The sequence below is a fragment of the Oryzias latipes genome, chromosome 22, assembly GCF_002234675.1.
Source record: "Oryzias latipes chromosome 22, ASM223467v1".
Lineage (NCBI taxonomy): Eukaryota > Metazoa > Chordata > Actinopteri > Beloniformes > Adrianichthyidae > Oryzias > Oryzias latipes.
This window is the reverse complement of record NC_019880.2, coordinates 15877674-16015732: the sequence shown is the minus strand read 5'-3', so window position 1 is coordinate 16015732 and position 138059 is coordinate 15877674. Positions and strand designations below refer to the sequence as shown.

Genomic DNA, 138059 nt, shown 5'->3' with positions numbered 1-138059 from the left:
TAAGAATAAAAACAAGAATAAGACATAAAGTATTATTAGGAATAAAAATGTGAATACAATGAAGACGGAACAAATAGAAATAAAAACAATTAAATCTACAAACAAATTGATATAAAAATATTGAAGCACAAAACAAAAAATCAAAGATGAAAAAAAAATATCAAAAATGCATGAAATGAACTTGAACTTTTCCTATCTAAAAGTGAATTAAATTCTGTCTCTATCCAGATGGTAAATTAACTCTGCAAACCCAACAACACAGTTTTTTTTACTATTGCTGTCTTCTATTCTCTTTATTATGCCTTAATTATTATTCAAAATATATACAATGTGGACACCTTAAAATTTGCAATGTTCTTGGTGAAGCACATTGGTGTTGACACCAAACAATGTTTTTTCTTCTTTAGCTGCGCTGTACCCATAATGATAGCTAAAAACATGATTTGAACAAAACACCCTGTAAAATGTACATTTAATAATTAGTTATAATATAATCAATGTCAGATTTGTGTTACTTACATTCACTTGATCCAGAAGTGCTGCTTTCCAACAGATAAGGTGGGCTGATGCTTAAGGCTCAAGACCAGCATTTGTCCCTAAAATTTGGGTAACTTCTGATCACCATAGTGTGTTTACAAGTTTACTCAAGCAATCTGGTTTCTAAGAGAACTCTGATTTCTGAGTGAAATCAAGTTGCAGGTTACATGCACAGGGGCAACACGCTTCTACTACCTCACGAGGTAGTAGATGCCTAAGCATTTGTAGTAGAAGCATTTGCCTAATGTCTTTGCAGGCTTTTGTCATTTCTTGCAATTTCTTCAATGCTGGGTTCCAGCATCAAGCTTGTGAGGATAAACTGAAATGGAGCAAGGCATTTGACTTTTGTTTGACACTTGTAACACTGCTGCTCATTTCCCTTTTCTTATGGCCGCCCGTATTGGATTCAAAGCCCTGTCATTCTGCTATAATTTGTCTTTGAGCACAGCATTGTTTGCACTTTGGTTTTTGTTGTGGACATACAGAAAGCCGGCTTGAACCCCTGACATCATCTGTTACCTAACAGACATCATAGCTTTGTAGGATCACGCTCAGGCACGTTCAGCAGTCAACTTAGATCCAAATGTGTCAGAGTCCACTGAGGTGTGTTCTGATTCACCTCTTCAAGTCAGCCTCATCACAGTAAATCCTCCACCAGAATAGATCCATTAAAGAACTAGCTTTACTTGCTACATGGATTGTCTGGTGTGAGTGTGACCTCCTGCGGGTTTTTTTGTTTCCTCTTTCAGAAAAAGGGCTTCCTCTTCGTATCAAACTGTCAGAGTAAAGGTAATCCTACTGCTATTTCTATTTACATGTGTTGTGAGGCATAAAATCATTTAATAAGTACGTAGTATTACAAACTGGGAAAGATGAATCTATCTCTTCTGTTAGCCTTACATTAGGCAAACAACACACTAATTATGACATGTTATATTTTTTACCCAGGCCAATTTGGACTTTTCTGAAGTTGTGTTCTAAAATAGTAACAATACTGTTTAAGTAACAGTATGAAAACAATTTTTTGTTGAAATTGTGCCACTACATGTTATGGAAATAACACTTTATTCATAAAAAGTGTGCAGTTGTGTCAAAAGTTACTTCCTCCAAGGTATAATAAATACTTGAATATAATTCATGCTATAAAAAAAATCCAAATTACCCAAAAATTACTTATTTTTTCGGGTTTAGGTTTTGGATTGCAAAAAAAAGTAGATAAGGCTGGATTTCCCAGCTATGAGGCACCAGTTCTACCCAAATTTAGAATGTGAAATTATGTCATTAACTGATGTATTTTGAGGACCTGAGTTCTTAGTGACTAAAAAGAGGACAAATGGATGTTCAGACCAATAATGTCAAAGATACAAAGTCAGATGTGAACTGGAATGTCCTAAACACCCTCAGACTAAGTAAAAACACGCTATGAATGTTTATTCTGGATTAGGAATGTTAGCACGAGACTATAATATTAACTCATGCATAGAGAATGTTTGACTGACTGTCACTGTTAAAAATAAAGGTCAGTGAATCAAGAGTCGAGCCAAAGTCATAAAATTCACTGGAAAGTTTGACAGTGTGAATAACACAATGGGAACTACCTCTGGTTAGTTATTTATTTGCTGACGGAGAACAACAAACAAATTAGTTCTGTCCAGTAAAACAAGAAAAACAGGTTTGTTTTTCCCTGATTGATCCAGGAACATGAGGTCCAAAAGCAGCGGCGTGGAGAACCCAGAGGATGGGGTGCTCGGGGTTCCACAGAACGACAACGACATTGGTCAAGAACAAGAAGTTGGTCTGTCTGTGAAGAATCTGAAAGCCAAAAGCCAGCAGAAGGAGGGGAAAGCTAAACTGCTCTTGGATTCCTGTGAGAGTGGAGAAAAAACAGGAAGCATCGTGGATCTGTCCAGAGAGGACCTGCTGAAACTGCTTGGGATCATGGAAGGAGAAGTTCAGGTAACCCGGCTGCTGCTACACCTTGTTTGCTTCTCCCAGCAGTCATGTGTGAAGCCTTGGCAATGATTGTGAGAGAAAATGATTTTTTTCAAGAAGCACTGCGCATAAAAGAGTCATTTTGAATTCTCACACTGCAATTTCAGCACAATAGCTCTATCTTGTGGTTGACACTGGGAGTTGAACACACTAGTGAAAGCGTGTGAATGCACTACAGAATGTAAACACCAAGCAGGTTGTACAGTTTTAAGAAAATTTTGTATAAAAAAATCTGAATTGCTGTATTATTTAGACCAAATCATCCCATATTTTCATGCCACAGATCTTCTTCATGACATATGTCATTTTTTGTGAATATCTGTGTGTTTGTAGGCCAGGGAAGATGTAATCTTCATGCTGAAGTCCCAACAGTCTTCACCAGAGGTACTGGAGTCCCAGTATGGCTGTATAGTCTCTGGCTCAGCCCTGAATGCACTTCAGAGGGATGGCTTTATCACAGGCAGCAAACCACACGAAAGCAGCGTCTACCAGAAACCAGCAGTAGAGGTCAGAGAGCAACTATGACTTACAGTCCCATTTGAACTGACAACTATATTTTTTTGTCTCAGGAGGTTCGGGAAGACATCCCATAAATGCATCACAATGTTCATTTTTGAGTATTTGTGTCCTTTCCCAGCTGGAACGTCTGCAGGAGAAGCATAAGGAGACGTACCGGCGAATGCTGGGTCAGCTGCTGCTCGCAGAGAAGTGCCATCGCCGCACAGTCCACGAGCTGGACACGGAGAAACGCAAACACGCGGACTACATGAACAAAAGTGACGACTTCACCAACCTCCTGGAGCAGGAGAGAGAGAGGTGAGAACGAAAGATGACAAGAGAGATCATTGACCCCGCTCTAAAGACTCTGAAAAACAAAGGATAGAAGAAGTTGATGGAAAGGAAAAGAGAAAAATACAATAGCAGAATGAGAATGACTATGGTTTTTTTTAATTATTGGTTTGTTGAGGGTTTCAAACAAGTTGAACTGCTAAAGTTGGCATGGACAGTGAAGACATCAGAGGAGGCCCTACTAATTCAAAATATTAGCTTTTCGAGCTGCTTTCAGTCACTGTTCAGGCTGTTTCAAGGCAGTCATAGAGGGAGGGCACCATCAGACCCCAAGAGGACCAAAAATACCCAACAAAGGGATGGACTCACAGACAAAAACCTGACAAAAACCTCTACCTAACTTCCAGGATTACTACTCTGCAAACAGATTACTTTATGTCGTAAAATGGCCTAAACTTAGTCTGTTAGATGAATCTCATATATAGACGACCTAGATATTTCTATTAACCTTTTTTCAGTTCCAAAAAAGTGCTTGAGAAGTTTAAACATCAACACATCTCTGACAGTCTGGTGGGATTTTCTAAAAAATTAAAATAAATAAATAAAATAAAATTAACTTCACAATATTTCCTTGCTTTCAGAAGTCAGAACTCTGTCTCCCCCTCTGGTCACCTGCGGGAGAGTTCTAGCCATACTACAACCCCCAGCAACCCCCAGCGCACAGTTCCTGAATGCCACACATCTGACTCGTAGTCATTCATCAACCACAGCATACTTTAGGTCTGCCCTGATAAAGCTCAGTGCAAAGTATTGTTTGTGCTCCTCTGCCTGTGTTAATGAGTGTTCTATTTGGACCTGATCTTCTGTGCAGGGGCGCAACTGCCAAATTTCACAGGGGTATGCGGACAGATTAAAGATTAAGGAAAAGGGGGCTCTAAGGGCAGGGATGCCACTCTTTCTGCTGTTTCCATCTCAACCATAGTGCTGGTCTGGGCGTACAATGTAGGGATAATTTTTTTCAGTATTTCTGAAAGGGAATGTCAAAGCATGGCTCTAGTGCATTCAATAAAAAACGAAATCCCTCGTTCTCCACCTAGCTGCAAGCACGGAGCCCTTGTACATTTAAACAGCAATCCCGTTTGTTGTTGACTCTGCTCTCACAGAAGACGGTGGTAGCTTTGCCTGGAAAAAAGTATCCGCGCCAGGCTGTGTCGGTTTCAGGCTAGCATCAGCCACGGCTTTCTCACACAATTCCGGGTGATGCAGCTTCAAAGCTGCCTGTGCGTCTTTTAACTTGGTGCTCTCGCTATTTTCCTTGTCTTTCCCCTCCGCCATTTTGGTTTTGAATGTGTATTATTTTCGTCCACCCGCAATCTCGCAACGAGTGCACCCTATCTACCCTCCAAAGAATCGTCTTACCAAAGGATTATTAATATAACGTTTTACAGGGTCTTCAAACGTAAATAAAAGGTCAATACTTGGTGAAGATACATCAATCACGGGACTAAATGTCGTGATATATCACCATATTGATATTTTGGCACACCCCTAATGCATACTCACTTTTTACGCCCCTGCTTCTGTGTCCTGACCCTGTTTCTGACCTTTGCCTGCTGCTTGCCCTGACTCTCCCCTGGATCTTGACCACCCCATATCTCGTCTGATGATCTCATGCCTGTTATCGACCCCTGCCTGCCTGGCCCTGATTTAGCTTTGTGGACTTTTAGCTGAGCCACTAAACCTGCTGAATTTGGATCCAGCTGTCTGCCTGTTCTTGTGACACATGCAAACTCACCCCCATTTGGAACAACCTTGAAAACTTACCAAACAAAAACACTTTACTTCATGGAAGAACAAACGGATCCAACAGTTTCAGCATAAAAATCAGAATACAACATTTATATCGGTCCCAATGCTATCCCATAAGTAATCAGTTTATGGGATGAGAAAAAACACATTTCTAGAATACTATCCACTCAAATCAATAAATACCAGTGGTTAATAAATGTAATATGTCTTCCAAAGAGTTCTGGTTCACTTTCAGTTTGATAAATAGTGGCTGGGTAGCTCGGTTGGTAAGGTGAAGGACTGACATGCAGGAAACCAGGGTTTCATTCCCGGGGGAGAATGAAAAAGCAAACAATTGAATTGGTGAGCAGTTAACACCACCAAGTGAGGGCCCTTGGGCAAGACCTTTGACGCTATTGGGCATGAACTGGCAGCCACGCCTTTACCATTACCAAGTATGAATGAAGAGTGAATGAATAATGGACACATTGCAAGGACTTTGAGCGTCTGGAAAAGCACATTATTATAAAATATGAAATCCACCTGTTTTAAACTCAACACTAAGTAATTGAAAAGAGATTGAAAAGAGATTACAATTAAAAAATGAATTTTGTTGATTTACAGATGTTTATTGCTTTATTTATCAAAGACCTACCACATCTTGAAACTGAATTGTTGTATGAATGCCTTGCAACAAATGTGCAACTTTTGTTTTCTCCAGCTGTAAAACGGCTGAATTCCTTTTATAAAAGACCTCATGCCTTTCATCACTTGCAAGCATCGACTGATACTTAACACAGATAAGAGGGGTATGAAACTTTACAGCAGGGATTTAGTAGGACTGATGAATCACTACCAGATGGACTTTCTGTTCTTCTTAGTCTGATCCATCTCTTTCTTTTCAACATCTTTACAGTAGATGGGACGAGAGTAAAAGTTTAGTTCATTAGGTAAGTGTCCTCTTTGCTCAGAGCTTAACCCTTGTGCTATCCTAGGCATTTTAACATTGGGAGTTGGGTCATCTAGACCCACTAGACAGTGCGCTGAACCTTTTTTCTTCAATGATTTTTGATCTTCACTGGTGTCCATGGATTACATGAAGTCTTTTCACCTTTATCCACCTTTGTCATGGTAGGAATACCACGTCAATGTAAGGGTGGGGTCATCTAAGATAGCACAAGGGTTATGGCTGCTTATCTTGGACTTGAAGATGAGAGCTATTGCTGAAATTCCTCTTTATTTTTTCAGGTGTGAATTTCAATTGACAGCCTCGGGCTTTTGCTGTCAACATGCTGTAGAAAAATACACTGAAATAGTAGGAGCAGGCACGGCATGGATGTGATTGACAACAGTGGAAGTTGCTTTTCCTATCTGTTTTGACAGTTTGCACATGTCATCGTCTCATACTCAGGATGGTGATAGCCATCTGTCTGAGAGAAGAGAGGAAACCAAAGCGTCTAAAATCAGGAGGAATGCAGAGGATGGGTACAGCTGGTTCTGACTGGTAGTGATCAGCTATTAACACCCAGAGAACAAAGGAAGTTAGGATTTTTGGGGGCAGACTGGAATGTGTGTGGATTGCTGGAGGAAGAAGCTTTTAATCCTAAAGGGAGTTTAAGTTACGCAAACAGAATGAAAATACAGACGTGCTGTCAACTGCGCAATGCAAAATTAGCCAACTATATTTCTTTGTGATGTATGAGACACTTCCAACTAGTGCCAACTTGGCTTCCTGCTTCCATCTTTTACCACCAAACCTGTCTGCACAGCGAACTCGCTTACCTAACAAATAATGCTTTTTTCCTGTTAACAACAGGTTGTTAAGTGTTCAGCAGCATGTCTTTGACAGCTCTGACATGGATGGAGTTTCAATGCATCTTGAAAAATTCCTCAGAAAAAACTGGATAAAATGTTGTCAACAGATAAAACACAAAAAAAACAAGAAACATTCCCTTCTGGATCTTCTTGGGAACTGTTTTCTTTGCACAGTTGCCAACAACATTTACATTCCTAAAAAAAAACTTTTTATTCTTAACTAAAATAAGGTTATATGAAAACTGCATGTTACTATTTCTTCCACAGCAACAGTTAATAGTGTCACCATCTGTACCTGATACCACTGACATCATCATTTTGACCTTTTCATGATGATCTTGATAGAGTGTCAGTTTCTTGGTGTAACTGTCATCTTACAAGTAAATATGGATTTCAGAAGTAGAACAGTGCAAACCTGGGTTGCCTTTTTTTTCTAAGTTGCCATGATTGGTAACTTTTTTGAAAAATAAAGTGAAAATAAAGTGATACAAATGAATGAAGGACTTTTTTGACATCATGAAACGCTTGCAGCTTTCATCTGCTTTCATTCGCAGTTGCTAGACTTGGATGATTAACTCTTTAGTCCCTTCTTGCAATCTAGAGACGCCACTTCTTTAAATTATGGGTTTATCCTCCTGGATCTTGTTTATCTCATGGGAGACATCCAGATCTGCTTTCCTCATCATAGACTGCAGGAATCCTCATTTAAAAATTTCCTTCAAGGGAATCACAGCGTTCAACCTCTCTTTTCTGCACCAGCATGTTTTACAGTTTCTGGGAGCAGCACCTTTGTTCAATCTTTATGAAAGTTGGAAACCTTTTAAACCCGACCTGTTGTTTGTTCGTCTTTTGAAGCAAGCATGCAAAATGATGGGAGGGTTGCCAGAACACTCCCCTCTGCACCAAAGATCCACCCCCCTGTCCTCTGTTTAAAAAACAACACACACACCATGCATGGTAACTCACCATGTGTGGATGAGATGACATTAGCCATTCGTTTATTTTCTCTTTTTTTGAGGTAGCCTGGTGAAATTAAAACATTTTCTGCATAACAGGATATAAAAAGCCATTCTCTGTGCAATAAGGATGCTCTGATTGTAAAGAAAATAACTTTTGTTGGTGAGTTTTAATAACTTTTCCTTGGTATTAGTTTGACTAGTAGTTGATATCTATTTATTTATTTAAGCTTGTGTAATTTGGTTCACTTTGCAATGCAAAACTTTATATTTTAAATATTTTATTAAAATGACATGGGGAGTGTAAGGAGACTGAAGCAGCTGTGTGGGATCTGATTTGCGTGCACTTTGTTGGAGCCTGAGATGAGAGTGGGCATGAGTAGCATAGAAAGAAGCTAAATGAAAAGACCACCGCTTGGAAAGGAGGACTGAATAAAACTTTCACCTGCAGTTTGTGTTTTGTTCTGCATCCCATCAGCAAACTGCTGCTGTAACAGGCCTGTAAAATACCTTTTCGAATTATTCTTTTTAACAATTTCTATTTTTGCACTCCTCCTAATATTCAATGGATGTACTGGTTGTTTTTCTAAATACTTTTACTTTAGTTCAAGGGTTAAACAATTGGTTTTAGAGGTATATAATCTCTGACTCTTGGGTGTTTTTAGGGGTGTAACAATTCGTTTTAACAATGGTTCGGTTTATACCATAATTTGTGGTTGCTGATGCAATTCATAATTAATATTGGTTCATTATAGATGATCCAATTCACAGACCAGACAATCGATCCGGGATATTTTTAGCCAAAAAAAAATCAACCAGTGTGACTGAAACATACCTGCACGGGTACAAAACAGTGCAGGTGAAGTTTTCCAGATTCCTTAGATTTTTTGCAAGACAATCAAGCGTAAATAAATATGTGTACAGACAAACAAGTAAACAATAATTAATGGCAAATCCATTCAAATTTTAGTTCTATAAAGTTCAGCCCACTTTTGTTTTTCCACATTAAATTAATCCAACTGAAGCATTATTAGAGCATTCTACCATACTGACATGTCTTTGCAAAATTCAAAGTGTTTCCACACATTGGACTTAATGATGGCTGGATCATTGTTTGCTGCCATCACATGTGTATTGTCTGCTGTGATGCACTTGGGAGTTTTTACGTAACAGTAAAACAAAGCTGCCGTGCCTTAATTCAAATTGTGTTTTCTATAACTCGATTATAATTGATTTATTTCATTTTCAAATGATTTTATAATGGTCTAAGTTGATTTGATTGACAACTTGCTGGATCGTAAGAATCGCTGCACCCCTGTAGTTGATGTTAGAAGTTATTGAAAATTTAAGATGACATGTTTTTTCACTTTACATCTTTAGGCTGAAGAAGCTGCTTGAAAATGAGAAAGCCTACCAGATAAGGAAGGAGAAAGAGCACTCCAAACGTCTGGCCAAAGTGCGGGAAGAACTGGTCAAGTTGAAGTCCTTCGCCTTGATGTTGGTCAATGAGCGCCAGCAACACCTGGAACAAATGGACCAACAGAACCAGCGCATCCAGGAGCTCAGCCAGCAGCTTCAACAGCGAGAGCAGACACTGAATGAAGCGAAGGAACGCGCTCTGGAGGACAGCCACAGGGTTCAGAGCTTGGAGGCAGAGTTTAAGGAGAAATCTTTAAAGCTCAACCAACAACACGAAGAGATGAGTGTCATAATCTCTACAAAGGAACTTGAGAACCGACAAATGAATTCTAAACTACTGGAGCTTACACACAAAGTAGATGAACTGCAGGAAAATTGCAGAGTTTTGAAGAAGTCTGAGGATGAGTTGCAGGAGCTGAGAGTAAAAATCATCAAAGGCGACTGTGGAAATTCCAGCTTGATAGTTGAGTTGGAGAACTTGCGGAAACGGGTGCTGGAGATGGAGGGGAATGATGAGGAGATAACAAAGACAGAAAGTCAATGTAAGGAGTTGAGGAAACGGCTGGAAGAAGAGGACTGTAAAGCAATAAACCTTAGACTGGAAGTAGAAAAACTCCAGAAAAGAATCATTGAGATGGAGAAACTTGAGGATGCATTCTGTGTTAGCAAATCTGAGTGTGCACAGTTGCGTGATGCTCTTGAAAAGGAGAAGGGATTGACCAAAGAGCTTTCAGAGGAAGTTGTAGCTCTCAAGATTCGTATGAAAGAGCTAGAGTCTAGTGAACTCAAGCTGGAAAAGTCTGAGTTGAGCCTCAAGGATGATCTGACTAAGCTTAAATCAGTGACAGTAGCTTTAATGGATGAAAGAAAAACCCTGATGGAAAGAGTGAAGTCTGATGAAAAGAAAAAGGACGATTTAAATAAGCTAGTTAAACTCGAGCAGGGTAAGGTTATGGAAGTAACTGAGAGGCTGATAGAGGAAAGCAAAAAGTTCCTTAAATTAAAATCCGAAATGGAAGCCACGGTAGACTCTTTAAATGCTGAGAAGGACAAGCTCAGCACAAAGCTCGCTGATGAAAATGATAAAACCAAGGATCTTAATTCTAAAGTCACTGAAATGAAAAAGAAGCTAGACGGGTTGGAGCAAGCAGAGAAGTTTTCCTTGAGGAATTCTGTTTTATGCGATCCGGCAAAACTGTGTGAATCCATTCGGAGAGATGACAACAGAATTAAAGAGATGACTTTCGAAATTGAGCACCTGAAAGAACGCCTTAAACAGCTGGAGGTGGTGGAGGGAGATTTGATTAAGACAGAGGATCAGTACGATATGTTGGAGAAAAGGTTCACAACTGAACAGGACAAGGCCAAAATTCTCTCCCAGCAGGTGGAGGAAATGAAGAATCAGATACTGCGAAAGAAAGCAATTGAAAAGGGAGAAGAGGAGAGCAAAGAGGAAGACCTCAGACTACGATGCAAAAGGGAGGAGACCAAAACAAGAGAACTACAAGCTGATGTGGTTGCTCTTAAAGAGAAAGTCCACGAATTAATGCATAAGGAAGACCAGCTTTCTCAGCTCCAAGTGGACTATTCCCTTCTGCAGCAGAGATTCCTGGAAGAAGAAGAGAAGGCCAAGAACATGAGAACAGAAGTCTTTCATCTCACCAAAGAACTTGAGATGGTAAAGCGTCAAAGCAGAGCTTTGCGACCGAGCTTAAACGGAAGGAGGATAGTGGATGCAGCGGTGACATCCACCTCAGTACAGACGGAGGGATCAGGGTTAGCAGATGAGGAGACCCCAGCTGTGTTCATTAGAAAGTCCGTTCAAGAAGAGAACCACTTTATGAATAACATTAGACAGAAATGCCTGAAGAAGCCCAGCGAAAAAGCTTGTGCCATTGAACGCCATCCTTCATCTAACAGCGACTTGGGAATCAAGAAATCTTGGATTCCATGGATGAGAAAAAAGGACCATGTTTCTCATGAGACCAATCTGGAAAAGCATCTGCACATGAATGGAGAACTTTTGCCGGCTGAACCAATGCTCCAGAAACCAGGGCAGCCTCTACATATCCGGGTGACACCGGACAACCAAAAAAACACAGCCACCCTTGAAATCGACCGTACGTCTACAGAGGAGGTTATCTCTAGCCCAGCTCCCCTTAGCCCCAACCATTCTCAACCTAAGTCCAGAATCACAATCATTCCCACTTATGCTGCTCCAACTCATCGACGGAAGTCTCCAGTTGGACATGTGACCCCAGAAAGGGCCAAATCGCCAGTCACTATCACAGCTATTTCAAGAGCCAAGTCTCCTGAAAGTGGGCGGTCCTCTTCCACCGCTTTAGGGAAACCCTTTTTGCCAGTTTCTCTGATGACAGTGAACGCTGCTGCAGTCACTAAAATGCCTGCCCCCTCTGAGCCCCAAGAAATGACAATGGGCCGGGCAATAATCAAGGTCACCCCTGAGAAGCAGATGGTTCCGGTGCCTGTGCGGAAGAGCCCAAACAATGTGGGCACCAACACCACAACAGACGATAATAAGATCCACATACATGTAGGCAGCAGCGTCACCTCAAAGATGGTGGTCAGATCAATGGCTATGGGATCGGACAGCAGAGAACTCATGCTGTCAACTGGGACTGTTTTGCGATCTCCTCGGCAAATCACCACGACTTCCACCAGGAGCACACAGAGTAAAGTAATGAGCAGTATTACAATATCTCCTGTCACGTCTCCCACCACTAAGCCTTCTCAAAATGTGGTAAGTTTGAAATCTCTAAACTCAAATTATGAAAATGAAAAGTTTTATTGACTTGAATCGAGATTGAAATAATTTATGTGGAAACCCTGGACCCTGGCCTTCAAAATTTACATTTAATGTTCATTCATTCATAATAAGATCATAAAGCTGCAAAAGTAACAACGTTTTGGGCATTTCAGCTGCTTACATAAAATGTTCTTTATAAGATGAATGGCGTGACAGACACAGACCCCTAAAAGGCCTCTGAATATCCAAGCTAATGATGTGGCATTGTGCCATCCTGTCAACGGTCATGCTGGAATCTATAGATGTTGCACTGTTTACATTCACAGACGGGAACAGACAGGGTTTGGCCAAAACAAAACAGCTTTGCAGCAGTAGCAGCGAGCACAGACTTTTGCTGGATTTGGGATTCAGATCATAACATTTCAATTTAAAACATTTAGTAATGCTGCAAGTTGAGTTTTGTTGCTGAGAGTTGTTTTTTTCTCCTGTAATATGGGCATGCTTGCTTTTTTTTGTATGTTGCTCCTTTGTTTCTATTGTCTTCCCTGAGAAGATCTACTCTTTCCCTCTTTGTCAAACAGATTGGGCATGATGCCCAGCCACCTCGAGCGGGGCTGACCCGCATCCCAATGTCCAAGAACCTAAAGACAGGAAAAACTACTCTGGGATCCTCGGGGGTTTCTGGTGGAGTGAAACCGGAGCCTCGGCCTGAAAGTCATTCTATGAGGATGGAAGTGAAGAAATCCGCTGTGAACGGCAGTGTTTTACAAACTGGAGGGAAAGTTTGATGTTACAACTAGTTCCCAACAGAATACCTACAAGGTGCTACACTGAGAACTGAAAAACAATCCTTTTTTTTTTTTTTTTTTGACTCAGCATGGACTTAATTGACCATGGCTCAAAGTTTGAAACATTTGGTTCCATTCCCAGCCTTGCCATGTGACAAAGGATCACACAGAGAGATTCTGAACTCCTAAATTTTTTATGCTTATCAGGATGTGATTTTAATGAACCATTGATGTATTTAGAGTGAAACCTACAACCTAGAGACATTATAAATGAGTGAGTGTGGACCATTTAAATGATGTAATTCTTATTCGAAATCAAAAAAGCCATCCCATTATGGCTTTAAACAGTCTTTTGTTTTACTTTTTGTGTCAAGTTTGTGTTTGCCTGTTTAATTGAAGCTTTATTTTATAGGGATTTAAAATAATGCCACTGTGTGCTGCTTCTAATTAATTCATGCTGTGGATTGAGTTGTATATAAATGTTTTCCAGTATATTTAATAGGAACACATTGTTTTGCTTAAAATACATTTTGTTAATGGTCTGTAAAACATTTGTAATGAAAATTATTTTAAATAAATGGTGGAATCTAAAACTCGCTGGACTACTTTGCTGTAATTTCTTTGCAATAGAATTCAAACATTAAGAAATATTAGTGTCTGCATTGATGGACTTAGTGGTGTAACAATTCATTGTAACAACAATTTGATTCATATCATTATATGTGGTTGCTGATATGATTCATACTAAATTTTGGTTCATTTTGAAAAGTGAGCTGAAAAGCACCAGCCAAAATACTATCATCATAGGAACATTTTTAAACTTAAGATTACAAGAATATAACTTTTTTTTTAAAGGTTTACGGTTACATATTTTAATTAAAAAAAAACATTTTTTTCTTTAGGAAAGTAATAAGATTGTAAATATTTTTTTTGAAAACTGGTCTAAAACTGAGAAACATGCTTAAACTACAGCAGAAAAAAAAACGCACAGTGTGTATGAACACACAACAGCTGTGCGTTGTTGGGGTCACTCAAAAACTCTGTTTTTGAGAGATCTTACCCTTGCAGAGAGATCTGTTCCAAGTCCCATAAAAATCTTCTGAACAGTTTCAAACGTGTACCTCAGAACTTTTGGGTACTGAAGGTTTAAAGCATAGATCAGCCCAAGCAGGTAGGCAAAAGCTGTTGGCAGGTCATGAAGGACGATGGGTTGGTAACGCTTTCTTTTACAGTACAGTACTTACAGTGTACTTAAGTGGTATATACTGTACATGGTACTTATAGTGTAACTACTGGGTACTTACAGGGTATTTGCATGGTACTTTTTATGGAATTTATTGGGTACTTGCAGGGTGTTTACATGGTACTTTTTAATGGGACTTACTGGGTACTTTTGTGTCTTCTCGGTACTTACATGTCTCGGTAATATACTTATCGGGTATTTACATGTTGTGCAAAGGTGTCTTTTGTGGTACTTACCACATGTAAGAACAAGGTAAGTACAAATAAAGTACCTTGACCTTTAGGTCTGCACTCAAATGTCTCACGGTATTTAACATGAATTTACCACAGAAACTACCCCTTAAGTACAATGAAACTGGACTGTAAAAGAAAGTCAGCCCTATTTCCACTATATTACTTGGTACTTTCAGTACCAAATGCTGTGTATTTTCACGTATTACCTTCCCGTACAGTGTAAGTACACACTTGGTCTTCTGACCTTACCAAATGAGATAATGCTAACTTGTTGGTAAAGGTGAAGTAACTGCATTGTAAAAACATATTCTGACCTGCTTACATCTTGTAACATGTGGCAAATTTAGAGAAACAAGAGAAACAAGACAGCAGTGATAACAACAATCTTTAATATGATACAGTTCTGCAGCATACAAAGTGTCATAAATTTGTTTTAAGTCCTCAACAAAACAGTAAAAAGGAGCATTCCAAAGAACACATTATTTTTCATATAGTTTTGTGTTGTTCCAGGAATGATTCACACTTCTTTGCACAGCTCATGAGTTGTCACCCACCGTGAAAACAGGAAATGGCCCCAGATCCTCACCTTTTCTGGCCAAAGTCATTTCTGCAATGATTGCAGTCAAATCTACAGTATTTTCGTCTATATTACACTGACGACATGTGGGGTCGTGCTTTTGGTCAGTTGAAATCCTACAGCAGAGTTTGGTAACGGTGCAGGACTTCTTCAGGGTTTGAAACTACAAGAAAAATCACAATATAAGCTAAAATGAACATATAAAGCATATTGACTGATGAAATACAAAGTATATTTTAGTTATTTAATCATTTCACAAAATTATCCTCAGTTTGATAGGTCATTGTATGAATGGATAACCGATGATTGTAATGTTTTTGTGTATTATTCTTGTTTGATTGCTTGAAATAAACCATTTCAAATCAAATTTCAAATTTCTGTAATGAGTTGATAAATCTCTATGAATTCTTTATTGTTTTGACTGCAATGCTTGAAATCAATATATATATATATATATGTTTGTATGTGTGTGTGTATGTGCGTGTAAAAGCAAATATATATATATATATATATATATATATATATATATATATACATACAGTGATCCCTCGCTATAACGCGGTTTACTTTTCACGGTTTCGCTACTTCACGGATTTGCATCGTGCATTGTGTTCTGCATTTTGATTGGCTGAAAAGTCACTCCGCTTCTTCCTGTGCGTCAATAACGTTGCAGTTTAATATGTACATTACGTACGTGCAAATCATCTTGCAACTTGGAGTTTCTCTAAAATCCCTAGAAAAAAGAGCGACAACAACTGTCAATCACTATGTTCTTGTACTGAACAAACACAGCTGCACCGCGGGCTTCAAAAGAAGAAAACACTGCAGAGCGGAGTCAGGATGCAGCGGCTCAGTCTGTAGAGCAGTAAATACAGCTGAGTCACTATTTGTCCAATTGTACTTTGTGTTTTTTTCATAATTGTTTTTTAAATTTTCTCCCGTTTAATCTAATCTAATCTAATCTGGAACGTAACCCCCGCGAAAAACAAGGGATTACTGTATATATATATATATATACACATATGTGTGTGTGTGTCACCAGAGTAAATAACTTGCTTTCTCCTATAAGTAAACAGTACACTTCAAAGTTTACATTTCTTTAAACATCTTGCAAATGTTTACAACACCCCTTGTGGGCCCCCCTTTTCTCCTGGGTGCCCTCGCCCTGGGTGGGCGAGGGCAAGGCTCCTGCCTTGCTCCTTCCTGGACCAACCGTGGGCCGGGCGGGTGGCTGCCTGGAGCGCGGAGCGGCTCTCCCTTGGGGGGTCCTGGCTCCTACCTGGGGTTGGTGTGGGGGGATGCCCAAAACTTCTGGGTGGTGATGAGGTGCTCGTCTGGGGCTGTGGGCACTCTTCTCGGGTGGGGCCCTGCGTTGGGCCCTCCCGGCGCCGCGGGGGGGCTGCACTCTTTGTCCCTTCATGCCTCCCTGCTATCTGGCTCTGGGGGCTCTCGTGGCGGTCCTGCTGGCCCAGGCCTGGGTGGCAAATGTGATCGCCCGGGGGGCGGTTGTTCTCTGCCTGCTGCCATGTGGCCTTGGGGGGTTCTGGCTGCCGCGGCTGCTGCGGTGGGGGTCATGGTTTGGGGATGGCTGGGCACTCTCCCGCCTTCTTTTCACATTCCATCATCCATTTTAGAAGAACATAAACACTCACTTAAGGCCTGTTCACACCGGGACGAATTTCGCCGGCGATTTTCGCCGACGTTTAACGCCTCGTGACTAAACAAAGGGCACCAATGTGAGTGTGCACACCGACGCGAAAAAACGGCACGCGCCAAAGCGTCGAAAAAAAAAAAAACGCCTCGGGTTCGTTTTTTTTTTTTCGACGCATCGCGTCGAAATCTATTCGACCAATGAGAATGGCGCTTTTGCACACGTGTCTGGAGCTTCTGAAGTTACAGTAAAACACAACTTGGGGGCGCTCAAATACAAAACTGCCTTGCTGAGCACACGTACCAGCGAAGAAGATAGACGCCAAGTAGCGTCTACACTGCCGCAAAGAAATAATGACGGACATTCTAAAATATCCCCGAACCAAGCACCAGTTGGAGCTACTGATGCTTGAAATATTCAGGTTTTCTTTGTATTATTCTGACAAGCGCGTAAATACTTGCTCTCTTCTTCTGAGTGAAAAGCGACTTTAAGAATCGTAAAGTTGCGCAGCGACACCTTGTGTACAGGAGTATTTCTGTTTACATTAAGCGCCATCTAATGTCAGGGAATGAAATTGCATGTTCGCTCGGCTCATCGTCAGCGAAAATCGCCTGGGTGTGAACACAAAAAACGTGGCGAAAAACTCTGGCGAATATTCGTCCCGGTGTGTACGGGCCTTTAAGCACAGGTGTTAGCTCACTTTTGCACAAATAGTTTATGTGATTGAATGAAATATCTCACATTAGTTGGTTTGAAGGCATAAGTATGCGTGTGTGAACACTATCTGTATGGTGTGCATGTTGACGTGGACATTTTTGCAGCCAAAAGGTATGTTTATAACATTCATTTGAGTGTGTGAGTGGACTTGCCCCGCCCCTTCTAGATTTGTATTACATCTGAACTTCACTGTAATGATAAACATCCAGAAACGTGTTTTCTTGTGCTGCTTCATGGTTAACCCCCCCTATAATCACCTTCCTACCCTCCCTCCCTCTCTAACATCCCTCTCTCTTCTTCCCTCCTTTCTTTTTCCGTCCGGTCCAACACAAAAGATTTTCAAATATGATTAAAATGTATAAAGTTACAAAAGGGGTTTATTCAGACATACCTCTGGTTTGTCAGATGATTCATAACCCCTGTTGTTAAAGTAAAATATGCCCAACACAAGAGGCCTTCAGCTCTCATCTGTCTGCCCAGCTGTTGGACAGGACAAGTTAAAAAAATTAATTAATTAATTAAAAAAAATCTTGCAAATGTGCCAAAAACAGGTCAGACTGAATTAAAGAAGGAATTTGTGTGGAACATTTTTTGTGCGTCTTTCCAAAAAACAAAACACCTGAAACAGTTCACAAATGTCAATTCCTTTAAATGTATTTACCGTAGAAAGCTCAAACAAAAATGACGTGGCACGTGCTGTTTCTGAAGAGTGTTTCTACATTGTGCACTGAAGCAGACCGTGCCACAGAACTGGATGTTGGCCAGTCCTGCAGTACCACTCAAAAAGGGGGACCTGCTAAAACACACACCCTAGTCCATACAAAGGCCCCAACACAAACACAAACTGGAAGAAACACACTCCTTGGCCAATGCACCAGTGATAACCCCAAAGAAAGCCCTACTCAAAACATGTTCTCCAGTCAAAATTCAAGCTCCCACACAAAAACAAGATCAACCAAAGAAACCAGTCATGATTAGGAGATTGGCCCCAGTCCAAAAAGCAGCTCCAGCCTAAACACAAGAACCACGAAAGAAATGGAGATTGGCTCCAGTCAAGAAACTAAATTCAGCCCCAAAAAAGGAGCAACAAAAGACATTGGTCACGGTTAGAAGATTGGGACCAGTCCATGAACAAGCTCCAGCCAAAACACAAGGACTATCATAGAAACCAGTCAAGATCAGATGATTGGGCCCAGTCTGAACACATACCTCTACTAAAAAAAAGAATATCAAGAAAAAGTAAAGTCGCCAGGATCTAGTTTCTTCTGAATTTCTACATATTCTCCCTGTAAACTTGTGGGTTTTCCTCCAAACCACAAGCACAAGGTTGCACTATTCAGTGCTGTCACGTGCCAGTCCCAAGTCCGGATAAATTCAGAGGGTGTTTACAGGGAGGCATTTGGTGTAAACGAAAGCCAAATCACAAACAGCAAGGATTCACTATGGTGACCCCTAAAGGATACCCCCTAAAGACAGACCTCTTCAGGGACAGCAGACACTCCAGGAACTTGTGGCGGGAGATTCAGTCTATTACAAGCCTCCTCTGCAGACCAGTGAAGGCTCCACTTCTCTGTTATATCAGCTGAACGACTTCTTTGTCCTCTTTGAGGTATACAACACACTAGAGCAAAACATTCGACCTCCTCCCAGTGATCAAGTTTTGGAGCTATGCCAGGAAAGTGTGAGGGGCTCCCTCATGCTATGTTCACACCGGCCACGATTGGCCGCTTCAAAGTGTTTTTATTTTGAAGTTCAGAATTTATGTTTTACTTTTATTTTAATTCTGCCTTATGAATTCTGTTTTGTTGACTGTGTTCTATTCTCTTCTTTTTAAATGGTGTTCACACTGGTCTGTTACTACCTGATATAAGCACATGTCTGTTACCTACACTGTAAAAAATTACAACTTAAAAAAAATAATAACTTGGCTGCCCTACATTTTTTATTACAGCTGGCAAATTACTTTAAGTAACTTCTACTCATCAGTACGTTTCCCAAACCTAAAAGATCAAGACCCCGGCTCCTGCTGCTTCATCAGCGCAGTGATCAAAAATCCCACACCTTCACAGCTCTAGTTTATATCTTGTGGAACACAAAAAATATGCGACCTCTCCAGTACCGATAGCAGAACCGTTGAGGTCAGATCTTAACGATACTGCGGTCTTGAAGAATGCTTCTCCGGGGCTCGTTCAATACCGGGGCTTGGTACCCATCCTTAATTATGACCTGTATTTAAGAGCACAATGGCCTTCTCTGGCCACCAGGAGGCAGGGACATTGGTACACTTTTATCCACAAGGCCTTGCTTGGATTACTGCCTCCCTACATTTGTCCCTTAATCACAGGGAAAAGTGTGGAATCTTACTCCTTAAGATCTAAAGACCAGTTGCTGCTTTCTGTTCCATTTGCCCGCACTGAGCTGATGAAAAAAGCCTTTGTCCACTCTGCTCCTTTTGCTTGGAATATGCTGCAGAGAGACTGGAAATTAACTGAATTGCAATCTTTAAATGTTTTTAAGAACAAGCTCAAAGCATCAGAGACTGAGAGATGATGTATGTGGTTTTAATGATGTTTGTTTATATGTATTTTTTGTATTGAAATGTGCTGCCACGTGGCCAGGACTCCCTTGGAAAAGAGGTTTTTGATCTCAATGGGACTTCCTGGTAAAATAAAGGTTTAATTAAAAAAAATGTATGACTCTACATATGACTCTCCATTAAACTCTTCAAATTCCTCTTCTACTAAAACATCTGGTGTGTAACATCACATGTCTCACTTGGTGTTGCTGGTAGATCATGAATTAACTCTGGTCTTAAATCCTTAAACACGCAACCACTATGATATCTACTTCTATGTGATTCACATGTGGAATTATATACATTTCACTTAAAAAGACACCGCTGGAAAGGGCATCTTAAAGTTTCCTTATTTTTAAAATGGACTTGCAGATGAACACAGTAATTTTGAAGTGTACATGGATTTATCAATCTAATTGTTTATCAAATATGTATCAAAAAATGAATTTGAACCTTTACCTTTAAACTTTCGTGAGCATTTTTGCCTTCCTCAAGAAAGAAACAATAAGATTATAACTGCTCTTTTTAAAAATGTCATTAACGTCCCATTTTGTTTCTTTCTTTTCAAGAAGTTCCATCAACAGCTGTCTCTGAACAGAAAACATCTGGCATTTCATCAACACAGGCTCAGTTGTTTTATCCTCATTACAAAAATCACATTTACCATTAATGTTTTCTGATTTAAAAAAAGATTTTAATTAATTTGTGTGTGATCAAATCTAAGTCTTGCTCTCTAATCCATTGTGACTCATGTACCCAATTTTCCCAACAACTCTTCGTATCCTGTAATACTTTATTGCCCTCTTCCCACTGTCTTTGCCATCAATTTAACATTCGTCCTTTCACAAAACTTCACCTTTTTGTTTGCTAACATTGATATGTATCAGTATATTATAGCTGCTAGTATTGTGTTTTCTTCTGCTAACTCATTCTCTGTGATTCCAATGTGTGCCAGTATCTATTTAACTAACCCACTACTTCACCAAATAAATCATCAATGATTATTAAAACTGACTAATTTTACTTTCTTGATGGGTTCTATTTTCTATAAACATTGTTGAAGAATAACCATTGCTTCCTCTAACTTGTATAATTCTATCTTGAAAAGTTTATTTTTTCCAAATAAACCTGCTTTTGTCCCTTTAGGGGCCATTCCTCTGGTTTGTCTGAAGATTAATAACCCCTTTTGTTAAAGTAAAATATGTCCAACACAAGAGGCCTTCAGTTCTCATCTGTCTGCCCAGCTGTTGGACAGGACAAGTTAGAAAAAAAAAATAAAGAAGTTTTGGTGTAATTACGATATTTATTTTGTTTTGTTTTACAGCATCATTTAACACAGAGTCGGTCTGGAATCTAGACCAGGGGTGCCAAACATACGGTCCGTGGGCCGTATCCAGCCTGCCAGATGGTTCAATCAGGCCCAGTCATGAAGAGTAAAAATTATAAGGATGTTTAAAAAAACAGGCACATTTCTAGTCCATTCCTTTGGCAGGTTATGATTTTTTAAAGAAATAACCGAAATGTGCAATTCCGCCACTAGGGGGAGCAAAGGAAAAGCAAAACAGGTGAAACAGCATATCTCTGCATGTGCCAAAAACGAAACCTAACAGCTCTGCATCTGGGTAAGATGCAGTTTGGTTCCCCACGAGCCTCGCCACTGTTACATTGCTATAAGAACATTTGACCAAAATGTTGTCAAAAAGAAAAAAATGTTGAAGTGAAGTGCTGAGCTTTCCAGGAAAAATGGACAGTTTTATTTATTCACTGAGCTGAATACAAAACCTGCATGCTTGGAATGTCAACAGCTCACAGTGCTCAAAGGTTATAACATTCAGCACCACCATGAGACTCACCATAAAGAAAAGTTTCACCATTTGGAGATAAGAAAAGAGAAGATTTACCAAGACACCTTATTACAAACAGGTTGGAGCAAACATCCAAACCATTTTTGGATGGTGAACTTATTGAAAAATGCTGAAGGCTGCAGAAGTCTTGTTCCCCAAAAAGCTGTCAACCTTTGCCAACATAAGTCTGTCAAGGATTACGAATGCAGAAACATCTCTGAGGAGACTTGGGCGCCAAATGAAGAAATCCTGTCATTTATTCTATTTTCAGTCGCTATTGATGAAAGCACCGACATCACAGATATATACAGCTGTGCATATTTATTAGAGGTGTTAAAGAGGCCGTCACAGCGGAGTTTCTTGAGTTGATGGACACAGGGGCGCAACTACCTTATTTCATGGGGGCATGCGGCCACGTACCCCCCCCCCCCCCCCGCCACACACACACACACACACACACACGCAGACATAAATGCACATAAAAAAACAGACGTCCCATCCACCCCTCCTAGAGCTATCTAAACACCCACCCAACACCTTTATTGTTTAATTGTATTCATCTCATTACTTCTTATCTGATTATGGATATGACCCAGCAGAACATTTTGTGAGCTATTTTCAATCATGTTTTGCCTCAATGATTCCCCAAATTTGTGTGGTGAAGACCATTCAGAAGAATCTTCTGAGTAATTCCTTGCCCCAGCCCTCTCCTCTGTACCTCTCTGTTCTTCTCCCTCTTCATCATCAACTGATTGTCTCTCTTTCTCTCTATCATCATCATCATCATCTAAAACCTCTCTCCTCATTCTTCTCTGTTGGGACTGACTTGTCATGTATGTCTGCACTTGCTTTCCCAACATAAGTGAACAGGTGGTCAGCAGAAGTTTAAACCAGAATGAGCATCTTATTGTGGATTTAATTGTTTGACCGTTTCTACCTGAAGTCATCTCTGCTCTCTTTTCTATCAGATGCATCACCAACCTCATGTCTGTGTCCTTCAACTTTTGCCCACTAAATCATATGACCAAACAAGGATTATTTCATGTCTTGAATAAATCAAACATCTTGCTAATGCACTTTTTTTTTAAACTTCAGAATACTATTAAAAAATGACTGCCTTGGTATTAACTTGCTTTGCCCGGAACGTCCACCATCAGACCAGCCTGTTTCTTTCCTCCTTCTGTCCTGATTCTTTCTCTCTTTTCTAGTCTTTCTCTCTATCCTCTCAGCTGTTTGATACAAACTTCGTGTTAGAAAGATTTTCAAAGAATACAGAGACTAAACTATATGTAAAAATAGAAACATCTTAAATTTTAAATTATATTTGTGTTGGATATCACTTAGTGGTGTAATAGAATAGAAAGAGATTTCTTTATTGTTGTTAAACATCTCCAAATGTTCAGCTAAAATCCAAAATGTTGTTTGGCCAAATTGATATTAAAAGGCTGTAAACTAAATAGTCACTCACTAAAAAATCAGTTATCCAAACTTTTAACATGAAAAAAAAACAAAAACACCATCTAAGCCACCATCACACAAACTTCTGCCCATAGGAGCAGCCTTTATCATCATTTAATGCTGTTTCAGTCAAAGGATAAAAACTTTTTCAGTGTGTACGGCTCGCCTGTGGTTTAGTTTGTTTTTTGCGTTTTTACTATTTTTAATTAGTTACCATAATGTATCTACTCTTCTGGTCTACAATCGCACAGCACTCTTAAACATTGGACAATATTATGAGTCTATTTCAAAATGGAATTACAAGGACAAGACGTCGGAATCACCACTATTGGACATACCGGTGTTCCTGCGTCGCACTTCGTTCAATCTTCCACGAAGGCAATGGTCAAGAAGACGAGGAAAAGGAAGTGGTTTTCTGGTGAAGATCAAGGCTCTCCGGAGGACGTCTAAAGGAAATATCCGACGGCGTGGACGTGACTGCAAGTTTTTGCGCTGGATCCTTCTCGTTTGGCCAGGGGCATCAGCTGACCAAGCGCAACTGGTCAAATTCCAGTCTGGTTTTAGAGCACGTCACAGTACGGAAACGTCTCTACTCAGGGTATGCAATGATTTGTTTTCAACTATCGACTCTGGAGCTCCTGCTGTTTTAATCCTTCTTGACCTTACCGCTGCGTTTGATACAGTGAATCATGACATTTTACTCTCACGATTAAAGCACTCCGTTGGTATGAAAGGCACAGCGCTTCAGTGGTTTAAGTCATACTTATCCAATAGGAGTTTTTCTGTCCAACTGGGACCATTCTCATCCCCAAAGGTCCCATTTAGAACATGGGGTACCTCAAGGCTCAATTTTAGGCCCTATTTTATTTTCTTTATACCTGCTTCCACTGGGCTCAATCTTTGAAAAACATCATGTCTTATCACTGTTATGCAGATGATATACAGATTTATCTGCCTCTAAAATCTGGGGGAGTCCAGTGTGTAGAGAACCTACAAAGGTGTTTAGAGGAGGTTAAAGCCTGGATGAACCTAAACTTCCTCTGCTTAAATGAAAGTAAATCGGAGGTCCTTCTGTTTGGGAAAACGGACCTCCTGACACGGTGCAGCAGTGCCATTGGGTCATTAGACTCTAACCGGTCTTTTATTAGGAATCTTGGGGTTACTTTAGATTGTAGTTTTACATTTGACAAACAACTTAGTGCAGTGGTCCAGTCCAGCTTTTATCATCTTAGACTAATCAGTAAAGTGAAGCCATATCTCCCCCATGACACCCTGTAAAGGGTTGTTCATGCATTCATCTTTTCCAGACTGGACTATTGTAACTCCCTTTACTGGGATCGACCAGTCTCTCCTCCGCCGTCTTCAGCTGGTCCAGAATTCAGCTGCCCGACTACTAACGGGGAACAGACGGCGTGATCATATCATATATCTTTCTGAGCTCCTGCAAAGTCATTGTCCTCGTAGAGCTCTGGGATCTGTAGACCAGGTGCTCTTAGTGGTTCCAAGGACTTGACTTGTGACCAAGGGGGACAGAGCGTTTTCAGTGGCTGCTCTTAAACTCTGGAATCGTCTTCCCCTGTCAGTGAGATCTGCCTGATCCTTAAATGAATTTAAATCTCTGCCAAAAACTCATCTTTTTACATTAGCTTTTAACACCAGGGAGAATGATAATTAGGCAGCTTTTTTTTTTAGTGTTTTCATTTATTGATGATTTTATTGCTATCGTTTTACTTTGCTTCTTTGAATTTTACCTTTGGTTTTAGTGTATTTATACTTGTGCAGCACTTTGGATGTCTGGCAGATGTTAAAGTGCTATATAAATAAAGATTGATTGATTGATTGATTGATTGATTGATTGAACATCATGCTGGTGGATCAAGTTTCAGACCCTTTCAGGGTCAAACTCATAGATTTTGGTTTGGCAGAGAAAATTAGACATATGCGTAGTGGAGCTACGATACAGAACATTTGCTACAGGGCAACTGAAGTCATCCTGGGTCTGCCCTTAGACCAACATGTAGATTTGTGGACAGTTGGCTACATTCTCTTTGTGCTGTACACGGGGACCTTTATTTATGGATGGGACACCGATTATAACATCATCCGAGCCATGGTGAAGATGCAAGGCATGCCCGAGGAAAAAGTTCTAAACCAAGGGTTTTACACCACAAGGTTTTTTACCAAGACCAAAGAAAACTCTCAGGATGTCTGGAAGCTGGACACACCCCAACAGCAAAGCAGGAAAAAAGGGAGACTGGTCGAAGACGACATTCAGTTCTTGTCCTGTGACCAACTCATCCACAGCTGTTTGGACAAAACAAAAATCAAAGAAGTGGAACAGTTAGTGGACCTGCTCAAGCGGATGCTAATGGTGGATCCAAGCAAACGCATCTCTCCAAGTGAAGCACTACAACATCCATTCTTCACGATGGGGAGGGTGCAGCCCACTGCTGACACTCACACCACCAACCCTGAAGAGCCACCAGCAGTGGAGGTCCACCTACAGCCTGAAGCAAAAGAGGTCACCAATCCTCCAAGACCAGCTGCTGTTTCCCAGGAATGTTTCAGAATGAAAAAGAAACCATGCAGGATTAATTTATTATTATTTATAATTGATTTATTATTATTATTATTATAATTATTGACTTATTATGAATATACTGTTATTATTTATTATTATTATTGACTTATTGTTGGGCTTTTCTAAAGAATTGAAAATTACATGTCAAAGAGGTCTAAAACTTCTAGTACATGCTTTAAAATTATTTTTAAAAATTCTTTGTAATTGTTTTTTGTAAGAAGTCCTGCTACTGTGCATTTTTCATTAAAGTTTGAGCTTTTAATGCTGCCTGTTTCTCTTATTTAACAACAACAAATTATTTTATGTATGTATATAAATGATATACATATATATTATATATTTATATAAATGTATAAATATATATAAACATAAATATATATATAAATTATATATAAGCTACTTAGATGCCACCAAAGGCTATAGAATGTGGGCGCCGTCGACCTCACCAAGATGGCGTCGCGCTCCACCACCGTCGGCCAGGCTTCCCAAGCGGGCGTGTCTCCTCTAGCGTTATAACTCATTGAGTTTGACACCCCTGCTCTAGAGTGCTCCTCTCGGCTACACCAAACATTCTCCGGTGACGTCACTGCCACGTAGCGCCGTTCTATTGGGCCAGCAGCTTCCGGTTTCTTCCCAGCCAGGATTAACGAAAGTTGTCAGATCGATACAAATATGAGTCGGCACTTTGACTAGACGGGGGGATAAGTTCAGTTACCGGAAGACTTCTTAGGTTCTTGTTCCACTTTTTTCTTCGCGTCCGAGATCCCCGCCTAGCTCCCAGCTGCCAAGTGTCGGGATTGTTTTGCTCGAAGCGGTTAGCGAACCATGATGGCGTCAAGCTACAACGCTAAGGAAGAGGACGGCCACCACTCTGGCTCTTCGAGTCACGGTGGACCAGGAGCAATCAAAAGCAAAAAACCGGACAATACAGCATTCAAACAGCAAAGGCTACCCGCTTGGCAGCCGATTCTGACGGCGGGCACCGTACTGCCGGCGTTCTTCGTCATCGGCCTCATCTTCATCCCCATCGGCATCGGGCTGTTTGTGACTTCAAACAACATCAAAGAGTTCGAGGTACCGTTTCCTAGTCGAGTTGGATCGTTAAAAGATCTACATGTCAATCATTCCAAATGCAACCAGTACTTCAGCTGTCAACACTTTCAAAGAAGAGCAGCTAATTGTGTCGCATTAATTAAATGTTGTCACATTTGTTTTTAAAGTAAAAAAAAAACCTCACATTCACATTATTTGAACAATTTGGGGTCATAAACATAAATTATTTTGGTGAGCTTCTGCTGTCTTGATATTTTGCAATGCATTGTGGGTAACTTTGTATCCAGTAATGTGGAAGTGTTCAAGTATGCAGTGGTATAAAAGGCTTATAGACTGTTGAAAAAAGGAGGTTAATTGACACGTAGGTGTCTATATATATATATATATATATATATATATATATATATATATTATAATGTGTGTAAAATGTAATATGTTTTGATTACATCAATCACATTGTGTCCCAATGGATTCTTGACAGTCATGACTGAAACATGCTATGTGCTTGATAAGAAGTCTATTAAAAGTTCCAGCACAATTTTGTTCTCTTGTCTTGTCATTAAAGATTGTTCTCTTGTTTTTGTTTAGATTGACTACACTGGTGTCGAGATTGATAGTCCATGTTACATATGTGCTAAGAACTTCAGCTGGAACAGCACAACATCATGCGTCTGTTCTGTGAACTTCACTTTGGACCAACCCTTTGAGGTTAGTTCTGGTTATTTTGTTACTAAATGAGCTTTATTCATCAAATGAATTATTCATGTCTTCAGCCGTATCACCGTGTGTCCCAGACACAAAGTACCCATTTGGATCTATTTAAGGTCCAAACTAGAAGGTTGTCGTTGAATGATGTTCTTATAAATTATGCATTCTGGGTTTTTAGCAAATCTCTATTGATCTTTCAAAAAAAGCTTTAAAGCTGTTTGATTTTTTTTTACACCTGCCAGGAAGATGCACTCAAATAAATACACTTTGGAAACCATTCTTTTTTTTTTTTTTTTTTTGCTGTGAAAATAAAAGCCCAAATCATTTGAAATTAGCTTAGCATTGACCGCTGTCTGCGGTGAATCAGGAAAAAAAGTGTGTGGAAGACCTTTTTCTATAACTTTTTGCTAAAATAATTTATTATAATAATAGTTAATAAAATGAAATATATATTTTTAATGATCAAAATGCTCCTTTTTTTTAACTTTTCAAGACATCTTCTTCCTGTTTTTAAACAGCAGCTCATTGACACAACTCCTGCAGAGTTGTCATGTATTTGCATGTCAGCATTTTTTGCATCTATTTGCTTTTGCAAAACAAGTGGAACAAAAAAAATCTGACAGCTAAGGAAGTGATTGACTTTTTTCTTCTTCTAGTTTTACAAAAGACATTTCTACTCAACAAGATCTATATTTATCTATATTTTATTTATATTTATCTATATTTTTATCTATATTTCAGTGCAGTAAACAGTTATTGGGAGTGGGGGGGGGGGCACAAAAGTGTACATATTCCAAGTCAAATCTGTGCGGTGTTGTAATTAAGATGAATTAAAATGAGTCAGCTGTTTCCTTTCTAAACATAAAGCTAAAAAAAATCCTGTGCTTTGATCATCTAATTGTCTTTATTTCTGTACCGTCTGCCAGTTATTGAAGTGGTTGGGATTCTTTGTGGCCTTTTAATGGCTGCCTGAGCAGAGCTGATGCCTCTTAGCGGAGCATGCTCTGCAGCGGACAGGAGAGCGGTGGAGTGCCAAAAGGCCATCGACAGATTCTCTCCTCTTTTCTGAGTGCTGTACTTTCAGGCAGTGCGGTCTCCAGCGGGCCCTGCTGTTGTACTTTATAGGATAGTTTACGTGGCTGTGGAAAGTCTGTAAAGATTCACTCTGAAAGTTGTTTTCATCTTTAACATGTATTTGGAGGACAGGTATTAAGAAAATTAAGTTCAAAATTGCATTTTGGAGTATTTCTTTATTCAAATCTTTGTGAACTTTATCGCTAAAAGAGCCCTTTGGACACGATACCATCGTGATGGCTGACTGACATCACGATGGAGAGACACCATGATGCCACGCCTCCGCCACGCTGCAAGTCGACGGCAAAAGCCGCGGTTACATGTGCAAAATATCTTGATCGGATCAATGGTCGGATTAGACTTCAACCGTGTACGTGGGCCCAGAATAACCTTTCTGATTATAACAAACATTAATGGTCACACTTTAGGTCAGAATAAATCCTTCGCACATGTGCAGTAGTGTTTGAAATGCTGGAAAAGGAAATGAGTTCCGCTGAGAGGCTACATACATAGATATCTGGCAGCTCCGTAATGTACTAGATGATCTTCTAAACATGCTTTCATTAATATTACGGTTATTATGAAGCCCCTGTTCGCTCATTTTAATTGAAATCCGTGTGGTCAGTGCTTTATCTGTTGAAGAACGGAGCTGGAAGAAGCCAGGGTTAGGAGAGGCTAACACATGCTAACAACATTAGCTTTGTTTAATGAACAGAAAATCCATGCGGGAAACGCTTTAATTTGCATCCTGGCTGAACGTAAATATGTGGGCATAACATCAGCCTTTATTTTGTCGGGACACGACTGGAAACCCAAATCCACGTGATTGTTTGAACGGTTTCTAAGGACTGAGCGACATTTCTGCTTTGAACCAAAAAAAAACTCTGATGGTTTACTGCAAACATCGTCAACTGCCAATTTAAGGGACATCGCCCAAGCCTGTTTGGACCAGTATTTTACAGACTAAAACCCATAGAGCCGCAAAGTTTCACTACTATTCAGAAAAATACCTTCATTTTTGTTTGTGTGTTTTCATGAAGCCATTCGTTTAACATGTATAATAACATGTAGCTTATTAATATTTACAACTGAGTTGAACTATTCAATTCAATGCAGTTTCATTTGTATTGCCCAATATTACAACACTGTTGTCTCAACGGGCTTTACTATTTACACAAAACATAAGATCAGTCATAAAATATTTTAGCTTATTACTAAACTAAACACTCCAAAGAAACAGATTCCGGAAAAAAACAAAGAACCCTCAGGGATGTCCACATGAAGGAGGGATACTCTCCCAGGACGGACAGGCGATGTACCAGAACTCTTAGAGAAGAATTAGCTTCTCTAACTCTACAACTACATGCTTGAACGGTGTAGCAGATGGGTTTCATCCAGAAGGAACTGTGGGCGCGAGACGAGCCGGAGATGAGGTCCCCGGACAGGAGCAGGAACAGAGACGAGCCAACTGGCTGTAGAACAGTCTTACTCTATTTCTTTCTGTTTACATCCATTTTAACTTTTACTTTTGACAGCAGCATGTACAAGTTCCTTTCAAAGTAAAAGCTGCAGCAGATTGCCTCGAAAAAAAATGCAAGAAAGCCCGGTCATTTCTATCAATGCGACTTCGGTGTGCCGTCGTACTTTTTCTCATTTTACTAATAATTAAAAACACGACAATATTAGTGTAAAATAAAAAAAATATTTTTTTAATCTTATTCAAGTTGCAAGATTGAGATTTTACCATCTTTGATATCAGTGACATGTTAAAAATGTCAAATGACCAAACTTGATTAAATAAAAACCAAAACTACAAACGTATTTATTCAAATCATTAGCATTTTTAATAAGAGCTGCATGTGGTTCCAGAGCCTCAGGTTGCAAAGCCCTAATTTAGATTGTTGATGGTGGGTGTCTTAACCCTTTTGTTATCTTACTTTGACATGTTCTTCCTATCATGACAAAGGTGGATAAAGGTGGAAAGATTTCATGTAATCCATGGACACCAGTAAAGATCACAAATCATTGAAGAAAAAAGGTTCAGCGCACTGTCTAGTGGGTCTAGATGACCCAACTCCCAATGTTAAAGTGCCTAGGATAGCACAAGGGATATGAAAGGCTCACATTTTGAGGGTTAAAAGCTCTAAAAGTTGATTATTTTTTCTTTTTCTTTTTTAAATTTCATAGAGCAATGTCTACATGTACTACGGTCTATCCAACTTCTACCAGAACCACCGGCGCTATGTGAAATCCAGAGATGACAGCCAACTCAACGGCGTCGAGTCCAACTTGAAGGTATTGTCTTTTCTTTATACGATGTCCAACCCAGCACACGCATGTTCATCAGCCAAACGTTTCTGCTTTTATGAAGCAACCCAGCAAGGAATGTGAGCCGTACCGCACCAGTGACGGCCTGCCCATCGCTCCATGCGGCGCCATAGCTAACAGCCTTTTCAATGGTGAGTCTGGCTGTTTGATCACCTGCACCGACGCAGGCTAACGTTTGCCGCTTTATCGCACGTGACGCTTCTTTTCCGTCCCAGACACCCTGGAGTTGTTCCACATCAATCAAAACGGAACCAAGCAAAGAGTGAATGTGACCAAAAAGGGCATCGCGTGGTGGACGGACAAGCACGTCAAGTTCAGGAACCCCGGCGGAAGCAGCAATCTAAGCGTGGCGTTCCAAGGCGTGTTTGACGAACTCCCATCATCCTTTCTGGTGACGACTTCCGATTTCACAGACGAGGTTCTTCTGATCCGAATGTTTTAGGTACGGCCAAGCCGGTGAACTGGAGGAAGGCGGTTTACGACTTGGACCCGGAAGATCCCGAAAACAACGGCTTCATAAACGAGGACTTCATCGTGTGGATGCGCACGGCGGCGCTGCCCACCTTTCGGAAGCTCTACCGCATAATCCAGAAGAAGCCGAACTCCACCCCGACTCTATCCAGCGGCAGATACGTCATGGAAATAACCTACAGTATCCTTTGCAAACAAATAAACTTTACAAAAATTACTAACACACACACATATATGCTTTTTCCATTTCTATAATACTTTTCAAAGTAAAATGATTAAAACTTGAAATATTTATACTACATTGGTTCCATAAATCTATGGATTGATTTTCCTTTTTTTTTAATTGTTAAAAAATTCCTAATTTTATAAACACAAATGTAATTCCAATAAAAGCTTTAGCGATTTGAAAAGGCTTTTCATACTCAAATTGGGATATTTAAAAAAAACAAAAGCCTTATTTTCAGGGTTAATTTAAAAATGAGACTTTCAGCGTATAAAAATGTTTCCCCCCTTAATTTCATGTAATCAGATTACCCCGTGCTCAGCTTCGATGGGCGCAAAAGAATGATCTTGAGCACCATTTCCTGGATGGGGGGCAAGAACCCTTTCCTGGGCATCGCCTACATCACCGTGGGCTCCATCTGCTTCTTCCTGGGCGTGGTCCTGCTCGTCATCCACCACAAATACGACACGCGCACCAACAGCGCGGAGATTCCAAACTGAGCGGCCGCCGCGTCGCCGCGCCTGCATGCCCGCCTGACCTTAAAGGGGACCGTTCTGGACTGCCGATTTGTTTTCTAGCTTGGATCTATTGTGAAGGTGAGGGGGTGCATTGTGTCATCGGTGTGTAGCATCAAGTTTTAGTGCGTCAAAACTTCTGTTTGCTTTAATGTTACATCCTGTCTACAGTTTTTATTCTATTTATCTGCTCATAATCCAAATGTCCTTTTTTTTTAGCAGTGAATGGCTTCTTTGAAGGATGTACATTGTCTATAATGGAAGTGATAACAGAAAGGCCCTGCTGTGGAATGTAAATATCCTGTTATGGTTGTTGAAATGATTCTGCTTACAGATGTGTTTCTCGTGTCCTCTTCACTGTTCAGCCCAAACTGCTTCCCTTTATGAAGAGCAGTTTTAAATTCTAATTCTTAGTCTTGTCACTGAGCATGTCTTTGTTTCGTGCTGCCTGTTTTCAGACAGGAATGAAACTTTATTTTTTTCCTTTTTTTTTGTTTTTGTTTTTTTACACCAAAATTTTCTTCTAAATTGTTTCAGCTTCAGCTCCTTGATGTTAAAGAAACGGCTGCAAACATCTCAATATTTGAAAATGTGGCTTGCTTGTTAAGTTATTGTAAAAGTGTCTATGTTGAACTAACATTTGCACTTTGAAAGTGTCACAGTTGCAAGTTTTTCCCCACTATTTTTTTTCTCTGTCACTACAGTCTGTTCCTGTAGTGAGAATTGAAAAAGAAGTTTCAATCTTTTGTTTCATGCAATTTTTTTTTGGGTCCAAATAAAGAACTCTTAACAGTGATCTGATGTCATTTTATTTTCTGTATTGAAAGTACATTCTATAATTTTAGTCTGAATTATTTATGAGTACAACTGTAAGGCAGTTGAGACTTTACTGGGTTTTATTGTTATAGCTGCACAGTGTTGTGATGCTTATAACTCTCAGTAGAAGGGCCTGGTTCAAATCCCAGCTAGGTCCTTCCTGTATGGCGTTTGCATGTTCTCCCTATGCGCGTGTGTGTGTGTGTGTGTGTGCGTGTACTTCCTCTTCCCCCCAAAACACGAAATTTAAATTATGATACATGTTTCATCCTTTGTCCAGCAGGTGTCACTGTTTACTCTGATGCACAGAAAAAAAGGAACTTTTCTGCAAACTTGATTCAGTTTGGTTAAAAATATTAATTGAACAATAAAATAAAAATACTGAAGAAGATGTTTGATGTAGCGGTACTGACCACTAAATCTGATGAGGCCATGGTTCTCGACCGGAGAAAGGTGCTTTGCCATCTCTCTGTAGGTGGAGTTTCCCTGCCTCAGGTGGAGGAGTTTAAATATCTTGGGGTCCTGTTCACGAGTGAGGGAAGTGTGAGATTCATTGACAGGCATGTCGGAGCAGCGTCCATGGTTGTGTGGTTGCTGTACCGGTCTGTTGTGGTAAAGAGAGAGCTGAGCAAAGCTCTAAATTTACCGGTTGATCTTCGTTACAATATTCACCTATGGTCATGAGCTCTGGGTCATGACCGGAAGAACGAGGTCCTGAATATGACTCTTAGAGAGGTGTTCCGGGCATGTCCCACTGGGCGGAGGCCCCGGGGAAGACCCAGGACCCAGAGGAGGTGGAGGAAGTGGCCAGGGCGAGGGAAGTCTGGGCATCTCGGGTTAGATTGCTGCTAACGCGACCTGGTGCTGGATAAGTGGAGGAAGATGAATGGATGTTTTATGTAGATTTTATCTCTGAAAACCACATCATTGTTGAGCCATTAATTTTTGAAAACAATAAAACTAGTCAATTTTTAAACCACTCCATTAGTTTTGTCTAAATCAAAATCACGAGTTTTGAATTTATTTGGTTAGTCTGGTTAAGAATATAATTACCAGAAGGACATGTTTTGTGGGAACATGGTATGGGTATGTATGGTTATTTAAAAATAAAAATAAACAATAATCATCTTTCATGTTTTTCTATGAAGGAGGATGATGGTATTTCTATTCATCTGAGAGGAGACATTGTGCTCTGCAGCCACAATGAGTCTCACTGTGTCTGGTACGTCTGCACTTGTCTGAGATTTGATGAGTCAGATGTCTCAGTCTGGTGTTTCAGGGTTAAAACACAACGACCCCATGATTTGACCTCAGAGTTACGACAGACAATTACTATAATTATCATAATGAACTATTAAAGGTTGTTTGATGTGCAGAACACACAGTAAAACTCATGCTTGATCTCTTCACAGGGTGTTTTTTATGAATTGTTTTACACTGCAATGCACAAAAAGTCACAGGAAAAAAAGCTTGCTGCTGTAAGGAACGTAGTAATTTACAGTTGTGCTGATGCCAACCCCACTTTAAGGGTAAAAAAAAAAATTAATAAAAAATTAAACTTTAAATTGTATCAGTTGATTGATGCTCATTTAAAGTTCCATTTAAATCAGCAAATGTATCTGCCGTAACCCTTGTGCTATCCTAGGCACTTTAAAATTGGAAGTTGGGTCATTTAGACCCCACTAGACAGTGCGCTGAACCTTTTTTCTTCAATGATTTGTGATCCTCACTGGTGTCCATGGATTACACGAAATCTTTCCACCTTTATCATGGTAGGGAGAACACGTCAATGTAAGGGTGGGGTCATCTAAGATAGCACAAGGGTTTTTAAAACTGTCATACTTGGAAGTTTTATTCTGGGCCACTAGAGGGAGCCAAACATCCATCGGATGCTCTGTAGAAGTGGGTGAAAGCATCAACTGCTTTTGTTGGACACAAAGTTTCAAATTCAAAAATATTGATACAGAAAATTAAAAATAAATATATAATAAGAGTTTTCTTTTATGATCATTGACTCTTTTTTATTTATGAGCATTTTCTTTGGAAATAAAGGGATAAGTTTTCAAGTAAAAAAGAAAAATGCTGTGAAGTCACAGAGGCTCTAAACCCCCAAACTGAAAGGAGTCATGGAAAGAAAAAAAAGTTTCCCCAAACTTGGGATTAGTCATACTGAGGGGCATTTATCAAGTTGTAAAGAAGAGCTTTCCTAAAGAGCCCATATGATGGATGGTAAACTGAGAGCTTAGGAACTGCCTCCCCACACCCCCCATTAAGTAGTCTGCAGTGGAAAGGCTCTTCCCACTTGGAAGGAAACCTTTTCTTCTTGGACATCTGCTGGTGGAGCCTCCAGCAGCTCGACAGAGGTGAGAGGGGTCCAGCTTCAATTCAACACACTTCTCCCACTTTCCAGAGGAGGGGGAGGCTTCAGGCAGACTGCTCACAAATAAAGTCCATTCAATCCTTTTGGGGGGACTTCAGTTGGTGAGTGCACTTTTTAAAATATATATATTTCATTTATAAAATCATTGTTTTGTGCTATTTATGTAAAAGAGAATTCCCCCAAAATATTAATTTTGAAGGGTATTTTTAGTGAATAATTTTCTAAATGTACCTAAATATATACAAAAAAAGGGATTGAAATACTCATATTTTTGTGAATACAGGGTGGAACAGGTAGAAAATCACATGCACTGTACTTTATCTTTAATTTGATAGAGATTTGACAGACTAGATGGGAGCTTTGTGTCCAGAGAATGAAGATCACTTAGTCTCTTTGGCTGCATTGCTGAAGCTTCTGCAGCGGGCGGCACAGCCTGTGATCAGACTTAGGCTGGCTGAATTCACATTAGAACCTGATGTAAAAGCAGTGAAATTGTTATTATGTGCTTGAAAAAAGTTTTGCTTGAAATTGTACATCGGTTCTTAACAGAATAACCTTCAATAAAAACATGCTTCCAGAAAAAATGTGAAGTTTCAAGTTTGGAACTTTTCCACAGGCAAAGTGTGTAATTCTGATCGGCAAAAAGCTCACAGAACAACATTTGTTGCTTTTAAATCAAAACAAATCAAATCAAATCAAATCAAATTGGACAATTTTTGCTCATTTTTAAAGGGCAGCTCATTTCTGCCGGCTGAAGAGTACAGCTTTGCTGTTTTGCAAAGTGAATTTGAACTAACTGCTACGCCAATCAAATCTCAAAAAGTGTTTTTATTCCTCATTACTAAATATCTACAGTTGGTATTAAGTGCTAATTACCCACCTCGGGGAATGGGTGTCAACTGCATTCAGCAAGGTGTGGCACATGTTGTGCAACAGTCAGGTTACAGCCCAGGATGGAAAGTTGGGGGGCTTTAATAAGCTGCAGCTCTAAAGTTTTGTTCATCCTTGAGAGAGAAAAAAAGAAGCAAACCCTAAATCTGTCCCTAAGATGTTTCGGCTGATGTCTGAACGTCTGCAGCTCCACCACATCTCCTCCTTTTGTCTCCTGCAGACTGATTGATGTGCTGCTGACCCCTCAGGCCTAATCATGAAGATAAGGCTGTCACTAGCCACGGCTGCCTTTCTGGTAGGCTTCTTAGCCTCCATAGATGCCCAAGGTAAATGAAACCACCTGGTCTGGCTCCTCTCACACAATCTGTCCTGTTTCTGCCTCTTTAGACCCCCTTTCTCCTTCCTAGCCCTGTTTCTCTACTGGTTCTTGATGTTTGCAGCAGTTAGCAGCTATGTTCAACTATTATTGTCTTGATAAACTCAATAAAGCTACTCTGACATTGCGTGTATTTTGTTTAACCATGTGTTTTTTGTGCAGCGTTTGTCCTTTCATTGAAAGTATTCTGTTTTTAATATTCATTTTGACTTTTAAGAAATGTACTTTAAAATTGTTTTCAGATTGAGATCAGAAATCAGTGACAAAATGCACCAGAGTGTAGATCGCTGGTATTCTTCTGTTTGAACAGGGTAGTTTTATAATAGTCTGGAAAACTCATATTGATGATGATAGAGCTGACTTGTACATGCTGGATCTATAAATGATGTCCATTTCTTTAGGTAGACACCATCAGTCAAAACTTTGGACATATTTGTGTCCAAACATTTAACTGATGGTGTCTATTTTGTAAAAAAGTTAAAAAAAACTTGAGAAAAATATCTTAAAATTATATTAAAATTTGAGAAAATGATCATGAGTTGATAAATCAAAGTCATAGATACTAAAGTACTTAATTAGTCCTTCAAACAAACATAAGCTCAAACAATCATGATACATTTTTGGGAGGAAAAAACTTTGACAAATAGGGGATTCACTGAAATTTTAGGTTGCAGACTCCTTAAAAATGTGATGAAATATGGTATAGGAACATTCTGATTGTCTTTTCCTTTTCTGTATTCCCCTGAGCGGTTAGTGGTGTCAACCCTTGCATATCTTCAGATGAAATAGGAGAGAAGAAAACGAATCCTCAGACAGCATCAAGACAAAGAGCCTTTCTTGGGCTTTCTTTGTGGGCAATCACAAAAAAACGCTGAGTTGCAGGACATATGGAAAGTTAATATGCAGTGGTGTTTAATGTCAGCACATGTTGCGGAGTTACTTTGGCATCCGTCCTGACTCTTTGGAGAAAGCCACTGTTCTTTCCTCCTCTTCTTGGGCTCTCCTTCTGGCGGGGGCTCTGGTCAGGATTGCTGCCTGGTTGGAGACTGATGTAACATAACTGCAGTCCGGCTCTGCTCCCTGGGAGCCTTTAGTGTTGTTTATTAAAAGAGATGGGACAGACATGCACATAACACGAGCAACCACAAGGTTTGAATTAACATTAGAGACAAAAACAGAAAAAAAACCCAAAAAAGTACATGTGGTCCAAGATGCTGCTAGATATCCAGATATCTTTAAATCCTACAGTTACGGCTAGATGAAGGCGTGGCTTGTATTTCATACTACTAAAGACTCAGTTTAAACGCACCGGAATCGTTCAGGCCACCTTAGCCCCTTCCCTTTTACCCATCGACGTCAACCCATACTCCTGAACCCCCCCGGTTTTCGAGTTGTCGTGAAGAAATGAAGGGGGAGCGCGGCCCATCGGGGCTCCTTGTGTTGAAATGCCAGGTTGGTGATCCTCCAATCCCAGTTTTTGAACATTGACTGGGCTCCTGTTTGTCATCTGCCTGTGCACCCAGTGTGTCCCAAACTATGGCTTCCTCCTCATAGTGTATTTTAAAATGATATTCCTGTCTTCCATAACACCCATAATAATACTTTGCATGAACCCATTTGGATAAGCTCTGTACATGTATGGATAGTGCATGCTTAAACTGTCGGGGGATCAGAGACTTGACTTAAAACGTGACTGAGGATGTTTGCTATCTGTTTATCCATTATCCATTTTGAGTTTTATTTTTCAGATTACATTGTTAAATTGGTTTCTTTAAACATATAATCCCTTTTAATGGGATTTAACTGGTGGTTTTAGAATGCCATTATAATATTTTCAAAATAAAACTTCAAAATACTTTTTTATAAATAAAATATGATTTTTTTCCCCTCATATTAGCATTGAGGCTTGATCTGTTAGCAGAGACTTAAGAATTAACTTTGACTCTCTAAATGGGACCTGATTTTGCATTATTCCTATCATGTTACTATTGCATAACTTGGCACTAACCATTTTGTAAGACCCTTCCTAAATTGTGTAATAGTAATACCATGAGAATAGATTTTCAGATTTCTTTTTGATTAAATTATCGAATAAGATTTTCAGACAGTTAATCTCTTATTGGGACTTCACTGGTGATTTTAAAATGCCAAATATGTTATATTCAACTTAAAATTCAAATTTTAAAATAAAAGAAAATCTGAAATAAAATTAGAATTAGAGTTTTTCTCACTTTAGACTGGTCTTTGACTCACTAAATGGAACTTGTTAGCATCTCTGACTTGATCTCACATTATTCTCATCGTGTTACTATTGCATAACTTAGGAATGGACTTACAAAATGGTTTGTGCCAATCATTTTACTAATTTCTTCTGCTACCTGTCAGTAATAACTCTTTTTAGGCTGCATGTATTAACAAGAATACAGTTTCAGAAAAGTTATATATTGCCTGCAGAAACAGACTCACAAGTTATCATCTGACACAGAATACTGAGGGTTCTTTGCTCAGGCTGTTCACCTCTTTCATTTACATCTCTAATGCATGGAAATTGCTGATAGGAACTGTTTATGCAGTCATTTCCTATGATTTACACCTACAAAATAAAAGACACAATATCATTTTAAAATAAGTTTGTCATCTGTGTGTGTGTAGTCCAAACTGTACATGGAAAACTACTTACTCTCCCGTCAACCAAAGTTGTTGAGTCAAACAACTTTGTCATGTACATGATGCATGACGCCGTGATCAAAGTGGCTCCATGTGAGGGCACGTGGCCACATGGTCCCCCTGTGTTTGGTTTCCTCATGTTTATTTTCATGTACACGCTCTCTCTGTTATCGATCATTTGATTTTCTGAAGAAGCTTTTTGCTCCAGTGCCTTCTCATGCACCACTCTGCCAGTGAAAAAGTACACAAGAGTCTCCAGCGACAAATTGTGTATTCTTTTTATGAGGTTTGCAATGGATGTGTGCCACTTGTGCCAAATGTTTTAAACCAAATAAACAACACACGTTCAGGCTTTGATATATGTTTATATACTTTGTATATAACATATAGTGTCCAGTTCTGTCAAGAGTTACTTAAATGATGACATGGCAACCTTGATTCCATTGTATAATCGGTATCTTGAAAAGAAAGGTGCTTTCGTTTGGTAATGCTGAACTCTGCTCCATAGTCAAAGCAGTTTGGTAAGTGGTTGGGGCATGCCATGTAACCACTGCACTCCGCATGTACTGGATGGTTTGCTCCGTGTGGAGTTGTGCACATGTATGCCGGTGCTTGAGTTGCCGGCCTCCTCGGCCGGGCAACTCAAACAAGTGCCATTTTCCTCCAAAATGGCCTCTCACATTTTCCAGTGTTGTCACGTGCTCCCTTCGTGTCACACTTACCAACGGGTTTCGGTTTTGTGTGTCTGTACCCAACAACGAATCTGGTTCACTTCAGTCATGAAGTGTTTGTCGTTGGGCTTTTATGTGAATGCTCACTTGAACTAAATGTAAAATTCCTCACTTGAACTCAAAAAGAATTAAATACACATCTGCAAGCGTTCGGATGTGAACTAACTGTGTTTTATTTCTGATTTACAGTGGAGCCACCCTCAGACTTGAAATTTAAAATTCTAAATGAAAACACAGTGGAAATGTCGTGGCTAAAGCCCTCATCAAGGATAGAGGGCTTCAGAATACAAGTTGCGTCCGATGCAGGTCAGTGTTTTAGACGGATGGATAATGCAAACAGTTTAAACCCAATGCTTTCTCCGATCATCTTAGAATTTGCTTTTCATAGATGAACCAAGCAGAGATTTCACCCTTGATGCATACTCAACCTCAACCTCCATCACTAATCTGACTCCTGATGTGGACTATTCTGTGTCAATAAGCTCCTATTATGGTTCAGAGGAGAGCATCTCCATTTTTGGTCAACTGACTAGTAAGTACAACAAGTTTATGTGGAAAGTGTTTAAAAATGTCTGGGATCAAAACTACTTGAAAACCAAAAGTTGCGGAAGGAACCAAATGGTCATTTTGTAATAAATATAGAACATACAGCCAACATTTATGTAAGTACAACTGCTTTATGAAAACTTTTGTTTGACCATGTTTGCTTGATGTCAGTGGTAAAGGCATCCAGATTCAAAGTTCAGACTTAAAGTGTCAACAGCATTGTAATTTTTTCATTTATCATTTCTTAAGGAATTTCCAAACAATACCATTATAAACCCATAGATCCCCTTAATTTATTTAAAACTATCACAAAAAAATAAAACAAAAATTTATGTTTTTGCTTTTAAGTAGATGCTAAATTAAAATAAGTTTGGAGCAGAAATAGTTTGATACATATTTGCATCGTTAGGCATCAGGGGGTTAAGAATCCACTATTTTCCAATAAAAAATCAGTACTTCTTTATTTACTTTGCACGTGATAATTATCTTACCTTTGTGTGATCACATTTCTCTATTGTCACGAAATCTTTGACAATGATAAATCCTATAATCAAGACTCATTTGCTGAAGTGTGGATGAGGTTGGACAATATGAGTTTAAGCTCAATGGATTTTGACCCTGCAGTCCTGCAATATTAATTTTATTTTATCCTTTTTTAAAGAAAACATTTGAATACTGCTGATGTAGTTGGTGAAGTGTTAAATTCACTCTTTCCTGTCTTGCAGTCCAGTCCAGTAACACCACCAGACCAAGACCAACATCAGATGCACTCAGTGAGTAGGTTTTCTATACTCTCAACCAACATTTCAACACGACAAGACCTTTCAGTGTAGTGGAGGAGAAGCAGGTTGGCTTTTGAAACAAATAAATCAACAAGAAAAGTGTTTTAAACCAAGAATATTTTTGAAGAAAAGCAAGAAAAAGAAAAAAAAAAGATTTAGCTACATTATTGGCAAACTCCGTGTGCCACGTCGATGGTAGTTTGGAGTTGCTGCAGGATTTTTCTTTCCTTTCTTGTTGATCCGTGGCTGACCCCATTTCCAAACTTAATTAAAGTCTTATTTATCTTTAATCAAGGAGTCTTTCATAAACGCTGCCAGTACTTTAAAAGTCATTTGAAAGATCGCAGATTTAAAGCAAAAAAGTGATCTTCGTTGGTGTAACCTCTTTAGCGTGTTTAGTCTGTAAAACCACATGCTGCCTGTCTGCTGGAAAAGTTATACCAGCCTACTGTTGGCCACCAGCTTTTATTTCCTTTGACGTGTGGATATGTCTCTCAGCCATCCAACTAACTGTCAAGAATTTGATTTCACTTAGTCTCTAAAAGTTCTGCTCCAGTGTTATTCCAAAACATATTTGAAGCCAACTATTGGCTCCTGTTTGGGTTGGAAATTGATTTGCTTTGAGATGCAAATGCGCATGATTTAGCACTTTCACCACACGTTAACCACCAACATGCCCTTTGTAAAAAAAAAAATTGAATTGTTTTTGATTGACTGACTGCTGTGTTTCTCCACCTTGACTTTACAGAATGTTCTGTCAGTGCAATAGCAGACTTGGTATTTCTGGTGGACGGCTCATGGAGTGTAGGCAGAGAGAACTTCAAACACATCCGGAGTTTCATTGGCTCGCTAGCAGGAGCCTTCGATATCGGCGAGGACAAGACTCGAGTGGCTGTGGTTCAGTACAGCACAGATACCCGCACAGAATTCCCCCTGAACCGTTACACAAGAAGAGGAGACCTCCTTCAAGCCATCAACTCACTACCATACAAAGGAGGAAACACCATGACTGGTAAACTTCTAATTAGATGTATACCTAAATTAATGGTATATATATTTCAAAGTATAAGCGTCAAAAATATGGCATTTGGAATTCAAGATTTTTCTTCTAACATTTGAAATTGTGCGTTTTTTAGGTGATGCCATAGATTACCTAATAAAAAACATCTTCACTGAGGCAGCTGGATCAAGGAAAGCCTTTCCAAAGGTGGCCATGATCATAACTGATGGAAAATCCCAAGACCCTGTAGAGGAGCATGCAAGAAGACTTAGGAACATCGGAGTGGAAATATTTGTCCTAGGTATGGTGTTTTGTTCTGTGCAGTCCAGTGTGAACCTCTGCCTGTTCTTTGAAAATATTTGGTTTTCCATTGGAGGTTTATAATAAAAAAAGACTGTTCCTAAGAAAAAAAAACCCTAAAAGTTAGTAAGCTTTTTTTTTTTTTAAAGAAAAAACACACCTATAAGAGTAGTACTTCTTCACATCTGTAAAACTGGCATTAACGATGCTTAAAGTTTTGACAGTGTTGTACATTCTTCCATTCAGGTATCAAAGGAGCAGATGAGGATGAGCTCAGGGAAATTGCTTCCACGCCTCATGCCAAACATGTGTACAATGTGCCCAACTTTGATCTGATCCAAGAAGTGCAGAAAAGGATCATCACAGAAGTCTGCTCTGGTGTTGATGACCAACTCACCTCTTTAGTCAGTGGAGAAGAAAGTAAGTCACATCACGGTTTTGAGGTTGTGTGGTTTGATTAAAGCCTATCGTGTTATTATTCCAACAAATTCTTTATGCTTTGTTTTCAGTGGTGGAAGCCCCCTCTAACCTCCAGGTCACAGAAATTGCATCAAAATCAATGAGACTGACGTGGGATGCATCCTTAGGGGACATCACAGGCTACAAGCTTACCCTCATTCCCCTGGTGCCTGGCATGAAACGGCAGGAACTCTACATGGGAGCCACACAGACATCTATTAATGTCCGTGACCTTTCCCCAGAGACCGAGTATGATATCAGCTTGTTTGCACTCAAAGGTCTAACTCCAAGCGAACCTCTCACAGATTTGGCAAAGACCCAACCTGTCAAGGTGTTAACAGGTATGCAGGTTTATTGGATTTTTGGCTCTTTATCAAGTGTGGATCAGTTATGGAGTGATCTGCCTTTTCTTTTCTTTTCTTTTCTTTCTCAAGAGTGTTCTATGGATGTGGATGTGCAGGCTGATGTGGTGCTGTTGGTTGATGGCTCATATAGCATTGGATTACAAAACTTTGCCAAAGTTCGTGAATTCCTGGAGGTCCTGGTCAAATCCTTTGACATTGGACCCGACAAAATCCAGATCAGCTTGGTCCAGTACAGTCGAGACCCACATACAGAGTTTTACCTGAACACCCACCATGACATCAATGCTGTCGTTAAAGCTGTGCGCAACTTCCCTTATCGGGGCGGTTCCACAAACACTGGCAAAGCCATGACCTATGTCAGGGAAAAAATCTTTGTACCAACTCGGGGAGCAAGGCAGAATGTGCCTCGTGTCATGGTCCTGATCACAGACGGAAAGTCCTCTGACTCCTTTAGGGTTGCTGCAACCAAGCTAAGAAATATTGATGTGGAGATCTTTGCAGTTGGTGTGAAAGATGCAGTGAGATCAGAGCTGGAGGCCATTGCTAATGAACCAGCAGACACTCATGTCTATGAGGTGGAGGACTTTGATGCTTTTCAGAGGATTTCAAAAGAGCTAACTCAGTCCATCTGTCTGAGGATTGAACAGGAACTGCTCAAGATCAAGAAGAAAAGTAAGTACCACTTATTGGCCATGATCATTTTGATATTCCCCCTTTTTTTTACACCATCTTCCATCCTCTGTGTGATGGTCTTTGATTTTATACCATTTCTCATCTTCAGATTTACTTCCACCCAGTAACTTGCAGTTCTCTGAGATTACATCGCGCAGCTTCCGTGCGACTTGGGTTGCACCTGCTGCTTCTGTCATGTCTTATCTGGTACGATACCGCAAAGCTGAAGACATCACTGGAGACTACATATCCCTGGCAGTACCTGGTCAAACCACCACAACAGTTCTTCTTTACCTCACTCCGATCACCACTTATGAAGTCAACGTCTATGCTGAGTACGACAAGGGAGATAGTTTTGCGCTGACTGGTCAAGAGACGACTCTGGAAGGTAAAAGATTCATTCAAATATTTCACAACAATTAAAAAAAATGAATTGCAATTAATTTGATCATTATCGTTCCAGAACAAGGAACAGTGGAAAATCTCCGAGTCACAGAGGAGACAACTAATAGTTTTAGGGTATCATGGCAAGCCGCCCCAGGTTCAGTCATTAGGTATCGATTGTCGTATGTTCCACTCAGTGGTATGGGAGAAATACTCGAAGCTCAAACCCTTGGACCAGAAACAACCATAGTTCTCCAAGAGCTATTCCCCATCACCACCTACAGGGTGTCCGTCTCTCCTGAATATGCCGCTGGCGTTGGAGATGAGTTACAAGTGGATGGTACCACTAAGGAAGGTTAGAGATAATTCCCACTATGAGATTTTTGGTTTTTGTGTAATAAACATAAAGTAGACGTGTAATCCATTTTTTGTTTGATTTCAGTTATTGGCTCACCACGAGATCTTCGTGTCTTTGACGAGACAATAAATACTATGAAAGTTGCTTGGCAGGCTGCTCCAGGAAATGTAGTTCAGTACCACGTTACATACAAACTCGCTGAAGGGGGTGATATAAACATGGAATTGGTCCAAGGAGATATCACCCAAGCTTTGCTAAAGAACCTCCAACCGGCCACTGAATATGAGCTATTTGTCACAGCACACTACTCCACTGGACAAGGCGACCCTCTGATGGGTGCAGGAACCACTTTAGAAGGTAAGGAGAAAAGCTACACCACATTGCATCAATGATCAAAGTTAGAGACCATTTTTCTTTTTAGGAAGTCTCACTCTTGGGGATGATTTGTGTTATTCAGTTTTTCCTGTAGGCTTGACTTTTTTCCACTGCTGTAGGAATGTAGCATCTGGTATGTCTCACTGGCAGCTACATTAGAGTTGAGGAAGTTGTGCTTAATTTTGTGAGCTTGGTTAAATATCTGGGTTGTGGTTAGAGAGGAAAAGAGAGAACGTGGCATGCCTGGAGGAGCTTTTCCTCTGATGAAGGTAGCATAATGGAGATGGATGCTGGAAAACATATGGCGAGGGATAGAAGGTACTTTGAGAGCCGCATGTCCACCTGGTAGTGCTGTTGCAACACAGCTTGTTTGGGAATTTTTGTTCTTAAGCTTATAGATTTTAGTTTAAATCATTTGAAGCAAGCTCGGTGGGCTATAAAGAGGGTAGTTTCTACTCTGAAACAGATTTGAACCCACGGTTAGGTCATATCAAAGACTATAAAGAAAGAAACTTACTGCCTCCCTGCTTGATGCTCTGTGCCAAGGGTTGGGTTGGGGGTTAAACTATCAAATGGTTCCCAAGAACAGCCGGGCCTGCAGCTCCTTAATCCCTTAGGGGGTTGTAAGGCAGAGAACACATTTTATACACTCAGCTGTGTGAAGACTATTGGGACTTATACCTTTTAAATAGCCCAACAAAGACATTTTTTCAAATAAAGCGGAGAGATTGTGGAAAGAATTGTTCTGCACGATTTTGCCCTCAAAGCAGGCGCAAAACAAATAACTTTTGGACAAAATCTCAAAACTGTGATGGTTAGGATTTCATGCTAGGGAGTTTATTACTGTGGGATAAGCAATTGACAGTTTTGTAAATGTTTGGATATTGGTTTTCATGATGTCTGTGGTCACACCCTCCAACACGTGTTGAAGTAGCCACTTCCAATGAAAAGTCTATGCAAATACGCGTTTCAGGGTTCCACAGTCAAAACTCTTGCGTTCATGTATAGCTACGCAGGTTTTCACGACTGTTTTCAGTCTCTATGTACAAAACTTGCGGCCATTGAATGCGTGTTGAAAGTTAAACCAGGCTGAACTTTGACCAATCAGGGACTCGGACTGGTAGTGATGTAAGGATGGCGTCTCTTTTCATTTACAGAAGGGCCAAATGTTTGAAAATTGATTGTGGAATAGAAATCAGTAATTGCGGTTTGTGCTTGGTCGCAATTATATGACACCAAGTCTTTCATATCTCAGAATAGAGCTGGGAAAGAAAACATTTGGAGTAAGATTTGCCATGCTTCAGCATTTTGATCCCAAGCCTGTTTTTTGTCTGTAGGTGGCGGACATGCGCTAGTAAACAGTAAAAAATAAATAAAAGAAGAAGACCCTACCTGCTTGTCCAGCGTGAACACTATACATGCATTCAAGAACTTGCATTTAGTGCATTCTTGAACACACGCCAAATGCCATATCTGAGCTTCAGATAAAACAGGTGACATGCTTTTAGTAACGTGAACTCAATTTTGGAAAAGAAAGGGGCAAAGGTAAAAGTTTGTACCTAAAGACCAAAGTTTTCTGAAGGTGAACCATTGGATTCTGTTTCATTCCTTTTAAGTACACAAAATAAAAACTCCTCTGTGGCTTTAAATCACATTAAAAGTTGGCTAAGTCTGTCTGACTTCGCTCTCCACTCTTTTACACATAAAAATATCAAAGTCTGTTTAACCGGATGCATAAAATGGGTCCATTGGTTTTTTATTGCTGCCCAATTCTTTCTGGCAGTAGTACCATTTACAAGCCTAAATATTTGAATTAAACTTAAACATCATACATTTGTATGTTTTATTTTGATAAATTAGAGGGTTTTACTATTGCAGTTCAACAGAAGTACAAAAATGAATGTCTTTTAGTTTCGTAGTTGACCAGCGGATCCTGACGTTGTAATGAAAGCAAAGGCATTTGCTGTGCAACACTTTAACGGTCCTTTTTTGCTTTTCCCACACCGAGCACAGGGCTTAGATCTCACGATCGCTCTCCATAGGTCAAATCTGTGCTGTCATCAGCCACACACCCCCACAGGAAAAAAGTTCAGTGACAAAGCACTTTGTTTAGCCACGTCTAGCTTGTCATGATGAGAGCATACCACAACAATGATCTCATTGTCTTAGGGCTGCCTTTCTCTTGTCAGAAACCCACGCTGGGAAGTTCATCTTAGCAGGAATTAGAAGAGGCACGCACAGAGGCCTGCCTTGTAAGCATAAAGAGAAGTCAGCCAACACGGGAGCTCTGAGGTAGACAGAACATCCAGGGAGAAGGTGTCTTTGGGAACGCTTTGTTGAGAATCCCAGCTGTGGGTGTTATATACAAACATGGGAAAATGATTTGCTATCGAAGAGGGGGCGCTCTTTGTTTGCACTGAGGGGCAGTTCATTTACTTTATAGATGAGCGAAGAGAAACGAGGAAGTACTTAAACACTTATAGACTATCCTGCTGCACACTGCTGTTAATATAGAGGTTATGTGTTTAAGTCCCTGAGCTAAAACTGTGTTTGCAAAAGAGCAGCACAAAACCAGGTGAAACTGTAACATATTAGTTTGATTTCCTTCTAAACATTGGAAACTCTTGGAGGGTGCCACCAGGCTGCCAGGGCTCCTGCTTGTCTACTTTTCCCTGAAGGTCCTTTGAGGTAAAAGACAAGGGACAAGCAACCTTGGCTATGGGACTCAAGTGTTTTATTTATCAACTGAGAAAATGAATGTAGGAAGGTTTAAACAGGAGTTAGACTGGATGACTCAATGCATTTCCTAGAAAAGTGTTAAGTTTTTTTGTTTTAAAGCTGGGTTGCTTTAATTTACCTGCTTTTTGTAGCAAAGCTCAATAGTAGTAACATCAATACGATGGTATGGTTAGGTCAGTAAAACTATTAAGATCTCTCCTTTTTTTTGCATGCTGTCAGGACCTTTTTTTTTGTCTTTCTATTTTTTCCACCCAGACGTCTTTGTCTGCAGATGTTAAGATGATGTCCACACATTTCTTCCAGAGGATTAGAAAATATGTCACTTTTAAATTCCTCAAGTTTACGATGTGCAATCTTCATTTGAGCCCTGCCTCATTTTGATGGATGGAACGGAAAATGTGGAGTTTTAGCGAGCATAATCACTGTGGTAATGCCTTCACTCCATAACAACAGCTGCCAATAAGGACGCATGATGGGAATTTCTTTCTTCAGCTAAATGCAATAAGCAAATATATAGAGAATGGAGGAGTATTTACTGCTCAACTATAAAACTTTTGAAGCGTCTGGGGAGCATGTGTTTTTGTGCATGAGCACGTTTGCTTCTTGGAGCACCCCCCTTGCTTTTCGGAGAGTGCTGATGAAAAGAGAGCTTCTGTCTGGAGAAGACATTACCTTTTATCCTTTGGCCCACATGAGCAAAGAAAGTCATTTCAGTTTATCGGCTTCTTTCTGCTTCTTCAAACCTAGATTTTGTGATGGAAAAATGTGTTTACTTGTAAGCCCACTAAAATCTGGAGCTCTTTGTTTGTGGTTATCTTTGTAGAAGGCTTTAACTCTTTTGAAGCAGTCTGCCCTTCTGCTGCTTTGACTTCTGTTTAGATGAGCTTCATCAAATGCATGAATTGAGGGCATTTTTCAGTGTTCAAAAAAGGATTTGTCAAATTCTGCACTTAAAGAGAGGTCTGAGAGAGGTCTGTAATATTCATCATAGTTACACTTCAACTATTAGAAAGAATGTTAAAGAAATCTATGAAAGCCCAATGTTGGATTTTAAGGAATTCATTTGCACAATGGTGCTGCAAATAAATATTTATTTCCCGCAAACATGCAAGAATTCTGTCCCTCGTAGACCGGTACTTCTTCTTTAAGATGCTGTTCTATCCTCCACTGTTTAACTGTGTTAAAAGCTCCTTTTTTGAACTGGTCAACAGTATAAAAGACAGCTGTCCACTCCCTTAAACAGTCAAACTGCAACCACTCTACCACAACAGAGCCCAAAGAGCTGTCTTAGGACACCAGGGATAAATTCATAGAAAGTTGAATAATACAAGGTCACTGACACTCTTACCCACGTGCAGGTCCATGAAAGATCTCACCTGATGGGGCACATATGATCATGCAAATGGTGAAGAAACAGTCCAGAACTACATGAGGGACCTGATAGACTTTATCTTTAAAAGAGCTTGGACCACAGTAGTAAAGGTTACTATAGCAACACGTTAGTTTTCCAGAGACTGGATGGATGATCCAGGATAGACTGGGAAAATGTCATGTCATGTCATGTGGTCAGATGAGACCAATATAGAGTACTTTGGTATAAATGTCACTCACTTTGTTTGGAGGGAGAATAATGGCGAGCTGCATCCATAGAACACCATACCCACTGTGAAAGCATGGAGGTGGAAACATCGTGCTTTGGGGATAATTTTCTGCAAAGGGGACATGACGGAAATGATGAATGGAGTCATGTATGGTGAGAGTCTGGACAAGAACTTTCTTCCATCAGTGAGAATGTTGAGGTTTGAACATTTGCAGATGCCAAACCAATTTCCCCGGCAACAAAGAAGGAGCTACTTAAAAATCCATTTAAGATTCTGTAGAGGCCTAGCCAGTCTTTGAACCTCAATCCAATAGGGTATCTGTGAAGGGAATTGAAAGTGCGGGCTGCTCAACAACAGCCACATAAAAATCCAAGCTCTAAAGAAGTTTTGCATGGCAGAAAGGACCAAAATAGCAGTTACGGTGTGTTTAAACTTTGTGTAAACCTACAGCGGAACTTTGACCTGTATCATTGACGAGCAGGGGAACAATACAAAGTGTTGCGGTGAACTTTTTTAACTGGGACGGCCATGGTGCAAGGGTAGAGTGGTCCACCTCTGATTGGAATATCGCAGGTTCAGATTCCTGCTCTGCACATCCATGTGTCGAAGTGTGCAAGACACTGAACCCCACATTGATCCAGGTGGTTCTAGTTTTGCACCAGTGTTCTGTAGCAGGACCCCCATCAGTGTGTGAATGTGTGTGTGCATGGGTGAATGGGACTGTGACTGTACAGCGCTTTGGGCCTTCTAAGAAGGTAGTAAAGCGCTAAATACAGGAAAGTATACACCATTCAAATTGACTAAATACTTATTTTCTGCATAATTGTACAAAAGTAAATCTTTAAAAACATAATTCTGTCTGATCTCCTGAAATCTTTATGACATTCTGTCTTTCAAATTAGATTTTTTTGAAGGGTGGACAACTTGCAGAAGCAGAGCTTGCTAAATAAGTTTTTTCCCTCCACTATATTTGTCACACACTTATACTTTGTCAGCTTTTCAGCTGCTTTTTCTTTAAATTTTTTTATTAGGTTAAATGTGATAAATTAGGTCTGTGTGAGATCACACGGCTGCAGTGCTTTGTCTGTGATAATAATGTAATTATGTTGTCATAAGCTGCAGCAGTGTCAAGGTTTAGGGGCTTGAATGAGGTTGAGTGGGAGTACTTTCAGCAGCAGTCCATCCATCTTTCTGTGGTGAACGTAGAGGACACCTCACGGAGGGCTTCCCTCTTAGCCAAACATATGCTGGCGGCCCATCTCAGGCTCCACCACTAAATCCCTGGCTCTGCATTTCCATGTTTTTTTCTTTCATAACCGTCCCTCAGGAAAAGTAAGTCAAGGAGACGAGAGCGCAACATCTGCAACTGCAGAAAACATACTTTTCTGGATCTGGCTTTACTGGAAACTTGAAGCGCTGCCCGAAGAGGTGCTGAGCATATGGGATGTGGGATTAGTTTTGCAGATTTTTCCAGAAATCCAGCAGAAAATCGAGTTGCTTAAGGACATCCTAAAGGGGTTAAAGCGGAGACAGTTAAGAGACGCTTTGTGGTTTATGGCTGGAATTGTTCCCAATGCCCATTTTGTGTCTAGCTCACTTCCGTGCAATTCCATATGTCTACATTAAAAATATTTATTAGCTTAAAAAAGCCATCACTGAAAACATTTCATGTTACGAAGCCTTAAACTTTGAAATTTTACACAGTTGTTTTTTACACACTTGCAAATGTAAGTGATATGATGAAGTTCATCATTCATTTATAATAGCTCAATAAACTTTAAGTTCCTAATTTTTTCATGCCTGTTACATTCAACTTTATCCGCTTTTTTGTCTTCATTTCTCAGAGCTTGGCTCACCTAGAGACTTGGAGACCAGAGACGTCACTGACACCAGTTTTGCCGTGTCTTGGACTGCTGCTCCCGGTAATGTCCGTCAATACCGAATCAAGTGGAAGTCAATGTTCAGCGAGGAGACTGGAGAGAAAACTGTAGCAGGAGACACCACTACGGCAGATTTGGATGGTCTCACCCCAGAGACACGTTACCAAGTGTCTGTGTTCGCCCGCTATGGCCATGGAGAAGGCCAGCCATTGGTTGGGGAAGAAACCACGGATAGTAAGTCTCACAAGTGCATTTTTTTATGTATTCTGCAAAGTTAGCCACTATGAGAAAACTTCATTTTGTGGAAACTTTTATCAGTTGGAGGGAGAATGTCTATCAGATGGACTGGAATGTGCAAAAAGGATTTTTTTTCTTACATCATTAGTGTTTACATAATCTGCCAATCATCAATGTTGATAAGTACAACCATACAGACATTTTTAACAGTTTAAAATCTTCTTGCTTCCTTTGATCCAATCTCTTCAGCTCCTTTTTCTTGTGTTTTTCATAAATCCCAGAGCTCTTTGGGCTGCACACGGCAGGCTTGGATGTGTAAGACTTTTTTTCCGTTAATAAAAGTCCTCCCTCTGAAGTTTAGAATATTTTCCTGAGCTTGTTTGGAGACATCGGAAAACTTGGATACACTCCTCTGTCTTTTAATCTATCATGACCTATTTCAACACACTACCTTCTAAAGCCCTAAGAATCACACATAACAATTTAACACAGAGAGAGCAAACTTCTCCAAACTCTTTTAAAAATGTTATTATATTTGTGGATAGGAATAGTGTTTATTTGCCAGGTTCACAGACAGAAAGCAATGGAAGACATGGAAATGGGGATGTTAAACTTCTGGAGTTACAATGGCCTCTTTAACAAAGATTATAATAAACTGAACCTCAAAGACAGTCATTTCTGATAAAAGCAAAACATATTGAGTTCTCAAAGGGCTTTTTGTCAAGCAGAACTACTGGCTACAGTGGTACAAATATTTATAGACACTGATGACAAAATTGGAATTGTGGGATAGCTTGAGAAAGCTAAGCTCCATGCCCAAAACCACCAACTAAACACGATCAATCATGCAAATTTTGGCCTATTTAATGTATACTTTTTGAAATCTGAAATTCTGGAGAGGACTTGTCTTCACTTCCATGTGGAAACTGAGCAGAAAGCCAGATGAAAGGCCTTGAGGTTGCTTGGCACATTACTGTTTAGGTTACTCGCCAACGGAATACCATATTGCATATGTTTCCAAAGGTTGGTTGGAAAGTGGTGTGTTTCAATGCATTTTTGGCACAGATTCACAAAGCCTACATTTTCCTTTGGACCATATATTCATGTAATTATTTCTCTTCATGATGTTTTTTTTGTTTCTTTGCAGTCTCAGCCAATGGTAGAGTAATTGTTGTCTCTGATGAGACGGAGAAGAGCATGAAAGTTACTTGGCAACCTGCACCTGGAAATGTACTCAACTACCGCGTTACTTACAAGCCGCAGTCAGGAGGGCGCCAGCTGGCCGCCAAAGTACCTGGTGGCAACACATCTACAGTGTTGAGGCGACTTACTTCCCTGACCACCTATGACATCACAGTTGTACCAGTGTACCGTTTCGGAGAAGGCAAAATAAGGCAAGGAGAAGGAACAACATGTACGTACACCACGAATGTTGCATTTTCTGTTGCCAGGCTTAACAAAAAAATGTGATCCAATTGCATCCCCTTTGTAAATCACTCATCCTACAGAGCTAAACATTACTTTGAAAGTTCCCTTTGAGTCACTTGGTGCACATCTTCACTTTTCAGTGACACCCTATAAAGGTCCAAGGAATCTCCAGACTTCAGAGCCCACCAAGACCAGTTTCAGAGTGACCTGGGACCATGCTCCAGGGGACGTTAAGGGCTATAAAGTTTCTTTCCATCCAGCTGAAGATGACATTGATCTAAGAGAACTTTTAGTTAGTCCCCATGACAACACAGTGGTGCTAGAGGAGCTCAGGTGGGTATTGAAACTGGTTTCTGACTAAATACTCAGAATCTTGTGATTTTTAACTTGTGTGTTTTAAGTTGAATAATGTGTTTCTTGTCTCCAGAGCTGGTACCAAATACACAGTGAGTGTGTTTGGCATGTTTGACGGTGGGGAGAGTATGCCTCTGGCTGGAGAGGAAAACACTACTTACTCTGATGATCCCGATTCCTCGCCTGTTGATGTACCAAGTAAAGTTACACAGTATTATATTGTACAAGGCAACTTTACAAATATAATCCATAAAGAAAAAATGGTGTTTGTAATGGCCATGTAGACATGAAGTGATCTTAAACATCTTGTTTCTGTCTGTCACCATCTCTAAAGCAAAGTGTCTCTAGTGTGTGTCGTCTCTCAGCAACAAAAGTCAAACAGCACGTAAATTTTTTATGGAAAACGCTCTCCAATCTACTGCCCTATAAACACAAAGATATTTTCCAAACACCTTTCCTAAGAGCTACTTGTTTAACACAATCACTGATGTAATGGCGGTCCCAAATATCGTCTTTCACATTGTGCTTCCAGTCCATGTACAGCTTGCATGGATACAAGTCAAGCAAGTTTAATCTGTTCGCAGTTGTACAAAGTTATACTACCCCTGAGTCGAAGTGTGACAGGAACCAAGTTTGAGAGGAGAAAAATGTTGTATGTTTGGAGGAAGGACCTGTTAAGGTCAGCGTTACTGCTGAGTCCTTATAAGGAGCCCAACTGTGGACATAACTCCCTAAGCCCTTCAAAGTAAAATGAAACTCTGAGTGAAGGCCTGCCTTTACTGTAATTAGTAAGTTCTGTAAGTTTTGACAGGAGAAGTAATTTACATCAGCATCTGTATGTTCTGCAGTATTTAGCTGTTAGATAGCCAGAAGCACAAACATTTTAGTCGAAGTGGGATAAAATGTGAATCAGAATCCACATAAAGAAACATGGCATTGACCTTGTAATAAAAGTGGGACTAAATTATGCTTAAAATGTTTACAGAAAGATACATTCCTCTTCATGTTCTTCTTTAAAAAGCCTTTAAAATGAAATAACCAAGGGCACAATATAAATAAACTTATACTTGTAGAGTAAATAATATAATCCCTCATCTTTTTTTGACAGGATGTAGTCAATTTAATATTTGAAAGTGCTCGAGGGGGCGATTTACATTATTTAGTATGGCTGACACCATGATCTGCACCTTGTGTGTAAGCAAGTTCCTATCTGCCTGTGGTACAAAACATGTCTTCTTAAAACAGGCTGCATACCTTTTAGCCATAGTTGTCTTATTTAACGCACTATATGATGCGCCAGATTATAGGTGCACTGTCAATGAATAGTCTAATATCGAATTTATGTCATATATAAAGCACACTGAACTATAAGACCCATTAGACAAGTCAGAGATAGGTCTGTCAGTCAGACTTTATTAAATGAGTTCATAGTTATTCTAACTCTTGTTTGTAATACACTTCTCGTTAGCTGCGCTCGCGTTTCACAATATCCGCAACTCCCAACCTTGTTTGCAGCACATGAAAAAACAGACTGATGGCACTGAAACACGTTACTGTGACTACCTTTACTACTCATTACATAGTGACTATATAGTACGTTTGGCAGGTCTCTGCTAAAAACTAATGTGCATTGTTGCTCAGTAGACAGGTGAATATAGACCACAATGCATTACATCTAAACAATCTTTGTAAAAAACAAAAAGTATTTTAATGTATTTCTTTTATAAACCAACTACGTTTTTATCATCAGAACACAATGGAATCAGTAATAGTCTTTGTACAATGACTGTAATTATTAGGCTTTTACTCTGTGAAATTAGTGACGACATACCTGCCGTTAAAAGAAAAATACGTAAGCATGTGTCTGAACTCCGCATAGTCCCGGACTTTGTAGTTTTTCATAGTAGTTAGGGAGTTGGGAGGGAATTTGAACACCCTGTATCCATTAATTCCAAAATCCAGTGCCCTTGAAATTTCCCAGAAGTCTCTGTGAAAATCCAGGGCATCTATGCTCACTAGATCGGCTAAAAAATAACCCACAGTGCATTACGTATGATTCATTTTTCATGTGAAAAAAATGCATTTTTTTTTTATGAACCATTCAAGTTTTCATCTTTAGAACACAGACGAGTCATCAACAATCTTTGTAAAAGGTTCATATTTATTAGGTTTTCACTTCGAGAAATTTACCTTAAAAAAAAAAGAAGTAGTGAGCATGGTGTCCGAATTGCTTTTAAAATCCAGGGCACTAGGTAGTCCAACACTATACAGTATTTTGGTAGTTAGCGAGGGAATTTGGACATAGCCGATAAGACCCAACCTTGTTTACAACTTGTTAAAAAAACAGACATTTTGACAGAGCATCATGTGCCTCTCAAAATTGCTTCGACATAAGTAAGCACAACCAGAATTAATCCATATATGAGGTGTTCCATGCTAAAAGGTGAATTGTTATTTACTAAAAAAAATTTAGGCTTTTAAGTTCGCCTTATAATACGAAAAATACGGTGAACACTTTGTTGCTACACGATTGAAAAAGGCAGTCAAAGGTAGATATTTAACTCAAGGCACAACCTTAATATACTTCAAATATTTAGTGTTGTAAAACAATAAAAAAACAATTCTTGTGGTTAAGTGTGGTTATATATATATATATATATATGTTTTTTTTTCTTTTGGTGAAACCATTTGTTACAGTGTACATATGTTGCAACTATATTTGTTTACTTCTGCAGGTTTTTCAGCTGAGCAAAATGGCCCGTAAATCAAACATAACTGTTTAGAAAGTAACCGGTTTTCACCTGCAGGGGAACTGATACTTAGTGCAACATCTGCCTGTCGATTCTACACATCTGCAGGCCTCCTTTTATGTTCCGAGGATCGGAGGTCTACCTTGTCATCACACAGAGCAGGATGTAAATGTTACTTTGCTGCTTCAGAGGCCACAGAAATCTACAGTGGAAGTCTTTGATATGTGTATTTGGCCTGGGACTCGCAGGTGGATGGAGGAACAACTGGGAGAAAGGCAGCCTCGACATGCTGAAAGAAAGAAGACTATGATTATAACAACTTGGAAATCAAAGGCAGCTGACATGGAATGAATGTGAAAATATGAAACTGTAGTCAGAACGTTTGTGAAGATGTTTATTAGGTTCTGTGAAAGTCTTCTATATGAAATTTGTCATCGTTCACTTGTCTTTTCATATTTCCATGCCTCTTGCATTTTTCTTCTATTACCTCTTTTCTGATCATGTTCCTTCACAGATGGTTTTGTGTGCACAGTTGTAGAGTTTCACATGTTTGAAAGCTGACTCAGAACCATATGTGTTGTCAGAAATGTCGTGCAAGACCAAAGCACAGGCAGACATCGTGCTGCTGGTCGATGGCTCTTGGAGTATTGGACGTCTTAACTTCAAGACTATTAGGTCCTTCATTGCACGCATGGTGGGAGTCTTTGACATTGGTCCTGATCGGGTTCAGATTGGTGGGTATTTCCAAAAATAAGTAAAAAAAATAAAAAAAATTCCTGTCCATTACAGACAAATAAAATGATTCAAGGTGTAATTATGATGAATTTGTGCCATTTTTCAGGACTTGCTCAGTATAGTGGAGACCCAAAGACAGAATGGCACCTGAATGCTCACCAAACCCGAGAGTCTCTTCTGGAAGCTGTAGCTAAGCTTCCCTACAAGGGAGGAAACACCATGACAGGTCAGAGATTCCACTGATACTCACATAAGTCCGATACTTTATGCATCTGCTGAATTTGCAGAAGAGGAATGGACTTTGATACTTTCATTGCAGGTCTGGCTTTGTACTATATCCTCCAGAACAATTTCCAGGAGAGTGTCGGCATGCGGCCCGGAGCTCGTAAGATTGGTGTTTTGATCACTGATGGCAAATCACAGGATGAAATCATCGCCAGCTCTCAGAGCTTGCGTGATGCGGGCATTGAGCTTTACGCCATTGGTAAGCAATCGATGATTCATTACGATTGAATCCATATTCAAGCCTATAGAATTGATGATTAAAATTCATTAAACAACTTTAGGTGTGAAGAACGCTGATGAAAATGAGTTGAGGGCCATTGCTAGTGATCCCGATGAGATTCACATGTATAACGTGGCTGACTTCTCCTTCCTGCTGGACATCGTGGACACTCTGTCTGACAACCTCTGTAACAGCGTCACCGGATCAGGTATGTAGGAGTTTGGATCAGGGTGTTGTTTGGTATCGGTTGAATAAAAACAAATGTGGCTGGACCACAGAAGTGGGAACTGAAGGTCTGAATCAGGGGTTTCCAAACTTTTTTGCTAAGAGGGCCAGTTGTGGTCAGCCAAGCATTAAATTAACTATTTTAATAAAAAAAAGTCAAATGAACTTTTTAATGAAATTTTGATTGCAATGGCTTACTTTTTATTTCTTCACAAAGAACACAAAGACATAAAAATAAGATTTTACCAAAATTACTGTAAGTTTGATCATTTGTAGATTTTGGCATTGTCCATTACCAGTTAGCTTGTCGTACCTAGCATGTCTTGTCCGGTAGTGCCTCTAGACAATGAAGTCCTTGAAAAAAGTTACAGTTTCTTGGCAAATTTGGCAGACGGTTGTATTGTATTTCACAAAAAAACAAAAAAAGCCAAATTCCACATATTCTAAAAGCGGTGGCCCACATTGTCAGTGTTTCTTTTTTTATTTACTGTTTACATTTTAGAAATGAACTAGACAGTGTCACAGTGAAAATGTTGATGCCAGCTGCATTTGGCCTATGGGCCGGACTTTGGACATGCCTGGTCTAAACCCTTTTACTTTTGGGGAGGGGTTTGATAAGATATGTAACACTGCAGCTACATGTCAGTCTTGGAAAATAACATTTAATTCTGCTGTAAATTAATTAAACTTTATTATGTTTCAATCACAATCTAATAAGACATAAGATACTTCTTTATAAAATTAAAAACATGCTCAAAATGATGTCGTCATACAGGCTATACAAGTAATCAGCTGACCACTTTAGACTCGATTTACCTAGGCAACGTACTTGTACATTTTTTTTGTTTTGCTCTTTCCAGTGTTTCTCTATGAGAAAAATGATCTAACATTCTCATAAATAAGTTGTAGTAAACATTAAAAAAAAATCTTACTGAAGGAGAACTGAAGTTCTTCTGGTTTCTTCTGAACAGATAATACTCCAGGTTCACCCACTAATCTGGTGACATCTGAGGTGACTCACCAGTCTTTCCGAGCCACCTGGACCGGCCCTGAGGGCCCGGTGGAGAAGTACCGCGTGGAGTACATGACTGTATCAGGAGCCCCTCAAGAGGTAGACCACCCATACGCTTCTGTGCCTGAACAAACATTCAGCTGTGTGGGCATCTGATGTATTAGTCATTCCTGTCTTATCTGTAAATGGCATCTTTGTTAATACAAGCTCAAAGTTTTTGATAAACTTCCTGCTAATACTGTCACCTTCTTTGATGGCATCTGTTTTAGTGCTCTCAAAGCAACAAAAATTCAGTTTTACGAATAAAAGAGCAGAAAAAGGAACACTACCGACTAAGAAGGTCTTTGCTTAATAATGTGTCGAACAGTGTCATGATTTTGTTGATTTCTTGTAGTTTTATCAAATTCTTAGAATTTTAGGTGATCATTTTTTATTTTTTATGACTCTAGGAATGCATGAACATGTTTATATATTTAAATGGATAACCTTTTAGTTGAAGCTGAAACGCTTTATGAAATAGTTCAATCTATCTTCTCCTATAAAACTGATGCCATACACACAATCGTTAATAAATCAGTGTAGCACCATCACAATAGAGGGAAAATCTGCACTTTAACTTCTCCGGCAAGAAATACCTGAGTCTGCACTTTTTTCCCAGGTGCTTGTGGATGGGACTGTGACCACCGTGGTCCTCCGGGGACTCGATCCTCTCACAAAGTACCTGGTCAACGTTTACTCAGTGATTGGAGAGGAAAGCAGTGAGCCTCTGAAAGGAACAGAGACCACACGTAAGTGTTTTAAAGTCAGAATTTTGGGCTAAACCAAAGCTTAGTGGATCACATGTCCAGGTCTGTCACACAATCATTGTTTTTTTATGGCAGAACTGTTTGTTGGTTATTATATATAGAAAAAGAAGCACAATGTGTTGTACTTGTAGACTTGAAATGAACGTTTGTGTGTATGGATGAACGGATAGCAAATTACGCAATTTTGCGTAATATGGAAAACAGTAGGTGCTGTAAGCAGGTAACATAGAAATGTAAAAGAAAGAAATAATTTTGACCTCTAGAGCCTTATAAAAACACAATTTTTGCTTGCAAAAAGAGCAAATGATTGTCCCACCATAATTAGTGACAATGATGTTGTTGAAGTGTTTTACAAACTGTAAGTTGCATGTCTACCAAATTGGTTACAGAGACAAATCACAGCCATATGAAATCTCTGTATTTCAAAAGCAGTAAATCCACATCCTTGTCAGTCTGCGGAGCTCCAAAAACTACAAGAATGCATTTGAGCTGCACTTAAAAGACTTTAAAATGCAGTCAAATGTCACTGGCAAAGAGCAGGAATTTCAGTTTCTCCCACTCTCGTGAACTTTAAGCTGTCGTTTTTATTGGAGTTTATGTTCGAGTCAAACTTCATGGGTGAGACTTTTTGGCTGAGTTGCAAGGATTAAATATACTGAAGACTTTTTGATTCCTGTGTGGTCTGCATTAATGCAATGTTCAAAAGTAGCACAGCCAGCCCAAAATAGTTTGTCAGGAGAAAACTGGATGCAAATTCAAAAGGAATTTACGCAACTCTCCTTCTGCTCCCGTTTTAAGAGCTCAACTCTGCTGTGTTGTATAATAATGTTTTTTAAACATATTTGCAAACTTAAACAGCAAACATTGGTACTTCCTGATATGAGCTTGTGGTTTTGCAGTGCCTCTGAGTGCTGTGAGAGAGATGAGCGTTTATGACGAGCAGATGACCACCATGAGGGCGAGATGGAAGGCGGTGCAGGGAGCCACGGGGTACCTGCTGACGTACCGTGCCACCAATGCCACTCAGCCCACTGTTGAACAGGAGGTAAGACGCTTACTTTCAACACAGAAGTTTAGGTGTGGACATCTCAACATTTTGTATCGAAAGGACTGGTCATGGCAAATGGAGCTCAAATCCAGATGCAGTTGCACAACTCCAGAAGTGACCAAGCTCAGTATATTTTGTTTAAATGCAGATGTCATTCCTTAAAATGTCGTTATATGAAACCACTGGTGTTTTGCTGACTATTCTGCAGTTATTAAATCCCAAAGGGGTGCATGAACCATGAGCTCAAGCTGCAGAGAGATCATCATGGTTTTGTTGATGAAGTGTCAAATCCAGTGTGTCAAAAGCAGATTCAGCAGATGTGCTTCAGCCGAGATCTCGTGCTTCGGTTTGTTTGTTGCAGAGGAGCTTGTTTTTCCTCTCTGACCTTGTTTGATTGACTTTCAGATGAGAGTGGCAGCGGGTACAACGGACGTCCAGCTGGTGAAGCTTACGCCCAACACAGCTTACTCGCTGTCCCTCTACGCCCTCTATGGACTATCAGCCAGTGAAGCACTCCTCCGGCAGGGAGTCACCTGTATGTCAGAAATAATCCCGTTTTTTAAACAGTGCTATATTTTAGCAATCCCAATGTGTAAGAAACTAATTCAGTGGCATTGTATCATCTTTAGTGCCAATGCCACCTGCAGGAGAGCTGAATGTTCGGGATGTCACCCACAGCACCATGGTGCTCTACTGGGATGCTGCTCCCGGTGCAGTTCGCAAGTACATTATCACCTACACTCCCGAGGACGGTGAAACTAAAGAAGTAAGCTTTTTGCTTAATGTGTCACAGTTTTCTTCCTGTCGGATTGCCTAAAGAGAAGCAAACATTATTTGATGGGAATGATCCTTAAGGATCCCTATTTTTCCTGACAAAGTTGTCAAGCAAGACGTCCAAAGCCTTTTTTTCTTTTTTAACATTTATATGCACATTAATTTTGATGGTGATGAATTTATACAGCTATTTTGACTGATGCAGTCTCAGACCACATAATGGAGATTGCAGCTGGTTGGATGGAGATTGTGGAATGTTCCGAGGTCCACTGAAAAGATTATGAAAACTCCGAACACAATTTTTTTGGGCAGTCCTTTTCCCGAGTAAATTATTTGTGCCCCCCCATGGGAGTTCTTGGGTTGGAGCGGAAAATGTGTGGTCTGCATTTTGCTACATCCTCAGTCATAAATCTGGTGGAAGGGGGATCCTCAAAGCTGCAAGGGTGGAAAAAACATATGTGAACGTTGATGAGAATGTTTGTAACGGAGGCCAGTGACATTTGGATTTTGTGATCGTAAGAAGCAAAGGTAGCATCAGTTCGGACAACATTGAGCCTACTGGTAACTGTTACAGCTGCTTCTGGGAATAATACGCAAAAATACATGTTGAAAAAACAAAAGTTTGAAACAAACCTCAAAATTCATATGCTTTTGTTTTGAAAAAACTGGCGACCTTTCCAGGGTGTACCCCGCCTCAGCCCAACGGTAGCCGGGACAGGCTCTGGCAACCCAGTGACCCCATAAGGGATATAGCGGATTAAGAAAATGTATGGAGGGTAATAAAACAGTTTGCCTGGTTGTTCTACAGCTGGAGGTTGGGGGAAGGATTACCACCAAACTCCTGGAGAACCTCATCTCACAGACTGAGTACAGTTTAACTGTAACTCCGGTTTACGATGAAGGACGTGGACAGGCGATGCTGGGAAGCGGAATCACCGGTACATTCGAATGCGATCAGAGCCCCGCCTTTATTTTGTCTGATCTTAGACGTGAAAGAAACTCTTTTCCTTTTTCTTAGATGTGGTTCCAGCACCAAAGAACCTACGATTCTCAGAAATTACACAGACCAGCTTCAGGGCCACCTGGGAGCACGGGGCCCCCGATGTGGCTATGTATCGAATTGCATGGAGAAGGAAGGGAGAGACCATCAATGAAGGCGTAAGAGAAAACTGCCCGTTGGAGACAATTCATTCATTTGACTATCTATGCAGGTGTTTCACAATGTGAAAGATAGAAAAATAAACTATGTGCTCTATGTGCAGTTAGCTTAAGGCTTTCATTGCTGATTATTTGTGTTATCTTTTTTCTCTCATTAGGAGGAAATTCTGAGTGAGGAGGAGACAACCTTTGTTCTGGAGAATCTGGATCCAGATACGCCCTATGACGTGTCTGTCACTGCAATCTATCCAGATGAATCAGAGAGTGAAGACCTGCTGGGCACTGAGAGGACATGTAAGACGCACACCTATATAGCAACTGAAGCATTTCCACTTTACTGCTAGTATAAATTTCTGTGAGTTTAACCAAGGCATTTATCAAAGGTTTACCCAAGGTATTTATTAATTTGGAAAAAAGATGATTAAAATGTTTAGTCAAGGCTATACTTCTCTATTTTTGCTCCTGTAGTGTCCAAGTCAGATGGTAGACCGAGTAAGTACTGTGTGGTAAAGCAAAAGGAAGCTTTATGTACTCACCAAACGCATGTGTTGTTGTTTCCGCCATTTCTCCCGGGAAATGGTGCGACTTTGTTTTTCCTCTGTCAAGTGAACTGGGGGAAGACGGATCACCTCCATGCATGCCGCGAAAAACAGACTCCCATCCTTGTCTGTTCATCCAGCCATCAGCTCTTTGCACCTCTCCATGCTTTTATCAGTCCATCATCATTGTCATCATCCTTTTCATGATCATCACCATCATCTTCATCAACCCATAGCTGTTTTGAAAACTCCATCCATGCTTCAGAAAAGACTTAATCCTGAAGGATTATCTTTTCCTTTTTAAAGCTGCAGTCCCTCTTAGTGACCCCTAATCAGTGGAAAAGTCTTCCAATAAATAATCAGCCTTATTTCTCTGCAACTATGATGCAACAAAGGATGCATACCAAACCTATTAAGGACTGCAACTTTAAGATACATTTTTAAGGATGTCCATGCTAACTTTTAACTCTTAGGGAGTAGGATTGTTGGTTGTAACTGTGATTTTTGTGTGCACTTTGCAGTACCAAATGCACCTCCCACCAATTTGGTTGTTTTCAATGAGACCACCACCACCCTGAATGCTAGGTGGACTCCACCTCTGGGTCGTGTCCAGAACTACAGGATCACTTATGTCCCCACATCTGGAGGCCAGAGTCAGACTGTAAGTCAGAGCCAAGAAACAAAACAAATATTATGAATTTATAGGAATTTGTTATAGTTTATTAAAACTTTTCTAAATCAACTCAGGAATTTTGAGGAATCTATAAAACTTGGTTATTTAGCTTTGACTTTGTCAAGATTTTTTTTTTTTCACTCAAGAAGTTTCCTTTTTGCAAGTACATATTTATATACATGTCCACTCTGCCAGAAACATTTCAACATTTTAGTTTAGTCAGATTTGATTATTCTGATATATTAATGTGTGTTTTTGTTCGTTTTTTGTAACATTTTCTGACGTTATAAAAGGTCTCTTGCTAGTAATTATTTTTGGCTGCTTCACCGAATACATAAAAGTCTGAAATGAATGACAAAAGTACATTTTCTGTTAGTTTTTTCCCTTCATTTCTGTCTGACCTAATACTAAAAGAGACACTGAAGAACAAGCAGCACTACAAACCAAATTCAGATTAACCGTTCCAAAAAGCTTTCCTCAATATTTAGCTTTTATGAAGTGTTGCATTTTTGATATAGTGTGAGAAATATTCACAAAAATGCTTTTCGAGGTCCAAGAGCTGCAGGAGAAGAGCTTCTGTCAGCATGAGGGTGTGCGAGTCCTTGTGTTTGTGTGTTAAAAAATGCCTCGCTCTCATCTGGTCAGGTCAGTGTAATCAAACAGATCAAGACTAAAAGTGCACAGAGGTAGTGTGCACACAAATCTGACTTTGAGCTGTTTTTTTTGCCAATCTAATAAAATCCAGATGGCATACCCGAGAAAGCAGCTGAACGTTCAGTTCATTATTTTTTCTTGTCAACTTCTGATGTTTTTATTTTTTCGAAGAAACAGAAGCTTTGCAGATGTGGCGAAGATTAACCATTAGTTTTCATTTTAACACATGATTAAACACTTCCCTTTATTTTGCTTGATGACATTTGCTCTAGTTGTGCTACTAGTATGGCTGATCTGAGAAGGCTGATAGACATTTGGAAGTTTAGAGGCAGAAACAGCCAAGAAGTTCTGGATTTCTGCAAGTTTGGCGGCTGCAGAGAGAGTTGAATTATCTTGTGTGGGACAACAAGTGTGTTTTTCGGAAATGCCTCATTTAAGTTGTCCTCATGAGTTCACAAACACTACAGCATTTCCTCCTGTTTACATTGTTTGCTGGCAAAGCTTTTAGTAATTTGGTCTGGTAAACTTGAGAAAGCAAAGCTAAAAGTAAATAACTAAACTCTGATGAAAAATAAAAAAAAACATCATTAATCATGGTCACATAATGTTGAAGAAATGTCTTTCTTGGAGTTTCAAGCAAGGCAAAAGCATTATAGTAAATTTGCCATGGATCTTGACCTCCACCTGCTATAGACATCAGCAGAGATTTATCTTGGCCAGTGCAAATTTAACAAATCAGGTAAAAAAATAAAATGCTCAAAACGTCCCTCTTCTAAAATACAGACAGCCGAGTTCCTCACTGGTAAAATAGTTTTATCTGAATTATGAAAGATCAGACCAAAGGACATTAGAAACATCTGAAAATCCTTTTTTCTCAGCACACAGGAGACTTTAGAAGACTTTTTTGAAAGCTACACACTAAAAATAAGCAAATTCTTATGGCCACGTCACACAGCCACTACGTACATTTTGCGCATTTTCAACACATTAAATTTCGATCTTTCGTGATACATGCATGATTTACATAATTCATAAGTGTTTCTTGCGTTTGTCATTCGTCGATGTGCACAGATATCTGTCAAAAGGGTCCGGCTGACGGGTCTTTACGTGAATTTGGTTTTGAACATTTTTGGTCGGTTAAGAATTATAATTCACATGCAATTATTACGTAAACCTTACGCAATTGTGCATGATTTTTTTTGCCAGATGCAAACGCACATTTATAGCGTTCCATATCAGTTCCACGTTTTTCTAATGGACTTAACTTTTTCATCACGTACAGATTGAAATTATGTAATTGATTTACGAATCGCAAAGGAATTTGCATAGGAATAGCACAACAATCACACACGGTTCATGTTATACGATGATTTACATGTTCTTTGCATGGATTATTCATATTGCTTCCATGGTTTTAACTTGGTTCATTTGTGATACATCTGTGAAAATTTCACGGACAGATCACAACTTTTCTCACTTTTTCCACATAAATTCACTTATGACCAATTTTCACCAGTGCAAAATGTATAGTGACTGCGTGACATGGCCTCTAAAATTGAAAAAATAGATATCATTTTTCCCCTATTAGACCATGGTTGGAGCCAAGAAAAACACAGTCCTGCTTCCAAAGCTGACCCCTGACACAGAGTACTCCATCGGTGTTGTGGCGGTGTACGCCAATGGAGTCAGCAGGGAGCTGAATGGCCTTGGAAAAACCAGTAAGTACGAAGCACTTCTCATTAACCAAGATATTTAAATAAAATGCTTCAGAGATGAGACATGGGACTGCAGTAACAGTATCCTGCTGTCTGTGCCCTGAAAGAACCTTTGGGTGGTGTTAGAAACCTGCGTGTGACAAACCCCACCACGAGCACGTTGGATGTGAACTGGGAACCTGCTGAGGGTAATGTGCGCCAGTATAGGGTCTTCTATGTTCCTGCAGCTGGAGGAGAGCAGGAGATGGTAAGCAGGACATATGTACTTTAGCTCTTGCTTCCAAAATGTCCTTTTTTACATCTAAAACATACAGTGAACTTATCTTCTGATAAAAGTCCCACCTGCTGTGTTTGTTGTGCGTCTGTGTAGATTCAGGTCTCCGGAAGCACCTACAAAGCAGTTCTGAAGAACCTGCAGTCGGACACTGTCTACACTGTCACAGTGACTCCTGTTTATTCTACTGGAGAGGGGAAGCCCATGTCTGAAAACGGCAAAACATGTAAGAAGAGCACAGCAACAATTGACCAAATTCATACTGTCAGTCCCTAATGGTTCTGAAAAGGTTTCTGACAAACTGCCCAGCAGCTGTGGGATTTCTTTCCCAAAGTACAGACACATGAATGTCAGTACAGCATGAACTCAGTGGCAATAGCTGCCGCGTCGGTGCTACTGTACATCCAAAAACGCTTAATAAAACCATATGGTCTCATCCAAAACCTCCAAACTTCCTGATCAAATATAATTTATCACTGAAGATGTGAGCAGAAACAGATGGATTGTGAGTGGATCTAACTTCAAATGGCTAGTGTTCAGCCTAATTTCAATTCTAACAAAGAACACGGGTTGTTGAGAGAACCGCTGAGCTCTGCTGGTGATGAGTCAGCATTTTGCGGGGATGATTGCACAGGAAGGAATCCCTCTGAGTTGGCGGCACCGTGATGCCCCCCACCACTTGTGGCTTTACCGTAACACCATCCATTTAGAAGCTGGAATGAAGAGCAGCGGTCAGGATCATGGAAAAGTTGGAAAAATGGAGGGGAGGGACATATTATTTGGCTCCCCATTTGGGAAAAAGAAACGGGGGAGTTGAAAAATGACTGGAAAGCATAATGACTTTTATGGCTCTCAGCTCACTTGGCAAGGTCATGCTCTATCCATGCTACTGTTGGCCCTTATACACCTCCTGTAGCATCAGCTCCTCCTCCTATAGGTCACTTCCCCCCCAGTTCTGTTAACAGAACTTCTTTAGCAATAACAATAAATCAGCTAACACACCTTGACTTGTTTTGGAAATCTCTTTAGATGGTAATCCTTTAACTTTTCATCATTTAGTTAAACTTAATAAAGAACCTGCACTAGTTTATTGAAGCTAACAGCCATTTTGCTATTGTTCATTGTTTCTGACATTTAAAAGCATCCTCTGAGGGAACAGGCTTTGGTCTGTGAAATTTTAAAGAGAGAAATGTGTTCCCTATGTTCTGACCGCTCTGTTTTTGTTGCTCATCTATGGGTCTTTAATCTTAAATTGTGGTGTGGCGCTTAATTTAGAAACATCTGTTTTGGCTTTAGGGGAAGATTGCACACATTGTACCGTATTTTCTGCACTATAGGTGCAGCGTCAATGAATGGTCTATTTACTAACTTATGTCATAGATAAGGCACACTGAACTATAAGACGCATTAAGCGAGAAAAAAGTGAGTCAATCAGACTTTATTAACTAAGTATCTCCTGAACTTGTTTGTGACACGCTAGCCACACGATAGTGCCAATTTTTACTTAAAGTGAGTCTAAAACAAGGGAACTACTGTAATGCCCCAAAGTAAAGTATGCATGTATATTTTATGATCTTGTGCATCCCTGGAGACAATCATCTCGGATCTCAAGTAAACTTTTGGAGAAATATAGCTTAAGCAAAAAAAGTTTTTTGTGGCACATCTTGCCCCCGGCATGGGGTACGTTTTGCCATTGATATTTGAATAACAACAGATATTCTTAATCTCACAAATGATAATACTGTATATAAGCAGGAAAAATAAATCAATAGAAAATATATTTAATTAATTGCTTTATTGTTTATTTAGAGTTTCAAAAACATCAAAGGCCACAATTTTTTGGCAATGCATCAGGAACATATGAACCTTTGTTCCCCTATGAATGTATAAGTAAGTGTTGTGGATGGTTTAATTAAAGATATTTAAAGGTACTGAACTACTTAACATCCCATTTGTCAATGCTGGAAGGGATAAAACATAATGCTCCCAGCTGTACCACCAGGTTTGTGTGGTATGGGTAGCTTTTTGAGCACATCCTCTCGGGATGACTCCATTATTTTCTCTAAATGTTAAAAATGGGCTTTCCATCAACAGGTTTTCTTTAGAACATACACTAGAAACTTGGCTTTAAAATAGTTTCTGTCGACATTCTCCGGTTGTACCATTGGCACAACTTACCCCAACCCTAGAAGTTTTACTTAGGAGAACAAAACGTTGTTTTTTAAATAAGAGGGGTGGCACTACTTGCCTGTTGGCACAACTTATCCCAATCTACACATGAGCCACATTAAAAGCGTTAACCGCAATAACAGATTCGCTTACTCCCAACCTTGATAGTAACACGTGAAAAAACAGACTGATACTGCTGAAACAAACATTACTGTTCTAACAACCAACCTTGATAATGACACCTAAAAAACGTTAGCTTATTCACAATAACAGCCAACCAAACGTTTTGACAGAGCGCCGTGATCCTTTCAAATTCACTTTGACATCAGTAAGCACAACCAGAATTAATTAAAATATAAGGCACTCAAGAATTGCACCTTGACCATTTAATTACTTTCAATGTCATAACATGAAGTGTTACATTATTATTGGTAGGCTATTGATAACTAACAGAAAACAAAGGTTTTGATTGAAATATGTTTTATATTTTCATCTCCCTTCCCCTAAAAAGGACCTGATTTAATAAGCAAAGACAAGGATACAATGATTGTTGAGCAATTGAAAGTGCAAATAGTTTGGACTTTATCTCTACTGAGTACTTATTCTTCTCTATCTATTCTCCTGTTTCTATACCTTAAACACCCAACCTCCATGGCAGTGGAGCGCAGTCCTGCTAGGAATATCCAGGTTTTCAACCCCACAACTAACACTTTGAATGTCCGCTGGGAAGCAGCCACCGGGCCGGTCCAGCAGTACAGGGTGGTCTATGCTCCTTTGACTGGTGTGAGGCCAACGGAGTCGGTGAGTTTCCATCATGATAGAGGGAAGAAGCAGCTTTTAACTACCTTTGATTTGTGCAGTCTTGTGAGCATATTGAGTCAATGGGGTTCATCTGCGTTTGAGCTTGTTTGTATTTACCTCATACTAAATTCCACACTTTTCAGCCCACTAAATAACCAAATTGAGACACTTAATGAAAAGGCTGCCTTGCAGTGGATGCCCACATCTACACGTGTAACGCAACACCATCAGCTTCCACATCTGTCAGAAAGATTGAAGCATTACATTCTTCTCTGGTCTTTTAAAAACATCAGAGTCCTTTCAAAGTAAAGCCTTTTCCAGTGGAATGATAGAGAGGTGCCCTTTGCCTTTTTCTCTTTCAGTTAGCACATTTATGGCAGGCTGAAGCCTTTTCCACATCCACAGCCAATGATTTACATCAGTGGTCTTTTTCGGCTAACACCTTCACAGTTTAACACAAGCTGGAGGTTCGTAGGACCAATTGACTTGCTTTGCAATCATTTTTCAACAGGCGTTCATGGATTTTTTTCACAGAGACAGGGTTTGGTTAAAATCTGAGAGGTGCAAGTGAAAACAAGGCAAACAGATGCTCTCACACCTACCCAAAAACTAATTTTTTCTTATCCATCAAAGCATTTTAGTTGTTTTTTTTTCCAGAGAGGTTATCACCAGGCCAGAACCCTGGAGGAGCTCTAACCCCCTTCTGTCAGGTTAATTAACCCACAGACAAAGACAGATTGCAGAAAAGCCCCCATTTTTTACCACCACACCTCTGAACTTCAAAGGAATGTTTTGCCCTCTGTTTTACTTTGTGTTTTTAAAGTACAAGTAGGTGTTGGTACTTGGAGTCCTCTACAAGTAGTTTCTTGATGCTGTCCTACATCAAAACTGGTCAGATAAAAAAAATAAAAGACAAACTAAATTTCTCAAATGTAGTCAGTACATTTCCTGCTTTGGTGTTTTTTTAGGTAACAAAATCTAATGGAAGATGATATGTTTGCTGTCTCTGAACAGATTTTGGTCCCCGGCACCACAACCACAGCACTGCTGCAGCAGCTGGTCCCAGACACAGCCTACAATGTGGGAGTTGTTGCCTTGTACAGCGATGGGGAAGGAACCACTGTCAGCGATCAGGGAAAGACTTGTAAGTAAGACAGGTGGAAAGAAAAACAGTCTGAGGAGCTTCTGTTTTTTAAAAAAAATTTTTTGCATAAGAGGCATAGGAGTTGACTTTTTTTTTCTGTTATATATAGTGCCCCGGGGTGGTCCCAGAAACATGCGTGTGTACGATCCCACCACCAGTACGCTGTCTGTTAACTGGGAACACGCTGACGGTCCTGTTCTTCAGTACCGCATCAGCTATGCCCCAACAACAGGAGACCCTATCGAGGAATTTGTGAGCATAATTTTTATTCTGCCTTGTCTTATTCTGAGTCTTATTTTGAAAGTTTAAACCAGATTTGTATTTTGCTTTTCCTATTTTTTTAAACGCAGTAGTACAAGAGATACATGAAAACTTCTAAGTTTATGTCAAAACTAAACAAGACTTCAATTTGAACTTTTAAAAGATTTTCTATAATTTACTTTTAAGCCTTATTTTGTTCTTATTCCTATTATATCTTTAAAGTCCCACTCTGATCATCTTTTATTTTATGGTATAACTGTCCCCAGTGGTCTTTTAATTACTATAATGCTATTTTTAGCCAAAATTTAAAACAAAATAAAAGAAAACTGTATTTTTCTAGGATATAGTTTCTGCAGAGTGGCTGTGGATCATTAGAAAATTGAACTGACTTATGGGCAAAGCAACAATGCAAGGAGCTTGTGGCCCGCCCAGCATATTTTCTACAAACTTTTGTTTTTAAAATGCATTTTTGTCTGCTCCTGATTGACAACAATTTGAATAAAAAATTGCAACTTTGAGCATACTTCAAGTATGTTCTCCATCATCAGAAAATAACACGTTGAAAGAACTAAAAACACAATTTTCATTGGAGTGGGTCTTTAAAAAAACAGTTTGTGTTGTACCAACTGTTCAATTTTTCAGTTATTTCTTCAATCTTAATAAATTGCTTCTGTTTTCCCCAAAATTGCACAGCATTATGTGATCATCTAGCAGAATGATCCAAATAATTATAATACATGACTAGATTCAGTAAAGAAATAACTTGAATATTTCAATTTTGTCCTTGTCATGTGACCTGCAGACCACAGTTCAAGGGAACAGGAACAATGTGGTTCTTCAGAATCTGGATCCAGACACTCCCTACAATATCAGAGTGACTGCTATGTATGCTGAAGGAGCGGGAGGAGAACTGGAGGGAGATGGACGTACAGGTATAGAACGACCAGTTCTTGCAACCCTACACACCCTATGAAGAGCACACTGCAATGTAAGGAACGTGCATTCAGCTGAGCATCGGCTGTCTTGTTTGCTGCAGTTGGAATGCTCGGCCCCAGAAACCTGCGTGTATCTGATGAATGGTACACTCGCTTCAGGGTGTCCTGGGACCCCGCCCCCTCCGCAGTCACTGGATACAAACTCATCTACCAGCCTGCGGGTATGAACAAGCATTTACATGAATAGCGATAAATCTTCTAGGAACATGTCTGTTTCTTCTAAAAACATTTATCACCATTTGCACTATATTTGACACATGCATCACTGAGACCCCTTTCTAATTAGCATGATCCAAACATTCCTTAAAAAGCCCTCCATGCTTTCTACCCTATCTTATCACATTAGAAGCAGTGGATGGGTATTCCTGCCCATTTATGATGGCTGCTTCCAAAAAATATTTCAAAAACACTTTTGGCAGGACAAGCTTAGCTAATTTTAACTTTAACTTGAGATGAACTCATCTATTGATATTCATTTTAAAATGATAACTTGCTGTGTTGAATGAATGCAAAATGTGTTGATAACTAATTCTTTATAATACAGTTACACTGTATTAAAAATATGTGGATCAAATTTGAAGAGTGGAAGGGCTTTTCCAAATCTTAAAAACACTTTTGGCGGAAAACGTTTACCGGTAGCTAATTTTCAAAACTTTTTGGTGAGAATAACTTTGTTTATTATTTTTCGAAACGATAACTTGCTGTATTGAAATGATGCAAAAATTTATTGATAATTAATTCTGTATAACACACTTATACCATATTAAAAATGCATGGATCAAATTTAAGACAGTGGGCAATTATTTCAGTTAGTTTAAAAAAACATCTTAATTCTAAAAAAATGTAAATGTCTGTCAATTTTTTTTAAGTAGCGGGCCTTAGAGAGTTAATTCTTCTTTGGGGATTAATTTATTAATATATTTAGATTTGTTTTTTTTAAATTGATCATTTTTCAGTTTGTACGTGGTTTGTGGCAATGCTTACATTTATTTTACCTTACATTTGTTTGTCCTTCTTAAGGGTCTTATGACTCATCTGAGGTGTTTGTTGGAGATGTGACCACCTATCAGCTGCAAAACTTGAAGCCTGGAACTACCTATGACTTGACGGTCCTAGCACAGTACAGAACGGGCATCAGTGGTCCTCTAAATGGTCAAGGCACCACATGTAAGTTAGAAGCATTATCTATGAGGTGATGTCAACTGTTGAAGTGTTATATATTTTAAGGATGTTTTAATGTGGTGAACAATGTTAACAGTGTTTGTGTTGTTTTCCCTTTAGTGTACCTCAATGTGACAGGCCTAACCTCCTACAATGTTGGCTATGACTCCTTTTGCATCCAGTGGGTCCCTCACCGAGCAGCCACGTCGTACAGACTTAAAGTCAACCCTTTTGAGTGTAATTTTCCCCCCTTTGGTGCCCCTGTTGAGTTGGGCCTTTGATTTGTTGTGCTTTTAGAAATGTGGGTCTGTTAACAGTCTTCTTGTCTTTCTTGTAGCCTTCAAGGGTGGAGCTCAAGAAATCACAGTTCAGGGCCCAGAGAGTAAATACTGCTTTGACAACCTGACCCCTGACACTCTTTACAACGCTACGGTTTACGCTCAGACCCTCAACCTTGAAGGACCTGGAGTCAGTATTAAGGAGAAAACATGTAAGACCTTCTTTCTGGAGATCTCTGACTGTTAGACTCCGTTGTTCAGATTGATTTTAATGCAATTCTTTTTTTGTTATAGTGGTCAAACCCACCGAGGTGCCAACCGAGCCTCCCACCCCTCCCCCTCCATCAATAGTGCCTGATGCTCTTGACAGTGAGGATTGCTTTACAAATGACTAATGTAATAATTTTCATAGAACAAGCCATAAACGTCCTTTTTACCTCCACCACAGTGTGTAAAGGTGCGAAGGCTGACTTGGTCTTCCTCATCGACGGCTCATGGAGTATTGGAGATGACAGCTTTGCCAAAGTCCTCCAGTTTGTCACTAGTGTGACAGCAGCTTTTGATGTTGTTAGCCCAACTGGAATGCAGGTCTGTGGGTTTTAGTTTTTTTCCTGACATTTGCATTTTTTTCACTCATTTGCTGACAGACTCTCTCTCTTCTTGTACATTAATACCTTGAACAGGTTTCATTTGTGCAGTATAGCGATGATGCTAAGACTGAGTTCAAACTGAACACCTACCACAACAAGGGCATTGTCCTATCTGCACTGAAGTCAATCCGCTACAGGGGAGGCAACACTAAGACTGGTATACCAAGATACATAAACAACGATATGAACTCATCAACCACTTTATTAGCTACACGTTGCTAGTACTGGGATGGACTCCCTTTTGCCTTCTGAACTGCCTTAATCCTTGGTAGCATAGATTCAACAAGGTTCTGGAAACTTTATTTAAAGTGTTTGGTCCATATTGACATAATAGCATCAAACAGTTGATGCAGATTTGTTGGCTGAACACTCATGATGCCAATCTCCTGTTCCACCCATCCCAAAGGTGGTCTACTGGGTTGAGATCTGGTGACTATGGAGCCCATTTAACGACTGTGAACTAATTATCATCCTCAAAAAAACAGTCTGAGTTGATTCAAGCTTTAAGACATGGTGCGTCATGGCCATCAGAAGATGGGTAAACTGTGGTCATGAAGGGATGGTCAGCAACAATACTCTGGCAGGTTGTGGTGTTGTAAATGTAATTAATTGTTACTAAGGGGCACAAAGTGCCAAGAAAATATCCCCCACAAAATTACACCCCCACCACCAGCCTGAATTGTCGATAGATGGCAGAATGGATCCATGCTTTGGTGTTGTTGATGCCAAATTCTGCAATCTGAATTTTGCAGAGACTCATCAGACCAGGCAACATTTCTCCAATCTTCTATTGTCCAATTTTGGAGAGGCGTTGTGATTTTTAGCCTCAGTTTCCTGCTCTTAGCTGACAGGAGTGGCGCCCGGTGTGATCTTCTGCTGCTGTAGTCCATCTGCCTCAAGGTTGGACATGTTGTGAGTTCAGAAATGCTCTTCTGCAGACCTCAGTTGGAACCAGTGGTTATTTGAGTGGTTGTGGGGGAAAATCCCAGTAGATCAGCAGTTTCTGAAATACTCAGACCAATAGTCATGTCACTTCAATCACCTTTCTTCATCATTCCGATGCTCAGTTTGAACTGCAGCAGATTGTCTAGACCATGTCTACATGCCTATATGTATTGAGTTGCTGCCTTGGGATTGGCTGATTAGAAATTTGCATTAACAAGTTGGGCAAGGTGTACCTAATAAAGTGGCCAGTAAGGGTAGCTAGTTTAGAATAAATTAGGATTTGATTGGATTGATTTCTTTCTTTATCAGGCATTGCTCTGAAGCACGTCTATGAAAAGGTACTAACGTCCGACAATGGCATGAGGAGGAATGTCCCGAAGGTGCTGGTTGTTGTCACAGATGGTCGTTCTCAAGATGAAGTCAAGAAGAGCGCAGAAAAACTTCAGCATTCTGGTAAAAACAGCATTCTTTTTTTATTATCTTAGATAATTTACTTCCAAATTCTGTACAAGTTTGCACACAATATTCATGGAATTGTTTACTCCCAAACTCGGATTTCTTTCAGCAGTCCTGAACTTTGTTACTCAATCGTGTCGCAGTGGACCCATTTTGAAAGACCTGGTTTTTGGATGCCTAACAATTTCTCTTTGTTTATTTTCCTCTTGTGTGTGTGTGTGATGTTGTCCTCTGCAGGCTATAGTGTGTTTGTGGTAGGAGTGGCTGATGTGAGCATGAGAGAACTGGCAGTTATCGGCAGCAAGCCCACCGAAAGACACGTGTTTGTCGTTGACGATTACGACGCTTTTTCCAAAATCCAGGACAACTTGATCACATTCATCTGTGAAACGGCTACCTCCAGTGAGTCAGACATTAATGTACTTTTGACTTTATGATGTCTGGAGTGCTTCGTAAGCACACCTGCAAAGGAAGCCCAGCCACTGATTTGAAAAGACATGACTTGCCTTGCTTAAACCCTAATCTGTTTTTGTAACTCTGACTTTTGTCATCTTTCAGCTTGCCCTCTCATCTACATCAATGGATACACCACACCTGGTAAGCATTCAACTAAACCAAACACAAACTAATCCTCAAAGACCTTACTGACATTGACAAATCCCACGAATGGCTATTCTCTGTTGTTTTTGTTTTTTTAATCCGTTGCATCTTTTTTTTTATCTCGGTGTGACTCCTGCTGTTGATTTCCTCCAGGATTTAGGATGCTGGAAGCTTTCAACATCACAGACCGAACATTTGCTGGCATGAATGGTGTCTCCATGGAGCCAGGTTCTTTCAACAGCTTCATTGCCTACAGGCTGCACAAAGATGCCTTCCTAAACCAGCCCACAAAGTACGAGCTAAAGCCAAACACTGTTTGGGAAAGTGCAACCCTTATGCTATGCATATTCTAGTAATATACTATACAGATAAAGTTGTCCAACCTTATATTTATGGGAATTTCCCTTGTGACTTTTGACATAAAGCCCAAATGTTTTTTGTTGCCAGAGATAGTAAAATCTAAGATGCTTGCAGAAAGAAAAGTAGCATTTTTCATTTTTATGAAACTGGTCCCACTTTCTTATACTTGTATGAGCTTATAAATTACCTTCGTGTTGAAGGCTATGGAATATTTTGTCATTATGATTGTAAGTTCGGATAAAGATATTAATTTTTTGTAAGCAGAAGAAGACAATGAGTTAATTTATAGGTGGTGCAGCATGTTTGGTACATTGAGTTTTGTAGATTTTAAGTTCTCTGAGTTATGTATTGGCAGTTTTTCTTTGTGTCTATGTTGTTCAAAAAGCAGTTTAGACTCATCTTTTTATGTGCTTGCAACACCGACAGGGAAATCCACTCCGACGGCCTTCCTCCATCCTACACTATAATCCTGCTCCTCCGCCTGCTGCCTGATACACCCTCTGAACCTTTTGATATCTGGCAGATCTCTGACAAAAACAACAACCCTGAAGTTGGAGTCACTATGAATCGTAGGTTTCAATCATTATTGATTGATGGGAGATGTGATTTAGTCAAGTTTTATAACATTTACTTTTTTTTAGAGCTAGATTTTAGCCTTTACAGCAAATCCCTGCTATGAAAAAATGCCCTTTGCTAGGGTGTGGGGCTGAAAATCATCCAACTTTGATTCTGTTTCCTTTCTTCAAATGTTTCATGGAGATTTGTTGTCTTTAATAGAAACAAATTCCAGCATTGTGCTCCCGCTCGTGGAAAGCACATGGCTGTTTGCAGGAATGGTTCTAATCCCTGTCAGCCTTCCTTTCGTCTGTCCCCTCTGCAAACACATATGCTCTCTATAGTCCTGTCTATACTTGGCGTGCCTCTGCATTGTAACATACTGCCAGGGATTCATCAGAGATCTTCCCCTTTTTCAGCTTCCAGCAAAACACTCACGTTCTACAACAAGGACACCCGGGGAGAGATCCAGAGAGCCGTGTTCAATGAGGAGCAAGTGAAACGGGTTTTCCACGGAAGCTTCCACAAGGTAAACACAATGCAAGACCCTCAAAGGCAAAGGATGTGTCTAAATGCAGCCATTTGGAACATTTTCAAACAATTAGCTCTTTGTTTATTTAGGAATTTTAGATATTGCTTTCAGTCTTTTGAATTCCTTTTACACACATTTCCCTTTACGTTTTATGTTCTCTGCCTCATTTGATTTGGAGTTTTTGTTCAAAAAAGAAGCTTTGACTCACAGCCAGTCATGTGTGGTTGTCTCATGTTACCTTTCAAAGGGACTCAGCTTTTCACCATGGTGTCAGTCTTCTGTCAATGTAGTTGTTGGCCCATTTTTATGGTTTGACATTTAAGCTTTGCTTTGCTTAAATCAGGGATTTCAACTGGTCAGAACCGGCAGCTCCATTTGGCAATACAGACAAACTCCAGGGGTGCTATCTGGCCTATAGGGCCCCTACAAGTTGGGAAAAATGTTATACCCTTAATATAATGTTAAGTCAGAGGTGTGAGGGGCCGTAAGCTTGTAGTAAAGCTTGTAAACTAGGACTGGCCAATCCTGATCCTCAAGACCCACAATCCTGCCTGGTTACCATCTCTCCATGACCATCTTTCTGCTGATTGGCTGACTCAAGTGATTCCACATCCTGATTGACTGAGCACACCTAGTTAAGGTAGTCAGCATCCAGCAGTCCAGGGAGAGCTGGAAACCAGGCAGGGTTGAAGCTTCTGAGGACCAAAGTTGGCCAGCCCTGTTGTGAACAGATGAATGACGGGAAGGAGGGGCGGTGTTGCTCCAGGCCAACAATCCTGCCCACAACTCGAAATTTCTAATGAACTCCTAACACTCTGCAGAAACTGTGTCCTAAAAATGGCAAAAACTGTATAATCATAATTAAAGGAACACTGGGAACCATTTTACGGTAGATTAAAAGATGAGGTAAGATGGGTTAATATGTAAAGCAAAGCCTATTTGGTTAAAGTACAAATATATGTTTAAAGAGAGGTGGAAATTAAAGTATGAGTTGGCAGAACATTCTGCAAAAATGTTTGTCATGGATGTTCATCCACACGAAGACCAAAACTTCTCCTGGTTCTTATATCGTGAATGAAGTCATCAACTTTAATATGAAACAGTGGTCTTTTGTGAGTCACTTTTGCACATACACCAAGCTGGGTAAAAATAATAAAACCATTATTAGTGTTACCCAACATACAAGATCATCTGTGCAGTGGTGCAGACAAGAACAACCCAGTCATTGTAAGAAATGGATTTAATGCTTGTATCCAGATGTTTGCAACTGTCTTCATGACATATGTGCTAATATGTCTTCTTCTCTGTCATGGAGCAAATTAAGGACTCGTCCCGCGGGCCTCTTATTATTGTAGCAGTTAAAAAAACATCTCTTTAAACTGTTTTCAGATTCTTGTACCCAACATCAAATATAAGTTGCAAGATTGTTTGGGAAACATCTTTTTATTCCCTCGTTTATATGAACAGAAAAGCTGTTTGAGGCGCCTATGCACAGCTTAATGCAGAGCTTCTCCCGGGGCCTTCCAGGATGTAAAGATGTCTCTTTTTTCCAATGAGAAGCAGTAGTGAGTTTAAAACTTCCAGAAAGTTCACTACCTGTGAACAACAAAGGATAATTGTTTGGTATTTTCTTTTTAAGTTGCAGTACCAGTCATTTTTTTTTATTTATTCTAAAAGCGTTCCCAGTGGTCTTTTAATGATGATTGTGCCGTTTTTAGCCGAAATGACAAAACCTGTGTTGTTCAGAGCAGAGGTGGTTCACTAGAAATTAAGCTCTGAATGGGAGTGTTGGTGAAGAGTGAGCCTGGCCTTGCTTTCCGTCATCCTTCTATTTACACGTTCCCCTGTTGGCTTACACCCCCTTACAACCCCAACCTAACCTTACCGGTTCAATAAACATAGCGAGCAATACTGGAGCTACAGTTTCGAGCCAGATGCTATTTGTCAGCTAATGGATGCATCGGAATGGAGCGGAGCAGGGAGCTTGTGGTCCGCCCATTGCAACAACTATGTCACAGCTACAAGCTTTTTCCCTATTTTTCTGTCTGATTCACAACGATTTGAATAAAGAAATACCCAGAAATGCAATTTGAAGCTTATTTTTTTAAATATAACTCTTCTATCATCAGAAAATTGCCACAAGAACATGTTAACGTTTGTCAACGTTGAAAAATTAAGGCAAAATGCATTTCTGCTTTTAAAGCCTCGCACAGCTGTGCTCAAGTCTACAACCACAGTTGTGGTACTTTTTTAAGCTAATCGGCATGAATGACCCCCCCCCCCCCCCCCCCCCCCGCCTTGTTTTCAACATGCAGTGGTCTTATCCATCATCAAAGTTCACCCACTTCCTTACATTACAGGGATTAGAGCAATATATTGGCTCTGAGATCAGAGTTCGGTTGTAACTTGCTTTTAAGTTTGACTATTTAACATCTACACAACTAATTGCGGCGTAACTTCATGAATGAGTGGGATCTTGGAAAACTCCGGGTCAGCGCTGATGTAAATGACATCATTTAGTGCTGGTTGGCCTGGAAAGCAGCCCACTCTTTGAGTGAGTTTTGTTCTCCTCTGTCTGAGGCCAGTGGGGAGACTCTCGCATGGCTGTTTCACTGGGTGGCTATCTTGCGGTGCAGTAGTTGCTACCCCACGGCCTGGCGTGTCTGCAGCGGTCTACCTAGCTGCTTATTTGTTGGTCTGTTGGCTAAAAGCCGCTGCTGACTGCGGTGATGGAGTGAGCTTACATGTTGTCAGTGGTTTTCTAACACTTTGGCTGAATGCAGCAGTCTGTGCTGAAATCTCAGACATTGTGATGAGCTTCATGACAAATAAAAATGCACATGTATGGTTTTTTTGGAGTCTTTGGAAGACTTTGGAGGTCATTGAATGCATCTGCATGAGATGTTTTAGCTGATGTGAAGCTCCGGACATGTGGAAAAGCTCTTGAAGGAGTCCAGTATGCTGGTTTCTCATTGGCCCTTTGGGGAAATCTCCTCCCACACATGAATTGTAAAAAAGTTCATGGGAACTAAATTCAAGTTTAATCCATTTTAGGTAGATTTGTAAAAAGTTAAGTTGTTGGCAGTTTGAAAAAAAATGTTTGAGATTAGTTTCATGTTTAGACTAAGAAAATAAAGACTAAGTAGCATAACTGTATAATTAACAATTACAAATTATTCCGTTCAACGATTTAGTTGAAAGAACAAAAATTTGGCAATAGAAAATTTAAGAGTAAAAGTGGGAGGAAATTAATTAAGGTCCAAATTTCCTGAGGATACGTCCTTACAAATTTCTTTGTGATTTTATGGTCATTTGGCCACATTTTTCACTGATGCTATTTTTCTACATAAAAAAACTTTCTTTATGTACTTTGTTTAATGCAAAGACACATTTTTTGTTTGTTAAAGTGACTTTTTAATCCTTCAATCCTGCTAAAGACTTTGGAAAATTTGTGGTAATTATTTACCAAAAAACCCAAAACAACTCTCCATGCATGCTCCTCTGTTGCATCAATGACTCCATGATGGACTAATGCACCCCTTTGTTTTTCTGATGATTGACTTTATATGAGAACTGGACTGAGTGACTCCTCCCCAATTGCGTTCCAAACAGGAAGTACCCACTGGTCCCAAAAACCCGAAATTCCAAAGACTTCTATTGAGAAATAAACAGCTATTAATCAGTCATCATTTGTCAGAATAACTATTCTTGCTCTGTTACATTTTTATTATAACATGTTTTATTTATGATATTTTTGATGTAGTGCAAGCTGTTCACGTTATAAACTGAGCAATTAGATGTGGTCTCGTGTCTGGCGTGTGAAATGTTTGATTGACAGATTCTCCCGAGCCCTCTATCCAGTTGTAGGGGTGTGGACTTCCAACAGGCTCATTCTTGACTTAGACGTACTCGGACCAATCACTGCTTATTGACAATTTCTCGTTCCATTATGGTGACAGCCGTATTGTGAAAAAATGGTGAAGGAATTGACTGAATTTCGTTGGAACCATAAGTAAAAGATTTTTTTTAATGAGAGATGTCACATTTACTCTGTCCAGTTCTCATCTGCGGTCAAAGGATGATAGTTGAAGAAGGCTTTACAAGTAATAATCAATGTAAATTTCCTCATGGTAGGTATAGACAAACTAAAGGAAAAAGCACAAGTGTTTGTTCCATTCTCATATAAGAAAGCTCAAACTTCAAAACTTCAAATCCATTTTTGATTCACTAAAGCATGCCTTAAAAATGTGTTTTTTTTCTGAGCCATAAGCCAAGAATAATGAAATCTAACCTGATAGAAACTGCAAAAATATATCAGATTTATTCAAAAGAGATGGTGACAGTCACGCAGTGTTGATACAATGCATTACATAGTGTTAATTAACATCTGAAAGTCAGCACTTTGCTGCAGAGGGACCATATCGCATAGCACCAGCCAATTACGTAAGGGAGCAAAGGTTGCTCCACAGTTTTCCCAGAGCCTCGTTTTCCACTGAGTTGAGGGTTTTATTGGGTTTCCTCCTGGCGGTAATAAATACATGCTCATTATTTGCCGTCTATAATTAGGATTCAAAGTTCTCCGGGTGAGACCTCAAGAGTATCATCATATTTTTCATCCAGTCAAAGACCTTTAGATAAATGTCACCCCTCACTCTTTGTGGTCCACTGGATGGTTTGTTCTATTGCCAAGGAAGTTGACTGTAATTTTGTGACTGGTTGCCAGGAACTATAGCCTTGCCTGTGGTTGTTACATCTTTTCAGAGAATGTTAGCTTGCTTTTCTTGACACAATGAAGGCTTGTTTGACTGTTGAGCCGCAGAAAATGTGCAACTGTAAAAGGAAAGTATGGAAAGTGTAGGGCGCTTAATGGCATGCCACAGAAGTTATTGTTTCAAGATGTGGAACTGGCTTTCTGGAAGGGAAACTAGAGAACCTGGCACTTTGTTCATTGAGTTTTGTTATATAATCACTTACCACATTAAAAATTCCACCCATGGAGTGTTTTTGTTTGTGTTTACATTTGTATGGTCCAGTTACTATAAATGACATCCAAGTGCAGTCTTTTTCTGTGCCTGTACTATATTGTTTTATTGTCAACATTTCATGAAAACATGATGCTTTTAGCATTTATCCCATCAATTTTTTGGAGTATTTTAACGCCTTTTGTGTTTAAGCGAGCATCTTCTTTGTCAAATTTCTCAAGTGTTTTTTGTTCAAAATGCCCACCCTCCATCCTGTCTTTCTGCAGCTCCACATTACCGTCTCCCCAGAGAAGGTCAAGCTCAACGTGGACTGCCAAGAGGTGGCAGAGAAGCCAATCAAGGAGGCCAACAACATCACGCTGGAGGGCTATGAAGTGCTTGGCAAGATGGTCAAATCAGGAGGTGGAAAGAGGCAGTCCGCTACAGTGAGTGCAAACTCAGTTGACAAAGACTTGGAAGAGCATCACTTAATGTTCCAACTGTAAATTCTCCTGTGTGCACATGCGCAATCAAGCACGACCAACTCCCAAATAACGTCAGCTTGAAAGGATGACAGTCTTTTCCAATGATATACATTCTATCGTGGAATGGATTTGTAACACCCCTCCATGTTGTTCCTTTAATTCCTTTGTGTAGTTCCAGCTCCAGATGTTTGACATTGTCTGCAGCTTGAGTTGGATCAGCCGTGACAAATGCTGTGACCTGCCTGCTACGGTAAGAACAGGTGTCACCTTGAAGTCATTTCACACACTTATCAAAATAAGAGCTTTTGCTGGACTGTTTTACTAAGAAACAAACCCTTTTCCCCCCTCGCATCTTGTGAAATGTGGTCATTAATCTTCACCATGAGGTCAAGATTTGATGTCAAAAGTAAATTTTAGGATACATTTCTAAAACTTATGATGTTGTTCATTAACAAAAGCAAATCTTAGAAATAGGAAACTAGCATTGCGTGCAATTGTCCTCATTAGGTGGTTGCCAACAAGTTATATGTTGGTTTAAAATGCAGATTCTAAATTATATGTGTTTTTTTATTCCGTATAATGAATCAAACGTTTCCGCATATTTTGTCAATTACTGCTAAATTGACTATAATTTGCCTGAGATTTAATACATCAATACTCAATATATATCACATACCCAAATGCACTGTTATGCTTCTCCCTATGTCAACAAAAAAAACCCATTCCATCAAAGAACCTTCCAGGATTTCTAACTTTTAAAAGACTTTATCTTGGCAAAAAGATCTAATAAGGATGAAGCCATATAAGAACTCATTTAAAATTGATGTCCAACAATGCTTAAAGCTGAATTCATAATTTGTTTCTTATGTCCTCCTTTTCTTCTGTTTTAGAGAATTGAGTCCAAATGTCCTGCTCTTCCCCACTCCTGCACATGCACCCAAGACAGTGTTGGGCCCCAGGGGCCTCCTGGGCCTTCGGTAATGACCCTCTGTCTCTGCCTCTTGTCTGTCTTCGCTTGGTAATTTGCGTTTCCATCATAGATGTTTTGACGATGATGATTTCAGAGATAAAATGTCTACAGAGGTTGACAACTGCTGCGTCTTGTCAAGTGAAGAAGGCTGCTGAAGTGCTTTGCAGATGTCGATTTTTTTTTTCTCAACTAAATAAAGCAGCTGAGGATGAGACCGGCAGCACGCAAAGAAATGTGGGCTTGGGGAGAAGTGTCAAAAGATAAATGCCTGTCGGAAAATCATCAGCAAAAAAAAAACAAAAAAACAGACCTACAAAGTCTGGAATACGTGTACTTCATAACCTCCCTGAGTCCCAGCGAGGATTTCATATGGCTTTGGGTTTTAAGGCTTTTGGAATGTTCTCCTGTTGTTACACTCACTCACTGTTTCTGGATCTTCACTTTTCCAGGGCAGCCCAGGGTCTAAAGGACCCAGAGGAGACAGGGGAGACCCAGGCAAACCTGTGAGTTAAACGATATTTAAAGCATGCCATAAATGACCATTACATTTGTAGAAACTGCATTTGATAAATGCGAAACCCTGCTGACATTATTCAAAATGGGTAACTACCATGTAACGATGGTCAGACTCGCAGGATTTCAGCACGACAATAGTTGCACCAGCAAATCGCACACATCTGAATTCAGTTAACCACTGTATATTTTTCCACATCCACATTTAAAAGAGGCCCATGTCAAATATCTGAAGGGTCCATTTCCCAAAACTGTTACCATTCATTGTGTCTTTCTGCAGCCTTCAGAGTCTGATTGAGTTAAGGCTCTAAGTTTGTCTGGTGCATTCTTTTTAAAGAGTGCGGCTTTGCCACATCATAATTAAGTATTTGTGATCTGTAGGGTGCAATGGGTCCACGAGGTGAGCCAGGACTCCAAGGTGCAATGGGCCCACCAGGCCCACAAGGCCCTAATGGACTGTCTATCCCCGGAGAACCGGTAAACGAATCTCGAATGCTGAGAAATCCGATCATTATTGAATTACTTTTAATTCACGTCAAAAATCTTGCTTAAGGTGACTTTACAGTAAATTTTATGCTGACGTGACAGTTCAGTTTGTGTTCAATGTCTGCTCTGGGATGTATAACGAATGTCAAAACACATTACACTCCCATCGCCAGTTAGAAGCTCTTCCTTGTTTTCCTAATTCTCCTGTCAAAATATATCATCAATCACCCTAAAAAGGGTAAAAAAAGAAAAACAACAAAGTCTTTCTCTGTGCTTTCTCAAGGGTCGCCAAGGACCAAAGGGAGATCGTGGAGACTCAGGCCTGCCTGGGCTGCAAGTAAGTGTTCCACTTTCATTTGTGGTTTATGAACAGGAAACAGAAGCCCATCCATCCAGAGTCACAGCTCTATTGAGGACTGAACTCAGTCTTACAAGGCAAGATTGAAACCACACAAAGAGTGGGAGGTTTACAATACAATCCTTAGGGAGAATCAAACTCCCAATGCAGTCTTTGAATGATAAATGGTAGAAATCCAGTAAAGCAACTCAATTATTCTAAAATGTGGGATTGTGTTACTGAAGGGAAAGAAGGGAGTGGAGTATGTTCCTCTCTAGTCTTGTAACTGGGAGCATGTGATACGTGGAAAGATTTACATGCAACCTGGAGTTCTAGCATCTAGGTCTGAGACAAATAACCCAACAATTCTTTTGTGGATGAAAATGTTTTATGCCAAATGCTTTACAGTTGTTTTACATATTAACAATATTAAAATCTTCTAGTACAAACTCCCTTATGAGGAATATTTGGTAAAAGGCTAAATTTATTTGGCACAAATGGCTACAGCCTTAGAAGCAATCACATATTTGGACTCAAAGGAGAGATTATTCTAGTTTGTACAGCAAGTATTAAATATTATGTTTGGCTTTATTAACAGAAAGATGACAATGTTCCTGTATATCCAAGGCCAACAGAGGCTTTGGAGATCTGTATACATGTACAGTTCTTGATCATTAGTGCTTGATTAAGTGTGTTCACTTTTTTCCCAGGGTCCTCCTGGGCCGCGTGGTCCTATGGGTCCTGTCGGACAAAGTGGAGCACGGGTAAGATCTACTTCCAAGTCTGCATAGTTGACATAATGTTTTCAAAGCCCTTAAATGGATCCAGTTTTTTAATGTAAGATCTTGCATTTCATGAGACAGAAGTACAGTAAAGCGGTTGCAACGAATCCTAATATGTGTCAACCTCAATCAAGAAGCTCCTACTCAATAAAAATAAAAAAAGGCTGAAACTTATGATAAGTAATGACAGTGATGTATGGCACAAATAGAGTCCCCGGGGAGCTGTAACCTGTGTTTGACTGCATGGTGTTTCTATTTAGGGGCCACCAGGAAAGGAAGGATCATCTGGACCCAGAGGCCCACCAGGGCCCATGGTGAGTGTCTGTGACCTATGTTTTTTTTTCCAGACATCTGTTTTATTCCCTGATTTATCTACAACAATTACTCCACATCCATGTGCTGGTGAACACTGCCTCCCCACTGTGTCGAGGATGGTACATGCATCGTGTTTCCTTTCCTTGCGGTTAACAGAGGCCTGCATCTACTTAATGTGACCATCACGCTAACAGGAACCATGCCACAGTAGAGCGCATATGGCCTATACCATCCTAAGGGGCCCTAGAGCCACCGGGAGTACCTCATGGTTGGGGTGTATATGTGTATATCCTTTTTACGCTGCTGATGTGTTTCCATTTAAAGTTTAGTGTTCTTGGGAGTGTTTGCTTCTGCACAGCCTGACTTCAGGCTTGTTATGCAATCAGTGAGTGGGAGCAGTTCAAAGAATCCCATTTTTTGTGGATTCATCTGTTTTACAGGGAAGTCCAGGAAATCCAGGTGTACCTGGTATGTCTGGAAAACCAGGAAAGTCAGGAGAACCAGGAAGTCCAGTATGTATAGAATATTTAGACACGAGGGAAGAGGAGCCTTTACTAACATTGCTTTCATTGTTTAAAGGGACCTGTTGGCCTTAAAGGAGAAAAGGGAGAGCGGGTTCGTATTTCTGTTGTCTAGTATCTTTTACACATTTAATCTGTTTATATTCATCCTTCTCATAAACTGTCTGGTTTTCAGGGAGACTTTGCATCCCAAAATATGATGCGCTCCATTGCCAGACAAGTTTGTGAACAGCTCGTGAGCAGTAAGCCCAACATTTCTTAATCCCCCTGGAATTTGACTGTACTTAAAAAAACACAGCTTACTGAAAACCATCTGGTTTGCTTCTGTGCTTGCAGGTCAGATGAGCAGAATTGACGGGATGCTCAATCAAATTCCTTCTGGATATCGTAATGGCAATCCAGGCCCGGCTGGTCCTCCTGGTCCCCCTGGCAACCAAGGACCTCGTGGAGAGCCCGGACAACCTGGAAAATCTGGTTTCCCTGGAAGCCCAGGATTACCTGGAAATCAAGGAGAAAGAGGTCATTTTTTTGCATTTTTAAACAGTAAATATATTTTAAAATAGCAACAACAATCAACAAAAACTTTAAATATGAAGTGATAAAGAAACTAGCAAAATAGTTGTGGATTTTTTACATTTATATCCTCATTAGCACTAAAAATATCAAGCAATTTTTGCAGGAGTTGACTGGGTTTTAGGTTCTGGAAGACATTTTTAAATGATCTTTTAATGCTTTGGTAGGGTTACCAGGAGAGAGGGGGGAGAGAGGACCTCCAGGAGCAGATATCAGAGGACAAAGAGGTCCACCTGGACCAGCAGGTAACCATCCCAATATTTTTATTTTCTTTAATCTTCACCTGAAAGAAAGGCTGTTTTGGCTTTTATAGCCAAAGAAATAATTAAAAATAAAGGTAAAGCTATTTTTTAAGCCTGAGGTTCTTTGTTGGTCTCCAACTGTTTTAATTTACACACTACTTTTCTGCAGGCATCTGTAGTACTCCCATCGCACCCATTTTAAATGCACATTCCTATAAAGGGGGCTTAAATTTGCCTGCAATAAATTAGGGCAGCTGCAAAACATATATTTTTTAGGGAAACTACAATTCTTCCCTGCTTTCTGAAAGATTTATGAATGCATATCGTGACCCCCTTACGTTGTGTGAACATAGGTGTGAACAGCTGTCTCCCCTTTTGTCGGTTTTCAATCCAAAAGGTTTCAGTTTGGGTCAAATTTGAGAGATTTCCCACTTTTCCTTGGTTTCAGTGAATCAAAATTGTCCTTTTCTTTGGGAAAAGGTCAAAAAAGTGACAGGAAGTTCCTACTGATGTTTGACCCACAACAGCAAACACTTGAAGGATTCTGAATGAAGTGAAACTACCAAAGACCCGTGGGAGGAAGTCCACTCCGATGACTCACTTCAGTGTGTGTGCTGCTCCGGGTGTGTGTGGGAGAACCGGATTGCTGTACAATGAGCTTTCTTTGGTGGCTTCATTGACAACACATGGCCTCACTTATGGAGAGAAAATGAGGGGGGGGGGGGGAGATTCCATTCTGAGTCTTTGCCGTCTAGACAGATGGGGCCGGGGGTAACTCCACTCAACCCCAGACTGCATCTCCATTTTTTGTTTTGTTTTTGTGGGTTGACTACTCTAATTGAGCCATTTAAATTTTGATGTTGCAGCAGCACAGCAGCTCAGCATTTGCCCTCATATTTCCACACATGGTTTATGGGTGATGTCAGTGGATTTTGTGCTAAACTTCCCCCTTTTAATTTCAGGTCCACCAGGGGAGTCTAGAACAGGTCCCCCAGGTTCTCCTGGCTCTGCTGGATCCCGTGGCCCCCCAGGTCGTCAAGGTAATCCAGGTGTGAGAGGACCACCAGGACCCCCTGGATACTGTGACTCCTCTCAGTGTGTTGGTATTCCTTACAATGGACAAGGATACACAGGTATGGCCCCCACCTTCAAGGTTAAGGACTTACAGTAAATTAAATTAATCCGACTTGTTACATTAAATTATTGGCTGAAACGTGATTTTGTTGTGATGGCTTTTCAGACAGTCAGTCCTCTCCTCACCATTAAGGAATAAGGAAAATTGGCAATAATAAGGTGTTAAAGACTTATTAATAGGCAAATAAGGTTTTTCGATTAATACCTGCAGACATATAGTGCTGGTAATTCAGATGTGCAGCAAGAAAACACACATTTTTATGAACAATTTAGAGTATTTATAAGTAGAATTGGGTTTACAAAAATTAATTAATCAAATCCAGTTGACATTTACTCACAAAATGCAAGAGTAGCTGCGGTTACATGTGCAAAATATCTTTGATTGGATCAAAGATTGAATTATAGTTGAACTGTGTACACGGGCCACGAAAAACTTTATTCATTTACAACAAACGTTTACATACGCCACACTTTCGGTTGGAAAAAAATCATTTGGACTTGCGCAGAACTCTCTAAAATACCGGAAACACCTGTAGGAGAAGAAACAGCGAGTTCCGTTTGAAACAAACAAAGCTGCAGCATAGAGCGGGATGATCATATTGTTATAATTATTTTTAGGTGCTTGTTCGTTCATATTTTTTTAAAATCCATTTTTCTTGGCAGAACATATTTTTATAAAAGTTTGAAATTATTTGATATTATTTTCTTAAATCATCATCTTCGTAAAACTCCTTGGTCAAGAGCTCTAAAGTTTATAAATTAAGCATAATTTCTCTCTATATGCATGTTAACTAAAGTTTAATTGAAGTGGATAGTAAATAATCCCACTAGTTCATCATAGGTCAGTCAGTATTTACTGTTCACAGTAGTTTAGATGAGAAATACATATTTCTCTCCGGCAAACATGCACTAATGGGTCCCACATAGGTTTCTGTGGGCCTTTTCTGGCCTTTTGGCAGTGAGGCCGAGTGCAGGTTCATTTAAGGCCGTCCCTGTTGACTGTGCAAAGCCAAGTGGAACTGTCCACCAAGGGGGCCTCACCTGCCACACTTTACTATGGGAATCTCAAGGGAAGTTTGATTTTTCAACACAGTTGCCCCCAATTGGCATGTTTGCTGGTTCTACACTCCCCAAAATGGACTTTCTTACCTTTATTCCACATAGTCCATGGTTTTCAGCCCTTAGATTAATGCCTCGATGCAATGGTTGTGCAGCAAAAGCAATAATAAATGACGATGTTACATTGAGTCTGAAAGGCCATTACAACACAATGAACTTAATAAAATGCTTTGCTTGTCAAGTTCTGCAATCCTAAACCAAACAATATAAAACAAAAAAGGCAACATTTTTCATCATCATTTTGGCCCTCGGTCCTCTGGATTTGATTTCTGATCATTCTAAACAACTTTCCCATTTTGTGCTGAAGGTAATATTGGCCCTACGAAGTTTCTGATGGCAACTCACATTTGTCTATTGACTGAAATTTAATTCTTGACAAGAACCTAATCATGTCAATTTTGTATTTTTTTTTGGAATTATTTGTTTGAGGACGTTTTATGGATGTAGGCTCAAGCCAAAACTTGACAAGCTCATTCTTCAAAATTCTAGTGGCTTAATTGGAATCTTACAAAATGGGTTTGGTTTAAAGAATATTCAAATATCTTAAAAAATGGCTAATATTGCATGTAAAGAGCTAATGATGTATGGTGGTTGACATTACATTGAATAATGTTTTCAGAGAAAACTAACACCTTCTTTGAACTATTTTCAGGTTTGGCATAATAAGCTTTCTAAGCCATCTGTGCCACTTACTCTTGGCTCTGAAGGCCTGTTTCTGAGATGTTTGCCATTATGCTTTGGGGCTTGTAAGGATAATCACCATGGACATAATTAACTGAACATTTAAACAAGTATCATGAAAGTCAGAAAAAAGTGAAAGGAGCGGACTGGCACTAACATCATCTCACAGCTGCAAGCTACAGTGATGGCTACCTGCTGGCCTGGTTGCATTTTGAACCACAAACCGCTGAGGAATATAAACAAAAAAAGAAAAGACTGAGAATCCCGACAATGGAAGCAGCATGTACAAACACCAGCCAAAACGATTACTAACAAGGAGGATGCCATAATGTTAATGTAGAGGTGATATGTGTAAATAGAACATTTCTGTTGTTGCCATGTAAATGATTGTGTAAACCAGGGTGTTTCACTAAAACTCATGATAACACATTAATGGAGCTTGTGCCTCATAACCCACTGCTTACGTACTTACAACCAGCATAACCTCTGTTAATGACTCCTAAGTGCCTTATTCAGCTCTACTCCACAATGAAGCATGCTTTTACTAAGTTTTTTCAATTTTCACAAAACTAAATGGAATTTTTTTAAACTAGTTTTTAGTTGTCTGTACTGTACCAAATTTATTTTTTGTTTTGTTTTGTTTTTTTGCTGAGAAACTGGTACTTTTGCATCACATTCTGGAGAAGTTTTTACGTCGATGAGCTGATTCTAAGTTTAAAGGGGAACTTTATTTAAAAAGCAAATATTGATTCGAAAATGTCCATTTGACAACAAATGCTAGCAACCTAGCGTTAGCTCCAATTAGCTTAGCATGTTGTATGGTTTCATTAAGATTTGTGGCTTCCCAAATATTGTCCCCATTGGGTAATTGAAATGCTAAGCTGAGCAAATTACAGCTGTAGTGTTTAATGTCCTGTAGCCGTTTGTTTGAATGTCATGACAGCATGCATTTTTGGTGTTAGGGTAGTATTTTGACACAAAACCTTTTGTGTAATGTAATATCATTTAAACCATGCATGTAAAAAGTTGTAGACAAGGTATTTTTTTCTTCTTTTTAAATGTTTTTTGTTATTTTTGATTGGCTAAATATTTTTCTAGCTCCACGCTACCAGCCTGAACCTGATGTAGCGTCTATACCTGTGGAGCCAACTGAAGAGTTTGAGACAGTACAATCATCAGGTTATACAAGGAACCAACGGGGAAAGAGATCGCTACCACTAGACAATTCAGGAGCATCATAGCTCCAATAAGGAGCTCAGAGTACTATTGGGGACAAAAATGTCACTTTTTTTTTTTGAGTAAGGATGAAGAAATGCTCAGAACAAGACTAATACATATATGGGTTTGATACCCCTGGTTATATTGAGCATATATTTTATTGACATGAGAAATTTTTAGCAAAATGATAGCTATCTTTATGTTACAAACCTGTGTGCTTGCAAATGCTTCCCTTCCGTGTCTGTGTTTAATGCAATGACAACTTTTTTTTTTATCAGACTCCAGTGTGTAAAGCACTAATCATGTGAAAATCAGCAAAAAAGATGAGCAAAGTCATTGATTTGTATTTTTGTTTTTTAATTAAGAGCCCATAAAGTTGAAAAATGTTGGGTCATCATTGCAACTAATTGAATCCAAATGAAATTTTCTCTTAAAACAAATCTTCAATGGGATATTTCATCCATCCTGCAAACAGTATTCAGATGTACAACAATAAATTTTCTGTTTCTTTTTTTTTGTTCCAAAAGTGGAATTGCATGATTGTGTTGTATATTTACTGAAGTCAGAATATATTGTTGTTTTCTGTCAATGCAGTTTGGATTTGGTTGCAGGACTTTAAACATAGGATTGCTTTTCTCATGTTTTAACTGCACATTTTGTGAAATCCACACAGCCTTATTTTCTTATTTATTTCTGAAATGGAAGAGGCATTTTTCAATAAAACTACTGAAAATGTAGAACTTCTTTTGGCTTTTAATTGACTTTTTTACCCTAACTGGTGTCATTAGTTAGTATTTTGAATAACAGGCTATTTTTTGGTAAAACTGTCAAAAATCAAAATTTCCAGCTGTTTTAGATTCTAAAATCTACATGAAAAGGTTTATTTGGTCATCTGCACTGAAAGGAGGCTAACATTCCTTCCACCATTAGGTCTTTAAAAATATGCTTTGAAGTTTAAACCTTTATTTTGACAGCGAGAGATCTTTTGGAACAGTCCAAAAATCAGTCAAAGTCAAGGCAAGAAAAAAAGTGGAACCTCAAAAACATCTCAAACATGTCAGCTGTGTCACAGACTCTAAACTACTTAGCTTTAGCAACACTTCTATCACGCTGTAACAATTATGCTTTGATATTTCCAGATAAAAGGCGAGCATTTGGGCCAAAAACAGGATTATATAAGGATTTCCACCCACCATATCCTATAAGGAAATAAAATCCACTTGGGTTGTGAGAAACAAATTTTTCATGTGAAGAAAAACCATCCATAAAAGGGAGTTCTGCACAAACTAGTAGTAAGGGTGTCAAGGTTAGGTATCATGGTCAGGGTCACCATAGTTAGGAAACCTGAAAAAAAAACATTTCTATTATTTAGAATTTGTTTAAACAGAGCACCCATGAAATATTTATTTCCAAAATCAAACTTCAAAGAAACACCAATATAAATATGTTCATATTCATGGAATGTTTATCCATTTTTCATAGATCCTAAATTCCAGGGTTCCCAGTCTCTTTAGGAGCCATAAAATAAGGGCTTTTACAAAAAGATCTATCTATTTCAGAACTGATTGTTTTGTTTTCTGCGATGTTTTAAAAAAGCAACAGCCAAAAATGCTTGCACATCAGCCTAAATCTTAGAAATACATGAATGTATGAAATTGTTAAAACCATAACCAGTTAAACTAGAGTTGGCACACACAACCTACATCTGGGAATTTGACTATGAGAACAAGCTGCAAGAACTTTGGAAGTCAGGAATCTCAAAACATAGAAGCCAGTAAATATATGACCTTGGATCGACTGATCCTAGGAAAAAGAAAAAAAAAGCATAAAAACACAACTTTCTTGGCACACTAGTTCCTACAAAAACTGGGAACACGGCAGTCCCTTGAAAACCAACGCATGTGCAGTTGTGGAATAGGGTTGAATGGAAATTGGGTTCTTCCAAAATAAGATGCTGAGGACAAAGAAACTTGGAAACTCTGGGAACTTCTGACCTTTAGAGCACATAACTCTTGAAATTTAAGACACTGTTTTCTGAACCACCCGGGAACACAGAGCTTATGGAACCATAAATTCTAGAAATATAAAACCAAAGGAATTCACAACCTATAGAAGGAAAGACACCAGAAACATGCAGAAAGCGTGCACAACATTGGTATAAAAAAGAAGGTCCTGGGTAAATGAGAAGATTTTGGATTTGAGGAGCTGCTCCAAGATAAAATAAAAAGTAACTGAGTCAGTTTTAACAACTGATCAGAATGGTTTCCGGATATTTTCCAGTGCAGGTGTTATGGACATGCCTCACCAGGATAAAGGTTTATTGGTAGACCAAGGAGGTGCTGGAATTTTTGTACTGTTTCAACTGTGAATTGTTTAACAAGAGAAATGAATTTCAGAAGGCCCCAAACCCTAAAAGGAAGTTACTAACCTTAAACGATGTATTTGATTTAAGTTTTGAAAAAGTAAAACATATATATAAATAAAAAGGGTTTATTAGTCAAAATTTGATTCTAAAACATCAGTGAGCTGGTAGTATCTTATTGGGTTGATAAATCAAGTTTGGGACAATTTCGCATAAAATTACAATTTTGGTGAAGTGTTGGCTAGAATTGATGGGAGGTTAGCATTTTGTACCTTTTCTACACCTCTAAGACCGGAAGTCAACTATCAGAGTCATGGAAGGGAAAACCTTTTTAATCCTTGTGCTATGACCCCACCCTTACATTGACGTGTTCTCCCTACCATGACAAAGGTGGATAAAGGTGGAAAGATTTCATGTAATCCATGGACACCAGTGAAGATCACAAATCATTGAAGAAAAAAGGTTCAGAGCACTGTCTACTGGGTCTAGATGACCCAACTCCCAATGTTAAAGTGCCTAGGATAGCACAAGGGTTACAGTATTCTCAAGCTGTGTACACACCGGGCATTGAACATGTGCTTAACCCATGGTGTTCACAGTGGACAAGCAGGGAGGGGCTTCTTCTTTTCTATTGTTTAAGAGCTCATGAGAGTTAGAAGAGGCTTGGTGCAAAATTTCTAAGTGGTAAATCTTGCGAATTGGGCACAAAATAGAGGTGATTCAGTTCATTGCTAGCATCCTTCAATGGCATATACTGCAGAGTGGCCTTGGGTTATCTTTGTTTGAAAAACAAACGCAGACTTCGTGAGGCTCATTGCCGTGTCTGGGTTCACCAAATAAACCAGCTATGCTCTGAGTTTGGTGAGTTTCACCGCTTGCTCCATATGTCACTACCAAATCCAAGTCCCTGATTGCATTGGTTACAAAAAAAGACTTGCATAGCTACATGTGAATGGGAGATTTTTAAACGCAGAAAGCGAGACACGTCTTCACACAAATATACATAGAGTCTTCATTTGAAGTGGCAGCTTGAATGTGCGTTGCCAAATGTGATGTGTGTGTAGTTTCACAGCTGTGAGAGTTTCCAGAATGGTACAAGACTTTAGTGACTCTTTTGAGAAAACATTTGTTTAAAAAAACAAAAAAACATTTTTGTTGTTTTGAAAGTGCAAAACATGAGTAAATGTAGATGCACCCTAAGGTTCTCCTTTTTTGGAAATACAGTAAATTTGGCAGTTTGAGGATGCATCTAAAACAGTGTTTAGACTTTGCAACCCTCGTATTTTACACAAGATTTTACACAACAGTTTAACAATGTGGACACTTTGATGGAATCCCGTCAAAAATACCAGAATCGGCTTAAAGTAATTTGCGCCTATCCCCTTATCACATTATTGTTTATAAAGCTTCACAATTTCCTTTGCTTTGCTCTAAAAGCAACCACAGAAAGCTTGAAGACGCTTTGATTCTTGACTTGCCAACTAAATCCTGTCGAAGGAATGAAGATGTTCCTTTGAACTTGCCGGGGGGTTGACTCCTCAAAGGGCAAATGTTCAGTCACTGCACAGACGGTAAGTTTTCCGCTGACCAAGATGCCAAAAGCAGCAGCACTCCCTGTTGAATTCCAGGGCCAGCAGCTCTCCTGCTGACCTCTTAAAAATACTTTGGTAAAAAAAAATGTCTTCATTTGATCTTTTTTTGTCATCATACATACAACCACCAAAAAACAATGCAACTATAGCTAAACTACTAATGAATTTGTGTCAGCAGATAATCCTAAAGCAAACAAAGTTTTTCAATGTTTCTTCAGTATTTAATGTAAAAACCTTATAGCTGCACCTCCGATTTATTGTGCTGGTCACACAATGGGTTTCCGTAAATTTTATTTTGACAGTCATTGTACCATGAGGTCACCTTTCTCAAAAAAAAGCCCAGGGTACTGCTCATAAAAGGATGCAGCCAAAAAAAAACAACAACCTATATTTAAATCTTAGCTGCTTCCATTTGATTGAGTTTATCTAATACATTCATCAGTTTTGGTGAAGGCAGGGTCAACAACCACAACTTATATATTAATTTTATGGTCTATACAGCTTCAAATGCTTAATGGTTTGCATCGATGCAATTTTAACATGTAATGGGCTGTAATGTACACCTTAGAAAGAAAAAAACACACACAAAAAAAAAAAAACAATGAAAAAATCGTGACATGATATCATGCCATTTAAATTTGGTTCTACACTGTGTGCAGAATAGCCTGTAACGCTTCATACTGTTGGTGTTTTGCTTTAGTGAGACAGGCCAGCGGGTGAATGTTCTCCACCTTGTTCACCCTGTTCCACCCTCTGCTGCAGGAAGCGTCTCATGCAGAGCACAGCTGTGGAGGACTCTTGTTGGAGGCCACAGTCTGTTTTTGATACGTCTGCCAAACCAACAAAAAGCTCGTACCGAGGCTCTTCTCTTTGAGTCTGGGGCATTCGTGTAGAGATGAAGCTGGTCTAACCTGAGTTGCTGTTGTTGTAAATGGCTCTCTGATTAGTTGACAGTTGATTGTTCAAAACGAGATTGTCGTCATCTTTTGAGCAAAGGAGCAGCTAAGCCTGTTTGTATTATCAAACTTTAATGAGTGTTGACAGTAACAAGTTTACTGCACTTTTAAGAGTCTTCATTGCGTAACTTCTTTTTTACAGCTGATAAAATGAGCCATCGGTTATAATAAGTTATCACAACGTATTTTATTGTTAATACTCCCTTTTCTTTTCTTTTGTTTTTGAAGTGTTGAAGTGTTGCAGCTGTGCGGTTCTGCAAGCTTACAACAACTTGTATTGGAGTCTCACAAAAATATCAGGTTTGACAGGGCAACTGCAAGTCAGAGTCTAAGATGAAGTGAGACAAACATGGAGGAAAAGATTTCTGTGGATTTTTGTTACTTATTTACTTGCTAAAAGTAGTGGAATGTATTGAAAATGTGAAAAAAGACAACTTTGGTATTTAATGAGTTTGATTCCTGATTTAGAAAATGATGTGGGATTGTTAACCCTTGTGCTATCTTAGATGACCCCACCCTGACATAGACATGTTCTCCCTACCATGACAAAGGTGGATAAAGGTGGAAAGATTTCATGTAATCCATGGACACCAGTGAAGATCACAAATCATTGAAGAAAAAAGGTTCAGAGCACTGTCTAGTGGGTCTAGATGACCCAACTCCCAATGTTAAAGTGCCTAGGATAGCACAAGGGTTACATGGACTTTGAAGGAGATTAAGATGCAGGTTGATGGGGTTTTCCTGCCTTAACCCTTTTACAGCAAAGATTTAGTCCCAGTTTTTACATTCTTTCGACTACTGTAACTCTTCAACCATTTTACACAGTTAACATAATTCCTGCAGATTCTGGATTGGAGAAAGGGAGCCTTGCGCAGCACTTTACGGTAATGAAGTGTTTACGCAAACAATGTAAATCAGCTGATTCTGTCGTAGAGAAGAGCAGCTTTGCACCAATGTGCTCCATTTTACGTTAGAGTCAGAAACTGGGGGAATTAGACCCATGATGTAGGAGAGATGGCTCAGACACTTCAGCATTAAATAAATAAACCCAGACATGACAAAAACCAAGGTGACAAAACCAAGCAGATGACTTGACAATGAAGAGCTGAAAACCAGACACTTAAATATACAGAGGACAATTAATAGAAATGAAACAACTGTGGATGATTAACATGAACTTCCAGTGACTGACAGGGGACAACTCAGAACATGACCAAAAATACAACTTAAAAACCAAATTTAACCACAGAATCCTCACAATACCCTTCCCAAAAAAGGGCAAAACCCAGATGCCCAAACCCAACACAACACTTGAGAGGAGGGGACCTGGGGGAACAACACAACACACGCTGAACCAGAAAACAGTTAGGGTTCCTGCAGCCAAACAGATGTGAGAGGTATTGTAGAACCCCTCCTCAGGAGCAGGCACGAGGAGGAGCAGTCCTTATTCTCTCCCGAGGGAAAGGAAACTTGAAGGGGAGCAGCCCCAGCCGACCCTTCTCCGGAACAGGAAGCATGCCTGAGGGGGATGACCATCCTCAAGGACAGGGAAAAGGAAGCATGGCCTCAGCAACCCTCCTCAAGAACAGACACATGAAGAGGAGCAGCCATGGTGACCCTTCACTGGAACAGAAAATGTGAAGGATGGCCCTGACCATCCCTTCAGGAACGGATTGGGTGGACTGGCATGACTGAAAATGGCTGTAGGATAACCCATCTGTGTTAGGATCCTGCTCTCCTCCCACACCTACCGGGGGATGAAATCCGCACTTGCTACCCATCAACTAATCAGCCTGCAGCCAACGTCAGTCCATCTGCTTCCTGTGGTAGAGTACTGACTCATGCTAAGCTCTCAAACTAAGCCTTGTGCCAAGTTTTATGCCTTGTGCCACGCCTTTACCTGCACCACTACTGGGACTCAATAAAGACTATTATTTCATCCACCTTCAGCTTCTGTCTTGCTTCTGGGTCCAGCCCCGTTCACCATAACAATCTGACGTGGCGTGCTATGGTGTGGGTTGCAGTGATAGAAAACTGCAGGAAAAATTCTCCTGCTGGGTCCAAGGTAGTCAGGCCATCTGCTCTCCTTTGTCACCCTCTTTTTTCTCTCCATAGTTTTTGTCAATGAGTTATATTGCTAGAGCTCCTACCCTAGCTGTTACCATTTTCCAAGATACGTTAGGAGCGACCATAATGCCATGTTGGACATGTTGACAATGAGACATGGCTAAGCAGATACTGTAAAATGAGCATAAAATACTTAATTTTGGTCCAATTTTAAAGGGAAAAACTAAAATCATCACAAAAATAAGACCCAAGACCAAACATTAATACCAGGTCATGGTACTAATGTTTTTTGGAAAAAGTGCAACAGCTTGCAGACACTCACTGCTACTGAAGAAATCCTGGTTAGTTTCATTTCCTCAGCTTATTGATCTGTTTCCCAACAGGTCATCTCTGATCTGAGGATGAACACACATACAAATACTAAAGTCAGCCTCCATAAAACCCTAAAGGACAGGTGATCCTACCAGAAAATGTGGACATAGTATGAAGTCTAAAGCTACGATTAACTTTGAATAGGCTACAAGATCAGCCTAAACGCTCACTATGGGTAAACTCAATCAGAACTTCCGAAAATGTTTTCTATAAGTTCCCCTATATTAGCTGATGGTAATAATTTATTTGTGAATAGTCAAATTCTTGTTTTTCCTGCTCTGTTTGTGCAATTGTAGCACAGCAGTAAACATGCATCTCGGCATAACAAATATGGCGTTCAACTTTGCATACGCATCAAGCTAGTGTAGCACCTCTAGCTTATGTAACTCATTGGTTTTTGTCATGTTTGGAGTTTCTGCCACCCAGCTCAGTCTCTTGCATTTTGGGTCTCACAACACCTGTTCGTGACAGTTAGTAATGTGTTGCATATTAGGGCAAAGTAAATATGAAAAGTCATTTTCTCTGCTTCTGAATCAGCGGATTCACTTTGATCAAAAGAACATTCGAAGATTCGCGAAAATGTCAAAGAGCGTGTTATTTAGGTGTCGCTGGAGACATCTACAGTGTTCTTTATAATCCAAGTTGCTCAGGAAAGCAGAAGTAGGTAATATTTGCATAAACACATTATTGTTACACACAGAAAATGATCACCAACTAAGATTACAACAGAAACCTAAATAATTAATTCCGTTTTGAAATGTTATGGATTTTAAAATTTGATTTAGTTCTGACCATTTTGCATTGGAGCAGATGCACAAAAAATGCAAAAACACAATTCAATAAATGCCTAAATTCAACAGCATTTCTGTCTGTGGCAGCATTTCTGTCCCACAAGCATTTCTAAAGAAGAGTCTGACAATGAGCAACAAAAACTGTTGAATTATTCTACTAAGTGTTTCTAACCTCATCAGAAAAAACACAGTTGTTTGTAATTTAAATCTTGTGGGATTTAGAAGAAGTTGATAAGAACAGAACCCAAACAAAACAAAAACAAATTAGCACAACAGCAAACCACAGATAAGTAAAATATGATATAAAGAACAAAGCCAAGAAAATGAAACCAAAAACTCAGCTCTCAGCTTAAAATGCCTCTTTTTTTTGGGAAAAAAATACAGGGTACTTATTTTTTTTCCGAAATAGTCATTGAGTTAGTGTAGGAGCTATAAATCATCTACACTTGGATTTTTTTTTACAAAGACCAAAACAAGAGAGAAATCTGTAATTGGTATAATGAGTATAATACACTTAGGTGTATTATGTCAAATAGTTATCTTTCTTATACAAAAAATATTAAAAACATTTTTTAAGACCTAAAACATCTAATTTGGTGTTATTAGATCAATCTTAGAAATATATTTTGTACCAGTTTATTTTTTCCATCTGTTACCATCCAATCATATCTAAGAACTCAACATTAATCAAATTCAGTGAGTCAAAATAACAATTTACACACGTGTCACGAAGTCTTCGTTTGAAAGGAAAGGTTGCACATAGTAGTTGTGTAGAGGAAATGCATAACGTGGGTCAGCACACTGCTGTGTCACTTTTTCCTTTACAGCTTCGAGCTTTGAGAGGAAAACCCTGTTTAGTCTCTCATCGTGGCCACAGCAGCTGTGCAGGGAAGTTCTGACATGACTAAGCTCCCAAAGGTAGCCTTGAAAGTAGGTAAGACGAAATATGAGAGGGTCTGGTTTTCTGGTAGAAACACACACAAACACAAATCTGTGAACACTCAGTATGATTTCAGTTAATCTGTGGATTAAAGGTAAAGATAGAAATTAGAGATGAAATTCCTTATTTTCATTGATTGCTCTGTGATGCATTATCGACCTGTCCAGGATGTACCTCACCCTTCCTTCTGTGACGGCAAAGCTCAAGTTCCTCATATAGCAGTAGGGAACTTTAAAAAAATGGACAGCTAGGTTTAAAGGACTCCTTGCAATGAAAGTGTATCACAGCTGGATTAATTCTCTTCATTTCAACCATATCTCAGTGCATGTGTTCTCCATTTTATTGCAATTTAGAATAATTGGTAAATTCCCATCTGAGGTATTGGTTTGGAAAAAAAAAAAATCCACCCAGCTAATTGAGGTTCACTCCAGCTGGCCTTCAGTGGTGCAAGTGGGGAGCACAAACATCTGGAAGGACTTTGGAAAGGTCAACTGCTTGTTGAGATAATCTCCTTGTGATGAGGTGCTATGGCTGTAAGGCACACTCAGAACAGATTATGGGGGATACCTTTTTGGAGTCCCCTAAAAACGGATTGAGACTACATGTAAAAAAAACCCCAGAAGGACCTGTACAGCAGGAAGAAAAAACATGAACAATTTAGTAATTCAAAGACCCACTCTGAGGAAGATTGTGTGTGCATCCTTCATCAAGTATCCTTCATCAACTGTGTGTTGACATGTATATATACATATAAATACGCCAAAAATTGGGTTTCTGATTATGATTATTTCTTTATTTACACTGCTGTGAATAAGGAGCAGACAAAAAATGCCATTGGAAAAAGCTTGTACCTGTGATGTACAACTTACAATGGCAAGTCACAAGCTCCTTCCCCGCTATATTCTGGTCTATACGCTTGTAGATGACTAGATACATGTACGTCTTTGTACTCCTTGACTAAGCTGGCATCTGTTTCAAAACTGTACACCTGGATGGTTATTGCTTGCTATTTTTGTTGCAGGGTTGGGGTTATGAGGGTCTGTAAGCTAGCGAGAGAGAGTGTAAACGCAGGAATGCCCACAGTCCCGCCCACAACTCAGAATGAATTTCTGAATTTCCATCCTCATGAGTGTCCATTAAGCTCAATAGATTTAAACAATGTCTGAGATATTTCAGTTTATTGTCAGATAAGTTATGTCCAAGTTTTATAATCAAGTTCGTTTGACTCTGGCTATATCCACTTCTTCAGTTCAAACCTTCCCCATGTGGTAACTCTATAAGTGTAAGCAGCGAGCTCACAGCTGTGCCCTCACCACTCATTTGGAGACACATCACCGTTTTTTCTGAGTTGTCAACCATCCTGCTAGAGGGCGGTAATCAAATGTTACAGACCACGAAGTACATTGCGCTTTTGTTTGTCGTCTTGCATGACAACCTGTAAAACTGTCGCTGTAATAAAATGCAGACATACCAGCATTGGGAAAATCAGTCCTTCTGATTACTTTCAAAGATAACAGGCTTGAAATTATAACCTGGATAACTATGTTCCATGCTTGTTCATGCTTTTGGACTCCCCCACAGGATGAGATGACTAATTCCTTCCTATGCTTTAAAAAAAGATTTGATCATTTGTGCCAGTATGTGTGTGTGTAGGTGGTTGGGGGTGGCTCACCACGCTGAAGGTGCTATGGGCTTTGCTGGCCTTCATCTGTGTGGGAGAGACATTCCAATTGGATGATGGCGGTTTTATAATGCTCTTCCCATCAGTGATGGATTTTGCAGACTATCAGTGTCTGCTGCTCACCACTCCACTCTTATTGGGAGAAAATAATGTGGTCTGACATTTTCTAAGCCTGTCCTCATAAAACTGCTGGTTCTGGTTTTCATTTTTGTATGGACATTATTTACTTCTAAAGTGGAAGCAACATGTTCACAGTGTGTGAGAGCCCATCTGAATGCAAATATTTACCCACATCACAGTTCATGTTTATTTTTTTATTCATTAGTAAACTATGCAGTGATATAAATAGCCATAAATTGTATCCCGCTGACTGGCCTTCATCATGTCTTGGTTCTCACAACCCTCTTCTTGCTGGATGTTTACCTCATTCTGCTCATTTGGTTTCCATCTAACTCTTCAGAACTCAACAAGTGTTGGATACATTTGAACACGACCTGAAGACTCGCTGTGGCCACCCCTGAAGGAAGCAGTCAAAAGGCAAAGAAGGTCTAACATTTCTGTGGAAAACGGTGTATTAGAGTTAGGAGACATGTAAAATGCACAGGTCACAAACAATGTACAGACCAAAACTACGAAAAGACCAACCTGAACTACAGCACAACAGTTAGACTCTGTTGGGCCAACAGCACCATGGGGGGGTTCTTTGCTCAAGGCTGATTTCCACTGGTCAGTTTACGGTGTGACTCTGTTGCGTTGACACAAAAAAATTGTTTATGTGTGCAGTCTCCGTCTGGCCCTCTGCAACGCCAGCTTATGCAGGAGTTCTATTTCAAGTGCGTTGAGGTGTCAATTTCCCTGCAAAGAGCCAGGGAATCGGAAACAGGTCTGGGTTTCAAAATAAAAATGTCTGTTGTACTTTAAAAATAATAACTTTGTAAGATTTAATTTCATATTTACATTGACGCGCTCACGTGATAATGCACGTTAACACCATGGATAAACCCACCATGGATGACAAAAGTTTAATTTTGGAGATTCAAAAACACATCATTTATGAAACACAGCATGTATTTTACAGGGACTCAGTTATGAAAGAGGGGGCATGGGGTTTGATTGTTTTGGTGTTGGATGACTGAAAAGAGCTGGACGGACTAATTGACACGGGGGTGACATGACAAACTACTCCTCCGGGATCCAAGGGGAGTGGGGACGGATAAGAGACGCAGCAGAGTCAATGTAAAATAACTGACGGTCCTAAGACAGACTCACCAAGCAAGGCAACAGAGACGCACCGCAGACAGACCAGTGTAAACTCAGGGTCATTATTCATGGTTCCATTCATAAATGTATTTTATCCTCAATGCTCAGACATGATTAAAACATTGGTACAGCAAAGGATGAAATTTACCACTACTGGTTGTGAGATCTGGCTCTCATACCACACCACCTGGGAAGTGCACCATCGTGATCACAGCTACCAAAAGAGCAGGACAATGTGGCCAGAAGGACTGATGTGCTGTGAGCTGGTGCTTAAGCCTTGAGTTTTTTAATTTTATTTTTGAGAACAAAGCACACAAAAAATGTGTATCCATTCAGAGGAATTTGGATGCAGTATCATGAACTATGGATTCATCTTGGATTGATTTGGATTCAGTTACATATTTTCACGGTCAAGATAACCTTGATCAGGGATTCAGTAATTTGCAAAGCTCTGACTTAAAAAAAGAGTCAGGAGAAGATGGCATCTAAGAATCCTCATAAAGCTGAAAATGTGATGGTTATTAATTACCAATATAAAATAAATTAATGCCAGCATAAATGTCAAATTTGATGTTTGCCAAGGATATCAAATCTAGCTTCAGAGTACAAGAAACAGTTTGTCTGCAATGATATTTTGTAGATTTCCACCTTCAAAACAGTGGAGTAAACAGAAACAGGGAAACTTATTTAGCAATCTCCTGGTAATGTGGTTAATTGCAGCAGACTACAGTTAGGTGGACTTATTATGCTATGTGCTATATTGGGCATTTGACGTGCGTTCAAGAATGTGGTAAAAGTGCGTTCTTGAATTACCATTTAGCATATATGGTGTTCACAAACGATTGTCGCTACCCGACACTAGCCCACATTCCTCACCTACACTTGGAAGAGTTTTGGTGTAAAATGTTAAAGTGGTGTAAATCTTGCTTTAGGCGTTTTCCTTCAATGCTCTATTCCAATGTATGAAAGACTTGGTGTCATACGATTCCGTCTGGAATATTATTATATTATGATGGACGTATAATCTTCATACGCCGTCATTTAAATCTCTGAGTCCGTCTCACTGAAGTATAGCGCTTTCTCTTTTTCACCACGCGTTTCCATGGTGACTCCGGAAATCGATGATCCATTGAGAATGTCTTTATGTACTTGCTGTACACGCCCATTAACCCAGGATTACCAACTCCGGCGTAATTACACTAATTCATATCCGGTCTTTTGGAACCGACATACCCAGAGTAAGCAAGTTTAGGCGGATTTCAGCCAAAGTTCAGGATTAAAGTAAGGGTAGTTTAAACATGCTTCCTGGTCTGCTTCATGTTTTTCTTTTCCTATGAGAATATTTGTTGAAGAGCTACACCAAAACAAAGCATAGTTTTGTTCTAAGACCAGTAATTGGATGCAGGTCTATTTAAAGCAAGCATTGTCTTTAATCTCTAATGATGTGATAAATCTTCATCCAGACAACAAAAAATGTGTTCTTGTGATCCAGCGCCAGTCCAAGAAGAACAGAGATGCAGATGTAAAACTACAACTTCAAATGATGTGCAATTGTATTGCTATGAAAGGCTAAAAAAGAACTGGTGCCAAATTGATGAACAAAGTCCCGATGTTGTCAAACGGAAACTCACATACACAATATTTATAAGCAATGAAAACAAAGCTTTTAATACAGCTTTATGGGGTTTGTTTATTTGACCCAACGTTGGGGAGTCTTCTGTTCCTCATAACATTATTGCAGCGTCATCTTCTCATTTGGATTCCAGTCACTTCTATTCTATTATCTGGATGCACAGTTATGCCACATCAGATTTTTATTGATTCTTCCCGCAGACCTGTGTTTTGGTTCTTCGCGTCCCCCTTAGAATGTTGGCTCTTGAGTTTCCCTTGTCTTGTGCCAGTTTGCTAAAGTGGTCAGTTTATTTTCTTCCAACTTTCTGTTCTATATCGTGCTGTTTTCTTTTAAGCCTCGGGTGGCAATTATGCGTTTGGTTACTCGATAAATTCTTCAGGTGGTTGAGCAAGTCGTCCAACGATTGAAGGGTTGGTGGTTCGATCTCTGGCCAAGATTTGTTGTGTCCTTGGTCAAGACACTTCACTGTCCTTTCCTCCAGTGTGTAGGCGCAAACTGGCAGCCATGCTCCAAGTTCTGGCATGTCCCACCTGAAACAGCACATGTGTTGAAAAGCATCTGCTGTCTTTCCAACACTGGCTCCTTCTAGAGCACAGTAAATTTTACTTCTCAGCGTAGAAATGTCATGCCACAGAGCTGGTTCTTAAATAATAAACCCACACTGCAGTCATTCTCTAAAAGCATGAACACTCAGTTCCTTTAACACCTCCGCACCAGCTTACTTGTGTGGCTCTTTTGTCTATAAAGCTATAAAAATAGTGAGCATGTAGTCCTTTATAACGTCTGCTGCACTTTGTTCTTTAGAAGAAAAATGTCTTTTCTATTCACCATTCTACTAAAGCATGCTAGAGCTGAAAAAACAGGAGGGAACTATCTTACAGAGAATGTGTCTAATGGTACGTTCCCACAGACCATGTGTGGCAAGAGTTTTTAAACGCATGTTTAGCATACGGTGTTCACACAGGTCTGTCACTACCCAATACTAGCGTGTGTACTCACAGATGGAAAAGACTTGGTGAAAAATGTCGAAGCTGTTCCAATATATGAAAGACTTGGAGTCATAAAATTCTGGCCAGGCACAAACCGGAATTATTCATTTTTCCGTCATGATCGATTTTCAAACTGTTGGCACTTCCATGTTATGAAATGGAGACTACCCATACGTCACTACCAAATCTAATTCCCTGATTGTTCAAAGTTCAACTGGCTTAACTCGTGCGTTTAGTGGTTGCGGGTTTTGCACCTACAGCCTAAATCGCTTTAAAAAACTTGCGTATCCAGGGGGCATAAAACAACTAGAGCACATAATTATTGATAGAAGATTCATAACTCCCCAGGAACTTCTAGACAAACATGGAATATATCACTTCTTGGAATATCAGCAACTTAAATCAATTATTACTAAAAAGTTTAAATACAGAGACAACGATTTAAAGCTACCAGATGTAGTTACCACTCTGATCAATTTCTCAATGAATAAAACTCTCTCCAAAATATACAAACTTTTATGCAATTTAGATAACAATATTTCACTTCCGACAACAAAATGGGATGCGGATTTAAGCATCAGCACAGATGAAAGTTTTTGGTCAGAACTTTGTCTAAACACCTTTAAAATGACAAAAAGTCCAAATCTGCAGCTAATCCATTTCAAAACTCTTCACAGAATTTACTACACTGGACAGAGGATGTTCAAGATGGGTCTCAGTAACTCAGACATTTGTCAGCACTGTGACAGTAATCTACCCGACAATTACATGCATGCACTATGGTTCTGCACGCCTGTCCAGGCTCTCTGGCGGCAGGTATGTGCCGATCTATCAGTCTGGCTTAAGGTTTCAATCACAGCTTCACCGTCACTTTGTGTGCTTGGTGACATGAGTGCCATCGATGTAGAAGGAGGATTAGCATCTATCATTTTCATAACTCTTTGCATTGCTAAAAAAACTATTTTAATAAATTGGAAAAGCAAAAAAAATATAAATATAAGTCAACACAGAAATCTGCTGCTTGATCATATCAGCTTGGAAAAAATGTCAGCCCAAAGTTCAAGTAACTTCGAAAGAATTCGGTCTCTCTGGTCTCCCATAGCTAACTCCGTGACTTAGGGGGGGGGGGGGGGGCCTGGTCGTCGCTGCTCCTTGCCCTTCTGCCGTGGGCCGGGGTGGGGGTCGGGGCCTCCGGTGCCTGGCGGGGGTTGTTGGGGGCTCCGTTGGTCGGGGGATCGGGTCCGGCGCCTGGGTGGGGCGGGCTGGGGCGCTGCGTGGTCCTTTGGGCTTGGGTGTGGGGGTGCGTGGTGGGGGGGTGGGGTGGTGGTCTGGCCTGGCTTGGGGGGGTGGTCCCTTTGCCTGTGCTGGGGGGGGTCGGCGGGGGGCGCTGCTCGGGGGGGGGGGCCCAGCGGCGCTGGATGGGCTTCCCATCTACGCCTGGGGCTGGGATCGGCCCTTCCCTGGCTCTGGGGCGGGACGGGACAACCCTCTTGGGGCCCCCGGTCGCTCTGGGTGTCCTCCGCTTCGGCTGCGGGGTCTGGGGGGGGTGGGGTGGGGGGTCTTGTCGGCCCTGACCTGTGGGGGGGCATTCTGGGGGAGGGGGGGGGGTCCACTATTGGTACGGGGCAGGGGGGGTTGACGGGTCGGGGTCTCCGCTGAGGCCATCGGCGGTTTCCCCGGCCGGTTGGCTGCCTCGGTCCCGTCGAGGCCTGACCAGAGCTCTTCTAGGGCCGGCGTTTGGGGGTGGGGGCCTGGGCTTGCTCCGGGGGGGGCCGGCGCTTTCTGGCTCCTCTCTCTCTGTGTGGGGGGGGTGGTGCTGGGCCTGGGGTGTCGGCGCCTCCGGGGGTGGGGCCCCTGGGCTGGGTGGGCCTGGCCCCCTTGCTGGGGGGGGGGCGGGGGACAGCTGTTTGACCACCGGGGGACAGTCTATCAGCTGTCCCCAACTTACCCCCTTCCTCATATAACCTCATAATAGGGTGAGGGGGTGGGGGGCTTAGCCTGCGATGAGCCTTGGGGGGGGGTTTACTAGGCAGTGGCCCCCCTCCTATGGTTGCCGTATGGAGTGGGCCCCCCCTCTTTCGGTTTTATTTGCACCTTAGACATGTAGGGCCTTTGGTAGGGGGGGTGCTTGGACATCACTGCCAGCAAGCAGCGGATGTCCTCCTAGCACCCTACCCGCCAATTTTAACCGCACCTTAGACATTTAGGGCCCCTTGGTGGGGAGGGTGAGGGGACATCACTGTGAGTAATCAGGAGATGTCCCCTTAGTGCCCTACCCGCCAATTTTAACTGCACCCCCCTTAGTACACACACCCCTCCCCCCTCAATATATACATCCCAACATAAACACACACACATGCACACACACACCATCTCAAACACACATACATGCACACACAATTTGCAAGGAAGGTGGGACCTGGGTCCATCTGTCCCCTGCCTCTTCCCTGGTGGGGGGTGCGGGCCCCCCTTTGCAACGGCGGCCGTGTCCCCGGGGTGCCGGCTTCCTGGGCCCGGCGGTGCTCTCTCCGCGCGGTGGGGGAGTTCACATTACATCTGGGCCGGGGGTGTCTGGTCCCTGGGGGGTGGGTTCTGGTCCTTGCTCCTGAGTGCTGGGCCCCGCCAAATTTCCAACTGTGGCCGAGCCTGGTCCGGCCATATTTATAACACCCCTTGTGGGCCCTCTTTTTTTCCCCGGGGTTCCCCCCTCCTGGGCGGGGGCGGCGGGCCCCCTGCCTCGCTCCTCCCTGGACCAACCGTGGGCCGGGCGGATGGCTGCCTGGAGTGCGGAGCGGGTCTCCCTTGGGGGGTCCTGGCTCGTACCTGGGGTTGCCCGGAACTCCTGGGTGGTGGTGGGGTGCTCGTTTGGGGCTGTGGGCGTCCTTCTCCGGTGGGGCTCTGCGTTGGGTTCTCCCGGCGCGGCGGGGGGGCTGCTCTCCTGGTTGGGCTGGGGCGGCGCTCTCTTTCCCTCCGTGCTTCCCTGGCCTCTGGCTCTGGGGGCCTTGCGGCGGCCCTGCTGGCCCTGGCCTGGGTGGCGGGCTTGGTCGCCCGGGCGGCGGTTGTTCCCTGCCGGTTCCCGTGTGGCGTTGGGGGGATTCCGGCTGCCGCTGCGGTGGGGGTCTTGGGGTGGGGATGGCTGGGCACTCTCCCTCCTTCTTCTTTTCACGTTCCACCATCCATTTTAGAAGAACATAAAACCTCACCTGAGCACTGGTGTTAGCTCACCTTTGCACTAATAGCTTGCATTACTGAATGACTGAAATATTTCACACTAGTTGGTTATCAGGCATAAGTATGCGTGTGAACACTATCTGTTTTGTGTATATGTCGACAGGTGGACATTTTTGCAGCTAGCAGGTGTGTTTATAACATTTGAGTGTGTGTGTGGACGGGCCCCGCCCTTTTTGTACTGCATTTGAACCTTACCATAATGATTAACAACCAGTAAACTTGTTGCTGTATGCTGCTTCATGGTCTTATCCCCCTTCCCCTCCTATTATCACCCCCTACCCCCCCCTCTCTCTAGCGTCCCTCTCTCTTCTTCCCCTCTTTCCTTTTCCGTCCGGTCCAACACCAAAGATTTTCAGACATGATTGAAATTAATAAAGTTTGGCCTCAATTACAAAAGGGGTTTATTCAGACATACCTTTGGTTTGTCAGAAGATTAATAACCCCTCTTGTTAAAGCAAAATATGTCCAACACAAGAGGCCCTCAGCTCTCGTCTGTCTGCCCAGCTGTTGGACAGGACAAGTTAAAAGAAAAAAAAAAAAAAAAAAAAAAAAAAAAAAAAAAAAAAAAACTTGCGTATCGACGCGTGAAAGTGAAAGTGAAATTTTAGGTTGATGTGCTTTTACATAGACATTTAATTGAAAGACTACAATTAAAAGTCTGCCGTTGTGTATGTACCGATATGCGGTTTAATGAACACGCACTCTGATCTTCACACACTGGAAAAGCAGAGAGAAGAATAGTGGGCCTTCTTTTTATTTTTTTTATTATTACTGTTTGCTAGCGCTTGTGTGCTGCCTACAGTGGAATGAGAAATGATGTGAAATCTTGAAGCAGTGCAAATCCTGCAAATCTTGCTCCAGGCTTTACCTTCCACGGCTCTATTCCGATATATGAAAAACTTGTGTCAAAGAATTCTGGCCAGGCTGAAAAAGCACAATTATCTATTTCTCCTTTATCATCATGTACACAACGGTTGGCACTTTCATGTTACAAAAAGGACGCAACCTATACGTTGCTACCAACTCTGAGTCCCTCATTGGTCACAATTGAATGTCGTCGCGATATAGCAGCCAAGAGGTTGAACATCTTGAACTTCTAGGTCGCGATCAATGAGCGCCCGTTTTGTTCATAGTGCCAACGACACTAGCGTTCTGAACGCAGAAGCCCAAAATTCGGGTTGATTTCCAAAAGTGACTGCTTAAATACGAGTTGACGTTTCCGGTCTGTAGGCACCTTAAGAGCTCTTGAACAGGCATTTCTTAGCCCTGTGTGAATGTATGTGAATGTATGTGAATGTATGTGAATGTATGTGAATGTTTAAAACACATTTTAAAAGAAAATTAGTACGAAACACTTTAGGTACAAAATGGCTCCCAGTGTTTTAGATTTGCATTAACTAACACAGCACAAAGTTTTCTCTGATTGTCAGTTACGTAACTTAAATAAATTTGTTTCTAACTTGGAGCCAAATAACGAGCCATAAGCCAGCAGGGATGTTCTCACAGAGGCCTTTTTCTTTTCCTTCAATGAGACTTTGCTCCGTCAGCCTAATGTCTGCTCTCTATTAAACGATGTGGCCATGAAAAGTCTATTTTGGCGTGCTGTGGATGTTCAACACCTTCAAGGTGTTATTGATTTTGTTTTTTGGAGGGGACTGCAAGGCTGCCATGTCTCCTGTATGTAGAGAAAATAGGATCCTTCCTTGCCAGTGAAGTCAGCCACTGTCTGCTTCAATCAAAAATGCAAAAACCAGCCAGAGCTTTTTCCACTGTTTGTCCTTCATCTCCTCACAGTTTCCATCTTTTATAAAAAGTCTAAGGCAGCTTTCAAGTGTTGGAACTTCTTTGCTTTTTTCTCTGAATGCAGAAAAAATACCAAAAAAGGCAAAAATGTCATACAGGTAGCATTAAAATGCACGACTAAAAAAAACATCCTTGAAAATTGCTTTAATAGAAATTCTAAAACAGGTAATCTGAAGCCTTCCTATCAAAATTCAATTAAATATAACACAAAACTCATGTCAAGACCTCTCTACTTATGATAGAGCTCAATTTCTTTAAAATTTTTCCATTTTTTTCAGCTCAGTTTAAAGGACCACTTGCATCTGATTGGTTAATACCATCAGTCAGGAACAAGTGGTACCATTCTTCCCATCTAATTCTGAATGTGGCCTCAGTTCAGCAGCTCAAACTGACCATTGCTGGAGTTACTTTTAGTAACTAATGACCTGAGACACTTGCACTTTTGCCATATATGAACTATGAAGAACTCCAGACTGCAATGACCTTTCAGATGTTATAGAAACCTGATCCATGGAGGTTTTTACAGCTTTTTATTTAAAGTTTTTGCAAAACTTTTGTTAAAAACACAATTGTCCAGGTTTTTTGGTTGAGCTTTTTCTGTCCTTGGGTTAGATCGGGGTGGGTAATTCCATACCTCAAGGCCTAGTGTTTTCACATGTTTCCACAGATTCTTCCCCTTTTCACTCCTGATCACCTGGTTTAGGCGTTTCCGCTCAGTCATAAGATAAAAGGACAAATGGGATGTAGGCAAAACAATGCAGCCCTTTGGATGTATAAGTTGGACTTCCTTATAGGAGAACAAGAACAACAATTTTTAAAATTGGTTTTTTCAATGTCTATTGAGCAGTGTCAGTCATGGTTATATGGAAAGTTTTGTGCGGCCTATGCAAAAACAATAAGAAAAAGCAGTTTTCAAAGAAGTAAAAAAATCCAATTGATGGTTTGAAAAGGTAACTACAACACTAAAGCTGTTTAGGATTTTGATTTAGGACTCCTTCATGTCACAAGATCTCTACATGGGATGAATAATGCTTTGATTCCATATCTAAGAACATGGCATCCAATAATATGTTGTCTTAAAATTACTTAATTTTTGAAATGTGTTGTAAGTCAGTCAATTTTAGAAGTGGTAATTTTGTTGGTTGGTTGTAGCATAAATGTTTTATTCTGACTATAAACAGAAATCATTTTGCAAAAATACATCTTTAAAAATGTTGCAGTAAACCCCAGCTGTTATAAGATACAGGAAATAATTGTTGAAGCTATAAAAACTGTCCTGATGTGGCCCAGAGCACATGTGTCAAAGTCAAGGTCTAATCTTATCTGGCCTGAGAGATCATTTTACATTATTGTTATTAATGACCATGGCCCGGCAAAATGTAGTGCTGACAACATATTAACTACAAATCTCATAAGGCCGCTCTTCCGCTGCCAGATGAAATATAACGGTGGCATCACTTTCACTGCAGATCCCAAAATGCAGCTCTTCAGCTGCCCTGGTGATCGCTAACCCTAACGCTGCCGAAGAGAAAAAGTTGATTCCGGAAACAGAGCCTTTAAAAACCGATTGGAGGTAAAATAAATGTTTACCGACTCGTTTGTCTCATTTGTGGAGCTAATGTGGCTTTAACTAACGAATATAATCTAAGACGGCGCTATAAGAAAAACATCAAATACACACTTTTCTGAGAAGCTGAGCACACTGAGTTTGCACGGCGCTTTGATGACTTTTAAGAATATAAAAAAAAGGAATTTTGAGTTGCTCCGTAACCAGTTTGCTGTAGATGTGGATTCAGATGGAGCTGATTGAGCTCCGGGGCTGCACAGTTTATTCTCTCCACTCCTGCAGAAATACCCCAGCTCCGTCTCCATGCAGCTCGAACCTTGTGCATGTTTGGTCGCACATGTCTTTGTGTGAGAAACTCTACTCAGTGATGAAGACTAAAAAAAAAAAAAATCTGCAGACAGGTGTCGTCTCAAGGATGATTACAACACAGAACCTCACACCAAATGCAAACCAATTTGACAGAAAAGGACGCTAGGTGTTCAGTGCTGACAAAATAAAAATCGTACACATTCTATTAGTGTTTCAAGGTTTTGTTTGTTTTGGTATGAAGTATATTCCTTTTTTGAATTTGTGTAGTTTAGACAGGATATAATTTTATCCTGTTTGCCCATGACCTTCAGCATGTTTTGAATTTTGCAATTGAGGTTGACACCCCTGGCCAGAGAGAAAAAAATGAACTATATTCTTCTTAATGCAAACCAACTCAGTTTCACAGCATTGGATACTTGAGTAGAATCTTTATAAAAGAGTTACTGTCATAAACCACAATCCCCACTAATGTTGTATGTATTATTATACTAAATAACACTATTTTCTTGTTATTTTCTACTTCAAATGAAGCAGTACTGGCTTTTAGTAACTTCACCAGAATATATTAGAACATTTTCTCTTCAGGATCTAAACTTCTTTTGTTAGTTTAAAAAAATACATGCAGACAGATTTGGTTTAAAGAAGAGCAGCAGCTCCCCCATGTTTTCAGAAAACGCGTCAGAAATCAGTTCCCAACACTTGCTGTTTGGCATTATCCAGGAATCCACTGTGAGCCTGTTCAATTTGAGTTGCACCACTGGAACAAACAGCTCTTTTATAAATGACTCAATTATGTAATTATACTCTTTAAAATATATTAGGTATTTAGAAGGAAAACAAAGGTCTCATGTGTTTATGATGAATACTAGGAAACATTATTAGGCAATGCTAGAACTCCAGAGTAATTCATAAATCACTAAGTTTGATTTGTCTTAATGTGTTTTTTTGTTGCTGGCAACAGTAGTTGAGCTGTCTCCAGTAATTCTAATTATGTCTAAAAGTCAGGAATATGTTTGTCAAATTTATTTTTTCCATTGTCCAACATTAAACTATGGAAAAGATCATCGCACTTACAGTAATAGAAAATGACAAATTTGATAAATTAAACCTTATCTGAAAAGATGTGAACTTGACTTAACATAATATATATGTGTATATTGGAAAGTGCAGTTTTAAAATAGCGCAATATATTAAAACAATGTTGCTTCTGCAGGACTTACAGAAGAGGAAAAAAAAAACAGGACCTGTGCTGGAGCCCTGTGGCACACCACAAAGGAATTGTCTTAGTGAGGAATTAAACTGACCTAAGCTTATAGATAATTAAAGCAGTCAAATACAGTGACTTCAACAAAAATGGGAAACTCCAGGCCTCGAGGGCCGGTGGGCATTATTTCCAGAGATCCAAACTCTACTCATGACTGATTACCTGGTTCAGGTGCGTCCAGCCTAGAACATGCCAGAAATGGAGATATGTTGGAAAGCATGCAGGAATGTGTCCCTCAGGTTCTACAAGGTACTATCCAGAGCATCGAATACAGCACTGCGATTTAGTAGACTAAGGAAAAAACATTTACTAAGACAAGCAGGTTGTAGAAGACTTTTAGTAGAACGAATTCACTGAAAATTTTCATCAGGATTTTGGAGAAGAAAAAAGGCATTTCTTTTCTGTTTGTAGACATATCGATAGATCTATATTTCTGTTGTTTGCCTTTTTTAGTTAAATTTTGGTTTTGATTGATTAACGTAAACCAATTGCAATAAGGAATTGGTTCCTCAATTTCATTTTCCTTCTAGTAAGGAAAATGTTCTTTTCTATACTAGGGGCTGGACAGGAAGATGTTTAAAACAGGTCAAATCTGTAGTCATTATGATAGAGCTTTTTGTGGAAGAGACTTTTCCTTGTGGAAACAGTGAGCAGGACATGGACTTAAAGAGAAAAAAACAACAAATGTTCTGGTTAGAAAAAGGTTTAGACAGACAAAACTCAATCAACTGACTTTGGACAGAACTGTGTATGAATGCTGAACCATTGGAGTGCAATGTGAACTCTTCTGGTCTGGCTTACATGCAGCAATTTGCATTGAGTATAAACCTTTGTTTTTTGCTTGAACAATGGAACAGTTACTTATACTCTATAACATGTCACGATGTAAGAAAGTCAAAGAGAGGGCATCCGCAGCTCAGATGGCAACAATCTCTTTGGTCTTTTTCACTTAAAATAAGAGGAAAGGCACAAGCAGTTTTTTTTCTTCTTTTGGGCTACTGTCCACTCATTAACCGCAACCACAGAAGTGCCACTCAGCAACATGTGAGCCTCAGGCCAGCTGTAACCGGAGCTCCGTGTTTAACGGTTATGATGGTCAATGAGGCCACGCAACAGAGAGTGAGGAAAGCTGTCAGCGTTGGTGGTCTGAGTGCAGATCCTCATCAGGCTTCTCACACTTTAAACTTGTCACAAAGTTTGAAATGATCTCCATTCAGTCACTATATGGGTCAGGCTGCCCCACAGAAAGAACATCGAATTCCAATGGATCTGGATGTGCTTGCATTTCTGGGTTTAAGCAGAAAAGGAGGAATACACATGAGATTTGTGGTTTGCCTGTTTTCACTCCTTACATGATCTATGCGCCAGCACTAGATGCTGAGTCTTAAGTTGGTCAATGTACACCTCCAGAGTTGAGTTAGTGGTCTGCTGGCTTTCACTAACCTCCTATGTTGGGGAATGCTACTCATTATCCTCACTCAGTGTCTAACTCCCTCTATAATTTAACATAAGGAAGGAACTTGTAATGCTGAAAATAGCACAGATTAGTCTATTTATGCTCAAGTCATGAACAAAGCCAGCCTGCTCCCATGCTAAGCTTTGGCTTACGGAATGTCTACTCAGGATTCTGCTGTGCTGGAGAAGACAGGGACAAGGTTTTCTGTGGGAACAAGCTGTCCTGAACATCATTGATAGTAGTTACAGTTTTAAGACAACTTGTAATAAGTTAAACCACAATTAGGTGCTTTTGGGTTTTAATTTCCTTTTTTAAATATTCAAACAGCCACATGGTTGACCCGTACAGGTGCTATGTTTTTGGGTTGTCCAGGCCCGTGGAGGGTCAGAGAGAGGAGTGGCAGAATCTCAAAGGATGCACAAGCGTGTCTTGAAGCTCCCTTAAAGCTTGTATCGTCACCTCTATAAATGACTTCATGAATATGGAACGTATGATTGTTGCACGTGTGGTAAGTGTGTTTTGAAGTATCCGTAAGGCAAATGTGAGTTGCATGCACTCATGATGTGCAGGTGAGGCTGTCTTATGGGCCCTTATGCTACACTCTAGTCCAGAGGTGTCCTCAACTTACTTAAAGGGACCTATATCATGCAAAACCTTTTTTGAGCTTTTAAGTGTTTTCTAATGTTCATTCCTCACAGAAAACAACCCCAACGCGGTATTTCGATCCATTCATGCAGTTTGGTGTGTTCCACTAAAAACCTGGGCTTTGAGCACCAGCCCCTACCAACCCGCAAAAACGAGTAGGTTCTCACTTTGTGACGTAGATAAGTGAGAACAGCACCTTCCAAGAGACTGTGCTGCCCCCAGGCTAACACACACACACACTTTCTCCACATAGCTAACAATAATCTGCAAAACACTTCCCTTTTATGCACAGAATATGCACATCAATCAATCAAAAGTTCGGATGTTGCTTGTTTTCGTGGGGGAAACAGCCACGCTACTGAGGCTGATTCTAGGTTTATGTCATGAAATGGGCAAGATCCACACGGAGTGCCTTACAACCAGGTAGAAAATGAACTCGTAAAATATATTTTATTTTTTTTAAATCATTCTTCAGTGTGTGTCACATATATACATGGATATGGTTAAATCTGAAAGGCGTAAGAAAAGCATGATGTAGGCCCTTTGATGACTGCGTGCAAATGCTGCATGTTCATGCTGTGCAGGTGATACGTAAGAACCCATAGGATATCCACACAAACTAGACTCTGATTGTGTAATTTCCTCATTTCTAACAGTCAGGCTGCGCTCAAGGAGCCCGTGAAGGGTGCACAGTTATCACAGGAACAGCACTAATGGGCTCATGGCACAATACGCAAGATTTGGAAAGAATAAAATACTGGAGTCTCCAAACAACACATTTTTACCCTCACATGCTGTATAAGTATACGACTTATCACCAGCAGCATGCCTGTGGAAAACAAAGTGCAAGAACATTCAAAGCAGTCTATGACCTTGATATTTCCAGTTGGGGCGTACCCCGTACAGATTTGCCGATTTTTCACCCGCAGACAGACCCTGTCTCCACCTGTTAGGTTACTTGTGACTAAAGCTTTTGTGCCACCTAACTTACCTCCCCTGAAATAACAACCTGTTCAAAAAAATGTCCTCCCCAGATCAGAGAACTCTTGCTTATCTGAGAAAATCTGTCAATATCATTTTTAGGTATCTTTAGGCAGAGCTGTTGCAGATCAGTGGACAGCATTTCAGCAGCAATTTGTTAAAGTATTACAACGTGGAATTAAAACAAATCAGAGCAACAAAAGAAAAAAGATAAATAAACCAAAAATTGCCACACTTCATGAAGGTTGACAGAATCCCCTTCACGGGTGCAGTATTGCTTACAGATGTGATTTATTTATTGCTCATTAACATTTTTCTCCACAATGATCAGCTTTCCACGGCAGAGCTTATAAAGTCCACAGATTCATTAAACCTCTCAAATGCTTTTGTTTCCCAGAAATTGACTTTATAGATGGAAACCCCTGAAAATGCAATAAGAGCATGTGCTCGATAGTTTAATCCTTAGATGTGTAGAGTTAACCAAAAACACAATTCTTCAACAAGTTTTAAGCTGAAAAGCAGGAGCTTTTAACACAATAAATTAAAAAAAATGTACTATATTATACTAAATGGCATCTAAAGACTATTCCAGTGTTTTTAAATGACCTTTTCTTCTTTATTTATGACATGTGAAAGCTTCTAGGGTTAAGATGCTCCAACATCAATGATTACTTTTAAACCAAAGCTGCAGAAAAACTGAAGGTGCCTTTGCACTGTTGTCTTTTTAAATGAACCATCAAACCACACTTTCCATGCTGCCGGTCTCCCAGACAGTCATCTCTGCCACTGTTGGGCCTGCTACCTGAATCCAAGCAGGGAGCTCTCTGACTCATACTGTCCATGCTAAGATGCCTTCCATGCACATTCAGAGCTATAGATGCAGCCATTTATCCCTCCAAACACACTTTACAGTCAGCTTTTCTAGGAAAAACAAAACATCTGGTGTCTGGGTTTCCCTCTTTAGAAAATTATCAGCAGGAGTGAATCATAACTACCTCTGCAACTGCTGGTGACTCATTACATTTGTCACATTTTTCCTTGGTGCACACATCTCATTGGTAAGGAGCATGTTTCTCATGGTATGTCAATAGGGAGAGATATTAGAAATGCAAGTAATAGTAATAATAACACTTATTTACAGAAAAATGTGCATGAAATAGATCCGTAATCTCTCGCAGTTAGGGTTTGGGCCAATGACGTCTTGTGTGCTTTGGATGAACTCCATAGACGTATGATACCCAGATGGTGGCTAGAAGCCAGACCATGTCAAAGTATTATTCCAGGTGGAGAGTTGGGTGCAGGAAGGCCAGTAGACTGTCTACGATGCAGAGAGAGACAACCATTCATGAATATAAAGGCAAAAAATGATTGGCTGAGAAGAAAGCCGGGCTCTTCAGTTATTGGTTGAATGAAGTGAAGGCATAAATGATAATAGTGTGTAGAGTGACGTAGTAATTCAACATGGTAAATGGTAAATAATTATATAGCGCCTTTCTTCCTACAAGGACAAAGTGCTTTACAGTCACAGACCCATTCACCCAGTCACACACACGTGGCGGCTCCGCTGCCAAACACAGGCGCCCGCCTACCACCAGAGGCAAGGTGGGGTTCAGTGTTTTGCCCAAGGACACTTCGACTCATGGGCATGCAAGGCGGGAAACGAACCTGCAATCTTACGATCATGGGTCAACCGCCCTACCGCTGCACCATGGCCGCCCCAACATGCCTGAAAATGAGGAATATCTTTCTTATTGAAAATGCATCAAAGCTTCACTACATATTTAAAATATTGTTGTTGTTTTTTGGCTAAGTCAACTTAACGATGGGGGGCGACGTGCTTTGGAGGACTTTCTTAGAGCAGATGGTAGATACAAAGATGGTTTGGCATTGCGCCCCTCATGACATGAATCATGGCAGATTACTCGATCTTCTTTGAGTCTGGAGTTGACCTTTGGAAAACTGCAAAGGGAAGAGGAGAAGCACAAATTATGCCAGCAGAGAAAAGCGATGACCTCCATCTGTTTCCTGTCTTTCTGTATGATATTCATTCTACATGTCTGCAATTTCACTAGAAATAGACCGCAAGACAGTCTTAGGATGTTTTTTTCTGATTAATACTTATGCTGTGTTCACACCAAACGTAATTCGGGGGTCAAATTTTCGTCGGATGCCTCTCTTTCCATGTGCATCAGATTTGCTGCTGGACGCTTACAAGTACATTGTCAGTTCATCTGCTTTATCTCCTTTTTTTCACCACGTTTGCGTTATTTACGGTTTTGCTTTCACGCCTCGTTTCCTGCATTTTGGCTCTTGCACCTCCAGTTCCTGACAGTTACACCCAATGTGACTCTGGATCTAGATTTGGATTCATTTAAATGTATTAATGTTAATTTTATTAATGTTAATACAAAAAAAACTAAAACAAAAACTGAAAAAAACAGAGGGCACTAGGGGACTTTTTATTATGAGGCCCTACGAGTGCACCTGCCTGTTTACAATGCCTAGAAGACACTGATTATGTTAAAGATCAGGTTTATTTATTTTAAAGAGCTCTACAAAAACATTGGTAATCAGGTCTCCATGTCTGGATTTATTAAACCGTTCAGAGACTCTTTCAGCACAGTGAGGTTCACCATCTGCTGCAGGAGCTGCGTCTAAATGACAGCTGCTCTCAGCAGTACTTCCGACTGTCTGTGGCCCAGTTCGACGACTTACTGTCCTGTAGTAGTAAGACGAGGGAAAAAGAAGAATAAAATTGAAGGATAATTTCTTTTTCTCAGTGGAAAAAGATAAATATCAAAGTTCAAGAGGAGAACAATTAGATTCACATTAATGTTGGTTTTGGACTCCACCTGATGGTTGTGCACCGCGACGTCCAGATCGACGTGTAGCGCCTGACACTCAAAACATCCTGCAAGACCTCTGATCGCATCTGCACATTGATTTAACATTAAAACTGGATGCGGGGAATCTTCTTAAGCTATGTACACACGGGACATGTGATGCATGTTCAAGAAAGCACTAAACGGGTGTTCTTGAAAGTGCATTTTAAATGTAGTGTTCACACTGGACTTTTGCTACCTCATACTTACCACATGTACTCACAGTTGGAAAAGACTTGGTGCAAAATGTGAAAGCGGTGCAAATCTTGATTCAGGTTTTGTGAAGGGAATTGTTTTATTATAATCATTGTTTAAATGTATGTTTAAATGTTAACTCAGATTGACCTTTTTACCTTTTTAAAAAACAGTTGTGTGTTTGTTCATCTGTTTCTCACCCCCAGCGAGGATGTGGGGGTTTTACGACGCACTGTCCTTAGCTGATAAGGAATACTGTTTGAACTTCCCAAATGGTTCATTATATGACACCCCCTAATGAACTTTTCTCTTTGTCTGGAAATTGTATCGTCCTACTTGTGTTCTTAATAAAGGTGCATGGGAGAAGCAGTCCATTGAGAAATGAAGCGTGGTGGATGTCTTTTGTCACACTTGCTTTTCTCCCTTGTGCATAAGAAACTTGATTCTTGTTGTGGTCTGTTGTTTTTAATTAGGTTTTTCTTTATCTAACAGGTTTTTAATTTCACAGCTCCATTCCGGTATACAAAAAACCTGTCATGTTTCGTCAAGTTCCTGTCTGACATTTGTGTCCTCGTGTGTCGCTTCCTGTTTTCTTTTGAAAGTTCCTCCCTTTCCTGTTCATGTCTGTTTTCCCCACAGCTGTAGTCCTAATCATCCCTGATCGTTCCCACCTGTGCTGTCCCTCCTCATAGGTATTTATGGTCTGTGTCTCCCTCTGTCCTGTGCCTGATTATCATGTGTAGATGTTTACCAAACCCTACGCCTATCTCAGGTTCTCAGGAATAAACGTTTTCCAAGAACTCTGCATCTGAGTCCTCGCCATTCTGTGGTCCTTGTCAAACCAACGCAATTATTAATTTCTTCTGCATGATCAATTTCTAAACTGTGTTTTGAAAAATGACGCTTGGTTAAAGTTCAACTGGTTAAAGTTTTGAAGCGCATTGAATGGCCATGCGTTTTGTGCGTAGAGCCTGAAAATGGAGTCAGAAAATTGTGTAGCGATGCGTGAACACGAGTTTTGGATCTGGACGTGAACACGTTTATGTAGACTTTTCATTGGAAGTGAACACTTCCCCGTATTAACATAGCATAAGATTTAAAAGCATCTTTACAAGAATAAAAGTAATTTTTCTAAACTACAAAAAACTAAAGAGCTTGTGATTGTAAATCCTTACCATACTGCATATAAACAAATGTCACAGTGCAAAGTAACAAGAGTGAGATGAGTGATTGAAGTCAGATTTTTGCACCAATGGGAAAAAAGATTGCTAAGCGCTGCCACATTTCAAAGTAAACATCAAGCAAGCATCATGTAACTTAAGAAAGGCAGTCAAGCACAGATAGTTTCTGCCCTGCGGTTTTCCATAAGATCAAGAAATGAAATCACCATACAGCCACTCGTGACTGCCAAGCTGGCGGTTCTGGGTTCTGAGTTACCTCCATTAAGCACAGCAGTATAAGAGCCGTCTGGCTTGGACTATATCTAACACAATGTCCACATTCTGCAGGTCACATGGTAAATGTTTTCACATCACGCTCACTTTCCTTGTTTACCTCATAATATACAAAACACAAATGCTGTACTTGACTTTTAGACAAGGACTTCAACAGACTTTAATAGAGTTACATTGGTTGATGTTGAAACTGAAAGCTCTTTAAGCCTGTATTCCAGTTAAGTCAACTGTACCTTTGGAACTTTTGCAAAGTTACAAAGTTGCTTGGAGTTGGAACAGCTTTTTCTTTCACTTAGAAAAAAATGAGCAACAAAATACAAATATCTGGGATATATGAAGCCTCATTTACAGAAAAAAAAGTAAGAAATGTCAACTGCAGTTTTAAAAAAACAATACAAACTGCTACGTTTATAAAATTTTGCAGAATTTACAAAATGAATTTGTTATTTGGTCTTTACTGCCATTGGCTAAGCACTGAAGGCAACATATAAACTCTACAGCATAGTTATATCATCCTCTGGTTAGCCAACACTCAAAAGTTTGCTGTTGATTGTGCTGAAGAAAAAAAAAGTTTCCATCTAATCATGTTGATATTCCAGTGAGTCCTTTGGACTTTAGTCGTTTCTTTCAACGGTGCATCTCTGATCTCAGCAACTGTCTGCAGAACATAATGGAGCTTAAGGTCTTGACTACAAATTTTCCAGATTCACATTCAATTTTGCATTTGTGGGCGGCACTGGGAAGTCTGTCTCTCCTCACAGCATGCAGAAGCTGAAGAAACTTCTGCACACATCTTGATTCCACAGGAACACCACAGGAATCCGTCATCGGCGCTGCAGAGGGAACGCCAGAGCTGTTTTACAGGTTGATGAGGAGATACGTGATACTGAGCATGTGGTGTTAAAGTTGTGGCTGATCAGTGTTCATTACGTATCATAATTTTATACAATTTCTCATGCAGTTGGCCAAAATTCACTCCAGCACTGATAATATCAGTAAAGTCTGGTGTGGTGCTCTGTAGAAATCATAAATCAGCAGAAAAATATGCTGATAGAAGGTCGACAATTTGGAATTAGGATATGCAGGAACAAAGAGATTCATTTTTCAGTGAAGTCGCTATTACATAATATCCCATCATGCACTTCAGAAACCATCAGATTTAAATGAAAACGAGCAAAAAGAGGATTCATGTTTGGGTACTTAAGACGCAAAAATAAAAGAGAACTTCAGGACAATCATATCCGACTCACAAGTCAAAGCACATCAGAAAGTAGCAGAGAAAACCTTTAATCATGTCCTGATGGTTTCATTGTCACTCAGCTGTGCCTCGCTGCCGGTCACTTGGTGTCAGGTGGAGCATAAGAACACACAGATCCCCCATAGAAATCTGTCAGCAGGGGGAAGATGAGTGAAAGTCTGCCCGGGTCATGTCCATCTGAGGAAGACTCAGGATGTCCTTGCTGCCAAAATGCTAATACAGAACACATGTGCCTGACAGAAAAAAGGCAGTGATCGGGAGATATGATATCAAAGCAGCATTTTAGCCTTCTTTATTGAGTTAGGATTAAATATTCATTAAATACCTACAAAACAAGCAAAGCACTATGATAGAAGTTCCAAATGAAAGTAAAAATACAAATATCTCTTTATGAGGAAGCAGAAATGTCGAAAGATTTCCCACTGACCTACACTTTAATGTCTCCTATTGAAATTTGCAATATTGATAGACCTTCTGTTCATCTGTGGCCGAGTTCAATTCAACAATGAGATCACCCTGCAGACACCACAGACCATGTAAACAACAGCTGTAGCTATTGCCGATAGTCATCAAAGGCTGCAGCAATTACACACGAGTTATACAGCTGCAAAAGAAATTGCGTTTCGTTTTTTTCCCTCCCACACTTTATCCAGAAATTGGTGACAAAAATTCAGTTGAAATCCATCCAATGAGTTGTGGCATAAATGCACGTGTTTTCACATGAACACTTCATGAATTTGCCAACATGTTTCATTAATATTGATTAAATAAAAGGGTAATAGTGTTTGGATTTTAATAACTTAATCAAAGTTAAAGTCATGTTGCGACCACTGTGAGGTCAAGTACAGAAAAAAATGTAGATGGTAAACAGAAGATTACAGAGAAAAATCCACAATTTCTCACTGAAACCTCAGTAATTGTAAACGAACTGCATGGTTTCCAGCTCATGTAAAAAAAAAAAATAAGACTTAAAATGTTTTATGAGTAAGTGCATGACTGTTCAGTTCTGGTTAAATGACCATAGTTTGGAAAAAGTTTCATGTTTAGAATATTCCAGGTCCAAGATTTTTGTAAGGATGACACATGACAACTTCTTCATCTTAAGGAGATTGTAAATGCTACCAAAAAGTTTCACTCATAGAGGAAGATTTTGATTTTTTTTTTTACAATGATTTGTCAGAATTTTGTATAAAAAGGGCACACAATGATGTTGTCAGTTCGTGACTACACAGTAACGGTTGTGTGACTAGTTTATGGTGTCATTTTAGATGGAAAACACCAGACGGCCAAGCATCCTAAGGCTCACAAGAACCTGTCATTTCTTTTCATTCCTAATATGCCACAGATGGTTCACATTTTTATGATAAGTACACAGTATCATTATGCGTGTTCAAAAATGCGCTAAATGGGTATTCTTGAACACGCTTGTAGCATATGTTTTTCACACTGGACTGTTGCTACCCAATACTAGTGCACATACCTTCAGTTAGAGGGGGCTTGGTGTGAAAGGTCGAAGCGGTGCAAATCTTGCTCCAGACATTTTCTTTCCCAGCTCCATTCCGATATACGAAAGACTTGGTGTCATATAATTCTGGCCGGACAAAACCCGCAATTCTTAATTTCCCCATTTTGTGATCAATTCTCAATCATTTGGCACTTCCGTTTTTGGAAAAAGACGCTACCCATACAACACTACCAAATTGTAGTCCCTGATTGTTCAAAGTTCAACAGGTTCACGCATCCAATGACCGTGTGTCTTGTACTTGGAGCCCAAAAAGAGACATTTAAAAATGCGTAGAGACACACAAATGTCAGAGTTTTAAACGTGGAAGGTTGAAACGCGCATTTCAAAGCATAACATAGACATGGAAGTGGTACCTTCAAAGTGCGTTGTCGAGGCCAGTGTGAACACAGCATTATCAGAGAAACATTGATTCTACACTCAGGCGTTAGAGGTACAGTGGTCAACCTCTGATTAGCGCGTGGGAGGTTTGGTTAAGACACTGAACCCTACATCCTGATGGTTATACCTTGGTGTCAGTGTTTGACAGAGGAGCTGCCATCAGTGTGTGAATGTGTGTGGGTGAATGACACTGAGATTGTAAAGTCCTTTAGGTCTTAAAGCACTAATAATAATAATAATAATAACAATAATACATTTTATTTACCATTCATATGCTGTCTTTCTGCTGGAGGCAAGGAATTCAATAAGGTCCAAACAGGTCAACAATGTCAAAATGTCAGTTAACTTTCATCCTGAAAACACTTAAACTTTGGATGAATTCAAATGTAACCAGAATCAGTTGATGATCCAATCCACTTATCATAGCTAAAGTGCTGGCTGCAAACAATCATGTATTTAGTAGGAGGTCAGTTTTTGCAGTTATTGGTGGCTCCACCTTTTTCTCCAACCATGATCAACCGATGCAACAGGTATGTGAGAAACATGTTTTACTTTACTTTCTTCACCTGTATTATCCAGCAACATAAAATAAAGTAAACTATCGTTAATATCAGAGTTTCAGTTGTTGTTTCAGTTGTTCTTTCTCTGCTGGATTTTGTTTTATTATTATTTTTTTAGGAGCCATTAGAGTTAGAACAGGACAGAGGTGTTACTTTTATAGTTCCACCTGGTTAGAATCTATAAACGTAGAAAAAAAATTCAAGCACTTTATTGACAACTGGAAAGGACACTGGAGCCTGTTAGGTACTTGTGTGTCTGACTATGATCAACCTACAGCTCCACTAATATAACTATCAGTGACATATTCTTTAGGTGTGCAATACTTCCATGGTGATGAGGCCAGTTCCACGTTACATGTTGTCAGACAAATGTTGACCAAGGAAAGCTAAATTATCTATAAAATGTACATGTATAGTGATTCATACATGTGTAACAACTACTTTTGAAATTCACTCTGAATTCTTTAATAAAAAAATACTTTTTTTTCTCTTTTATTATAACCCCTGAAAAACAGCAGATAAAAGAGAACTGAGATGATGGTCACTATACTTTCAAGTAGCTTTAACAAATTGAGCATCAAATGCGTGATAAAAATATTAAAAACTTTATTAGCTGCTTAATTTAGAACGTAAATAACTTTATATTGTTTTGAGGACCAAAGGTAACACCAATTTCTGGACAATCTGTGAAAGTTTTGCAGAAGATGAATGTGATGGACACCTGAACAGCTACACTACAACATTTGTATTTCAGCCCTACTTTACATGTTAAGGTTAACATAAATATTTTTCTTAACATTAAATGCAAATTTAGTTTACACAGCCTGCATGATCAAGTTGGCTTTTTTTTGCATTTTGTGAGGTTATATGTTGAGCTGGTCTTTCCTGGATGGGGCAAACTTGGTGGCAGAAGGCAAAACCAATTTTAGTAGGACACAACAGGAAGTGGACTTCACCTTGGGCTGTGACATCGTGGGGGAATGGGGCTTCCTGTTGTCGATTAGTTTATAAAAAAATGCATGCATTTTTTTTCCATGACAGCTGCATTTTGATGTCTGTTGTCCTTTTTAATAGGAGCAGCTTTTCCTCAGGAGACGTTTGGAGTGTGTGGGAAATGTGTGTGAAAGGGAAGTATTACAAAAAGAAAATTGAATGACCAAGATGAAAAAAGCTCTACAGCAGATCAGTACTGGTCTGTTTTATTTTATCAATGCAGGCTAACTCATCCTTACCAGAAGTTTTAAGAACTGAATCCACATTTAGATGGATACTCTACTTTACAGGAATTTGAGCAAGCACAGTTCCCATTTTGCATCATGATGCCAGATTTGGAAGAAACAGTTCCTCTGAATCTTCCAACACAAACAAGCACATTTAATGATCTTCCCAGATATTTTTGTGTGTTGAGACTGATAGCAGACTTCATAGGAAAGAATTTTTATTGCTTGCTTAGCTTAAATCCTCAAACAGATCCGTCTTAATCTTTGTGGTTTTTTTTTAATCTACACATGTTTATTTAATCTTTTATGAGAAAAACAAAGATGGTTTTGGGGCCAAAATTTGAATTATGAGTATTAATAAAACCATACAGAAATAGTATCAGTATTTAAAACATTTCCTTGAAGAAATTCGATAGCCCAGATGCCATTAACCCTTCCTTGTGCTATCTTGTGGGGTCAAAATGACCCCACCCTTACATTGACGTGTGCTCCCTACCATGACAAAGGTGGATAAAGGTGAGGAGGATGTGATCCATGGACACCAGTGAAGATCACAAATCATTGAAGAAAAAAGTTCAGGGCACTGTCTTGTGGGGTCCAGATGACCCCACTCCCAACGTTAAAGTGCCTAGGATAGCACAATAGTTACACTCTGGACTGCGATGAGTCAAGCAGACCACAGGGAGTAGAACAGGGGGCCTGTGTCTCAATATTCACCTGGTGAATTTCATGACACTTCTTTGCTGCTTGCATAATATATGGTCTTGCATAATATGTTCGTATGCTGCATTCACACCAGTTGCGATTTGTGCATCAAATTCACGTCGGTGGCTCTCTTTTTAAATGCCTTTCTAAAAATGTACTTGACGCCTCAGTGCCCAAGACGCCTGTGGGAGGAGCTACCACCAAGTGTTTTCGCTCCATGTAGCGGTGTCTGTGTATACCTCATGGAAGACAGAGGATGTTTAAAGGTCAGAGGCCTCATTTATAAAACTTTGCGTAGGATTTGCGTCAGAAGTGGCGTACGGATGAAACATAGGACGTGCGTACGCACAGAAATATTCGGATTTATAAAACCGTGCGCACGCACATCCTACGCATCTTTCTCTTAATAAATCATAACCAATTCTAAATGTAGCGCAGCTTTTGCGGCTTCATGACACGCCCATAGTTACCCATAAATAGTCCGTGAAACGCCCACAAATTAATATTCATTGATTGCGAAACCATGGCAAACACAGAGAGGAAATTAAAAAAAAGTTACTTTACTCAATGTGAAGTAGAAGTTATCGTTGGCGAGGTGGAAAAGAGGAGAAAAATGATGTTTGGAGGGCACAGTGTGGGCATTACTAATGCCAAAAAGGCACGTGAGTGGCAAACGGTGGCAGACGCCGTAAATGCTGTAGCCTCACAACCTCGGACCGTGGCCGAAATAAAAAAGAAATGGTCGGACATCAAAGTCGAGGCAAAAAAACGTCTAGCGCTCCATCGCCAGAGTGTGTCTGCCACGGGTGAGGGGTGGGATACTGGAGCTGACCCCTCATGATGAGATCCTGGCGGCTGTTATTGGGGAATCCCTTTTCAGTGGAGTGGTGACTGAGGCGGGGGGGGGGCACACCGACACGCCAGATGCACCGGGTGACACAGGTAAGAGAAAATATTAAAATGAATGCAGTCAAGTAACATGCAGGCTACACAATTACAGTTTATTAATATAGAACAATTTTATTTTAGTTACTGGGTGTTCCAGCGGAGCCAGTGGTTACGATGCTGCAGCTGAGCAGCCGTCTGGCCCCAGCGTCTCCACGGCACGCGGCTCTCAACCCTCCAGCAGTGGACGTGTCCTCACCGATGCAGTCCTTGAAATGCAGAGGGAAGTCATTAGTTCAGAGAGGTGGTCAAGGAGTTGGGCGAAATCAACACTGACTGAAATAAACTGCACGATGAGGGAATTCTTGAATAAATAATATTTTCCAAACCTTTTGTTGATCTTTACAAGCGACGCATCACTTTCAAACGCTGGCGCACAGCAGCAGCATTTGGCTCAAATGCGTGGGGATGGGGTTCAGGGTCGGGGCCAACACAGCAATCGGCACCAGGGGTAGACGCACGTTTTTAACCTGTGCCACATTGTGTAGCACAGCACATGCCAGCACGATTTGGCACACACTGTCACTTTCACGTGTTTCTTCCATCTGCCGACGGTGTCGCCATTTATCATTTCACCCGTTTTTGTGCGTACGCCTGGGTCAGAGCTTGCGTGAAGGACCGCACATTTTCCTGTCAAGTTTGCTTTTTATAAATATCAACTATTGCGTAGAGCAGAGGTGGGCACTGAGGGCCGCATTCCTGCATGTTTTCCAGCATACCCTGCTCTGGCATGTTCTAATTGGCTGGACACACCTGAACCAGGTAATCAGCCATGAGTAGGGCAAACTATCTGGAAATCATGCAGACACACCGGCCCTCGAGGCCTGGAATTGCCCACCCCTGGCGTAGAGAGTGGCGTACGCCTTCTTTTGTGCGTACGCAACGTTTATAAATGAGGCCCCAGATTTAGTTTAAAAAGCTTTACAAAAGCATCTGTTATCATGTTTCCATGTCTGTGTTTATGATATCATTCAGTCTCTATCGGGACGGTGAGCTTCATTCCAGCAGCCGGATTTGGGTCTGATTGACGGCTGCTTTGCGACGCAACTTCAGTGGTTCTATGGCCCAGTTTGATGACTTTCTGCCCCACATCAGCTTCAGAGGAGAAAAATAAGAAAAAGAACTAATGATCATTTGTCTCGATGAAGATACGAAAAAAAACATAAGGTTCAGGCGGCCCGAGCAACCTGCGTTCACCATCCGCATCGGCTCTCTGTCTGCCGCTGCCAGCTGCCCGGACGCTCTGCACGGCGAGCGAGCGAGCTGCCCAGAAAGGGGCCTGATCACTCCATCTCTATGGCCTCTGGGACCTGTCTTGGGTGTATCCTGCCTTCGCCCAACCGTGGCCAGGACACTCTCCGGCAACCGAGCGGATTAAACAAAATGCGCCACAACACTCAAATTACGCTGCCGCAAGACTGATGCACCGCACCCACTACGCAAATCGTACCGCAGGACCTCAGATAATTTGTTTTCCGGACAGAAACATTCCTGCAGACTTTTTTTTCCCATGTGTGCTACTTCATAGAGAACAAACGAATGAGTAGACAGTATTAAAAGATGGATTTCCAATACTTAGTAAATGCTACCTAAACAACGTTACTGGCCAGGAGTTTCCTGAGAAATATGAGTATGTGTCCACATCTCTTTATAACAAACACAACTCTGTCATGAAAATTCAGAGCAGGGTTTGTTTTATCATTGTTCTAAATTTGATTTAAAGTCCAACTTTGATGATTTGTCTGATCTATTGAGTTCCCAGTGTCTTTTATTTATGATTATGCTATTTTTAGGCATCGTTTCTGCAGTCTGTAGTTCATTAGAAAGATTCATCTCTGAGTTACAGGCAGGACTGTTGGTGCAAGCCCACCCCCACTTCGCATCATTCATATATTTACATGCTCTCCTGCTAGCTTATAGCCCTTCACAATCCCAACCTAACATTAGTGGTGCAACAAAAATAGTGAGCAATATCTGAGCTATCAGGACATAACCTGCTCGGACAAGGAATACAAAAACGTACACAGATCTATTTGTATAAAGTGGATACAACAGAATGGAGCGGAGCAGTGAGCTTGTGTCCCTCCGAATGTATTTTCTACATTACAGCAGTGGAGATTTCTTTAAGACTGCAAGGGAAGCTCGGCTTCCCTTATGATGTCACACAATTAATGGTCAAATATGTACTATTGTATTGTATTGTATTAACATTTAATTGACTAAAAATGCATTAGAAAACGTTCATCTCAAAGATGAGTTCGTTCAGAATCAGTTACATATAGCAGGTCGGCTGACTCGATTTCCTTCTCATACATTCCCGCAGCGTCACAGTGCATTGAAGCCCAGCGTCAATTGACTTCAATGGGGCTGCTTTGAACGTTCTTTTTTAGCGCTTCGAAACTAGACGGTCATCGAATAAACGCTGCGATTATGTCCCAGCCACGGACACTCAGTATCTCTGGGGGTGAATGGGGAGTGGGCTGGCCCGGACTCCGAGCTTCTGCGTGATGATTGGAGGGTCTGTCGAAAGACTGCATCTCCTTTTGACTGACAGTGATTCTGTACTATAAGGAATCACTGAAGCTATTCGCTCAGCCCCATCGCGGATTTCTCAAGTTCAGTCGAAATAAAAACTGCTACAACTTATTTCTTTGAATTTGCTTGGTGAAATTGCTTGATTTTCATCATACATTTCACACAATTATACACCACATTCCTTGTTTAAGTTTTACAGAGTTTAATTTTGTTTTTTTTTAAGGCAAGGCAAGGCAAGGCAAGTTTATTTGTATAGCACAATTCGTACACAAAGTAATTCAAGGTGTTTCACAAAACAGAAAAATGCATTAAAATCACAAAACATCATAGAAATAATCAACGTAAAATTTACTTTAAAAGAAAAGAAAAAAAAAATTGAAAATTGATTTAAAAATAAAGGAAGGAAAGGAAAGAAAAGTGCAGATAGGACCTTTCAGTCATATACACGGCTGAACAGAAATGTTTTAAGTCTAGATTTGAACATGAGCACAGAAGAGGCCTGTATTACGACTTCAGGGAGGCTGTTCCAGATTTTAGCTGCAGAATATTGAAACGCTGATTCCCCTTGTTTAGTTCTGACTCTGGGAATCAACAGGAGGCCGGCCCCTGAGGTCCTCAGAGTACGAGATGGTTCATATGGCACTAACATGTCAGATATTTACTTTGGTGCTCGGCCATGGAGAGACTTGTACACAAGCAGAGCTGCCGTCTATTCTTTGAGGTACAGGGAGCCAGTGCAGAGACCTGAGCACAGGACTAATATGATCATACTTCCTGGTTTTGGTCAGGACTCGAGCAGCAGCATTCTGGATGTACTGAAGCTGTTTTACAGCTCGTTTGGAGAGGCCGGTGAGCAGGCCTTAACAGTAGTCTAACCTACTGGAGACAAATGCATGAATAAGTATCTCCAGGTCTGGCTTTGACACTATGTTTTTGATTTTGGCAATGTTTTTCAGATGATAAAATGTCGCTGATGTTACTGACTTGATATGGCTGTTAAAGTTCAGGTCAGAGTCCATGATTACCCCTAGATTTCTGACTTGATTTGAGGGTTTAAGAGACAGAGAATGAAGGTAGCTGCTGACACTTTCTCTTTGTTTCTGTGGGCCAAAAATAATAACTTTGGTCTTGTTTGAGTTTAGCTGGAGAAAGTTGTTCTGCATCCACGCACTGATCTGTTGGAGGCAGTGGCTGAGTGAATCCACCGGCCCATATTCACCTGTTGTCAGTGACACATAGATCTGAGTATCATCTGCATAGTTGTGATAAGATAAGTTATTACTGCGTATTAACTGCCCTAGTGGCAGCATGTAGAGGTTGAACAGAAGGGGTCCCAGGATCGATCCCTGGGGCACACCACAAGTCAAGGCCATGTAGTCTGAGACACAACTCCCAATTTCAACAAAGTATTTCCTGTCTTCCAGATAAGACTTGAGCCAACTTAGGGCAGATCCAGAGATGCCAACCCAGTCTTGGAGTCTGTGCAAAAGGATCCCATGATCAACAGTATCAAAGGCAGCGCTCAGGTCTAGCAGGATTAAGACAGTGACTTTGCCATCATCAGTGTTCAGGTGGATGTCGTTGGTTACCTTGATAAGAGCAGTTTCTGTGCTATGATGGGGTCTAAAACCTGACTGAAAAACATCAAATGAATTGTTTAATAAGAGAAAATCAGTGAGCTGTTGGTAGACAACTTTTTCAAGGACTTTTCCTAAAAATGGCAGATTAGAGATAGGTCTGTAATTATTCAGTACAGTGGGATCAAGACCGCTTTTCTTCAGGAGAGGTTTAATGACTGCAGTTTTTAAGGCCTCTGGGGAAATTCAAGATTGAAGAGACATGTTAACTATTTGAGTAATTGATGGCAACACACTGTTCAGGACAGACTTTAGAAATCTAGTGGGTAACACATCAAGGCAGCATGTAGACGAGCTCAGACGGGTGATGGTCTCTTGGACAGTTTGGTCAGTGACAGGTACAAAGTGAGTCAGCTTAGAGTGAGTAGGTGGCCGTTCGATAGTTATATGTGTTGTGGAGTTGATGGCTTTTTTAATGCGCTGAACCTTGTCATTAAAAAATACAGCAAACTCATTTTTGGGTGTGCAAACCAGTTCTATTGGTAGCTGGGTTGGAGGGTTAGTTAATCTGTTTGTTGCTGCTGCAACTTCCAATGATTTCAGAGAAGTACTTTTCCCTTGTTCTGCATAAGATCTGGTTGTAAGCGTACAACTCCCCCTAATGAACCTGGAGTTTTGACTTGCGCCACTTTCGCTCAGCTCTGCGGCACTGTTGTTTCTGTGCCCTGACTAGATCATCGTTCCTCCAGGGAGCTTTCTGTCTATGTTTTCTCAATTTAACCTTCATAGGGGCAATGGCATCCAGAACATTCAAGATGCTAGAAGTAACAGAATTCAGCATTTCATCAACATTGGCACCAGAGGCGTTTTCAGGGTTTATCATTTCTACAAACTGTGCCCTAGTGCTCTCATTTATTTGTCTCCTTTGGACAACTGCAGGGCCAGGCGGTGGTTTGGGAGCAACAGACAGGTCAAAGAATACACAGAAATGATCAGAGAGGGCGACATCAACCACACTGACATTGTAAATATTAACCCCCTTTGTGATGAGCAGGTCGAGAGTGTGTCCTCTGCTGTGGGTGGGGCAACTTACATGCTGAATTAGATCAAAGGTTTCAAGGACAGCATTGAGCTCTTTTGCAGTTCTGTCATTGACAACATGAACATTAAAATCACCTGTAATGACTAGACCATCAAAGTCTGTGCACACAACTGAGAGCATTTCAGTGAAATCATCAATGAAACTTTGGCTGTGCTGAGGAGGTTTGTACATGACTATGCAGAGTAAGGGAGGAGTTTGTTTTAACTCAATCTTAAAGGACACATACTCAAATGATGAAAACACACCAAATGATAGTCTGCGGGTTGCAATATTATCTCTAAACAGTGCAGAAACGCCTCCACCCTTTTTATTTTCTCGTATTTCCGATACATGTTTGTAGTTGGGGGGAGTTGATTCGACTAGAACTATGTTTCCTGTGTTTTTGTCAAGCCATGTTTCAGTTAAAAACATAAAATCAAGATTAAAAGAAGAGATAAGATTATTGATTAAAAACGATTTGTTGCATAAAGATCTGACATTGAGTGCAGCAAGTTTGAGATTAGTTTCCTTGGGACTGGTCAAAACCTTCTTGCAAGGGATATCAACTAGATTTCTTTGATTGGACAGTCTAACTGCCCTTTTTTGCATTCTACGTGGTGCAACTACAGGTATAGCACCAGAAGGAAGCTGTTCATCACAGGGCCCCAGTTTGACATAACCTTTCTTAGGACACTGGGGGCCCGTTTCATCCTAGCTCTGGGGGATAGCACGTCTAGATGCGCGGAGGGGAGGTCGAGTTGAGGGTAGTTTGGGTGATGGACCAGGAGGAGCAGGAGCTGGACGGGATTTGGGTGAACGACGGAGGGGGCGTGTTGGAGGGGCTTTGGATGAAGGACGTGTTGGAGGCACTTTGGGTGAAGGATAAGGAGGGGGCGCTGGAGGGGTAGGAGAGCTCCTGTGTGGTGTGAGGCTCACAGGTGTTAGGGGAGCCATCTTAATTCCTGACTTAATGAGGCTATCAAAATGGCTAGGTAGGGCCATGGGTGAAAGTGGGGGGGACGAAAAGGAAAGTGAGTCTTCACTGGGAGTAGATGTAGCAGGGGGCGCCCACGGCTGGTCAGATGGTGGTATTTCTGGGGCCAAATCTGGTGGTTGTTGTTGTGGTTCTGCGGTTGGGTCCTTAGCTGGCGGTGGTTGTTGTGATGCTGGTGCAGCTGAGTCCTTAGATGGAGGTGGTTGTGGTGCTGGTGCTGCCGGATCCAAGTCTTTGACCGGTGGTGGTGGTGGAGGTAGTTGTTGTTGCCGTTGTGCTGTGGTTCCTGGGACACTGGCTCGGTCCTTCCTTGCTGCCTTTTCAGGGCCTTGGCTTCTTTGCCCCAGAGCGTGGAGAAGGTTCTTCACTAACTCTCTTGCTCCACCTCTGTTCAGGTGTGGGCCTCTTCCCATGAATAGGTTCTTTCGTTTCCAGAATGTATTGAAGTTCTCAATGTAATGGAATCCTCTGGAAGCACACTCTCTGGAGAGCCAATTGTTCAGCTGAAACAGACGGCTGAACTTGAGTGACACCCCATCGATGTTAGGAAGAGGTCCACTGATGAATGCTTCAACCTCTACTTTGTCAATCTCTTCAAATAACTTGATGAAGTCTTTTTTCAAAGCGTCAGATTGTTCTTTTTTGATATCGACAGCACCTACATGGATGATTATTCGTTTGACTCCTTGGTACAAGACTTTAGATAAGAGTCCTGTAATCACTGGAACAGTAGAACTTGGGCAACATAAAGTTTGCATTCTTCTGTGGCTGACTCCACTGATAGCGCCATCTCCAAGCAGCAGCGTATCTCTGACCTTGACGTTTGGCACAGATTTTCTTTCTGCCAGTGCTTTGTTGCCAACATTATGACTCCTTCTCTGTGGTCCAATTTCACTTTGTTCTTTAACATCACATTGTGTTAGGGGTAAAAATCTGTTTGTGAGCTTTATTTCGGATGTTCTGTCATCTTTACGCTTTGGCTTGACACAGAGTTCCTCCGCACAAAGTTTCGGAAAGGACACAACATCACTCAGGTCTATGTCACTGTTATTCTTCTCATTTGTCGTAAGAGCAGGCTTCTTACCACCCGATGTTACTAGAAGGGTCTTGTGAAGTCCATTTTCAGTTTCCAAGGTAAATATCCATGTTTGTAGCTCTTTTATTTCTTGTTGGTAGATCCGACAGCGTTCACAGTGGGAGTTTGTTTTTCTTCCTCTTCCGGACATGTCGCTGGCTTGTCAGACGTAAAAATATTGATTTGTACAGGTGGAAGTCACAAAAAAGGATGACCAGTCTGATATTCCAGGAGTTGTGGATGAGGTAAAATAATTAAAAATGATTAATTAAATGATTAAAAAGCAAATAAAGCAGGAAGCGGCAGGAGCAGGGGAAAAAGCGTCTGCACTCTTTTGCAGGGGGTGGAGCATGTTTTAGATCGTTCATTCTTCACTTTGATTCAGGAAGACAGAGGTCAGAACTTCAAGTCCTGTATTCAGATCAGGACTTGCAGGGTAACAGGGGAAAGCTGTGCGATTACTTGGTGTTCCTTAAAGACATGGAGTTGGACAGTGCAATGCCTCAGCTTTACAAACTGTCCTCATTAGTGGCAACAATTGGAGCTACATCTGCAGGTGTAGAAAGGAGCTTCTCCTGTTCAAAGCGACTCAAGTCCTACACCCGAAACACAATGAGCCAAGGCCGTTTAAGGAGCCTAGCTCTGCTGGCCACTGAGAGGTCACTGGTAAAGTCACTTGAAAAGACTCCTAGTTGGTACGACAGGGTCACAGACCATTTTCTTGAAAAGGAACATAGGGCAGAATTTACTTTTAAATAGACAATTTTATGATGTAGGCCGAAAATGAGCTGCACGCCACCGCATAACAGCTAGATTCTTTTTCAAACAGCACTTTTTCATCTGATCCTGATTCACAATAATTTGAATAAAGATTTAGTCAAAAATGAAATTTTTAACTTAATTTTCTTTACAAATGTCTTCCAATATCAGAACTAAACTGAACATAAACATTAAAAAGCTAAACATAAACCTGAATAACTCATGATAGCGGGGAGCGGAAACAAATAGGTGAGTAGCATTCCAGTATGGAGAAGAAGCATGGAGTTTTGGCGTTAAGCAGAGTCGTGGTGAGACGTGGAGTCCTGGCTTGACTAGAGGGCAGGAGCTCAGGCGTAATTGGACAGAGAGTAGAAGGGTGGACCCAGGTTGGCACTTGTAGAGATAGATCCTGTAGACAAGGAGGCAGACGTGAATACATGAACGAGATCGGATCTGGATTCGGATTACTATTACATTAGATCATGAGACAGAGTACTGCTGGTGAAGGTCCATCTTATATGGAGCAGGGAGGCTGATGAGGAGAGTGCCAACAGCTGGGTCCAATCTGGGGAGGAAGAGCACAGAAGGGAGGGGGGAATGAGAGGACTCCTGGAGGTACCATGACAAAATTGATGTTTTCAGTGTAAAGCTAGCAGATTATTTTTGTAGTACATCTAACGCAAAGGTATCGGACTATAGAGTTTAAATACTAATGTTCACTATTTTTTGGGAATAAGCTTGCATGATATAACCCTTGTGCTATCTTAGGCACTTTGACATTGGGAGTGAGGTCATCTAGACCCACAACACAATGATTTAATTCAATGATTTGTGATCTTCACTGGTTTGTATGGATTACATGAAATCTTCTTCACCTTCACCTTTGATAAGCAACACAGGAGCCCCTCAGGGAACCGTGCTGTCCCCCTTCCTATTCACCACCCACACAGCTGACTTCCAGTACCACTCTGAGCTTTGTCACCTCCAGAAGTACTCTGATGACACAGCTGTGGTCGGGTGTGTGGAAAATGGATGGGAAGAGGAGTACAGGAACCTTCTGGAGCGTTTTCTCAGGTGTTCTGGGGAAAGTTACCTGCAGCTGAACGTGGCCAAGACAAAAAAGATGGTGATTGACTTTAGTAGGAGAAAGTCTCCGCGCTCCCCAGTCTGTATCGGTGGGACGGATGTAGAAATTGTCTCGTCCTACAAGTTCCTGGGTGTCTATCTGTCAACAAACTGGACTGGTCCACAAACACTGAGGTGGTCTACAAGAAGGGCATGAGCAGACTTTACTTCCTAAGGAGACTCAGATCCTTCAGTGTCTGCAGCAGGATGCTACACATGTTCTACCAGTCTGTCATGGCGAGCACTATCTTCTTTGCTGCAGTGTGCTGGGGTTCTGGCATCAAAGCAAAGGATGCCAACAGAAGGAATAAACTCATAAAAAAGCAGGGTCAGTTAT

At 40.4% G+C, this 138059-nt stretch overlaps 3 protein-coding genes across 6 annotated transcripts in view; all 3 read left to right on the top strand.

Moving 5' to 3' along the window:
* The window catches only part of LOC101159148 (filamin-A-interacting protein 1), a 23252-nt gene extending 9805 nt beyond the window's left edge, over positions 1-13447 (top strand). The window contains exons 2-7 of one of the 2 annotated variants that reach the window (XM_023951853.1): positions 1287-1326; positions 2235-2493; positions 2863-3036; positions 3167-3345; positions 9258-12057; positions 12645-13447. In XM_023951853.1, the coding sequence (XP_023807621.1) occupies positions 2239-2493; positions 2863-3036; positions 3167-3345; positions 9258-12057; positions 12645-12851 (3615 nt within the window). In that variant the 5' untranslated portion in view covers positions 1287-1326; positions 2235-2238 and the 3' untranslated portion in view covers positions 12852-13447. The remainder of the gene's footprint in view (positions 1-1286; positions 1327-2234; positions 2494-2862; positions 3037-3166; positions 3346-9257; positions 12058-12644) is intronic. The other variant, XM_023951852.1, reaches the window with a different exon arrangement.
* Positions 13448-26328: 12881 nt separating this feature from the next.
* Positions 26329-32898, top strand: tmem30a (transmembrane protein 30A). The gene is made up of 7 exons (XM_023951805.1): positions 26329-26804; positions 27372-27491; positions 30753-30860; positions 30937-31024; positions 31109-31252; positions 31336-31545; positions 31894-32898. Exons 1-7 carry the CDS (start codon positions 26556-26558, stop codon positions 32085-32087), a joined length of 1113 nt encoding a protein of 370 aa, XP_023807573.1. The 5' UTR covers positions 26329-26555; the 3' UTR covers positions 32088-32898.
* Positions 32899-35206: 2308 nt separating this feature from the next.
* On the top strand, positions 35207-92299 carry col12a1 (collagen type XII alpha 1 chain). 3 transcript variants are annotated; one of them, XM_011490502.3, is made up of 66 exons: positions 35207-35399; positions 36410-36515; positions 40153-40269; positions 40352-40495; positions 41235-41282; positions 42040-42303; positions 42428-42592; positions 42838-43011; positions 43101-43391; positions 43485-44087; positions 44197-44475; positions 44551-44826; positions 44914-45186; positions 51389-51658; positions 52809-53075; positions 53230-53422; positions 53517-53641; positions 56778-56927; positions 57035-57154; positions 57248-57412; positions 57495-57641; positions 58630-58769; positions 59329-59458; positions 60376-60521; positions 60930-61059; positions 61154-61290; positions 62107-62236; positions 62317-62456; positions 62615-62750; positions 62925-62948; positions 63517-63656; positions 65911-66040; positions 66145-66284; positions 66408-66537; positions 69139-69281; positions 70296-70425; positions 70535-70677; positions 71489-71618; positions 71723-71842; positions 72702-72848; positions 72963-73079; positions 73180-73332; positions 73415-73489; positions 73569-73708; positions 73804-73927; positions 75025-75168; positions 75409-75573; positions 75730-75768; positions 75925-76063; positions 76558-76700; positions 77106-77215; positions 82467-82625; positions 82837-82914; positions 83555-83641; positions 84084-84137; positions 84529-84624; positions 84917-84970; positions 85681-85734; positions 86013-86066; positions 86508-86579; positions 86647-86682; positions 86764-86830; positions 86925-87107; positions 87329-87406; positions 88366-88536; positions 91436-92299. In XM_011490502.3, the coding sequence occupies exons 2-66, from the start codon at positions 36446-36448 to the stop codon at positions 91576-91578; spliced, it is 9342 nt and encodes a 3113-aa protein (XP_011488804.1). In that variant the 5' UTR covers positions 35207-35399; positions 36410-36445; the 3' UTR covers positions 91579-92299. The 3 variants fall into 3 exon arrangements, with proteins under 3 accessions (XP_011488804.1, XP_011488806.1, XP_011488805.1); XM_011490504.3 differs by having other exon boundaries at positions 90309-92298; XM_011490503.3 differs by lacking the exon at positions 62925-62948.
* The last annotated feature ends 45760 nt before the right edge of the window (positions 92300-138059 follow it).

What these genes read in the sequence shown, in the direction of transcription:
- tmem30a (XM_023951805.1), top strand. Translation starts at nt 26,556, where the DNA reads ATGATGGCGTCAAGCTACAACGCTAAGGAAGAGGACGGCCACCACTCT. An exon ending in ACAACATCAAAGAGTTCGAG is followed by an intron (nt 26,805 to 27,371) that starts GTACCGTTTCCT and finishes GTTTTTGTTTAG; the next exon opens with ATTGACTACACTGGTGTCGA. An exon ending in TCTAAGCGTGGCGTTCCAAG is followed by an intron (nt 31,253 to 31,335) that starts GCGTGTTTGACG and finishes CGAATGTTTTAG; the next exon opens with GTACGGCCAAGCCGGTGAAC.
- col12a1 (XM_011490502.3), top strand. Translation starts at nt 36,446, where the DNA reads ATGAAGATAAGGCTGTCACTAGCCACGGCTGCCTTTCTGGTAGGCTTC. An exon ending in TCCTGATCGGGTTCAGATTG is followed by an intron (nt 56,928 to 57,034) that starts GTGGGTATTTCC and finishes GCCATTTTTCAG; the next exon opens with GACTTGCTCAGTATAGTGGA. An exon ending in TCGGACAAAGTGGAGCACGG is followed by an intron (nt 85,735 to 86,012) that starts GTAAGATCTACT and finishes GTTTCTATTTAG; the next exon opens with GGGCCACCAGGAAAGGAAGG.